The 138,400-nt window shown below is 41.5% G+C and overlaps 13 protein-coding genes across 25 annotated transcripts; 9 read left to right on the top strand and 4 right to left on the bottom strand.

Moving 5' to 3' along the window:
- Positions 1 to 6,892: 6,892 nt before the first annotated feature.
- Positions 6,893 to 13,087, top strand: LOC110984049 (melatonin receptor type 1B-B-like). Its single transcript, XM_087136200.1, has one exon. The coding sequence runs from the start codon at positions 8,876 to 8,878 to the stop codon at positions 9,929 to 9,931; it is 1,056 nt and encodes a 351-aa protein (XP_086992326.1). The 5' UTR covers positions 6,893 to 8,875; the 3' UTR covers positions 9,932 to 13,087.
- Positions 13,088 to 13,220: 133 nt separating this feature from the next.
- On the top strand, positions 13,221 to 15,197 carry LOC110984772 (dynein light chain Tctex-type 5-like). Its single transcript, XM_022245260.2, has one exon. The coding sequence runs from the start codon at positions 13,967 to 13,969 to the stop codon at positions 14,735 to 14,737; it is 771 nt and encodes a 256-aa protein (XP_022100952.1). The 5' UTR covers positions 13,221 to 13,966; the 3' UTR covers positions 14,738 to 15,197.
- A 3,633-nt stretch (positions 15,198 to 18,830) lies between these two features.
- Positions 18,831 to 22,813, top strand: LOC110983806 (uncharacterized). The gene is made up of 4 exons (XM_022243374.2): positions 18,831 to 18,991; positions 19,931 to 20,031; positions 20,413 to 20,907; positions 21,262 to 22,813. Exons 2-4 carry the CDS (start codon positions 19,944 to 19,946, stop codon positions 21,621 to 21,623), a joined length of 945 nt encoding a protein of 314 aa, XP_022099066.2. The 5' UTR covers positions 18,831 to 18,991; positions 19,931 to 19,943; the 3' UTR covers positions 21,624 to 22,813.
- Positions 22,814 to 26,094: 3,281 nt separating this feature from the next.
- Positions 26,095 to 29,472, top strand: LOC110984161 (uncharacterized). The gene is made up of 4 exons (XM_022244033.2): positions 26,095 to 26,225; positions 26,779 to 26,892; positions 27,226 to 27,525; positions 28,167 to 29,472. Exons 2-4 carry the CDS (start codon positions 26,793 to 26,795, stop codon positions 28,514 to 28,516), a joined length of 750 nt encoding a protein of 249 aa, XP_022099725.2. The 5' UTR covers positions 26,095 to 26,225; positions 26,779 to 26,792; the 3' UTR covers positions 28,517 to 29,472.
- Positions 29,473 to 31,983: 2,511 nt separating this feature from the next.
- Positions 31,984 to 37,164, bottom strand: LOC110982777 (uncharacterized). The gene has a single exon (XM_022241445.2). It carries the CDS (start codon positions 35,726 to 35,728, stop codon positions 33,551 to 33,553), a length of 2,178 nt encoding a protein of 725 aa, XP_022097137.2. The 5' UTR covers positions 35,729 to 37,164; the 3' UTR covers positions 31,984 to 33,550.
- A 5,182-nt stretch (positions 37,165 to 42,346) lies between these two features.
- Positions 42,347 to 50,849, top strand: LOC110982853 (agrin-like). The gene is made up of 9 exons (XM_022241575.2): positions 42,347 to 42,483; positions 44,947 to 45,077; positions 45,533 to 45,745; positions 46,103 to 46,384; positions 46,931 to 47,422; positions 47,701 to 47,853; positions 48,208 to 48,375; positions 48,622 to 48,783; positions 49,868 to 50,849. The coding sequence occupies exons 1-9, from the start codon at positions 42,479 to 42,481 to the stop codon at positions 49,888 to 49,890; spliced, it is 1,629 nt and encodes a 542-aa protein (XP_022097267.2). The 5' UTR covers positions 42,347 to 42,478; the 3' UTR covers positions 49,891 to 50,849.
- Positions 50,850 to 52,448: 1,599 nt separating this feature from the next.
- On the top strand, positions 52,449 to 63,010 carry LOC147799475 (uncharacterized). Its single transcript, XM_087135921.1, has one exon. The coding sequence runs from the start codon at positions 52,831 to 52,833 to the stop codon at positions 55,180 to 55,182; it is 2,352 nt and encodes a 783-aa protein (XP_086992047.1). The 5' UTR covers positions 52,449 to 52,830; the 3' UTR covers positions 55,183 to 63,010.
- A 3,543-nt stretch (positions 63,011 to 66,553) lies between these two features.
- On the top strand, positions 66,554 to 111,880 carry dclre1c (DNA cross-link repair 1C). 3 transcript variants are annotated; one of them, XM_022245396.2, is made up of 15 exons: positions 66,554 to 67,542; positions 68,499 to 68,550; positions 74,669 to 74,813; positions 75,400 to 75,455; positions 79,463 to 79,564; positions 80,652 to 80,724; positions 83,163 to 83,200; positions 84,085 to 84,187; positions 85,118 to 85,225; positions 85,381 to 85,472; positions 85,955 to 86,009; positions 86,476 to 86,564; positions 87,796 to 87,911; positions 108,278 to 108,406; positions 108,880 to 111,880. In XM_022245396.2, the coding sequence occupies exons 1-15, from the start codon at positions 67,431 to 67,433 to the stop codon at positions 110,022 to 110,024; spliced, it is 2,415 nt and encodes an 804-aa protein (XP_022101088.2). In that variant the 5' UTR covers positions 66,554 to 67,430; the 3' UTR covers positions 110,025 to 111,880. The 3 variants fall into 3 exon arrangements, with proteins under 3 accessions (XP_022101088.2, XP_086991635.1, XP_086991634.1); XM_087135509.1 differs by lacking the exons at positions 66,554 to 67,542; positions 68,499 to 68,550; positions 75,400 to 75,455 and adding an exon at positions 74,149 to 74,427; XM_087135508.1 differs by lacking the exons at positions 66,554 to 67,542; positions 68,499 to 68,550; positions 74,669 to 74,813; positions 75,400 to 75,455 and adding an exon at positions 75,493 to 75,655.
- On the top strand, positions 87,973 to 91,476 carry LOC110984864 (uncharacterized). The gene has a single exon (XM_022245450.2). It carries the CDS (start codon positions 89,991 to 89,993, stop codon positions 91,473 to 91,475), a length of 1,485 nt encoding a protein of 494 aa, XP_022101142.2. The 5' UTR covers positions 87,973 to 89,990; the 3' UTR covers position 91,476.
- Positions 91,522 to 96,572, top strand: LOC110984872 (uncharacterized). The gene has a single exon (XM_022245462.2). The coding sequence runs from the start codon at positions 93,299 to 93,301 to the stop codon at positions 94,721 to 94,723; it is 1,425 nt and encodes a 474-aa protein (XP_022101154.2). The 5' UTR covers positions 91,522 to 93,298; the 3' UTR covers positions 94,724 to 96,572.
- On the bottom strand, positions 97,382 to 105,693 carry LOC110984849 (uncharacterized). 3 transcript variants are annotated; one of them, XM_022245419.2, is made up of 2 exons: positions 105,399 to 105,693; positions 97,382 to 101,199 (listed from the first exon to the last, which is right to left on the bottom strand). In XM_022245419.2, the coding sequence occupies exon 2, from the start codon at positions 100,994 to 100,996 to the stop codon at positions 99,326 to 99,328; it is 1,671 nt and encodes a 556-aa protein (XP_022101111.2). In that variant the 5' UTR covers positions 100,997 to 101,199; positions 105,399 to 105,693; the 3' UTR covers positions 97,382 to 99,325. The 3 variants fall into 3 exon arrangements, with proteins under 3 accessions (XP_022101111.2, XP_022101120.2, XP_022101129.2); XM_022245428.2 differs by lacking the exon at positions 105,399 to 105,693 and adding an exon at positions 104,967 to 105,327; XM_022245437.2 differs by lacking the exon at positions 105,399 to 105,693 and adding an exon at positions 105,031 to 105,327.
- Positions 111,881 to 114,407: 2,527 nt separating the features above from the next.
- On the bottom strand, positions 114,408 to 125,144 carry LOC110984041 (histone-lysine N-methyltransferase SUV39H2-like). Its single transcript, XM_087135510.1, has 6 exons — positions 125,086 to 125,144; positions 120,344 to 120,414; positions 118,817 to 119,536; positions 118,165 to 118,317; positions 117,112 to 117,241; positions 114,408 to 116,643 (listed from the first exon to the last, which is right to left on the bottom strand). Exons 1-6 carry the CDS (start codon positions 125,108 to 125,110, stop codon positions 116,555 to 116,557), a joined length of 1,188 nt encoding a protein of 395 aa, XP_086991636.1. The 5' UTR covers positions 125,111 to 125,144; the 3' UTR covers positions 114,408 to 116,554.
- Positions 125,145 to 126,718: 1,574 nt separating this feature from the next.
- On the bottom strand, positions 126,719 to 137,909 carry LOC110986914 (uncharacterized). Of its 9 annotated transcripts, none has more exons than XM_022249218.2 (10): positions 137,818 to 137,909; positions 137,121 to 137,163; positions 136,104 to 136,313; positions 135,582 to 135,731; positions 134,819 to 134,962; positions 134,016 to 134,170; positions 133,713 to 133,881; positions 132,420 to 132,575; positions 130,497 to 130,627; positions 126,719 to 130,010 (listed from the first exon to the last, which is right to left on the bottom strand). In XM_022249218.2, exons 3-10 carry the CDS (start codon positions 136,293 to 136,295, stop codon positions 129,584 to 129,586), a joined length of 1,524 nt encoding a protein of 507 aa, XP_022104910.2. In that variant the 5' UTR covers positions 136,296 to 136,313; positions 137,121 to 137,163; positions 137,818 to 137,909; the 3' UTR covers positions 126,719 to 129,583. The 9 variants fall into 9 exon arrangements, with proteins under 9 accessions (XP_022104910.2, XP_022104912.2, XP_022104914.2 ...); XM_022249220.2 differs by lacking the exon at positions 137,818 to 137,909 and adding an exon at positions 137,662 to 137,789; XM_022249222.2 differs by lacking the exon at positions 137,818 to 137,909 and adding an exon at positions 137,560 to 137,578.
- Positions 137,910 to 138,400: the final 491 nt, after the last annotated feature.

Raw genomic sequence — 138,400 nt, 5'->3', positions numbered from 1 at the left:
AGTGGTACCCGACAGCTCGTTTAATGCGATCGTTTATCGCTCTACGCTGACTTTGTTCATAATTTAAAAACGATTATATATTACTGTCCCAGTGTATGACACACTGGGTTATTTTTAGGATAAAAGGTTAATGCAAACGTACACATTGGTTCAATGAGCCTTTTCACTAATAAATGTGTAATTATGCACGCATGCACACAAATGGCCTTAGCAAAAAGGGTGTGAGCAGGTCATTGAAAAACAAAAACGATTTAATGGGATTTATTGAAGAAAAAAAATTAACAAAATCAGAAAAACTGAGAGAAAATGATCATCAAAGTCGTACCCCTGTACCTATTCAATGGCCCGCTCACACTTTTTGCCGCCAATGCCATTTGTGCGCATGCGTGCATAATTATGTATATATTAGTGAAAAGGTCTATGTTTTTATACTAAGTTTTGTTGTTCTTTTAAAAAACTTGTAATGACATTCAAAACAAGTCACTTCTATGTCAACAAATTGCTGAATCAAATAATTCAACATTATTGTACATGTTGGCTTTAACTAACACCTTGAGATTAAAAAATTGGCGCCTCCTGGTAGAATTCGTTAAAGCCGTTGTCACATTTTATCGCATGAAAATAACGTGGTATACTGAAGTCACAGTCGGCGTTGTCAGGAGGGCTGACTATTTAAAGCTAGAAGATTGTAAAACGTGAAGTCTGACTTCTAAATTGTTAAAGGCTTACTTGCGTGGTATCAGTCATCCAGCGAAAACGGTGCCGGGCTTTATTTTACAGAAAACGGGTGCCTTAGAGTGATTGACCTCGCGTGTGTTGTCGCTTGCCGAACGAGCGGCGCCGGCCTGTGGTCTTTTGCGCTTCGACTGTTCAATTTGGGGCTTGATAATGCGCAGAAACTACAAATACAAATCATGATTGATGCCTCAGCCCCATTACTTATTAAATTGTGACTGCGGTAGATCAAGACCATAAATAATCAAACTCAGAATATTTCTCAGAATCCCAGCTTTATAAACAAAATACGCTTATCACTTGGCAGTGGAAACATCGTGGACGATTTCAGTGTGTTATCAAAAGATTTTCCATGCATCCATGTCAGATCTTATATGGATAACACTATATATTACATATATGTGATATCTGAGGAGCGGCGCCAGTTGCAAAAAAAAAACCAATTAAAGGAAGACTGGAAGGAAATCCAGAGTTTATATAATACAGAATTTTGTCCCATGCCTCAGGCTCGCAACAAATCATTGTTTATATTCTGTACACAGACAAATCACACGATATACAAGTAAAGCAGATGTTGCTTATTACATGTATATTGAATTGACAGTATTTGTAATTTCAACGGGATTATCTCTCCAAAGAACTTGTGGACTGAAGCTCCTCAGGGTAGTTGCTGCGGGGGGTTGTATGGCAAAGTCAATTATGTTAATAAAAGGGTACAGTGGACTTCACATGATTATTTTGGCATCGTAAACCAGGCTACGGCGCCAGCAGTCTGTTTCAGATAACTGCCCTCATTATCAAGCTAATGTGCCGTACGTAAGCCTACACAGTTGAAATGACAGCGCGTTTCGTAAACAGAAGGGAAGCACGTGGAAAATTCTAAATACGCTTGCAGCAGACGATATTGGGGTATATTAGACTTGAGGCTGTGGGAAGATTTGTTTCACATATGCAACTATTGTCATGAACATGCTAATGATTTTTTTGTTAGTTTTTTTTACACGCACTCGGCCAAAGCAGTAGACCAGGACATCCAATCATGATAATGTCAGCTCGGCACAATACAGTGTCGTCCTAAACGCGTAGCTGCGATGAATTTTTAAAAATCCATTTTCGCAGTTAAAAAAAATGAATTACAATGGATTTAACAATCAAATAATAAAAAAGATTAAGCAATTAAAATAAGAATTTACAAAAATCATAATTCAATAATTACAAAAAAATTAACATTTACCATTACAGTTTACACTCACAAAAATAAAACATATAACATGACTAACGACCAACACGCATATAAGAACACTACTAAAAAACATCCGTTGCAATTTACACTTAAAAGATGAAATTATTGTGATCTTAAAAATTTCAGTCACATCTAACCTTTAAAATTTCACTCCCATATAAAAAACATTTAATAGAGGGCATTTCTTAAGAGGAGCACAATCCAAATATTTCTACTAAAAGAACTTATTAGAGGGGCATTCCTTGCCGTATTTGTTATGCAACCGGATTAAGGTAGGAAGTGCACTGGGGAAATAACGTTTTGTTCGGCAACAGATTTCAGGGATGAATGGTTTATTCCCCAACATTCTTGATTCTTGAATCATGTTGAGGCGGAAAGAATTCACGAAAAATGTCAGTGTGGTCAAGGGTTTTCTTGAAAAAGGATAATGAAATTTGATTACGCCTTTTTGCCAAAGAATCTAAATTGAAATGAGATAAAGCTTCGGTGTACGACAAATACTCTACCCCAAGAATAATCTTCAAGGCTGTACTCTTTCAAGCCGAGTCACCTGGTACTGGGTAAGTGCTCCATTCCACACAGGAGCTGCATATTCCATCAATGGCCTGATGAAACTTTTATACAGAGTTATGAGATCACTATGCGACAGACCGTAACTTCTGAGAACCCTTAAATATGGATTTTACTATTAGCACGTTTGACAATGCTGCCCACATTTTTATCCCATTTAAGATCGCTTTGAATAATAACCCCCAAAACCTTGGTATGTGCTGTAATACAGAGATCATGGTCATCAGTAGAAACGATAGGCATTACAGGACTGTTTCTAGAAAAGTCAACTGAACTTTCATTTGAAAGCACTTACTAGGGTTTAATTTCATGCTGTTTTGCATCGACCAATTAGTAAGGCTGTCAATGGCGTCCTGCAACCAAGATTTCTGCGAAGACTCAACAATCGATAAATCATCAACATATTTGAACATGGCAAGATTATCACCCGTGGGTCTTACATCATTGATCATAACTAAAAAATAAAATAAGGCCAAGTTTGGTTCCTTGTGGGACTCCGGCATTTAAGATCAACCAACTGGAGCATATTGAGTGGTAACGAACACACTGCCCTCTAGAGGTTAAAAGTCAGCTATCCATGGAATGATAGAGGGGCGAACTTCCAAAAGAATTAACTTATTCAACACTAGTGTGTGATTGATCCTATCAAATGCTTTCGAAAAATCTGTGGCGGTCACAGTAGCAACCGATCTAGATATGTCAGCATTTCGATACAGTAGGTGAAGCATATTGATCAAATAACGATTTGTTGAGAAATTTTTTCGATTTCCAAACTGAGCAGGGTCTAACCTCCGGCCAATGTCCTCCAACAATCACCTCGCAATAAATCCCTCCGCAACCGTTGTGAAGTGGTTAGTCAGAGATATCGGTCTTAACTTGTCAACGGAAGGTGGGCTAGACATGGGTATGGGCTCGTTTCCAAGCATTGTGCACTGTTCCTTGTTGGAAGGATTTATTCAAAATGTGAGCCAAGGGAGTAGCAAGTTCAACGGCAAAATAATTAATAAACCGAGCTGTGATATTGTCAGGCCCACCAGCTGTAGAGTTTAATGGTTTGAAGTGACTTATAAACTTCACATGGATATAAATACGGGCAAGGTTGGGAAGCGGGTAAATATGCCGGGAGACTACTAAGGTCAATGCAATCCATATCTAGAGCAACTGAAACAAAATGTTCATTAATAGTAGATGCTACCATGAACACATTATTTGGGTCAACCCCTAGATCATGTATTGACGGATGGTCTTTATTATTACCAGTAATCATGCGCATTCGGTGAAACCAAGCCGGTGGTTTACTCAGTTTGAGTTTTGCGACCCGAGTGGCATAGGCCTAATACTGTTTCTTTGCCACACCTATATATGCTATAATCTTTGTCTGATTTAATTAACCTTTTGATTTGTGGAGTCATCCAGGGTTTATCAGTAGCATGAATTTTGACTCTTTTAACTGGAAAGAATAAATCAATCTTTGTGTTCAAGGTTTCAATTAACTTTTCATATATTGTGTCAGCATCAATGTGATGTAACTCTTCAGCCCATTCATAATTACTAATCCACGTTCCAAAGGAACGTGTAGCACTCTCGGGCATAGGACGCCTCAAACACAATTTACATGTACTTGCATTTTTAATTCGAGGGCTATACACTGGGGCCCAATGCACAGTGTTGTGGTCCGACATCCCAACTGGCGATGTAATTTGAGGTATCGCATACTTTTTCTGCAACTTCTCCAACGTATGAAAACTCGTTGACATTCCTATCTGGTTAAATTAGTGCACTTTTTAAAACTGTTCAAATTATCCAAGCTTTCCTGGACAATCGAGGGCGCTGTTACTGTGATGTCATCCAGGGAAGACAAAGGTCAGTGCATAGGTTTTTCTGTTCAAACTGTGAACCCAGAATTTAATTACGGAAAACTTTCTGAGAAAGGAATTGTTGCTCGTTTATTGCTATGCATATAAAAAAACCCAATAAATCAGCGAAGTACAACCTAAGTCCAGCAAAATCTACAGATTTAAATGCAGAACTTTTTTGCATACAAACCAAAGTAATATTGAGGCTTTCTTCCTGAGATGATGTCACAGTTTCGTTAATGCATATCGAAATGCTCATGAGCATAAAAATCACAAAGGCAAAATACCCTTTGAAATATAGAAATAAAAGTTGAAAATGAGGTTAACTGAGACACAAAGGTGCCTTTTGAAGGCCTATACTTAATCAAATTGATTGAAGCTGCCCTTTAACTTTTCCGAAATGTTAAAGTTCACTTGTGCTCGAAATATTGATGAATTTAGTGCGTAAACTGGTACCCAGGTCTAACGGTGGGCCATACACGTGACAGGATAGGTCGCTGTGGATTTGTGAATTTGTCTCCAGATCACGTTTACAAACCTATCGGTGCGTTCATGCATGACATATTGCGGTTTTATCATCATGGGTATCATGGAGATGGATTCCTCACAAAGTCAACGGCCATTCAATTACAATTCACCATAAAGGTTGACAACAAAGTTACGCACGCAGTCTTGCCAGTGGCGGGCATGAGTGCGGATGTGAAGGTTGGCACATTTCAACAGATACAAAAGGGAAAATCGGAACGTTGATTGAAATTGAATGGGACTATGAAAATGGTTTATAAAGGGGCGAAATTTTCCTGTTTTCAAGGGACACACAAAACTGTCGCTGAGGTGAGGCGTGCTGGATCAAGTGTGTATTATTGACGGCGATAGTGGTACCTGCTTTTTGGGCAGATAGGAATCCGAAGTACATACGGTAATGCAAACAGTTAAGTTACAGCTTTGGTACGGTGACTAGAGAAGCTTCTATGTGTACAATTTTCAGGGAGCTTCTACGGGGGGCGTGCCCCTTGGGTCATGCGCCACCTTGCCAGCACAGCGACAGTGACAGTGCAGGCTGAGCCAGGCTCACTGGCCAAGCATTGTCACTGGAGGCTAGTTTGACACCAGGAAGGAATTGGCGTTAGATGACGACGACATTGTGTAGCTGTGATGAATTTTCTCATACACAATTTTTCTTCAACTTTGAACTCTTCTTCAATGTATGAAAACTTTTTCACATTCACATTTGGTTAAATCCATCGAAAAGTGCACTTTTTTAAACAATCAAAATTATCCTTGCTTTTCTGGGCAGCAGTTGCTGTGAAGTCATCTGGGGAAGACATGGCTCAGTGCATAGGTTTTTCTGTTAAAATTGTGAAATCAGAATTTACTTATTAAGAACAGTTCTGAGAAAGGGCTTGATGCTTGCTTATTGCCATGCACGTGAACAACAACGAATCACAAAAAAAAAATGAGTCCAGCAAAATCAACCAAAATGCAGGACTTTTTGTGTGCAAAGTTATGTATCATCGAGGCTTCTTAGTCTTGTTCATGAATATGGAAATACTCATAAGCATTAAAACTAAAACTGCAGCAAAATACCCTTAGAGGTAGTGAAACAAAAGTTGAAAATACGGTTAACAGAGCCACAAAGTTGCATTTTGAAGGTTTGTATTAAAACAAATTGGTTGCAGCTACCCTTCCAGGCAATGAAGAGAAGATAGCACGTTACAAACGACACAGTAGTGCCAAAAGAGGTTGTGCTGTGGTAACCAGTTCGACAATGACTGGGGAATGTGAGTAATGACTGCAACGACACGCAGCACCTCAAGTGACAAACATGGAAACTGCAAGTCACTTTCTGACATTTACGGTCAGTTGAATAGGGCTATAGTTTTGTTGTTATGATATCCAATAAAGCGATTTATTTCAATTTTAATTAAATAGCGACTGGAACTCAACTAATTTAATTTACATCTCCCCGGCGCAAATCCATCTTTGAAATATTCCTGGAACTCTACCCTGTTACGAGTAATTGTTAAACGGACAATATGGTGGATACAAAAAATAATGCATTAGCATGTAAATTTGTGCATGGAAATGCACGCTCATGTCAATGAAAACATTATTATGGTTAGAATAACGAGATAATAGGCCTAAGTAGTCAAGCATGACAGACACAACTCGTAATTTTGTGATCTCGCTATTTCTAATTTGGAAGTTCACAGATCATAGTTGTGGTGTGCCAGAATAAATTGGCATCTTTACCATAAAAGTCCTATTTCGATATCATTGTGTTTTGGGGGAACATTGATGATTAATCATTCATAAATAGGCCTGCCTGGGACAGTTTTTTCTATTCCTATTGGTCGAAAGGCGTCACGTGACCGTGTATTAACATTTAGTAATGCCCGCCAAAAAGTGATAATGCCTGCTGCTTCAATCACGAGCTGGCACGTGGATAGGAGACAGTTTAATCGAGTCTGATTGGTCAGAATCTGCTCGCCCTGACAAAGGTGCCGGTTCGTAAGTGTGACGTCACTTTAGTTAAAACCACGCCTACTGCAAATGCACTGCTAAGAAAATACATGCATTGATCGCCGTTTTCATGGAACCATGGAACAAGAGGTTAACGCGCAACTTCAGCGATCGTCCAGTGGGAGCCTGCAATTCGTGGCGCGTCCGCGTGTATGACGAAGTCACTTACGAATCAGATACATTTAAAAATACATATTAGGCAACTTTCAAAAGCAATATGCCATAAAATGGACGGTGATGTTCGGGAAAATTAAAGTAAAAATTTTAGAACAAACTCATTGGAAATCCATCATGATGACTTCTTTTGGCTCTCTGAATTAAAAGGTATTTATGAATAGGAATAAATATGTGCTTTTACCATTAGTCGCGTGCATTCCCCTCGGGCGGTCTTGAACGCGCTTTTAAGACCGGTCAAGCACATATTTATTCCCTTAGTAAATAGGCTGTCATTGTCATGAGACCATAAAATTACTTTCTGGAAGCAACCATTTGATAAACAGTGGAGATTGCATTGGCAGTAAAATTAATAAAATGGAAAGGATCGTATGTACCTGATGTTGATCGATGTATCGTGTGTCACGCGAACGTGTTTACCTTTTTTTTCTGGGGAAATCAGTTACAAGTAACATCCATAGGTTTCACACGGCTGTTTCATATTCGGAGTGAGACATCCGTGGTAGAGGGTCTGCGCAGAATCAGAATTTTGCGTGTCTGTCGCAAGCCAGAGTTTTCATACCTGCTTTCACCAAATCCGTTTTGATTTTAGGAGCGGCCCAATTTTTATTTGTCATCTCGATGTAGACAGCAAGTTTGCATTTCCGTTGGTGCGATGCTTGCGTGTTGGTAAACCGTTTATTGGAGTGTCTCACTGAAGGGTTAAAATTTCGTTCTAATGGCTTTAGTTTCGAGAAATAAACTGATCATGCCATATTATTTATATTTCCAGTAAGAGATGAGATTTCCCAGAAGTGTGAAGGACCTTGGCAATATGAAACTACATTTACAGTCGTACAGTTTGCTCAAAATGCTGGCAGGTTTAAAACAACTGCATTGCACTGAACGGTGGCGACAGCATGCGATGTCACTTTGTTTATTAACGGGTTATTGCAGTGTTAACTGCTCTATCATCGCAATGGTGTTTATGTAATACTCTCTTCTAAAATACTACAGGAATATTTCATTATTAACATGATGTTGGTGAATCAGTCTACGTAATAACATTAGTCTGTGTTCTCGATAACGACGCTAAATATTTAAAGATGTAATTTTTGGACGACAATTTTGCCATTCCATGAGCCCAACGGCGACCTGATTAACAATACAGAGCGGGTGATTCAGTTGGTGGATGTTAACTGGACCAACCCACGTCAGTCATCAGTAGCATGCATCCGTGCGTAACCCTTTAGAAAGCAGTCGCATACTTGATTATATTCCGAGCCATATGCTGCGATGCGATGACTCTGGCGCGTTCATATATGAACCTGCATTCACTTGCGCCGAACTCGTTTTGCAACTATACCCTCGTCACTATTTTAAGGTCTTCCTAGTAATAAGAATAGCGTCGCAGCCGAGCAGGACTGGCCCATTTACATCTTATTTTCGCGGTCTGTCCGAGGTCTGTTAGTGCTGACGTTGCGGAGGTGATACGGTCATTACAGCCCTCACACAGAACGATAAAACAAGCTTCCTCAAGAAGAGTGCTCGAGCGTCGGTGCCCGGAGTATCTGCTTTCGACTGCTGCGTGATTGAGATGTTATCGTCGCCGACCCGCCGCTGAGATTTCTCTCGGTGCCACCTGGAAGTTTTCAGTAGTCACACCTCAGTCTAAGTGCACCATTTATTTCACTGATTCGTTACTGGCTTCGACATAGGACGGGATATTCTCTCGGCTTGTAGAGTAGAAACTTTCTCGTCTTTCGCTTATTCGTTGGCGAGTTGAAATCGCACGATGGCAGACATCGGCACCTTGAACAGCACCTTGGGGGATTCGCTCTTTACCTACGAGGAAAGGGTAGTGGTGGCTGTTCTCGTCCTGATTATATTTGTCGTGGGGACCATAGGCAATTGCATCGTCATCCTCGCTGTCATGCTGTCCAAGCAATTACAGAACAACACCAACGTGTTCGTGGTGAGCCTGGCCGCTACCGATCTCTGCTACTGCCTGCTATTGCCGGTGAGCAACGTTGCAGCCCTCCTCTCGGTCGACGGATGGCCGTTGCACTCAAAAGGCCTCTGCTTCCTCTTGGCCCTGATGTCATTCACCTGTGGGGGAGCCAGCCTGTACAACCTGGCCTGTATCGCTCTCAACCGCCTGCTGCTCATAAGGGGCCCCGCAGCAGCTTACCACTGGCTCTTCACGCCCAAGAAAATCGTCATCATGGTGGTGTGCACGTGGGCCATACCGTTAGTTGCCTTGCTCATCCCACCTGCCTTTGGCATCGGCGAGCTTGGATATGATCCGGGCGACAATACCTGCAGTGACATCGATTATCACCCAAGGTCCTCCGACTACCAGCTGGTCCAGGCTTTCTGCATCTACCCAATCCCCTTGGCCACCATCGTCATCAGTTACTCGCTGATCTTTGTACACGTCAAGCGCCACTTTGAGCGTAAGGAGGAGTCGTTTCGATCATCCCACGAAATGTTATCTGGTGCGCGTCCCGACGAGACCACGCGAGAGCTGGAGGTCCGCTTCAAAAAGCGCGTCAACAGGCAGCAGCTACAGATCACCACGAATCTCTTCATGGTATCCAGTGCCTTCGTGGTGTTCAGCGCCCCGTATTCCTTCACCTTGCTGGTGCCACACTCCGGCAGGGTCTTGCTGTTTCTCTCAGTGCCGTTCACCTTCAACAGCTGCCTGAATCCCATCATCTACACGGTGAATCACCCGCGCTTCAACCGAGTGATCCGCTGCATCTTACGCTGCAGGTTCGGCGAGATACCCAAACCATCCCGTCTGCTCTTGGCTGCCCGTGCTAAGTGTGGATCCGTGCAGTGTGAGTGAATCTAGCATTGTATTACCTTTCTCTCAATGCGTTTTAGCAAATCTCATTGTGATGCCATGATGAGATCATAGTTCGACTGTATCAAAAGAAACTAAGAATACCCCACTTCGAGAGACCATACGCGGCTGAAATTCAATATGACTGTAATGATGTTCAAAGACACAGTATGTGCCAGCTTGGGGCATAGTATAAGACTTAAGATATTGCCACAAAAGATAAAGTGATTCTAGTGCTAAATGGAGCGATGAACGAAACAAAAGCTGTCGTTGGTAGCACAAAGCGTGCTTTACCATTGTGCATGATAGTGAATTTTGAGTAATTGACATCACTTGGCGAACTCCAATCTACGCACTGTATAAGAAGCTCCCTCACCTAGTGCTATAGTATAGTGACGGCAGAAGCGACGGTGTAACAAGCTTTAGGCCTACACGTTAGAGGTGAGGAGCATGTATTTTACAAGGTGGGTGGTAGGGTTCTGCCTCCATCACCGGGGAGGATTCCAAGTGGTGCAGTGACCTCATGTTCAAAATCATGGGTGTCGAAAGGGAGGGGAAGATTTGAAGAATTGGAAGGAGAGAAAGGGGCGGAAAATCTTGTCGAAAGGGATGAAGATGTCTTGGAATAGCTATGAGTATAGAAAGATATCCAAAATTCTGGCGTGTTAGTGCAGAAATTGCAATTATTTCTGTCTAAATTTTCCTTGCAATTATACAAAGGTACGTGTACATTACAACGATTACGTAGGCTACGCTTATTGGGTTGTTTCCATAATTTTCTGCAAAACCGCTCCGTGGAGCGCTGAATTATTTGCTCTACCGGTAGAGTAGTAGTGTGCGCCAAAAAATCCAAAGATCCAATTTTCTACAGGATTTTGTTTCTGCCATGGGTTTGCATCAACTACAGTACTGTACACCGTAAACGGCGTGTAGAGTTGTTCACGTTGTACCCGTTTTGAAACGCGTTTAACCTGCAACATGTTTTTGAAATACGCCTAGGAATTTGATGAATGCTAAACGCTTTTCCGCGGTACACGTTTAGCTCTGTGAGATCCACTTGGAATTTAAACATATTCCTAAACGCATATCAACGTAAATGTCCAGACATGTCGTAGGTGAAACGGGTTTTAAAAGAGGGTACAGAAGTGTACAGAAAGTCTTTTTACCTTGTACTTTACACTAATTAAAACTATTGCCCGAAGTGTGTATTACTGTGACGTTGTCCCAGCCGAATCATGTAAGAAGAAGCCACTGATTCGAAAAGCACACGTTCTATCTTGTTTTTTGCTTTGGGACTCGAATCATAGCAACCACAAAGCTAGTCTCTGTTTGTGGCAGCGCCCTCAACGACGGAATGAATACATTTTACATTTTAGTTCATGTCACGCGTGCATTGAGGATTTTTAAAGTGAAGAAACAGCCATGGAGCAAATTGCCTTTGATATCTTATGTTTTTCTGATGGAGGCAGTACAGAAAACAAACTAAAAAAACAATTAAAAATCACATGCCTAAGGCCACAAATGCAAGTTGCTTGGGAAAACGAGGTAATCAACGCAGGGCGATGGCCAGAGATCAGTGGCGCAAACACTGACCTCTTCACGGTCCATTTATCCCCCGTCCCATTACAGGCGACAGATGTCCCAAATTTTATTTTCCCCAAATTAGAAAAAGATTGCAAGGTTCGTTTTGATAGATCTGAAGTAATTGGATATCAGGACATCAGTGTGTGCCATGAGGGTATTGCAATAAATGATAGGCCGAGTCCCATCAGAGTCTTCTAAAATACTTATTGCTTTAAAACAATTCAAGGGCAGAGACAGAACTGGGATAATTCCACTTTTTTGGGGGGGGGAGATCGGGGAATTATTTGTAATAGCTTGTATGGCGTTTCCACGGGAGATACAATTGGGGGTTTGATTACATGCTTTTGGTATTAAGAGAAACGAAAAGTCCAAAAAATCGCTTTCTGTCATTATTGTTATTATTATTATTATTTTTTAACAAAAAAGCATTTTCTTCAGGGTGAGGGTTGTTCGTCATTTCCTTTGTAGATGTGCCGATGGTTGTGCTTAAAAGTCTCAGAGTTTTTCAGTTTTTGCTTGACAACTCATTCACAGCACTTTTCTAGGAGAAGCTCACAGCGCCCGTGTAGATTTCAAACAAATATATATAATGTATATAGTCGTTATGATTGCGCCAAGTAACTATCTTATTTTTTCTTGTTCTTACGTAAAGCTTGGGCATGATATCCCCTCCAATGTTTATCTCTTATCTGGCTTGAAATACAATGTTACGCTGGCTTAAAGGGATCTTGCCATGAAGATTACTTGGGAAAATATTCCGTGCGACTTTCTGAAGTACCACCTCTCCTTTTAGGTTGATTTTACTGGAAAGTGGACTTTTAAAGCGTTTCTTTTGTCTGTATTTTCTCACAAATGAGGGTTCTGCTGGTGTGCTATCATTTCAAGGAATACATGTTTAGTTATTTATTTATTTATTCATTTCTTCTTGGGGTCGGTTATTATTCTTACATTGAGAAACTTCGGATTTGCTTCACATCAGCTGCTGTCTGCAAAATTTCAGTTCAACTCCAGAACACAGCGTTACAGAATCTCATTTGTTCGAGTAGCTAGAGGCTTTTATTGATATGTCGAGGTTGACTTCCCATTTATTTTAACTTGAGAGTGAAAATAAAAGTGAACACATGAGATGAAATTTCCTGACATGTAAAAATATACTTTAGTGTTTCAAGCCAGATTTTGAAAAAGAGAAGGCTTGAAACACCGTACACTAGTTATGAATTAGTCTGACAGCGTCTCATTAAACAGTTTACAATTTATGAAGCAGGTTCAAGGAACCATACCAGAAATGCTTATGACTTTACAGTGTGGTCAGCAAAACCCTTCCCTTAGGTCTGCATAATCTACAGCTAGCTGAATAAAGGAGACGCTCCGGTAGAAATATCTAGTTGTAAATTAGTCTGACAGCGTCTCATTAAACAGTTTACAATTTATGAAGCAGGTTCAAGGAACCATACCAGAAATGCTTATGACTTTACAGTGTGGTCAGCAAAACCCTTCCCTTAGGTCTGCATAATCTACAGCTAGCTGAATAAAGGAGACGCTCCGGTAGAAATACCTTAAAAGCGCCAATATTGAGCGGTTGTTCTCCAATCTGTCAATTATGAATTGTGTCCTCTCTCAGTCCTTCGATCCCACCAATTTCCCCTTTGTTTATTCCCCGCTGCGTGCCTTTTTATTAGAAGCAATATTTCTCAGGCCCTGATTGAAATACTGAGACAGAAATCAGTCTCATCATGTCCCCTAAAAAAGGTTCAGATACCATAAATCACCGTGATTGGTGCGAGGCGAGAAGGAAAGCCAAATTGTTATGGAGTTCTGAGGCAGATGTTCGCCTGAGTCATCTCAAAGGAGAAGGGAAACTCTTTCGAGTGGTCTGACCATAAGTGAAGTCAAGTGCTTTCGAAGCCCTGATCACTGAAAGGAGAGTTACATTGCGGAGAAAGCGTAGGATGCTCAAGGAGTATAACATGGGTTCTTTTTCACCGCACGGACTTCCAAACAAATCCCGCTCAATGCAGTCCCTCCCAAGTTCTGTTTGGAGTGTCGAAGGTTGTTAACGATAACCGCGTCATGCAAGAAGGCAATCTTAATCCTCTCTGCAAACACGCGGTACATGTACAGCAGAGCAACAACATGTGTAAAAAATGCAGATAAATGCTTAGAATGTAACAGGGGACTTAAGGTGAGCCCTGAGCCTAGATAATTCAAATGCAGATAAGAATACGTGCAGAGGCACGTATTGCCAGGCGGTTGTGACTTCTACAAACATGCAGTTATTGCTCAGGGCCATTTTGAGAAAAATAACTTGAAAGACGAATCGGTCTTCCACAACGCAAAACCAGTTTTGGAGAGAACTCTAGATTCTTGAGTGTTGCCCTAGCTAGACCTACATCGAACTTCCGGGAATCGGTTGCTGAGTGGGCCGTCCGTGGATCGTGGATTATTGATGTGACAATGGATTCGGTTCGGAATAATTACGGCGTGAAGGGACAATCCCGCTCCTCTTCGTTTTTAAGCCAAGGGTCTGGTTCGATATCAAGACCGCGAGAAACCAGTTCCGGCTCCGGTCCCAAAGCGGAGAACCCCTTCAAGAGACAGCTGTCTGGAGGGAGCAGCAAATGGACCGGGGCCTTCCAAGCGGCCGCTGCCTCGATGTCTGGTCGTAGCAATGAACAAGTCCCTGCCCAGGAGACCTCTACCAAGCCCGGTCTGCTTGCCTGGCTGGAGGATAACTCCAACAGAACGAGAAAGGACACTCTGTACTTCGGCAAGGACATCTCAACGTCCATGTGGTGGCGGTTCCGGCGAGGTGGCGAGTCCAATTCCCAAAGGGCAGTGGACGCGGCGGACGAGGCGGGCCAGCTCCGATACGAGAACTCCTACCGAATGCAGCCCAAGCCGGGCTGTCACTTCCGTCCAGAGAAAGTGGAGGCGATCATGAACGAAGTCCTGGAGAGCGAGCTCAGTCACAAGAGGTACGTGCCCGAGAACGGCCCAGAGCTTGTGAAGAGACTATCCGAGGAAATCAAACACAAGGTGAAGCTGCTGTGTTTTGAACGCTACAGGCTCGTGGTCTTCATTCAAGTCGGACAGATTGAAGGAGCGGATACGATGGTCATTAGCCGCTGTGTTTGGAACACCGAAACGGACTGCTATGCCACAGCAACCTTTCAAAATGGATGGGTGTATGCTATAGCGACAACGTACGGGATATATCTCGATTAAGCTACCCCTACAACACTTTTCTATCTGCCCAGGATCTATTTCCTGATAACTGGATCTAGCTTCAAGAAGCTTTCTCGACCAGCATGCCTTTTCGAGTTCGACTCAAAAGATGACTCAAAGAAAAATGAAAACCACTTGAGAGTCTTTTCTTTCGCCGAACCTCTATCGGTTTGTAATGCTATGTCCTGTGCACGTTTTTAAACCTGTTTTTATATAATGTGGATCCATCGTTCGCAAGAAATTACGAAAATGTCGACAGTGTCGAAAAAAACAATCCGAAAACTCGTTTGCATTGATCAGGTATAAGATTGCGGACACAATTAGTGTAAAAAAGGTGATGAGTATTGCAAAATTTGGTTGAATAAAAATTGGGCAAAACAAAACAAGTGTTTCTTTCATATAAAATGTCAATTAAGCCGTCACTGCACAGCTGCAGTCTCTATGGAGAAGATGAAAGATCCAGCACTGGGGGGGGGGGGTTAAGCCTCAACGGAAGATGACTCTCAAGATCTGGAACCGGTGCAGCGTGCAAGGGTGTCAATTGCTCTTCAAAAGGGAGGGGGGGTGGGACATAACCTTGAATAGTGCCAGCGCGAAGCGCAAAGTCTTAACAGCCCTAACGCTTACCTGGGTGCTGGGAAAGTTTTGATTCTAGATGTTTTGTGGTGCGATCTGATGCAATTTCCGGCCACCTTAACCAATTTTTCAGCAGACGCTTTTGCAAGACTTATTTCAATTTGAAACTAATCGTATCCGAATATTATGGATCAAATGTTGGCCTACTCGCCACCCCGACATTTTTCACTTATTTAGTGTCCGGAAAGAATGGAGGACACAAATTCCCCCATTTTAAAAAGTGGGGACATATCGCCCCCGTCCCCCACCCACACAAGTGTGTGTTTGCCTGCAACTGGCAACCCCCGGTTGTTCCTCTTTTGTTTGTACTTCAACTTTTTTAGAAGACCACCCATATGTTTTGTACACAGTTGTCAATTGCGGACCCTCTGTCAATCGGGGACCTTATTGTCCTCTATTGTTCAGGGTCCCCAATTGAATGCAGAAACAAACTCAATTGACACCCGCAGCGTAGAAATTAGACTCCACCAAGAAACAGGCTCACAAATCGTAATGTACATGACGTGATCAACAAAACAATGACAACTAACGTGCGCATTTTCAGTTACCCCATAGGTAAACAGAGGCTCGTTCGGAGTTCTTACTCTGAATGACACAGGTTCAGTTGTATCTAAAGCCGAAATTTCAGATGGATCAGACCTGAGTTAGTGATCTGCACATTCAAGCACAAGATCAAATCATCGCCAGAGTACCAGTGGTGAATCCAGTAGGCTGGAGGGGGACATGTCCCCAGCCCCCCATCTCCCGATGTTGTCAATGATGACATGATTACGTGACGGCTTTTCCATCATGCAAAGTCGACTCGAGACAAATTGATGAATTTCGGTATCATCAACCCTCAGTGTATCAGTAAAGAAATTACTATTAAGCTGTTTGAATTCATTGCAATAGCTGCCTCCGCATGTATTGCAGAAAATACATAAGTTTTCGTGAACGTTTACTCTTGAAAACAGCAAACGACTTGTTGTCTTTCTCAGAGTGAGAATTCGTTTACTGAAACTCATCACCTTGCAGAGGTACAGTCCATAGCGTGTGCAGTGCACTGGCCTAAAAGTGAGATCATGTGCCCGTATAACAGTGTTGTAGTCGAGTCACCAATGTCGAGTCTGAGTCCCGGGTCTCAAGCCTCGAGTCTGAGTCCAAGTCTCGAGTCACAAACTTCGCCGGAGTCCGAGTCCGAGTCACAAACCCAGAGTCTGAGTCACAAGTCATGAATCAAGTCGTTCAGCTAATTAGGCTTAGACTTCAGTTTCGCTGGTTCCTGTCAGAGTTTGAACATGCGGTTTCGAAAGCAGCTTCAAAACTGATCGAACCAGCGAGACCAAAGTCTAACCGAATTCAGTCGTTTCGAAAACGCCGATACCAACACCACAACCACTTCGCCCATCCACGCCCATGTAACTTCACACGCCCAGCGCAGGCCACGCTTTTTTTAGTTAAACGCGAGCCTGGCCATTTCGCTAAAACTGTTCATATTCGCGACTGGTTCTGGAGACTATGAGGCTGAATATTTACGTCAGTACGAGAGTGTACATAACAAAGTCGCCCAGCGCATAGTCCGATTACCTCCGCACAGTTTGTGGATACGGAATTTGACGCGTCTGGTTAACTCATCAGTGGATGTTTAGCCGTACATACACACAAATGGGCGAGGTGGAAAATGTGCAACGTAACGACGCTCGCTCCTCGCATGCAAACCAGTGATAGCACGGGTGGATACAAATTCATTTTTTACGGCGTATACGGTAAATATATAATATGTAAATAAATGTATATAATTAAAATACTTGACTCGAGTCACGAGTCAACCAGCTCAAGTCCGAGTCATAGTGGTCGAGTCCGAGTCATTACCCTATGTGACTCGAGTCGAGTCCTGGACTCGAGTTAAACTACACTGCCATGTTGTGCTTGAATATGACGTGAGAGACGTGGCACTATCGGCCTCCAGAGTTTTCCACAGAGAGGAGCTGCATCCAAATGGTCGTGGCTGAGCATTCAGATGTGCGGCTAGGAAGCCACTGCATGGTTAGTGGCTGCTTCCATTTCCCCTTGACGTGCGTTTCTCCCATCCACAGCCAGTACAGATTCGATAACTTGGTTTGGGCAAAATGGAACCAGACTGTTTGGACATGGCCCAACGCGCTCCATGGTTTGTTACCTTATGACATAAAGCTGCATGCTTGCCTGCGATATGATCGGAATTCCATTAGCAATGAAGGATAGACTCAGCCTGTAGATTTCTCTCCGCTTGACGCAATCTGATCTCTCCTTTGAAGCTCATTATACACCCAGAATTCGCACACAAAAAAAGGTTGGTGAACGCTCCATAGCAAGAGTGCAGGCCTGTCCTGTCTACGCGGCACTGATAAAGCTGATGAATGGACTAATCCTCAGCGCCCGGCCAGATCGAAGCACATAGTGACACGCACCCACAGTGTTAGTCATGTTAATACAACGCACAACTTTTACGTAAATTATTGTAAATTTTACGTGGCGGCGTAAAAGTTGGCCATAAACACATAACTCGTGTAAAAATACTAAATTACAGTTAAAGCAAAACTCAGTTGAAAATTACAGAATAGTGTGCACTTAATTTTGGCTAAATTTTACTGAAAGCATATTACTTTTATCAAACCCTTGTTACCAGTTTTTGACCATTCATTCTGTTTGTGTATTATTGATGGTCCGTGATGTAGCATTTCCCTCAATGAAGCAGGATAAGCCAAGTGCACGCCACAGTGTCATCAGCGACTTCTGACCCACCACTCACTATTAAATGAATTCGCCAGCTGCTGTGGAGGAAACAGACATTCGAGATCAACTGCCGGCCGTTCTGATGATGTCACTCACATGGTCGTTGAGAAACGCCACATTCGAAGGTGTCATTGAATAAATACTGTAACCACACATTTCTTGTTCCTTGAAATCCTTTGGCAAGAGAGTTCATATCATCAGTGCTGGCGGCCCCCCGTCCCCCATCGCACCAGCCCCCTCCCCTCCAATTAGCCACCGCATGATACTGTGATAAAATACACTCTGAAAGAAGGAGAAGTAAATAAACCCATATTCATTCCACTGGTCCAAGCTGCGCGATTCTAGATCAAGGTGGAATCCACATCCAAATTTTAGGTGGGAAAACCTTCTGGGGGCATAAATTCGGAAGTTTTTCTCGTAGACCTAACTTTTGTGGCTTTGCTGAGGGGTGAGGCTAAATTTTTGAGGGTTGATGTACGCTCTGGGAAAAGGGAGAAATGAAATTAACCTCCAATCATTATTATCATTTTCAAACATATTTGCTCGGGATTTTTTAGGTAGGCGTAGCCCCCATCACTGCCCACCCCTTCATCCGCCCTTGTGCTGGATGAGTCAACCCGGACACAAACAATCTGAAATAGACGTCGTTTTCCAAGACTGGATTGAATCATTGTCATGAGTCAACGGACATCCGGCATTGCTGTTTTTCAGCACGTTAGGCCTGTCATATTGAGACCTATGTAAAACGCAGAGAATGCCCTGGTGACGGCATCATAATGTGTTTGTCGGTTTGTCGACTATAAAGCCCAAAGCTATCTGTTGAATAAACACTGTTCTTCACTTCACACCAGACTGAAAAACAGGGTGAGTGATGACTCTTCTTAGTTTATATTGTTTCGTGAGGCTCAGCCCCTCATTTGGGGGTACATTTGTGTCGATGAGCTGTTGAAAAAGTGGACAATATTTTGACAGATTTGGCCTCTTGGTGAAATTTTTCAAAATGCCATTTACTGAAATGTTGTACGTCCCTAAACCAACTTATGTCCCCTTTTTGGAGGTGTCAAGCCCCACTTCTAATACGATAGGTGAAGGCCGGCGAAGATTAGATCCTTTCGAACACAAATTTTGCTTATCTTCTACTGTTGATCGAAAATATTTGACTGTATACCTCCCTAAGCTGTCTCCCTCTATAATCCTGAGTCGTCTGCCAATATCTTAGATCAAAATGTGCACTGTAGATAGAAATACCCTACGGTTGCATTGTTATAGTGTTACGTTTTTCACAAATAGGAATTTATGATATGGATCGTGCCCCAACGAAGCTGTTTTGGTCGCGGTTAAAAAAATTGCTTCCTCCATAATCTTTTATCTCCTTTGAAAGCTGGTTAAAGACTCGTGTGCACGGATTCTCAGAAGTGAAACGGGAAAATGGTCTGACCTTGACCAGAATAGAATTTTGCGCATCCTCTCGCCATCTGTGTTATTTACATTTTGGACATCTGATGACCACAAGATCTTGACCCTACTTTGCCTTGGAAATAGCTACAGATGCAAGACTACTTGCCTGGCCTATCATTTTTATTTGAAAGGCTGTCTTTTGCTCAAGAAGCATGACCATTTTGTCAACTGAAATAGATTTTTGATGAGCAAGATGAGTAACACACTAGACTTTCAGCGCAGTAGGCTCTCTCCAGATAGCATCACACCTGATCAAGCATACCACTAAATCAGTCAATTACTGGTGATTTATTCGATTTTGCCTCGAGCAGCGTCTAATAATTTCCCTATCGCTCCTTCTAACAGCTCCTCAGTCAACATGAAGATGGGTGCACTGTTTGCAATCACCCTCTTGGTGGCGCTAATCGCAACTAGCGAGGCTAGGGCGATGGGAAGCGGTAGACAAGGTAAACACACCTAACGTATGGATGCAATTTTCAAAAATGGGATGAACTGAGCAGTGGCCAAGATAGTTCCCATAAACACTGCGCTTTTACTTCTGTTCACACAATGATGTGATATACAATGCAATGTAAACTTGAATGTGACAGATGTTGCCTGAAACTGTGTTGTTTTCGTGGGATGATTTTTTTTACACTCAAGAATTTAAAATGCTGTCCTTATTTTTCTACACCAAAGGCTGCCAGAATTACTCAGAAGACGGATTTCAAATATTTCACATCACTGTGTGGACATTTTACGCCGGTTTTCAGCCTTTGTGAAAGTATTCAAATGCCTCCTGATTAAAAACGATTATTAATTTTTTTTTCAATACGCGCGGCTCACAGTAGGCGACAATAAGCCGGCAGCTGAATGCTTCAAATGCCCCCGGCCAACGCGGGATATCCGTGTGTGCGCCTTCGACGGTGTCAGCTACCGCACCTTCCCTTCAAGGTGCATGGTCGACAGGAAAGCTTGCAAGACTGGGAGTAGCTTCACCGTCGTCTCGGATGGTGCGTGCCCCCTGCCCACCTTGCCCAACCCTCAGGTGGATGAGGCAGGCGGCGACAATAAGCCGGCAGCTGAATGCTCCAAATGCCCCCGTCCAACGCGGGATATCCGTGTGTGCGCCTTCGACGGTGTCAGCTACCGCACCTTTCCCTCAAGGTGCATGGTGGACAGGAACACGTGCCGGACCGGAAGTAGCTTCACTATAGTCTCACGGGTTTATTGCTTCGGACCAGACCGTCAGGTGTTCGACAGAGAGGACGACAGTGACAGTGACAGTGAGGAAATACCGGAGAACAACGACACGGACGGAGGCGGCAGCCCGATCACATCAGGTAGTTGAGACACTAACTGCCTCGTACATGTATTTCCCACTGTAGTGATGGAGTCCAAATTTTTCGCTTCATGCAAAATGATGTAGGCATTCCGTTTCCGTATATCGACTGGCTCACTTCCCTAATTCTTAAGGCATGTGCTTAGGGTCTTATTTTCTTGTTTTAAAGCAACTAAGCTGTTTTGTCTCCAGAATTTGACGAGGAAAGTGGCACTGTTCTCGCGTAGGAGGGAAATGCCCACGAAGAAGCAGACAAAATCTCACCTTAGTTCACAATATTACAGATAAATATTAGAAATATGACCGATACTCCAACTGGTAAATATTAATTTTCATTAATTTCCTTTCTTCTCAGCTCCAGTAACCCCGTCGACCGTGCCATCGCAACCGCCGACAACCCTACGCACGGTTTTTGCATCGGGGACCGACACTTTCTCGTTACCCAACGGCACAACTCTTCCCTCCGGATCTCTGGCACCGTCGATGACTGCCCAGACCAGCAGCCCGGCCGCGGGGACACCTGCCAGCGGGGACCCCGCCGCGAGTATTTCCGTCACCAGCCGCCCGTGCAACAGCTTCGACAGCTGCGCCCCGTCGTCCTCCGTGTGCGGCACAGACGGGAACACGTACCCCTCGCAGTGCGTGCTGGAGGTGACGGCGTGTGTTGACAATCTCGACACGCTGACAGTGGCTTATGCGGGAGTTTGTCGTCCATAGATATCCGTCTGAATTCATTCCCTTGACAAGGGAAGACTTAACAGAGAGAAGCTAATAACACCCTTAAGATTACTTGTTGATGTCTTCCGAGGCTTCGGTGTCTTCCTTTTTTGTTAGTTCGGGGAACATTATTGGCGGCCTTCTGAACTTATGAGAATTGAATCTTAGGTCGTGTCCGAAACGAGCTTCCAGAGCTACGGCTAGGCCAATTGTCTACGCATCTCCACGCATTTCCAATGGAGCGAAGACCTAGACCTAGCTCTAGACAAGAGATTCGGATGCAGCCTTATTGTTTTTGTACGCATTATTATCTAATAGACATGATTAAGGATCTATATGCAGAACATTTTAAATACAGTCCTTACAAATACAGTTTGTGTCTCAATGTACGTTAAGTGCCTTTTTGATTTTATGCAAATGAGAATTTTCATATTCATGAGCAAAACTGATGTCATTTCAAGCATAAATGTCAGAATTACTTTGGATTGTGTACACAAAAGTACTGCAATCTTTCATATTTTGCTGTCCTAACATTCACTTTTTTCAATAACTTATTGTTGAGAAAGAACATGTTCTTCGCAATAATCGAGCAACCCTTCCTCAGATATGTCTCACATTGTTAACAGAAAAAAAAACATGAACTGAGCAGGGTCTTCCGAGTGACATCATAACAGCAGCGCCCTATTGTCTGGTAAAGCGACGACAGTTTTGATTTTATTTAAATGTCCCCTTTTGCAATACCCTTAACCTAAAAGGATGTCAAATATTTTTCGGATATCGAAGAGTAAACAGGAGTTGAACAAAAAGTGCGTCTGAGTAAAATACATCGCTTGAACCTTTTAGAGGCTTACATTCATTACAACACTTATCTTGTCTTGAAACACACATGCTATCGATGACGAAAACAGGTGACCTTAGATTGGGAAATTGTGGCGTTGCAATTCGGGAATAATGGGGCTTTCTGTATTTTAAAAGAACAATCTTCCATTTTTTTCAGAAAACAAAATTGTTTTGTGCAATTAATTCTTTTTGTTCCTTATCCTGTTAAAGTTCATATTCCAGTTTGGTAAAACTTGACATTTTTTGCTGTCCATTCTTTCTGGATTAAATTTTGAAGATTTCCTTGGTTAATTAATAAATTCAGGTAATTTAATAAAATCGTTGAATGTGTTATCAACTTTTTTCTCAAAGAGTCTTCAGATTGGGTTAAAATTCATCAAAAAAGAACAACCCAAAGCCGAAGGTATCTTGGGCCATGCCAGAGAGAAGGCCTATGAGTCTTGAGCTGGACCAAGAGAGGGCGCAATTTTCCTAGCAATCGAGGCACCCTTGGTCGGAACTTACTTCGCTGGTTCACAATCAGCTGTAAAAATGCGCACGCTACGATCGCTTCGCTACCAGCAAAACGAGAACTCCCCACCAACATGGCTCTTTCCAACCGATGAGGGGGTGCTTCTGCTCACGGCGGATTATCTGTTACTTAGTGGACCCATGCCTCCCAACAAGACAATCGTTGACCCACTACATGTATGACATTTTTTTATGAATACAGTGCACCGTATCTTTTCTCAATAATGTTTTCAATGAGCATAATGTGGGGTTCAAAATTCGAACATGAAAGCGTGTATCAAAAATTAACATTGTGCTCTCTGATTAAGAACAAAGCAACAGCGCCCTCACCTTCCAGAAAAGCTTGGAATTATTTTTTGGTTAAAAAAGGCGGGTCTATTCAATTCACTTAACTTGAAAAGGGTTTCAAACGGTGTCCATACATTGGAGATGAGTATAAAGATACACGAAAGAGATAAAATTTGTTGCATGGATTAAAGCAACAGAATAGGAGACGCAAAACGTGTGTAAACCCATTGAGAGATCGCACCATTCTGTATCAACGGCTAGATCTAGATCTTTGCCGGTCGAACATACTTGTACATGGGCACACGATAGCAATAGACGTAGCCGTAGCGTTACATGGCTATTCCGGACATGGCTAGAGTTCACAATGGTAAACAGTGTCGCCCATCATGACTTGAAGTGGTGCCCCTCCGCCTGAGCAGTCAATGTGATAGACGCACGCTCTATGCAGCGAGGAGCTTGCACGAAGTAGAACGGGTGACATTCAGACTGGCCCCCGTGCACTGCACCCAGCCCAAGATTTTCAAATACCCAGCCGTCAGAAAAAAAGGGAACCTACATATCTGTTTCAGAGGTGCTTGACTCGTTGCTGGCTTTCCGTCGTTGGTCAGCAATTTGAGATGACGTCACCTTACAGCAACGTCCTTAAAAACAGGGTGTTTTGCGCCCACATGGGCTCAATATAATGCATGATTTCTAGTTACAGGACGCCGACAATCAAAGCTCTCTTTCTAAAAAATTATTGAAACTGTGGCTTTTATTTGTCAAATCCTCAAATCTCATTATGTCTGATGCACCTGTTGTCCGTTTCTGGGAAAACAAACCTTAGTTTGTGCAAAACTTAGTAGTGTCCTTATAGCGTGCAACCTTTCCCGTCCTTAGTGTATTCAAGTTGCAGACCTTTTTTGGTAACGTTGAGGTCACCGTTTTGTCAACCAGTTGTTGGCAATCTGTTGTCGGCCTCTAATGCAAAAAAATCTTAATAATCATACACGCACTAGCACTGAACGCTGAATAAAACAAAATGATACATCCCTCCTTGACACTTATGATGCAAGTGTGAAAACTGAAACAGATCTTTTGCCAACCAACTTTCTGTGAACTTCGACTGCCCACACGGGGGTTGGTAAACAGAAAAAAAATGTGTCTGTGTTGAAGCTCTAGGGGAAAGAATGATGAACAAATAGAGCTAAAGATTAAACACAGGAAAAATCAATGGTAGAACCCCCCCCAAAAAAACCCAGCATTTTTTCATTCCCTTCTTTTCAACGGAATCCAAACAGAATTTAACAAAACTTCTGCATTTTTAATCACCGGAAGACTGACAAATGCTGAACGACCATACTCTGACCTAACCTGGATACTCCAGAACACCTACATACAAGGTTGACATCACCGTCAGAAGCTGAGCAGGAAAACCATCTGCATGCAGGGAACTATATTGACGTCATGCAGTCTATGCCCGCAGTACAATACCTCTACTTTCAAATTACTCGAAAGTAGCCCGGCAAAACGAATTTTAAAAACCATTTTGCAATTCAATTGACTCCCGCTTTAGAGGAGACATAAAACATGATCGTCATGACTTAAAAAACATGTAGAAATGCTTGATTGTAATGCAGCTGACTCCCCATCTCCCCTTAACGGCAGAAAAGGGGCGAAACGTCAACATTTTGGTTCGTATGCTAATAAAAATTTCCATATGATTCGTGAGGTGAACTGTGAAGTCATCCCAGGTAGAACAATAATGGCTCTGTGTACAAATATTTATCACACTTGTCTAAATTTTTTGGAGTGAGTTCCGCTTTTTCATTTGTTCATCGTATTAAGTAGCTTGTTTGGATGATAATAATAGCCATTTTTTTTTTCAAAACTTTGTCGAAAGTAACTGTGAAAACGAACGTTTGTACTTTTTCTTATGGTCTTTGATAAGTAGGCCTATTGCCTTGTGTGACAAAAGAAACAGCCTCTCTAAATTGTGTCGATGAAAGGACTTTCTACGAAAGGGAAAACTCAGTGCCACAAATAGTTGTTACAAACAAGTACTTATGTGTATGCAAACGAGTCGAGCTGAAAATCAACTGCAACTTTCCTTTAAAGAATTTTAATGTTGTCAAAAATGTGTAGACTGAGTACAACCTACCATGTCAAACAATCTTTGCCTGACTGTGGGCACATCAGGAGATAGTTTCCCGTCAATGATTTTGGGTTTTCCAAAATTTTCTTCAGGCATTACTGCTTTGTATTGCGACCATTGAGCAGCCTTAGCTATTTTAAATCTACGACCTTCAAGGTGGTGGACAAAACGAACTCAAATTTGGTTAACAGTGCTTTCCTTCGAAAGCGAAACGAAAACTGTTCTTATTTCGTTATGACAACAGAGATTTATAATTACTTGGTTATATTTTCTCTCAACTTATTTCGTAAAAGGGGGGTTCATTAAATCAGATTATACGCGATTTACAAATTATTTTTTTTAAAAATCGGTCATTTTTGTTTGAACGTTTTGTAAACTTCAGTAATTTCGAATGGAAATTTAAAAGGTTGCTCAATCATTTGCTGAAGGAATCAGGTCCATTTGATTGTCAAGATTTTTCGTATATTTTGTAGTTCTTTTTTTTTTCTTTCATGAAGCTACGAACTTTTGCTTACTTTCGATTGGTGACCACTCGGTATCGATGATTCAACGGGTCCAAGTCTGAAAGGCAAACTTGCAATATTGGACGAGTTTTTGGTGGCAACGTGACTTCATCAAAGGATATCCGGGTGTGTTTAGTTTTCGTCCTTGTGGTCTGTTGCGACCGTCACCATGACCATCTGTCCAAGTTATTTCCCAGAACACAGTTTTGGGATGAGTAACACGACCACTAGCTAGCTGCTGACCTTCGACCTGAACGGATAAAAAGTCCGAAGTGGATCGTTCTCGAAGAAGAGTTTTCTTGAACAGCAGCAGAGCAAGGTGGAAAGGTAAGTGGCGTAAATTTTCGGTGGATTCTGAATGTTAAAAACGTGGACACTGCTTGTAATTTTTGAAACAGTTTGGCGTAGTTAAACATTCTGAAGTAATTTTGGGGAATGTTCACTTGTTTGACAAATCCATCTCTATTTCCATACGGTCAGAATAACCTGGCACCATTTTTGAAAGTCTCGCAATATTGTGCCCACTTATATATTTACAGTAGAGAAAAGCAATTTAAATGTGAGCCAAATTTTCCTTCGAATTTGGTGCTAATGGAAGAGTTCAAGGCGTGAAGACAAAAATGCTTCACAGTGGTGTTAAAAATGACACAGTAGATTGTTTTCAGTAGAGGTATGCCTTAATGGTATAAATTTATGTATGAAAAAAGAATCAAACATAAACAGAAAAAATTTATTTATTCTTGTACTGATTTGTCTCGTTTTAACACAGAAGGAACTACAACGATTGTAAATTTCTCATTATTGATGATTTAAAAATCAATTTGTTACTAAAGAAATCAGACACTTTTCTTACTCTGATATATTTTATTGTAATTTTTAGCATACCAGATAAAGATGAGAACAGTTACAATCTTCGCCGTTGTACTATTGGTGGCACTCGTCTCAGTGAACGAATGCAAGCCCTTCGGCCGACACAGGCAAGGAAACAGACACGGTAGGACATAACAGAACACTTGATGCATAACATGCTAATTATATTAACCATTCGAATCCCCTAAAGTGTATAAATGCACCCAAAACAACTTTAAAATTGTATAAATGCACGCAACATTTTTTTTAATTGTTTGAACAGGAGAATAATATTTGCATACGTCACAAGAAGATCGTGTTAGTCCACACAGTTTGGACTGTAGTTTCAATTTGTCGCAATAAATCAAGAGTTTCCCTCAACCAGAGCACAAATTTCTCCATCTAATACACGGAACAGCATCTCTAATTGGACGATACTCATCACAGTTTCCTGTGGCGATTTTCTGGTATCATTCAGGTGATCGTGATCAAGACACTGACAGACCCCAGTGCCGTCGCCGATGCCCCCGCCCAACCCCAGCCACCCGCGTCTGCGCTTCCATCGGACTCCGTAACCTTACCTTCCCCTCTACCTGCTTTGTGGACAAGATAGCTTGCCTCAAGGGGCGAAACATCACCGTCATCGGGGAGGGTCGTTGCCCCCGACTCTGCCCTGCCCTCCAAGTGGGGGGAGGAAAAGGAAGACATGACCAAGAAAGTGAGAGCGAGGAAGATAACAGCCTGGAGAGCGACGAGATGGAGGATGTAACAACATCTGGTAAGTTCGAAGGTACCAGACTAAGCCGATCAGTGCTTATAACCATGGAGGAAGGAGACAGAGGTTTATAACTTACATTCCAAGAGCGACTAGTTCTGATCTGAATTAGATGGGATTTTGCCTAAGAATCTAAGTTGGTCCCCTGACCTCTCAATACATTCTGCATGAAGGGAAAGGCAGGAAACCAGCCTTAAAAAGAAAAAAAACTCTCTGGTTTGCATGAGACATTATGCCCGGCCACGTTTAATAAGACTTACTTCCTACCACAAAAGTGAACTACCCTTCCAGCCAGCAACTTTGCCTCATTTTTGTCCATATTCCACACATCAGTTCCTGTGCGTAAATGACTTGTGATGTCTTTCTGCAGAATATTTTGAACTGCTTGTGTTTTTATGATCTGGCAAAATAGGAAGACGCATAAATTTCTCACGAGGATATTTTTGAGCCCAAAAAGACATGTATCACGAATCTATTTTTGGTCTCTTTGTTGTCCATGTAGGCCTGTTGGCACATCATGACAAATCGAGAGGAAATATGACTTCTCTGAAAAATGAATACTAACATAAATTCGAAGCTTAACTTTACTTATTTCTAAGGAAGTGAAATTAAGAAATTTTCATGCACGTTTATTCTCCACGCAGGTCTTGGTCCGGTCACTTCACCGTCGACCGAGCAACCACCGAGCGCCGGCACGACAATGACGAATGGTCCTGTCACCAACCCCAGCGTGTCAAGTGGGCCTACCAACCCGCCTACCAACCCACCTCCCGGTCCATTCAGCTCTGAACCCACTCCCTCCTCCAACCCGAGTGCATCTCCGACGGTCAACGGGCCCAGCACCACCTGTGTTACCGCCTGCCCCGTCGCGACTACCCCTGTCTGTGGCACCGACGGACAGACATATCCATCGGCCTGTGTTCTGGAGGCATACGCTTGCGCTAACGGTCTGGATACCTTGACTGTGGCTAGTGAGGGGGCGTGTCCGCCTTAAGAGGATTCAGTTCCCAAAATTACATGTAACTCAGTGTCCCAACCAACAGGAATAAATCCATTAAGCCCTGCTTTTGATGTTCTGCCCAACTGTAGCTGTCACTGCGCAACCAAACGTTTCATCAAATTTCAACTCCCTGCATTTGCATTGTATTCGTCAAAGTTCCTCTTCACGCCAATTTAAAACAATGGTGAAGAGAGAATAATTGATTGGATGATTGGACTTTACATAATTATATGCACACGACTAACATGAAAAGCGGGTCATACAAGTTCAATATTAAAACATAAACTATATGTGATCCACTCTGCAAAAAAGGCTCTTAAGTCATGCTCTTCCTCTTTACGTAACAGACCGTTCCATACACCTGCCAGAGATCAAGTCTAAATTTTACTGTATTTCGGGAATTGAATGTGCGACAGAGGTCAAAAATGCATAAATTTAATCCTTATTACATGCTTCTCTATCCATAGGCATCACTTAAAATCAGTTTGTCACACGAGAGCGCGAGGGCCATTTTTTTCAGAGCCAGTCACATATCTCATTATGGGAAGGTAGTTTTTATCTCTGGATATACTACCGAAGACGACAAGACTATAAATGGCAAAAACTAAGGCAAGTGTAAGATTTAAAACTGCCAGATTAATTAAACTCTTTATTCAACATCAGTTATACTTCAGGCAAATAAGTTTCAATCAGTGGTAATGATTGGAATTATGTGATCATTTAAATAACGTTAAATGTAGACACAAAACTTTAAGCAATTTGTACTAACTGTGCAATGAATGGTGTTTTCAAAGAGGTCCAATTCATTTAATTCAACCAGTATCCGAATTTTTTAAAACAATTTTATCAAAAAGCTTCAATGCTAAATTATTAATTGCAATTGCAGAAACTAGGGACATGTTTACATCATTGTAATAAATAATAAATACCTTTATTCTTATTAAAATCAATGTACCAGGTTTCCATTCTCATATTATCATTATTATCATATCATATTAAGTGATACGGGAGGTGGCTGCGGCTGTTTGCCTGCGGCTTCAATAGGCGCATGTGTTATCGTTTGCCATAGCCAAGTCTTTCTGAGCAAAGACTTGAGAAGGCTAATCAGTATGCGTGTGGGTTTTTGGCCCAACCGAACGGCGTTGCGAGGTAACAAAACGTCCTCCATTCCACCGCTCAGAGTTCGTACAGTTTTGGGGTGAGTGCCATGGAAATCAACACCCACAGGCCTTCGACCTGAGCGAATGAGAAAACCATACCGGCTATTCTCGAGGGCGCACCACACCGTGAGAATTTCTACGCGAGCTAATTAGCATAAAAAAGTACACTCACAACTATTTTTGAAAAAGGAGACTGTTTGGCTGGGTAAAATAATAGTCCGATTATGTATAAGCCAGGATCGACTACCCAGTTTCGAGCTTGCATCTGAAAGTTGTGAAAATGGGTTCTAATTGCCTGAGAAAGTGTTGTAAAACAGCTGCATGCAGGCCAGGGAACTGTCATTTTTGGGGAAGTGAGTTTGTTTTGTGTTAGTATCAAAAATGTCAATGCTAACCCACAAAACATTACAACAAAATAGAATGGTGAAGGACAAGAGAATAATTCAATTTTGTGTGAGAAACCTCGGTGATGTCGGCTTGCATAGGCCGACATGGCTGTGGTTTCTCACTTTGTTGATGTTACACTGTCTTCACATGGGGCTAGAGAGAGTGGTGCACCCTCGAGGTTCACTATTTTTCGGGAGCGAAGGGCGCTGCCAGTGGTTGGTTCACCCCTTCACCCTGCTCGGATTCACGGCTTACCCGAGGAAAGGGCACTACATGTGCTCGCACTTTTCCGCTTTTGACCCTCGAAGACACTACAGGTGCGTGACGATTATTCAAGAAATATTGTTACGGGGTGCCGCATATCGTAACAAATTTTTTTTCATGACAGAGTACTTCATCGAACCACAGGATAATCTCACCGAAATCCCCCAATTTTTACAAATTATTTCTGACTTCCAAAACCGTAGCGCCGAAAATGGCTCAGAACTGGAAGATCGCAGCGATTATTCCAGGAATAGCTATCCTGAGCCGCTATGGGAGCCGCACGGGTGGTCAGACAATTAAATGCCGACAGCCTTACGGTTGAAGTGTTTGATTTGAGAGACGTGTGCACACGATGATCTAACTATCGAGTTCCATGTTCACGCTGTTCAACGATATCAACCGACCAAAGTCTTCAATGCAGCGCAGAAATTAATTTCATTTCAATTAAATTTTAAATACTCTGCCCTGAATTATCACCACAAAGGAACCCGGCGGAGTTTGACACATGCGTGACAAGGATGGCAAGGCACAGCTTCTGACTACGCCTGAGTGATTTCCCCTAATTATCCCGAGCGGAGACGCTTACACCCTATTTTTAATCCTAAATGAATCTCTAATTAGGCCTATGCTAAGGTTCCTCTGGTTTCATCATCGAGGAACGTTTATAAGAGAAATTGATGGGGGAACAGATCCCATCTTGTCGTGGGGGGGTCCAAGCTCCAACTAGGCTACCGGGTTAGTTAGAATTTGGATTCTCTAGGAAAATTACTGCATTACTTATGTCGGTCGTTTGCACAGTTCAGTACCGTTAGTAAGGACTTAAATTTCCGATGAAGCACCGTCGTACGACGAAATTCTCCATTGGCATTCGGGTACGTCACTATACAAGAGGGCGCCATTCAAGTGTATTTAGTTGATCTTCTAACTTGGCCTAGAAATTCAAAAATTGAAGCATATAGCAAACCTAGAGCAATCAGCTCTCCATCATATTCGACTGGAACATTGTCTCTGAAACGTCAAACTGTCGCCAAATTTGTCGCCAGATACCGTTGGGGGAAAAAGTTGACATGCAATTAGTAAAAACAGTTTCCTGAATTTTTAGCTGTTTTAAATGGTTTTGCCAACTTTTTCTTTACGAGGTCAGACAAAATGTTCCTAAACTCAAAGTTTACAGTGTGTAATTCAATTGAAACTATTCAAAGACATTTACATGTATTATACTTCAAAATATTAATATTTTTGAAAAATCATTTTGTGAAAATTTACATTTACCCCCTTATTGTCGTTCAAAAACACTTCAGAAAATGGTCCACTGCGACTATGAGACGTGACACAAAATACAGAAAGTGGCACTAAATATTAAGCTGGGAGTATGTAAAATAAAATTGTAAATGTAAGTACGAATCATGGGTGTTTTTATTTGACTCATACACCATGTACGTTAAGTACAAACCCATCTTGTCTGTCCTCATGAAAAGAAAATTTGGTAGGAATGAGGGAAGTTGTGAAATTCGGAGAAAACTGTTTTTGTTCTACTTGGTCCATGTAAACCTTTCGCTCTGACTGTAAGGAAATTCTTTGTGAGCTCTGTGCCAAATCTCTAATCGAATTATTAACGAGAAACGACGAATGAAATGCAGGAGAGAAATCTGCAGATCGGTAGGCAGTTTACCATTTATTACAACTGATATTATTCAAGCAATATTTCCGATTTGAATTGGGGCTTTCTTTTTCACTGGCAATATAGCATCAGCAATAATACAGGCCTATAATTCCAAGATCAACAAGCTGGCATCACACATACAGTGGGGTAAATTAAATAGAATCGAATTCCAATTCTCTGCATGGCTTACTTTCACCAAGCATTAAGAATTTTATAATAAATGAATCACTGGCACAAATCAACCGGTCGAATTGAACACAGATATTTCATGGCAGTCTGTGCAAGGACTTTTTTCAAAAAGAATCAAAACTCGAAATAATAAATAATCGTATTAATCAAATTAACGATAGAAACTATATTTCGTCGAGCGAAAATGAATACTTTTAATTTTTAGGCAAGCATAGCGCAGCTACTTTTAAATATGTTTCTTAATATTCAGTACTAATTCCTTTGTTTCATATATGCTTTAGCGCAATATTCAGTTCAACTTTTACAATATTGACGATGTAATTGGAATATGCATGGGCATATTTCAGCTCTAATAAAACAAATTTGGTTTGAATTTTCGCTGAGGCGCTGTGACCCATTTTCCATGACGCATTCAGATCACGAATAAAGTTCACAATGCCATGCTAGCGAGTTGACACTTCAACTCTCCCGAGTTAAATGTTAACTATTCTCCTTTACGACACAAAGCACATTTGTTTTGCGTTTAATGATGGATTTCTGATCATTCACAATGAAAAGCTAAGCGACATTGTGACCAAAATACTGGTAAGGGTTCGGTTTCATAGAAAGAGAGGTTTGAACAGACAAAACTATAAACAGAAAGCAGATATTTGGTCTATTTAGCCCGTGCATGCAGCAAACAAGAAACCCCAGAATTGTTAACTGAATCACCCCATCCTTGTTTTGTCTGCCTCAATCAGTCATTAATCGCAACGTAGCCACTTTAGATTCTGAAAAAGAAATCTAAGGTTTCAACATATCTTGAAAGTTTCAAAATTAACTTTTTCACAGGCTGTTGAATTTTAAAGGGCTCATACGATGCATTTATGTTTCTTTTCTTCGCCTTTTATTTGAGTTCATGACCTTTCCTTTAATGTTAGTTTCGCGCTCAACCTTCAAAATGAACATTGTCTTCTGGAAATGACGTCACAGCGATAGCATCTTGATTATTTTGTCGGGAAAAAGTGGGAAGTTTAAAATGTTTACAAAAATGCACTTTTCAGACAAATTAACCAAAAAGGAATGCCTAGTAGGCAAGTTTCATACATTTCAAAGGAATGAGAAAGTAGCAAATACATCCTTGTATTTTCAAGCAAATATCACGACCCTCTTAATTAAGGTTTTTCTCTCCCAGACAACAAATTATCAACTTCAGAATCACACGTTTTTATAACTGGGATGACGGAATTTTTTTTGCTCTTGGTGGGTGAATGTTGATGTTAACAAGGAACTGGCTACGTACAGGAGAAAAATTTGTCAAACCAATACGGTTCTAGATGTGTGGGGTTACTTTTAGCGGTAAATTTCATGGTTTTTGCGAAGGTTTCAAACATAACTAAACTTGACGTTACACCCGGTATCTGGCACATGCAAGTTGTACGTCCCGGTGTCACAGTGATCGACGTCCAGTGGGCTGTGTTGTTCGTAACCTTCTTGGTGATTTGTCTCCAAACTGACTTCGTTTGGAAAGCGTGCATCATATGACCCAGCATCGTCATGGGAGTGGTGATATGTGTCACTAACTCTGTCCTGGTCAGAGTCTCCACTTCCGTAGTCTCTAAACCGGTCACCGTATCGCCTATCTTTACCTCTCGTAAACTCGCTGTTGTAGATCTCATTGGGTGAGTACCGTCCCTGGTCGTATGGATCGTTATATGAGTGAACGTCCTCATCTGATGACCACCCCTGGTCGTCGTAATCCTTATACCGATTGTCATGTGTCCCATCTCGACGATTCTCCCTGCCATACTCACCATCATAGTTTTCGTCATAACCTCGATTGTCGTAGTCGTACTGTTCTGCATCGTACGGCCTATCGCTGTCATCTTGGTAACGATAGTGATCTGATCGATTCTCACTGGTGTCGGCATCGTAACGGGAGCCGTTTTCTGGGTCTCGAGAATAGATGTAATGCCCGTCTTCGAAGCCACCCGTGGTGTGATCGTAGTCGGCATCATATCGATACTTGTCGCTCGTCGGAGAAAGTTTTCGATCTTGAAGAGGGATATCATCCCCAAACCTCTTGAGTGATGGAGTCGATTGTTGCCTTTCCAGTGAATCCCCACGCACGGGAGAATGCAATCGGCTCCGGCTCCCCCTGGGGATCACGTCCGGGTCATCACAACTCACTGGATCGCAGTCGTCAATATCAGCAAACTGTACCTCCTTCACGGTGGATGTTTGTTGATTAGCCGTGATGTTCCTCTGCTTCCCTTTTGGGGATGGCTGCTCTCGAATGGCTGTCTTTTGCACGTGACTGGGGTGGTCTACTGGCTGCTTTCTCGGCCTCCGCCCGCAGTAAAACGCAATGACAAGACCGACCAGAACAGCAAGGAGCAATCCGCCGAACAGTGAGCCGATGATGATGGCTGTGTAATCTTGGGGCGGACTGGTTGTCGGCTTGGCTGTCGTGGCCCTGACAATGGGTGCAGTGGTGGGTACGGTAGGAGAATATGTTGGAAGGTCAGCCGCGTCTATTACATTCAGGGTCACGTACGCAGACCCTACCATGCCGTCAGTGTCATTCGCGCTGCACTTAAGGCTGAGACCACCATCCGACAACTCCGCTCGTATCAAGGTAAACTCATCACCACTGATGGCATACCGGTCGGTAGCGTTGAGTAGCTCCCGCGGAACAGTCCATGCAATGCCGTCGACAGTCGAGGTGTCCGTCGTGGCTGAACAAGTGAACACGACTCGTCCTCCTATGATGATGTAGCCGTTCGTGTTCTCGTATGTGATGGTCACCGCCGGTGCGGACACGACATTTATGTCCAAAGTACAACTTCGGTTTAGATCGGTCATATTGCAGGCAAACACCGCCCCCTCGTCTCCGAAGGACGGAGTGAACGTGTGACGCTCGTACCTGAATGCCCCTTCGTCAGCGGACACTGAGCTTACCCTCACACCGTCTTTCTCCCAGGTCAGCTCGACCGGGGGACGTCCAATCTCCGACTGACACGACAGGACGGTGGGCCTCCCTAGAAGCACCTTACAGTCCCCGCCTGGGGAGCCGACCTCCAGCCCGTCCGAGGTGCAGTTTGGATATGCCTCCCCGGGCACATAGTTGACGAAGAAACTCGCGGGGTCCGACTCCAGCTCGACTCTGCTCTCGTTGCATCTGCCCAAGGCTCTCCAGCAGACCAAGAAGGTGAACTCCGCTGCATCCACCCAGGTTGGCTGGGCCAGATTCAGCGTGTATGCTCTGGCCCCCGTGTCTTCGTTTATGTTCTCTGACACAGAGTACTTGGCGGCGTCCAAACCCAGCCTCAGGAAGACCTCGTTCCGCTTGACCGTCCTATCTGTAATAACTTCCGATTCCCTACGGATGGCCACTACCTGTGTGGTCGTGTTCAAGCCGCTCACCCCAACTTCCATACTAAGACGGTGTGTCAGTCCTTGAGTACCCTCCACATTAGCTGGCTGACGTGTGATGTTCAGTCCCTGCGCAGTCCATGTGACAAACGCCATGTAAAGTCCAGCCACCGCTAAAGCTCCTGCCATTTTCTGTTCCGTTACGTGTACTGTTATGGCGGCTGGATTCAGCTGACGTTATAAACCTACAGCATGTCAGACTCGACTCGAGGACAGGCCGAGACTGTGCACACAAACAGCATCGACGCCATTTTCTAAAATCCAGTCGCCTCCTGTTCAAACATGACCTATGATACTACCGCGTGTTAATCAGTGTGGAGCGCTATCAGCAAATTAAAGTGAGAAACTGTAGAAATCGAGAAAAGGCAGTATTTGAAATTATCGATCGAGGATGATATCAAGACTTATTAACGTGATGGATTTGCTCATGTTTTCAGCATCACTCAAATAAAGAATCTCTGGCTCTCCTTTATTAAATCGTCTAGTTAATGATTACCAACAGATTGTAGCTGGCGCAGAACCCTACCTCATTATGACGTCATTTATATGGCCGTCATTGCATTTGAGCCAAATCATACGTTTACACTACGATCCTGCATGAAGAAGAAAAGACGTGGTTTAATGTGTGGTGGCTGCAGTCAATTTGTTTTTTCAACTTTTGTCCCATTATTTCAAGGGATATTTGACTGCCCTTTTGGTTTATATGCTACTAAGATTTTATATTTATCAGCAAAACTGTGAAGCCATCCCAGGAAGACAGCCTTATTAACGTTACCTATGTTGAGGCTGTCTTCCTGGGATGCAAGGAACGTTTGTTTACAAAAAGTCCTGCAGTTCAGTGGATTTTGCTCGACTAAATTTTCTCTTCTTTGCTGAGCGCTGATGTGCGTAGCAATAAGCAAGCATATATTTCTTTCTCAGAAACGTTTTCAGTGAATGAATTTTAGATTCACAAATTTAACAGAAAAATACGTTTACTGAACTGTAAACCTTCCCTGGATGGACCACAGCAACAGCGCCCTCAGTTGTCCAGGAAAACATAGATAATTTGAAACTTTTGAAAATGTGCATTTTTCCACGCATATTATTTTTCCACATAGGAAATGTAAAACAGTTCTCCGATTACAAATTTATAGGCTAATAAACATACAACTTTTGAAGAAATTGTAAGTCATTTGTGTGTTTCGTGTTGAAGATTTACCGTTTTGAAGAGACAATATATAAATCCCTATTTTTCGTACGAGTTAAATAAACAGAATCCAAATTTTACGGCGTTTCAATAAATGACAGAAAACGGATTACTTGAGGAAGAATAGTATAAATCCAATGGAGTATCAAAATAACCACTCGTAATTCTATTTATTTTTCATTACGTTTAAAGATGCAAGAGGCGAGGTATACCCGCTAGTCGACTCACCAGGGTGCATAGGAATTCCTTTTTGTCGCGCGAAAGGTCGCCAATGTCGTTAGAAGGCAGTAATACTCCGTTAAACTCGGCTTGAGATTGCACCCCCGTGTAGGGCCCTGGAGACATACCAACTGAACTTGTGACATCATCCTCCCTGCTGCCTGCTTCGGGGGGGCGAATTTTTGGCCTCTCGGCGTTGCCATGGTAACCAAGAAAGTCGCCAGTGTGGCACGGTTCACCTCGCGAGGGGACTCGAAACGAGCACGGCCTGGCTACGCTCGCTGATGACAGATAACACACTGAGTTGCGTCCACAGTTCAAGTATTCCATTTGTTGATATCGCAAATAAGCTTGTCAACCTCCAACAAACTGATAGCAAACGCTCACGATAGAGTAGGGTCTGTATGGGTTGTGTGACGGGTCGCGGTTCCTTCTCTCCATAACTCTGTGCTTCAGTAAACAACATAAAAAACTGACTTGGACTTTGGACATAACAGAGGGGAATCAAAATGGCGCGCTCGTGTAATGTGTTCTGCTCTATTTTTGTGCTGCTGTCGCCGGTGTCTGCTGTAGTGCGTTTTATTCAGCAACCTGCAAATATCACCGTGGAGGAGGGAGCGACAATGGCTACTTTTATCTGCCAAGTCATCGGTCTTGAACAGTCCTCCCAGGTCTTGTCGTTTGAGAGAGAGCACCACATCATCAGCGACGAGCTCACCATCCGTCGGCCCGTCTTGGTGGGTTTGGGTCTGGATCCAACCAAGTATAAGGTCACTCTCAACATCAACGCGGACTTACAGGCCAGGGCTTACAGCCTGTCCATCACCTCCCCTTCTAGAAACGACACCAGTCGATTTAGGTGCGTCGTGTGCCGCAAGGATGTCGTTGAAGTTGCCTGCGATGCCAATCATATATTCGCCACATCTGACGAGGTGAGTCTGGCTGTCAATTACCCACCTGACGATCCTTACCCGATCTGTACCCACTCGCAGCCCGTAACGGCACCGAACGACAGCTTCGTGCGAGTGGTCGAGGGGGAAGCAACGAACTTCTCCTGCACCTCAGAAATCGCCAGTCCGCCCGTGAACCTTGACTGGACCACAGACGGCACCGAGGTGGAGAAGGACCTGGTGCAAGTCTCTGACGACGGCGGCCTCCGGGTGTCGAGGCTTAGAATTACCCCGACCAAAAATGACAACGGCACGGTGTTGACTTGTACGCTAACGAGCGAGGCTTACAACGAGACAGAAAGATCCTGCAGCCTGCTACCGCTATACGTGGCGCCCAAATCAGCCGATGACACGCCGGGTAACACCAACATCGTCATCTTTATCGTCCTTGCTGCCATTGTCGTTATACTTGTAGCTGCTATTGTCGCTACTGTCATTACACGGAAGAAGGACAGTCATGAATCGCCAGGGCACAAGATTGAGTACCAACCTGCAGACACTGATGATGCCATAAACCTCGAGACAAATCGCGACCTTCGGTGAATTGAAACCATCAACCAATTCACTCGAGCAGATCTAAACGAACAGAGCTGCATCCAGTTCAGCAGGTGCATTCGTGGGACCCTTCCAAGCTCAGACAGGTTGTAGTACGTTAGATTTACTTTACTTTTAGGCTGAAAAGTTGTCACTTTCCAAATACAGACACTCAAGGGTTTTTATATTTTAGAAACAAATACAGTAGCATAAATACACCGATGACCAATAGGAAATTGTTTCGTATGTGCACTTCGTCTTAAAGTAAATAGCCCTGAATAATTGACTACAGTCGGGAACTAAATTTGTAAATTTGTTAATATTCTTTGCGGCTTTTTTTACTTGCTTTGCATGTTATGCACTCTCTTGGGTCACTTAATGCAACTTTCTACTTGTCAGAGCAACTTGTACATGTACAACATTGTATTTACTTCTGTTACTGCTTTGAAAAAAGGATAAAAATAATAGGCGTTTCCAACTTTCTGCAAAGTGGCCAACTGATGCTCAGGAACAGCATTATGATGTGGAACACCAATGCTGGGAGAAAATTGGAAATATTTATGATTTTATTGAAATAATTAAGAGAACTCAAATAATTAAGAGATGATCTACCTGCTATTTCATCAAGTTTGATTGCAATGTCGTGGTCCTGTACGACAATTTTTCTCTACAATCCTCGATTGTGACCCTCTCTGGGGTGTAAATGTGTATCTTTAAATGGACTTTTCTCCCAAACCAGTTTCTCGAAGAATCGGGAATTCCTTCGTAAGAACAAACTGTATTGGTTTCTTTTAAACATTTGATTGCAGCCAATGACGAAAAAGTGTTTCATATTGAAAACATAATAAACAAAAGATGAATTTTCTTTCGTTTGCACACTGGATCTATTTTTTTTTCTGTGAAAAGGTCTCTAAATGCATGGCCACGCAGTGGCTCACCACCTGAGCAGATTTGAAGAAACCGTTCCTTTGCAACCGAAATCGATTTCAGAATCCTAATAATTTTGGTGAGCAGGCAGCCAAGGTTCATTTCATCCGTGAAGAGGCTGACTTTGACTCCCACCCAAGCAGGAACATGGGTGGTTGGCAAATGCCAACTCGAATCATGGCGTTCCCCTTTGACATCGCCGCAGGCACCTGGAAGCTGTTACCAGCAACGCAACTTCTTTGCGGTACACAGCTTTCTTTCCGGGCCCTCAGTTCATCTTCGTGCAACGTGATGTTTTTCCAAGTATAAAAGGGCGCAATGCGCTCCTGACTGGCGAGACGCGTTTCCGTTTTCTCCAAATAAGGAAGTGAAAGGGAAGAAATGTGAGACATTTGCCAACATGTTGTCTATGGTGATTTTTTTTCACTCATCCTCATCTAAATTTCAATACTTTTTTCTCGATTTTCCAGAAAGTGCTACGTGACACTATGTACACTGTAACTTACAGGAGAAACGATTTGCGATAAGATAAGGCGCTTTACAGTTTATTTGCCGATATTTAAGTTTAAAGAGTTCTTTGGACATAACTTTGGTGACCATTCAATGATTGTGTTCAAACCTGTTACAGGTAAAACTATGTGGTGTCAGCAAAATGGACCGTCCAGATAAGATTACTTCTACTACTTTTGCCATGGCAGAGTTGACCATTTTGTATAACAAATTAATGATGCTGCCACGGTTTTTGACTGATTCCAGTCAAATTTGGATAAAACAACAGTTTTTATGGTACGATTGTACGGTAACTCATGCGGATTATCTGAGTTAAGGTGTTGCGAATAGGTATTCGAAAATAAAGAAAATACACGTCGTGCATTTTGTGGTTTTCTTTCCACGTCAATGGCCAATCACAGATTTTATTAACACATTCAGTTAATTCGTGAGCACTTTCTGTCGTCTCCAGGATAGGCTGGGTCAAGGCACACAGTTTTAGGGTTTGATTCGCCGATGACTCCAATAAAGGTTAGAAAAAAATCCCAGGATACATATTGTACCTTAAGATAAGATAATTAACATCTCCCCAACGCAAAAATACATCTTGAAAACATTGTACCTTGGTTTCCATTTTAAATAACATGAATAGAAGACAAGGACGCAGTTGAAGGGTTTTCCGTGCTTTTCTGCAAGGCATGCATTTTAACAATTTTATCGTTTACTAAAAAACGGAAAATTTCCTTGAGTTTTTCTCACTGAGAGCTGCATTTCATTTTTAAATATGCTTTTCAAAATCAAAAAAGTTTGAGGGCCTGACGTTTTGATTTGTGTTATATAAATATGCTTTTGATAGAAGTGAAAGAAAAAATGGCCATGTATAGCTTTTGGTCAATAATGTCATGACAACGATATCCAGGGATGTTCAGCTGCAGCCCTTTGCCAGTTGGCTGAATGGTTAATGACTTAGAAAATTTGCTCACCGGCGCTCAGCTCTTCCACAAACGTCTTCTCTCCATACATGCTACAACCAGTGACGTAGCATCCAAAAACAGTATTCAGGAAAAATTACGATACTAATAAATAAAGTGAACCATTTGTGTGATCGATGGATAGGGAATTACCTCACTAATAGAACATCAACGTGCCTACTTTGTGTAATTTAGAGCCCCGTGATTGACTTGCAGGGCGCCCTCAACGTTTGGACTTCAAGCTTTTCTAACATCAAATTGCACCAAATTGGTTTCGGCGTTTTGTCGTACAGTCACGATGATACTGCGCTTACGACTTCATTATCATAATCAAAACAAATAAAACCGACGAAGTTAATTGAGTTAACAAATTGGAAAGCGTGGCGATTTCATTTTCCATGCAGGGAGGATGGGATCACTTCCTCCCGTCCAAGGCACTTTAGGAGTGATGTTGATCAAATGTAGGAATTAAGACATCTCTACCATTAGTCATCAACTCTTGGCCTACCCAAGGTTGGCATTATTCAAAAGCTACATTTCACTTTCTTTCATCAAAAAAGTGCAACGATTTGTTATCAACTCACAACATTGTTAAATTGATGAAGATAACTGGCTTCTACGCAAAAGAGCTTCGGCCTTCTGGACAAATGAGATTGTGTCGATATTCCGTTGGATACTAGTTTTGCCCGTGTTTCTAACACAGACAAAGAGAGAAATTCCTAACGTGTAAAGACGGACTTAAATTTAATTCGTGTCATAAACTAAATTAACAGATTTTTAAAAAGTCATAGGAACAATACAAACTGCAGAATTTGTTTTAATTTAATTAAAACACGTTTTTGACACAAAATGCAAACAGAGTTGATGTAATGGCATTTTCAGTCAATATTAATCAAACGTTCTGCTTTTAACCCAGATTTTTGCCCAACATGCCTTAGTATCGTTGACAATTTGAAATTAGAGTGAAGCTTTCAACAATGCCACATTCACGTTTTCAAATCACATTGCCATTACATACTTCTCGTATGCTTGCAGTACTTTATTTTCTCATTAAAACGAAATACACATCATGAACACCGATTCAACCAAAATTAATGTTAAAACGTATTGGTCTGGATTATTCCTGTATTACTATATTCTATATTCCTATTCCTAATATTACTATAAGATGTATAAATTACTCAAAGATGAAAACCAATTATAATGAAGTTATTGTCATTTCAGAGTTTGTTTTGAAATCCGGGAAGATTTCCGGGGATAATTTCGTCGACGCTGATTGGTCAGTTACAAATCACCCGTTGTTTCCTTGCATTCTTCAGTGTGCATGACTAAGATGAATTCTAAGAATTCTTGGGGTTTTCAAGTACATAGGACGAGAGGTACTAGTTGGCACACCAAGAAGGGGCAAAAGATAGCAAAATATAAACATGACGTCATTTACCTGTTATAAAAACGAGGCCTCATCTTCATTCTCAAACGCAGCAGACCCAACCATAGACAGAGAAGTAGCGCCACTGCCGAGTGCAACTTCCAATCGAGACATAAATAACTTCTGATTTTGAGGCCGAAGAGACGAATACTTTTACCGATCCAGAACCTTATGAGGTAAGGAGAGACACATTTTTCAGGTTCGTTTTAGGTTCCCTCCTAAACTGCAAACACATCGGGCCTGAAAGTAGCTCGCGCAAGCTGACCGTGCCGACATCTTTGTATAGCGACATGTGGGAACAGCGTGCGCAGACCGTATCCCCAGTGTTATGCTCTGAACTATACGTGCCGTGTAATTACAGGCAGCAGCAATGTAAGAGTTCTAGCCATACAAAATGCAAATTCTGAATGAAACAAATGCTTACAATACTTCCTTGATTATTCGGAACGTTGCTACCTTAAGGTGCAGGAGCACGAGATACATATCAACCGCACAAACGACACTTATATTCGGGAACTGCGGACAGGTTGTGTCGCTATATAGATGTGGCAGTCCAGGCAAGGCCAGGTGTTCACCAGTGTTCTGTAGTCTTTAGTCCGTCCTATGCACGTTCACTAAATTCATCATAGCGCTGGTAAGTGTTAATTGTAGTTTTAAATTTCATGTGGATGCTGAAGCTGTGTAAGTTTAATTTGAAGCGTGCGATTGAAATCGAAATTCCGGAGACGCCAACACTTCCCAAGACGTTTCTGCTCTGGCGTGGTGTGGCTTAGTGTGGACCTCTGCACAAAAGAAGTCCACATCATGTAGGGTATGATGGTTTGGGTTTGTGTGAGTTTGTATACACATCCAAATCGTGGACCTATAACAATATGGGACAATAGGGTCCACGGTTGCCGAAGAGTCCACGGTTGGAAAACGTGTACAAAACATATGGGAGGTCTTCCGAAAAAGTTAAAGTATGGACAAAAGAGGAACAATAGGGAGTCCACGAGTGAAGGCGTTTACACACTTGGGTGTGTGTCTTCATAGTAGTATATTTGAAGACATTTGTTCGTACACACCCAAGTTTTCGTAGGTCATAGGAATGTCTACAGGCCAGGCTGTTGGATAACCTTACCCTGTTGTAAGGTTTAATAAAAACCAAATATAGTATCAAGATTCTAACATCAGTCAGGAGCATGAAGAGACGACTTAGCAGACTGTTTACTTGTTTAGAAATAAACGCAAGATTTCCACAGACTGATGCAGTTATACAGAGATATGGCGCAGTAGATCTTTCTTTTGGTACACCACGGCAGTATACATGTTGCCTGCAAACATTTAAAGGCGGCCACCGTAGCAGTGATTTAATGAGCAAAACTCTTTGTCCAAAATTAATCCTAGCACGCCTGTCATTTGGCAGAAATTTGTGGCCATCCTCGTGGTTTTAAAATTGGTTTTTCACTTTTTTTCATTTGGCATTTCAAATATACTATAAAACTTTACGGTATTGTAACACGCAAAATGCTTCGAGGCCGATCTGGACAGAGAACATTTATGATCGAACCGAGGAAGTGGATCCACCAAGTACTTAGTGGTGTTGACTTGTTTTTTCAACTTGAGGCAATTAGAACACGCTGCCCGAAACTTAGCTACCGAAGACTTTTGACACGTGGTGTTTATCCAACCATTGCCCAGCAGATTGAAAGAGTCTCGATTTGTGACAAGAACAAAATGACGGTGATATACAAGCCGAAAAAAATCTACCACGCACAAACGATGCTATAAATATAGTCTTATTATCATTTTTCTCTCGGTTTTGGCATGCCCATTGACCGTCGTGTCCGGCAAATCGCACCCCACGATCGAAAAAGTACATGCAAGGAAATATTTTCTTAAACCAAATTTTATATACAGACATATGGGGGTGCATAATACTAGATTTGCGATTCGGCTCATCGAAAAATCCTGATCGTACCCGATTTATCCTCTCTCCTCCCATTCGTGTTTTTGGTTGATCTCTAAATACCCACTTAAGGGCAATCGTCAATTTGTGCATCAACTCATCTAATCTATGGGGGCTACACCATAACGACATATCCCCCTATTTAAACCTTCTCTACATCCACCTGTCTGGAAGCTTTTACGGGAAGCTGACAACGAGCCAGACAACCGCGGTTCAACTCTGAGTCAGCACCGGTTCTGAACTGCTTCTGCTTCACTAAAAAAAATAAAATCACAAAATAAATGTCACGGCCTGTGTTGTCTTGTGGGGCAGACGAGGAAATTAAAATTGTGGCACATGCTACGGAAGTCAGGGCGGTGCATGCCTACTAAGGGGTTAAAAACCAAACGCCCCTATGGCACGCTGTCGTTAACAAGCCAGTTCGGTATTTCAAAAAGGCAAGGTCATTGGGGAACAAAGCACCTGACGTCACGCAAGTTCGAATGTTCAGCACGTATGAGACGCTGGTTGAACCACGCTCTCGTGCGTATTATGCTCTCGAATAATAAGCCGTGACGCATTTCACTTTGAGGCCGAGCATTCGCTACTCGCATACCGTTTGGGCCCATGGCCGCACGTTCCCGTCATGCATCATTACAACTCCCAAGAATCTGTAATATCAGAGATACGCACATTCTTGTTTGCCTTTCAGATTCCAGACCGAGTTCTCAGCCGGTGTAGCGCTGAGGATCCTACCATTGGCTCTTCTTCTATGTACAGTTTTCACAGTATCGGTGTACCTGGCCACCCAGGCATACAGAGAAAGTCGTTTAAGAGAACAAGGTATAAAGCATCTAAAATGTGTCACCTTCAAATTATTCAAAGCTAACTTGTCCCTTATAGTTTTAATGCTGTCCGTCTGTTCTGTTTCCCTTTGTTGCTGCAATGTTTTTGTTTTGTTTTGTGTCAAAATAATATTAAAGCCGTTAAGTATATATTGATTGTTTCTGACGACTTTTGGGTATCATTACAAATAGCAGCTAAACAATAGCTCATGTCTACTACCGAGTTTTCGTGACAGTTATTTGTTGATTGTGCTTATTCTACAGAAAATCTCTTGGTTTATTATCTAACTTTCTAATTTGTTTGACTGTAAATCATTCTTACTGATACCCCTCAACCTCATATCCTTTTTGGTTGCTGGAAAGTCAATGACGGATACTTTTTTGTATACCCCTACAATGATGTTCCCTCTGTGATTAGTCTACTGCTTTTATTGTCAATCTTGTCTTAAGCAGTTTGTCGGACCGGGGTATGCCCTGACGCACTAACTGCAGTGCGTCCCGTGTGCGGCTCAGACGGTCAAACCTACGCGGATGAATGCTCGCTGGTACTCGCCAGCTGCTCACCACCGGGCCCGGCGGGCGCGGTGTTACGCCGAGTGCACGATGGCAAATGCACGGAGGATCAGGAGGAGCAGACGATCGCAGACATCACTGGCGGGAAACCAGGTACTATTCACAAAACAGTTTGAAGTGACGCAGGTCTGTGCTCGAACTGAAGCGGCCGCTATGCTTGGCAAGGGTTACGTGAAACCCCTAAACTGGTTCACGGAACCGTGCATCATTTGCAGTTAACAAGAATCCTTCCGCACCGGCGGGGAAAATTAACCAATCAGCTACAATGAATTTGTTCTTTAGCTTTTCTCTTTTCTGAAATTCCCGAATCTCTCAACCACACCAGCTAAACTAATCGCTGTTGCTATCGCAGAAAACAAAGTTGCATTGAGCTAGACAGTATAAAGAAACTAAAGCGTTAAATAAAAAGGATAATCAACTTCTCTTTCTTTAACGATGGTTCATTTTTAGGAGCTTCTGAAGATGAACATCTGATATGTCCGACAAGATGCTGGTCGCACGACCACGCGGTATGCGGAACTGACGGTAAAACCTACCGGTCGGTGTGTCACCTTCGCCTAGCCGCGTGCGGAGCTCCAGGCCTTTCGGGCCTGATTATCGGGCGCCGGCGGGCATTGCGGGGTAGGCTGCTTGCCGTAGCTCACTTTGGTCCCTGCCCGGATGAAGAGACAACAGGCAGTCAGGAGACGGACAAAGATTCTAGCAATGAGTTGATTGGCTGGGAAACAGATGGTAAGCCCAAATATAGGCCTACTTTGTCGCACTTAATATAATGTCTACAATATCGCTGATAACTTTTCATCAATATTAGTTTTGCTAATTTCTTTCAATAATAATTTATCAGTATTATATTCGAGTCCATCACAAGTCCCTGCAAGTCCCTGTAAGTCCAGCACAAGTCCCTGCAAGTCCCTGTAAGTCCATCACAAGTCCCTGCAAGTCCCTGTAAGTCCAGCACAAGTCCCTGCAAGTCCCTGTAAGTCCAGCACAAGTCCCTGCAAGTCCCTGTAAGTCCATCAAAAGTCCCTGCAAGTCCCTGTAAGTCCAGCACAAGTCCCTGCAAGTCCCTGTAAGTCCAGCACAAGTCCCTGCAAGTCCCTGTAAGTCCAGCACAAGTCCACAGGTCATTCTGTCTTAAGCCAATTCACAAGCTATTCAAGTGAGCGATAAAAAAGCATTCTGTTGTCATTGTTCACCCTGTTACTTAGGACTGCTCTTGTGAAGGGACTTGTGAAAGGATTTGTGATAGACTTGAATGCAACACTGTAATTTATACAGGGAGAGCAACGGCAAAACCAGCGCTCTTTACAACAAGTGAAACAGCAAGGCCCTCACCAAGTCGCCTGGTAACGACGGGTTTTACAACAACGCCCTCTCCAGTTGTGTCATCCACTCAAGAAACTTCGACCCAACCAACAGCTGCGCATGAAAGTCCAACAGCCGACGCATCACCTTCCACGACAGTGAACAGCATGGAAACAACGAGACAACCCACGACGCAACCCAAACCGTCAGAAACAGAATCAATTTCTGACCAATCAACAACTTCAACAACGCATCCTTCTCCGACCCTGACACATTTAGGCGGATTTGATTGGTCCTGCCCCGCTGATGGCCAGTGTCTCTCGATACCGTACCGTCCAATCTGCGGCTCAGACGGGAAAACGTATGCAAATCTCTGCCAGCTGAGGGATCTTGCCTGTAAAACTGGGGATCAAAACCTTACACCAGTCCGAAGTGGAAATTGCACCGGAACACCAGAAGTAGAAGGTACAAAAACGTAGTCATCGTGGTAGCATTGTGACCAAAAGTTGGCTTTCCCAACAAAGTCATCAGATACACTAAGCATCCATTTTAAGGGGTCTGCGCTCTTTCTTAAAATGGTACCATTTTCGCTGGTAATCACTTGGAGAGAAACAAAACTAAAAAGTGACTTTAATCTATTGTCAGTTCGTTTGAATTAGTGACAAATTAAACGAAATCGAACAGGAAACCAAGATACACGACTGTTCTGGTTGATCCAAAGCGTATTCGTCCCCATTTCTCAGAGTGCTTCTCGTGCGATGATTTCTTCGACCCAGTGTGTGGAACGGACAAGAAGAGCTATCTCAACATCTGCCAACTGAGGAGAGAAGCGTGTCAGCAAAGAAATCCTGGACTGAGAGTTTCGTTCGCTGGTCTTTGTGAGATACCAGTCAGGGGTGAGCATCCCAACCGAATGAGCAAAAGGAAAATATTAGCTATTAAAGTATGCTTAGTTTTCCACACATTATTATATCCTTCCATACAGCAATAACCACATTAATTTCGATTATTTCGAAAACAAACAAAAGAAATGACCTGTTAATGTACCAAGGAAAAGACGCCCAACCTGAGGTCAATCATTTCATGATCAAAATTAAAATAGGGGCCTACTAAAAATGTTCCCCATCTGGTTTCATTCACAAGTGACATATCACTTTAATCAACTTATAAATCATCAATATGCTCTATAATCGATAACTTATCCATTTGATAGTTAAATTACTCGCTGTGTCTTCCTACTTGTTCTCCAGTTTGTTTGGTATCAAGACCGTGCAACCCATTCGGCGGGCCTCCCGTGTGCGGGACAGATGGTGTGACCTACCCTTCGCTGTGCTACCTCAGACGGACGGCGTGTAAGCGGAGAGATTTCAGTTTGGTCGAGGCATACGCCGGGGACTGTATGGCCGGAAAATTGACAAGTAAAACCTTAACCAATGGCGTGTCAGTTACAAAAAACAATAACAATGTTCATGAATTTTAGGAAATGCAATATTGATTGTTCATAAGTTGAATTTTACCGCAATGAAGAAGTTGTTTTTTATTTTGTTTTGCTTTTCTTTGTGGTTTGTTTTTGTGATTTGTTTTTGTTGTTTTTCGAATTGACGTAACCCTAACATGACTTGTCTCTTAACACCATGTTTTTTTATGCATTTGGCAATCCTTAGATGCATGCCAAGAGCGCTGCCCGGACATTAACTCACCCGTGTGTGGCACAGACGGGGTGACCTACTGGAACTATTGCTTCTTTGGGCGAGCCGTGTGCAGACAACCCGGACTGCTCCGCGCCTATGATGGAGGGTGCAACCACGTCAGTCATATACCACAAGGTGATATGCACACTGAGCCACCGCTTTTTTTTTTACAAACAACAACACAACAATTTATATAACGGGTTTTGCCCTTACCCAACGTATATATTAATAAACACTGTATGCTCAGTGCTTGTCCGAGAGCTTACGAAAAAAGTCACAAGCTTACTCAGGTGGGACTCGAACCCACGACTTTCTGCTTACTAGTGCTTTACTACTGCAGACGTCTTAACCACTCGACCACCGAGCTTGCCGGTTCGCGGTACCCGCTGCTTCTCCTGACTCGGACCGGCCAACCGACCCCGGCAAGCTCGGTGGTCGAGTGGTTAAGACGTGTGCACTAGTAAGCAGGAGGTCGTGGGTTCGAGTCCCACCCGAGTAAGTTTGTGACTTTTTCCCGCAAGCTCTCGGACAAGCACTGAGCATACAGTGTTTTGACAAACTTATTTGTCAGAAATCTTGTTAATTCAGAGACATCACCATCGCAACAAAAACTTGCATTACTTTTTCATGTAATGTGTGCCCAGTGGTCTGTTGTTGATACCGGTGGCATAACTAGGATACATTTTGCGGGGGGGGCCTTGGGAACCACATTTTTTTTTAGAGGGCCCTGCTATTGTGTCCGCCATGCTTCTAAAAGGCTTATAGGTTTGGTCACATTTAAAACATGGACCAAAACAGACTACCATCAGATATGTTCCTTTCCTAATTTTTGAACAGGATACGGGGCACACAGGAAAAAGAGTATACTCGAACAGTGGGCCGTGTCACCATGCCCACCCCCTCTTATGTCACTTGTGGATACCACACAAAGTTAAATCAGTAATGTGCAGTGTTAGTTCAACGCCACACAGCGTTAAAACACCACAATAATAATTTGCAGTGTAAAAATCTTGTCAGCACGTTTGACCGTCTGCTGAGATGTTGCCAGAGGGCGCTAAAGCTCAGTAATTTGAAAATGAACTACTCGCCACAGCAGAAGATGAATTTCGTTACACAAATCAGTAAAGTGGGCGATGGACAAATAGCAAATATAGTAAGTGAATGGTATTATATATTAGTTTTTCAAATACCATTTTCCTTGTCTTTGACTAATTTACAGATATCTCGGCCCTCGTACCCTGAGCGAACAACTGTGAGGTCAATGGTTGACCAACCAACGGACCAGTTTTGAATGTCGTTATAATAGAGATATAGAGAAGGAGAAGTGTGAAGATCATAGGTAAAATTAATGCATAACAATATCTTTACTATAAATATCAGATAAAAAACGACGTTGTACTTTTTTCCACACCCATGACTTCTTCACAAGTTGTTTTCCTTCTGATGGCCATAGCTTGACAGAGGAGAAACCCCAAAGGAAAAGGAGGAACCCTTCTTTGACCGGGGATCCTCTCCCCATATTTGTGGTGAGGAAAAAAGGCGGATTTTGAGGTATCTTGCAACTTTCCAGCAGAAAAATGTATTCAGTAGCACTGCAAATGGAGAAATACAAAAGCTTTAAATAAATACGGCGGTTAGATGTCAGGTTATAAGGGTTGCATAGCGTAGATAACATGTACATTTGTATTACGCACACGGCCATTAGTGTGAGGTGATTTCCAGCATTCCCCCCCTACACACTTTCAGAATTTGCAGCCGCGCAGGTTTTTTTTTTTTTTTTTTTTAGTCTTCTCCCATCCCAGCGACACAGATTACTTTAACGCCACTCTATCTTCATCTACTTCGAAGTGAAATAAAACAAACATTGAACACCAATACTGTGTTATTTTTCGGATGACGTCTCCCTGGCGACGGACCGCATCAGCATAGGGCCTACATGGCCCCCTTTTACCCCATCCCACAAAAGATTATCGCATGCATGGTGCTCCGATTTTCACCTCATATTGTTGTGTCCACCATTTAAACCTTTAAATCATGAAGAAAAAACCCAGGTTTTTAACTTTGGTTAACTAGGCTCTGACTTATAAGATAAATCTTTCTGAGAGGTTAAATTAGGTGGAAAGTTGTTGTGAAACAATCATTTTGTTTTTAGAATGTTTATTGTTGTTTAAGGTCAATAAAATCCAATTTTGCACAAGTAATTCTTTCGTCATTTTTCTGAATTATTGATTTATCCCCGGGAAGTGCAGTCCAAACAAGGCCTTAACAGGATGCACTCGTTTGATTTGAACACCATTCTTTTTCATGGAGTAAATGTCATTTCATGTATGACAACAGAAAAATTGCCAAAAATAGTTGCATCCAGTCATGCTATTACACACCGGTATTCTGATATCAATCTGTTTGCGGTTGGAAATGCAAGAATTAGATTTCATTTCTAGAGTTGCGTCACAAAGTGGTCTCAGACTAAGAAAGGGTTGCATGCAGCTGGACGAACATTACGCCAGTGCTATGCATGCATTACTATGGATATGTTGTTTCATGTTTGCGTGGTAATGTCTGAAATTGAGCCAATGAAATTTGAAGAAACCCCATCGGATTTGTTTCTTTTAATTTACACTTCGGGGGGAAGACATGTTTAAAGGGCCTACGACATGACTTTCACTTTTTTATGTTTCTGATCTTTTATGATGCAAATATTTTGAAATCTTGGTTAATATTCTTATTTTTTTAATATATACATATCCTTTATGCCTTTTATAGTCAATGCTTCGCCTGACAAAATATGAGGGCGCTGTTGCTGCGATGAAATTAGCCATGTGAATAAAATCTGGTGAACTGAGTTATCTGATTGCACATAAACGTAACAATTTGAATTCCCGAGACAAAGGACACTGTTGCTATACCTCACGATGCGGGGCAAGCTTTCGCATAGCGACCACCATCTCTGGAATGGACTGGTTCCTTTGTGCCCTTCTTATCCATTGAGAACAGTGTATTGTTGCAAGGCGTCTCTTATGTAACTAAGCAAAAGCTTGCCCCGAATCACAAAGTATAGCGAAAGTGTTTTTAGTATGGAAAATTCAAATTGTTATCTTCACGTAAATAGAACTCAGTGTATCAGATTATATTCAAATTTAACTCACAAAAGGTTTATTGCAGAGTTATCACAATCACACGGTACATTTTAGGGATGTACAGTACGCAAAACTTAATTGAAAATATCTGAAAAATTAAATACCTTTAATTTTGAGAGTTTTGCCTTCAATTATAATTGCAAACATGATGCATATCGATGCCTATGAATTTATACATTTCTTTTAAGCAATCAGAAGGCAAAAAAATGTCCTTTATATTTCAAAACGACAACTGAAAACGAGGTTGCCTCAACTTTCCCTTTGCCGCACCGCCACCGTGCACCGCTGACAAGATACCAGCCTGCTCGTAACCCGACAGTAATTTATATATAGCGCCCCCGTTCGCTTTTTCTAATCAAAGAACTATTTTCATGAAATATTATCAATTCCTGGATCCTTTCAGATGCCTAAAATAAGCATAGACCAAAAATTTTTTAAGGATAAATCGATCGAGTCATTCTTCTAAAAACCACCATTATGTCAATCGCGGTATTTGTTTTATGCCCATATAAGGCTCAGAAACATTAACAATGAAGTCCGTGATCCGTTGCAAGTAACTGATTTGCAGAATGACGTAGGGAATAACCAATCATGCGTCAGTGTGGCGCGGTCAGCAAGATTTGCATAAAGATAACAAGCGTCGCTAGCGCAGCGCTGATGGCTTTCATATCGATAGCGTGCAATGCGCTGCTGCTGGTAGTGTTACCTCGCTGCACGGAATTCGCAGTTTAAAAACCCGCTCACATTCTGTTGGTGGATGAGTGATGCTGGAAAAATGTTTTTTGGAACAACCTGACATTCCTCACAACCAACAGACTTTGGTCCTCAGTGTGCTCAGGAAACACAGGCTGGCCGTGTTTCTCGCATTTTGATTGCCAAACGCCGTCTGCGTGCATCGTGAGTACGAGTGGAGGGCGTTGGTGAGTAAATTGGTGCGTCGAACCGTTGAACTTTAATAACTCGCAATTTTTACCCGTGAAACTCGAAGCACGGCAAACTAACTTGCTTCACTACCGTGCACTGCCTGTCATACTGTGACTTCATCATGGCTTGGGTTTGCTTGCTCCTCGCTGTGGTGTCGCTTTTTGATGCAGTTGTCGTGAATGGGCAGGTATTTTCCGAACAGCCGGTAGATGTGGTTGCTAAAGAGGGACCGGGACCAGCAACGATAACTTGTGCAGTAGAGCAGTTCGACTCTGGCACTCAAGTCCTGTCATTTCAAAGGGGCACTGATATTTTCAGTGATGATGTTAGTGTAAGAAGCGACGTGTTAAATGGTTTGGGATTAAATCCTGAAAATTTCTTCATCCACTCGGACATAACTACCACAGCAAGGTATACCCTCTATGTGTATAACCTGGCAAGGAACCAAGAGGGACAGTACAGGTGTCTCATTTGTGGCAAAACGGCCGACTCAAAATGTGACACAAATAATATCATCATGGAATCTAACATTGCCACTCTCACCATAGCCCACCCACCTAACCCATCAACTGCACAGTGCTCCATACAGTCAAATTCGGGCAACACACAAGTGCTCCTTGGAGAATCGGTGACACTAGCCTGTTCTTCAGGGTCTGCCATGCCAGCAGTTAACCTAACATGGATGAGGAACGGTCAAAGTGTCAGTGCAAATGTCAGTCACGGAAGTGTGACCAGCGAAGCAACAGTTAAACTCACTGCGCAAAATGCAGATGATGGTGCCGTTTTTTCCTGCCAGTTGGCTTACTTGGGTATCCCGTCTGATCCCAACGATGACATATCCAATGACTGCTCACTCCCAGCCCTAAACGTGGTGTCTGAACCAGTTGTCACCATAGAGGCTTCAGAACCAATACTCATTAATGAGCAAGCAATCTTCATATGCTCAGTCAGTAGTCTCACGTCTACTTTTTTGGCCGGTGCAATCGAGTGGACACTCCCCAGCAGTTTTGGGGCAGATCGATACACAGTTTCGGTGAGCACCAACAGGTCAATTCTGACCATAGCCAAAGTAGAAATTGACGATCATGGAGCCAGTTTGGTTTGCAGTGCGATAGATCGCGATGGGATCACTGCAACGGTATCAAAGATGCTGCTCATCGAGGGTCTGCCCGAACCCACCCAACCCAATACTGGGGGCACTACAGCACTACCCCCCTTGCCAACGCCTGCATCATTTCCAACTGGGGCGCTGGTGGCTGGGTTGGTGGTTGGACTTCTTGTCCTTGTTCTGCTTGGTGCCTTCGTCGTGTGGTGGTGCAGGCGCCATCCTCCCAAGTGGTCCGCCAAGAAGAAGCAAGCAGGAGCTACTTCACACATACCAATGAACAATGCCAGTGCATTCCACGGCGCCCCCAGCAAGATGTCCAATCACAAAAATGACCAGTACAGTGACAGGAAGGACTACCCAGACGGCAAGGCGAACAGTGATCCTGACGTTATTCCACGAGAGAAGCGCGGTGGAGGTGCCCCAGATGATGTCGACCCACGCAAGTGGTGGAGAGAAACGATGCCGCCAACGGATGCTGTGCATTACGAGCAAAGTGCAGTCAAAAATGACTACCCTACCATCAGGGGGATGAAGATGCCTTTCCAGGACCGGTCTAGCCCTTACATGAATATGCATGATGAGGAAAGGCGTGGCCACAATGGCTATGACCCGGTTAATGACAGAGACTACTCCTACAAACATCTTGACGACCGGAATTTCAGCGATTCTGGTTACCGTGAGCCTCGCTATGATGACGGAGGATATGAAGATCCACAGGTGAAAGATCATCCATATGAGAGTGCAAAGTTCCAGGATCAGATGCCCAGCGATTATGACTATGATAACCATGCATATGAGCAAAGCTTGAACAGCCAACAGGAGCAGGAAAAGAACAATCCATATGACCATTACAATGACCAATACAATGATCAGTACAGTGATCGATATGATGATCGGTACGATGATCGACCTTATGATGGGTATGACGACCAACGAGATCAGTACAGTGACCGCTATGATGACCATCCAGAGGATCGATATGACGACCGGCGTGATGATGGGTCTTACGGCCAAGATGAATACAATAACCACTACAGTGATCATCCGACGGATCCTTACGACGATCAATACGGCGATCGATACAAGAGCTACGGTCACCCTGATGGTCAGGAGGAGTACAACATGCCCCCGGCTGAAAATGAGGACTACTACCTGAACTACGACCAAGACGAGCGCATCCCAGATGGCCACTCCTCCAGTAATGACCACTATTCAGCACCTTACGACGACCCCGATCCATATGGGCCTGGTTACGATGGTCAGCCTTCCGACTCCTATGGCTATGACCAGAATTACTCTGGCAAGCACAGCTACAATGATGATGACGACTTGACAAATTCCCAAGATACACCGAGCTATGTGTAATACACTGTACATGTACATTTAATGTAACTCTTGTAATGCCAAACAGAAAACTAGCTGTGTTTCTGGTCACCCAACCTGATCAAGAAAATTATGCAGAACCTTTAGTTTTTATTCAGAAAACCAGTCATACAGAGACATTTATTTTGCCCACCTCGGTCTAATTTGAAATTTATTTTAAGCTAGTTAGCTTGAAAGTTGTTACTCATTTTTTTGTGTTTGGACCAGCAACCATCAGCTTTCTTAAATTTATTCTTAAGCCACTCAATCAATGATTCCAATGCTGATGTGGAATTGTGTTGTACAACGTATGTACAAAATGCGGTCTGACACAACTTCTGGATTGTTACAACTGAGTGCATTCACAAGCAAAAAATTGGTCATGAATTTCAACGGTAACACTAACAGGAAACACAACTATTTTTGGGGGGTTTGGTCTGTTATAAGGTTGCATAATTTTTTCCCTTCATGCCGATTGTAGAAAGTTCCTGTGCATTAGTAGCAATCTAACTGGTCTTATGCTAAACCCCAATTATGCCCCTAGCAGTTGTTGTATGCCCCTGTGCCCGCAGCACAGCACCAAGCTTCATTTTGAAGTGGAAGTGCTTTTTCAAGGGTTGTCAGGGTGGATGGAAGTTTGAGGTAGCACAGTTGATGGCATGAGAAATGTGAGACAGTTGATACATGTAGGTACCTTATTTGTAAATACACCTTACATCTGGAAACCATCAAAAAGAAAACATGGACACTATAAACTTAGGGGCCGTCCATAATTTTCATCATTTTCACGAGGTTACAAAAAATAGACTTTTCAATCCCCCCTCAAGTGTACATCAGCAGGCAAAAAATGATGATGGATGGAGAGCTATATTTGCCAAATCCCCTGTTGCTGTGACAGTCACATTCACATGTAAGTGCTGTGGTTAACAGAAATGTAAATTTCAAATAAAACAGTGTTTAAATAACACCTGAAAAGTCAAGGCTTGAAAATCAGTGAATAGTGATACTAGTACAGGGTAAAATACAACTCGCATACATGTGGCCTCAAGGAAATGGCATGGAGCTAGTTAGCAACACCAGCGAAATTTAAAAGTGACCGCCGATTCTCACATTGATAGATCATCATTTTTCATATTCAGAAAAAGTGTACATGAGGTTTTAACCCCCCCCCAGTACGGTTTGTACGTTTATGAAAATTATGGACGGCCCCTTATTCTGGTGACCTATTTGGCTTCTGACTTCAATTTGTATGTACATGTATACCAAACCCTTGTGTTCAGACCACTTGGCACATTACAGTAGCCACCAAATGTCCTGCAGCCTTCTGACCCCAACTGGTGAAATATACAATCGGCCTCCTTCCAACTTTAGCATGGACAGTTTATGGATGGTTGGCCGTGAAAAATATCTTTGGGTTCGTGCTTGAGGGGCAAAAAACAGGCTGGTCAGAATAGCTTTGGATGATTCATTACCAGAAACTTTTATCGTCAGCATCATTCATCATAAGCTCCCGTCGGTTGTAATAACTGCGGTACAGAGCTGTGTGACTCTGAATGATTAGTAATAGTAACGGGTGTAGCCTGTATGAACATGAATCATGCCTGGTTCTTCTTCATGCAGTCCGCTTGAAAGGAGGTCCCAGTAACCAACCCATGGTGGTGGAATCTCATCAACGCTGCTCATGACTTGTTGTCCACTAATTATACATGTATGATGTACAAAATGGACGTGGAGTGTGCAGCATCTGATACAAACAAAATTAATGCACAAAATTCCATAGGGTCGTCTAAGGGGTGTAGCAACAGCAATACTGTAGGTCAGTGATGGCTTGTAAGGCTCTTAGAATTCATAGACGACCAATTACTGTAGAGTAGATCTAAAATTGTACAGTTCATGTGCATGTAGATCTACATGTATGTCACTTTTGCAATGGGTCTCACAGCCAAATTTGAAACGTAGAATTTTCCTTTCATTGAAAGGTGCAACCTGATGAGTATTGGCTGAGTTTGATGTTTTGGAAGAAGGGACAAGATCCTCCGAAATGGCATAAATTTCTTTGGGAGGAAAATGGGTCGTAGTAAACCTCCGTAGTACCTTGAACATCTCTGTAACCCACTGGCAAAAAAAACGTTTTAAAGTATATCCAAATGATGTGCCTTTTGTAATTCAAACAAAAAAGTTTGCAGCATGAAGTAAATTTCGTAGACCCTGTAAGCTCAATTTTTTTTTTTCAATTTGGTCTAATTCTAGCGTAACTCCTCCATGTACTTGTACTTTGCACAGCACTGCTTTGTGGATTGTACATTGCATCCAGGTTAACACTGGAATCGCAAAGCAAAAATTTACGTAACCTTTCCACGTTCCAGATCTGTTCATTGGTTCTTTTATTTTCTGATATACATTGTATTCTAAATATTAAGATGATTGGGAAAGGTTTGTAAATATTGTGGATGGATTCGTGTACATTATGGTGAGATTGTGTATAATTTGTCTTTTTCTGGCAGTCATAAAAGCTGTCCCACCCTACACAAATGGTGGCTCACATCTATGAGTCATGCCAATGGAGTTTTAAATCAAGTCATTCATGCTTGTCAACACAAGTGCCTTTGTTCAAATGGCCTTGTGCGAGCAAAAGTAATATTGTTTTTGGTGCGTGTATGCCACATGCATTCAGTACATGTGTTACTGTCAGGCATTTTAAGGCTTTCTGATCCATTGAAGAATCAAAAGATCGGCAAAGCCGAGTGTGTTTGGTGGTCTCTGTACTGCTCTGAAAATTACCAAAAGAAGACAATTTTAATTACAACCTCACAAAGCAGTTTTGTTGTGGTGAGTCATTGTGGGTGTGACATGATGACTTTGAGTTGATATGTAACAAATTCTGATTGGAGTGGGCGAGTCCCTGCTAGGTTCAAAAATTGTTAGGATTTACCAGGCCATGCAGTGTTGCAAAATGCAACTCCAATGTGACTTTTTTTTCAGCGTTTTTTTTTTCCACTTTCTTTTGGTGTATAAATTGCTTACTTTTACAAAGTACATGTACATAAATATTTGTAATGAATATTTGGTGACATGGCGTGCCAGTGGATAAAAAAGTATAGCGGCCTTGTTTGTTTTTCTGTACTCCTAGCCAGAACACTTGGGTACAATGTGCTTGTTACATTTCACAGCGCCTAATCAGTATATTGACTTAAGCATTCCAATTTGTTGCGGAAAATATTTGGCTGAATCTGATTTATCAAAGGTGGTATGTCACTGCGTTGCTAGCCTGACCTCTCATAGTGTCAAAAATGTACCAAAGTACAGCTCGGAGAATGTGACAGTTGTAATCATCCATGTCAGCTTTTTCAACAGGAACGAGTACAAGTACATGTATGAGTTCAAAAGTCCTTCTTTCTCCATGGCAGCTATGCTTGCGACTATTCCCAAAACCGGCCTGTATTAATGTGTGGTCATCACTAAAAACAAGGCTGAAGCATAAAGAATAGAGATGTTTCCAAAAGAAAAACTCACATTATTTGCTGGTTCATGACGTCATGATATCTGAAAATGTAGTGTTCACTGTTCATTGTTCACAATTGTTCCAAGAAAAGCACGCAGCTGCAAGCAGAAAATACACCCAAACTCCACACTGGTTGAAACCAGCCATGTAAATTTGTACATTGTAATATGCAAGATCCAGAGTACTATCCTTATCATGATTAATATTTTAGTATTAGCCTGCATACACGGGTGTTGCAGTCGCCATGTCTACATTGCATTCATGGCTCACTGCAGCAGTGGTTGCCAACCGGCCAGTTTTTTTTTTAGATTCATATTTCTGTGGAATTTGTACATTATCTACATAAAACGAACGACAGTATTTTCGTTTGTACATGTCCAATAGAATGGATTACCCTGATAGGGCTATATCCTCCGATTTCAATATGATTTCACATGCCCCCTGGGGAGTTTAAAGACTGCACATACTGGCACGATTTAAATACACATTACAGATCATGTCCAGTCCACCCAAGCTTTGTTCCATGGAAAGTGGGGCTGGACTTTGGAATGTTTTCAAGTGCTAATATAACCTGCAATACACAGGTAGATGACATTTCTGGGCAAATACAAACATGGGAGTGGCAGTGAGAAACCCTGATTCTGAGCGAGTTGGCAGAAAATGAATAGATATTTGGTGTAGTTTCTGGTGGAATTTTATTTAATTTATGAGTTGAAACTCTGCTCATTTGTCATAGCGTTCATATAATATATGTACTGTACATGTTGATAGCATGTGTGCTGTGTACATGATATGCATGGCATGTGTATGGATGAGATGATTCCTAGCAACTGAACAGTCACAAAAGGATTGAAGGAGAGGAAATTTGGTCACGAGGTCAGGGGGAATGGCTCGTGATAATATGCCACATTATTACTTATGTACCTTAATACAGCATGAGCTCTTTAAATGTACATGTTCTGTGATCGAGAGTCAACTGTGCGTGAATTAATTACACGTGTGTAAGTCAGTGCTCAAACTTTTTGGAAAGTACAAGTCAGCTTGACAATTTCCACAACAAAATTTGTAATTCAAACAAATGGCTGAGAAGCACAAAGGATCAAGCCAAGTCAGGGGACCAGTATTGATATTATCTCTCCATGTTGAGGTTAACATGTACATTGCTAAAGTATGATAAACATATGGCTGGCTGTGACAACAGACGACCTTGCAGACTCTCCATACAGACTCAGTCCATCTGGTATAACATAGTAAAAACCAGTTGCAGGTGTGACAGGCACACTTTTTCACACATCACAGGTTGTCAAAAGTGACTTTAATTGAGCTGGGTTCCCCAGTTTAGACATACATGTATGGCGTTCCTTCAGTCTGAATCGGAATTTGATGTTGCACGGGCAGTGAGCAGTCTGGGCAATACATTTCAGTTGGATGCCAAACCCACCTGCTGCGTTTCCATGGTATGCTATGGCATCAACAAATTCATACAGATTACGCGCCATTGTCCTGCTGGGGTATGCCTTGTACATATGCACAGGTGAACATTTTGCCTGTGCAAGTGGACACAAATTGTACAAATGTGTTTGGATGTATTATTACAGGGAACCAGGGACCATGCTGTTAAATGGGACCAGCAGTATATGTAATTACTGGAGACATCTTTATATGAGTTACATTATTGTCAATGATGAACTTACCTTTCTTACAATGTAGGCCCTTTTGCCTGATATTCATTCAGATGGCTAAAGGTTGCAGAAATATTAGTAGTATCATCCTGAGTTGGGGTGAGTGAGGTTTTTGCCCCGTTACTTTTAGAGAGGGCCGTATTTTTTAATTGAATCTCAGTATTTATGATGGATTGTGATAGCTGCAGGTAGTTTTTCAATGCTTTGTGGACTTCTATTTTGCTTTTGTACTGATGGCCAGTCCGAGTTGACCAGCCATTGGTTGGCAAAACATTTTGCTGCTGTTGAATCTCTAATCCACGTAGTGTAATCTGTTTCGTACCTTTGACCTCATTAACAAATACACATCTGATACAGGAATGAGGAAGTTGTGTGTAAATACTTGTACCAAGAACCGAGGCATTGGACTGTAGTTTGGAAATGAGTGGAAAATTTAGATCTATATTCTACATATACTTTGGAGCTTTTTTTTTTACTTTAATCTTTCAATTCAGGATCAGTTTGATCAATGAAATTAGATTCCATTTTTTAAGTACATGGTGTTTTTATTCTTTGAGACATGGCATAGAAACATTGATCAGGAATTTGGTACTTTCTGTGCATGTATCCATTGTGTTTGGATCAGACAGTGACACAAAACGAAATTGTGTCCGCAAACAGGTATTCGCAAAGAGTTCTATACTGTGTTGATCCAGGAAATGAAAGATCATCAAAAATGTTTCCATTTGTGAAAGTGTCCAAGGAAATGATAGGGAGGCAGTATATTCAAAGTACATGTAATTTCTAAGAAATGCTCAGTGCAGCTTGTCAGACTTGTGGTTTATGTGCAGGGAAATACAGACTTGTTTGAAAGTTGTAAATATCAAAAGATACAAATTGCAGGGGACTCTGAAGAACGTGCACAAACAAGTAAAGTGTATAGCAAGCTGTGCAGGTTACCAGGAGGATTCGTTGGTGTTTTTTTTTCTTGTTTGAGGTACCAGCAATTTCACTTTCAGTTAAATGTATACATGTACATCTATGTATCTAACACAACGAACTGTTCATTTTTAAGGAATGGATGATTTCATGAATTTATGTCACACATAAAAACATCTCATTACAAAAATTTTTCGGACACATTCTCTGTTGATGTGGTTGGGGACTTGGGATTTACAGCTAAATATTGCTCGTTTGTTAAACTATCTTAAACTTAATGAGTAGAAGTGTCATCAGTATCAATATAGAGTAGTACATGTCGGAGGTAATTCAGTCAATTTGAATTGAAACCTTAAAAATGAGTTTCATATTATGCGGACGTACAGCAGCTAAACTGAGTCTCCTGGTAAACATGCACATTATGTGTGGTGAACTGTGATTGGGAAAATAACTGACCTGATGATTGGTACCACAAGTCTGCATCAACCTGCAGAGGGGACAATTGGTAAACGGTGTTGATTGACGTGAACAACTACTGCCAAAAGGCCAATCATAGGCTTTGATTGCATCACGTGACTCTGGAGTCTCTAAGTCCTTATTGACAGTAGTTATGGCAACCAGCACATCCGGATGCACCCATGATTTCTATGGTTGATTCTGGTTGTCATAACGATTGGTAAACAAACTTACACAGTAGAGTTGTAGGTTTCGAAGTAAACTGTACATTTTTTTCAATAGCATAACAGATGTTTTGCAGTTAGATATTATGTAAGTGTAACTTTGATATGAAGTCACTTGAATGTTATCGAAGTAGAACTTTGGGAAGTGTCATTCAGATCAATGTTTTTATGGCAGTATTTTCACATCAACTTAATGTGTTCGTGTACATGGTTGCTGTTTAAAAAAACGTATGTTATACATGTATTGCAACAGATTTCGTGTAACGGGAAACGAAGAGAAAGTGCAAGTTGGATCAAGGATTCAACCTTTTACACAGTAGCCAAATTTCAGGCTTTTTCATTTGAAATGTTGGGCCAGCTTCGGGCTTTTAATGAAATATACTTAGGCTTCACTGGCCTTATGTTCAGGCTCTGGACAAGAACCTGACTGTTATTCCTTGTTGTACCATGGTAATGCATGCTGGCATTAATGTTAATGGGCTTCCATGCTGTTCTTATTAATTTTCAGGTTGACTGTTGGTGTTATTGATAGTTGTTTGCTGCAGTCTGAAATTCAAACTCATTTTTGCAGACCAAAATGACAGAAATAATTATGTTAGAGCATATACAACAGGTGTGCCATTGCAAACAGTTTACGATATTTTCACCCCAGCAAACCAAAACTTAGACATGCAGTGGTGGCATGCAATTGAGATCAAGGAGGGATAACTGTGTTTCTTATAAATGTATAATTACTTTGCATTCTAGCTCTTTAATGAATGGAAGATTGACAGTGCATTGTGTGGGTCTGAATAAGGCCTTATGTCGTTTACCAATGGTCTTGATTGCTTTGGCATTTTTTTAAAATTAACATCAGAGCAAAAGTTCAAATGTCATATTTGTTTTGTTGAATACTGTACAAAGTATTTGCAACAATTTCTTAAGAAAACAGATTTTTGTTAGGTGGTTAAAATTCCTATGGTGAACCAATGTGGATAGATCTTGTAAATACTTAGCTGCATTTGTATTGTGATTGTTGAAAATAAAACTGAACAGCCTACACCCTTGAACACAGATAGTTCGACACCTTTAGATGTGTTTTAAAGTGTGCTGAATAATATCCGCTCAATTTCAAAAATAGTGAGATATTAATCACAGTAGTATGGCCCTAGCCTTCTTGATTTAAATGCAGTATTCCGGGTGCGCACATTGAATAAGTCATTCTTGGAGGACGGACGTTTCTGGAACAATTTTCACTTTCATTTTTTGGTCTTCCGTACATGCTGTGCGTTTTATGTACATGTCACATAACATAATACCAAACATGATGCATAGGCACTTTCAAAGATGTTATTGATAGATAAAACACGATTTAGGCTAAAAGCGGATCCGACCGAAATTGGAGTTTCCTATTCTTTTTAAACGTCATGATGACTGTGATTAAAGTTCTGAATGTTTGAACCCCGGCATGAGCCTGCTATCGTGCACAGGATTGACTGTCTGGTTTCCAATGTTGGTTCAAAAAGTGTAGATCATTTCACGGGGGTTATTTTCGTCCAGCCAGACTTTCCCAACTCCCTTGTGCAGGACAGGGCGCACGGTGGGGCATGCCCGCTGTGATTCACACCAGTGAATCGCTGGAGCTGCTGGTGATTGTCATGTCCTGTGAAAATCAAACAAGCTGGAAAAACAGCAAGAAAAGAATTGAAATTTGAGTCAAGGACTTGTTGATTCCCCCCCCCCTTTTATACTAGGGCCCCGCAGGAAACTGAGATGACTGGAATTTTGAGGTGTCGATGAAGGAAAGTTTGATCGAAGCACGTTCTTTCTTGTGTCATCGTGTGGATGTTGTAAAATTTGTAATTTTGAAAGTATTTTGTTGAACGAGAAATTTGCAAGAAGCAACAATATTGTACAGATATCTATTTGAAATCTCGTAATTATGAAATATGCACCGGATGTATTACGGTTGACATAGTCTTAGAAAAGTATTACAATCTGTCTTCAAATCAACCCTGAACATGGGTTGTGTTAGTCCAGTACCTTGCCGGTGGTGGGACTGACAAAAGACCAAGAACTTGAAGAACACTTCAGCTTTTGTCCTGAGCGTGATAAAAATCATGAGTCATTCTGTGTAAATCTGACATGAGAAACTCGGCGGGGAAAAATATACACGACAGTGAAACCACTCACGGATTTATTTTAGCCAACTGTAAGCAGCCACTGTAGCTCATACCAGAATACACCTTCGTGTATACATGTATATATGTTGCTCTGTTCGGTTACAATGGTCCCATGAAATTCAAACCCTTACACAATTAATTGAATTTGACAGTCTGTTTTCTGCTGGATTTGCTGTAAACAGTAACCTTATAGCGCGACATCGACACCGGCCAAACAATGAATTTTGTTTCAATCAAGTGAATTCTCTGTTTCAGGCTCAGGTCGAATGCTGACGTACCCAAACGGGTACGCACCTGTACGCCACAGCCCTCAACGTATGCATCGCGTACACACCTGACTGAAGTCAGCTAGCCTTGGAAATATTTTGGTAGGCGTTCTTACACATTTTGTATGTGTACAGTCCCGCGCTGGCCCTGGGGGTGTCTGGCACGTAGAAACCGCTGCAACGACTGCATATAGTGTCCTATTGTTGTGGTTTTTGTTAGTAATCCCAAGTCTGTCTATGACTTGTACAAAAGCCCTTTTCGCTGTGTATTGACCACTAGCTGAGGTGTTCAAACATTGCCAGAGAATAATCAATTACAACGAAAAGGCATTACATGTACATGTGTGTACTGTTGTTTCGATCAATATGAGTGGACGGGTCCCTCATCACGACTAAAATATCCGGTCTTCCCACTCTGTGATGCATCTACAATCACCAAAATCCATCAACTTTGACAAGCTAGCCTATAATTTAGAGTTCTGTGATCTGTGCGTGGCGTCACAACGGGGTAAAATCGGCTTTAACTTCGTATCGATATCCCACAGACACTGCAAACCATGAGTCGGCTCTCTCTACCGTGACTACAATTTGGGTATCAAAGTTTGCGAGCACTGAAAGTTCGGGATAGAACCGAGACTCCGATGTAGCGTACATGACTCTGATTCATAGGCCGTAGATCCCAGATTTGGGGATAACCCCCTCCCCTCTTTTGGACTGGGTATGATGGGATGGACTAAAGCGTTGAGTAGAAATTCCTCCGTGGTTTATACGGGGCACAACCTTCTCGCATTTTCCAAAGTTGAGCGTATAAAAAGCAACCCTCCCCCTTATATGACGTGTTCTCGTTTCCAGCATAGGTTGTTAACATTATTTTGTTGAGCCAAAAGCCTTTGATTATGCTGTTTTTGCTGGTCATCACGCCTCAACTCAGATCAACTCTAGAAAGACCTCCGAATAGAGCCCCATAAATCGCCAGTTGATTTTCACTTGCAGCCCCCCGGTTGAAATTATCCAGATTCTACAGGAAACGCTGGATGTCCTGTACACGGACCTGTGTGTATTACAGTATCCATGCATGAGCAATAAGGAAGTAATTCACGATGGCGAGTGCTCAATTTAAATCCGAGGCACCAAGTCTTGTCTCGAGTCGCGAGTATTGAATACCGAGGATGTGAATGTTTTATGTGCAAAATAAGTCGAGCACAAATTGGTAAGCGCTCTAATCCTACTCTAATCTATTCTTACGAGTAAAAATGTCAGTGTAGGAGTAAGTATCTATGATTTTGGGGTCATGACAAGCAGTGTCATGGTGTTTATGTGCATAATGTGAAATAGTCTTGGCTTTAAATTGGCTCTTAACTTCTAACGTATTATTACTTATCATAAAATACCTACGTGCGAGATTTCGAGTGCCATATTTTCTTCCGCGATATTTCTGAACATTAAAGACCGAAGACGCGAAGATGCCGCCAACGTGAGCATGTTTTGCATACCAGTATGACGGCTAAATATTTGGACATTGTTTACACCAAGAGGTCAAAGTTGTCACTTTGTGTAGCAACTTGAAAGAAATATTTACGGGTCACTGTACTAAACTGTCCCTTCGGGTTGTCAAGTCAGTCGTCATATTTTTTCAACAAAGTTTTGAGGTCGTGATGGGCATGTGAGCGTGGTGTGAGTGAGGCGAGCGGCGTCACATTTATTCAGCCTGTATTAATGAAACCAACAACGTGAACATAGACGATTGCATAAAACGTGTTAATTTTTTTCAATTAAGAAATGGATCGTTCCCTCTATTCGTTCATTCATTTATTTTTTTCCAGATCAGGTAACAATAGTGTCAGTATAAACATGAATATTGGCACAATCTTACATCAATCATGTCCCTTAAACCAAGAATTGGAACCGGTAAGACAGACAAATACATTCACATAAGATACATGTACAAGAGATATGCTGTGGAATGAGATCCCCAAGAAGCAAGGCTTGTCGGGTAGGGATCCCCTTGAACTAACTTTTAGACACGGTATAGAAAATGTCACTTATTTGTCCAATTTTAGGTTAACCAATCAAACCACAATGAAACTGATAAATGCATCCATGCACATTGCAAAAAGTTTTCTCACAGTCATGAAAATTAAATCAAGAGATTCTCAGATCAAAGGCCCAGTGATGATATAGTTTCCTATCCAAAATTGAACTGACTTTGCATTGCATTGTTTGTTTTGTTTCTTCGAAATATTGTACGAATACCCTCGGTCGGTTTAGAGTTTAGGCTCGAAAGCGTTAAACATGTTTGAAATTTAGGTTTAAGGCTTAATTCCTTTCTATTTCAGTCATTTCTTTTTTGAATATGTTATTTTTCGTAATGCCTCTACACGTACATGTACATGTACACTTGTGGTATCTGTGTGTATTTCCAATGGGGTAGCAATCGCTCGTTAAAAAGGCGCCCTCATTTGGTTATTCTCACCTAGTATTTAAAATGGCGCTGTCCATGAAAGCATGGAGGAAGGAGGGGAGTTTCACATTTTTGAAACACTCAACGAATTAATTTATCAACGAATTTCAGTTTCTTGATTTGTGGTTCTGCTATTGATTCTTCAACTGATTTCACTTGTCGGCATTCACTGATTTCAAAAGTACATGTGTAGCCTAGGCCTAATATGCCTAACTTTCTCAATGACCATGATGACCATGACGATGCCATGCGTGCGTGTTTCACATTGACCAACAACATAATGGCCAATGGCAATGTCATGTCATGATGTTGCACACGTTGTATGTTCATCAGGCGTCGTTGGTTGGCACTGACTGGCATCTGGCTGACATGACTCAACTGATGGTGACTTTTGACAAAGTCTGTCTCTCGCTGTTACTAGTCTTTTCAAAATATCGCCACAGTCATCAGTCGAGTTTTACACAGAGACGGCAAGACGCATAATCTGGTGCAGAGTGGTGGGGGTAGTCCAGTTGTAGCGGTACACGTCAGCGTTTTCTTCACAACTTCATGGACATGACGGAGCATTAATCTCTGCAAAATGAGTACATTTGGAGGGTTGATGGTAGAATACCAGCATATTGCAATCGACAGATTTCTGGGTCGTGCGGTTCTCAGAGCAAGAGCCTATTTCTTGTCCCATGCACATGCAGGTAGGCCTGGGACTTGAAAAACTTGTTTGTATCAATGACTGGCATTGTTAGAGGATTTAACGGATGGGCTTCATGCCGCATGTTGATTTTGTAGTAAATGTACATGTAGGCATAGGCCTGATGAATCTACAAGCCAAGAGCATGTCCTCTAGGCTGTAGGATCTCATGTGTAATGCACCAACTGCACGCCATAAACAGGACATATAGCATTGGTGATGTAATCAAACTCAAACTGTTAAAAGAAGTTAACCTGTCAACTAGGACTTTTCAACAAGAAAAAAAAATACACTTGGACAATTTATCAGAATCTCTTTGTTCCAATGAGCATAATCATCATTTGTCTCTGTAGCCATTTTTCTTAAAATTAATCCTTAAATCTGTTAGAATTTTTGTTCAGAGCTGTGTTTATCCATCCAGTCATAAATTTGTTAAGGTACAAGATGACCTGTTTCCATAACTGCTCCGTAGTGTCCCTAGAACCACTCTGGTCATCTCCACTGCTTTCATGTTAATTGTGTCACATACGTGCACTTGTAGTTGCTGAAGTCTTGATAAGACATAGTAAGAAAACGACGCTGGGTATAACGTAGCATCCAACAAGGAAAGACATGTTACTTATGCTGTTCTTTATCTTATTTGGCAAGTAACAATCATCTTTTTGCCATGGTTTTCATGTAGGATTACTGAAAATATCACTCTTCATCTTTTACCTTGGAGTTGTTTCATTTTGGAGGTGTTTTGCCCTGTGTTGGAGTTTTTAAATGGTTATGTTAAATGCAGAAAAGCTCACTAGTTTAGCTCAATTACCATTTCGATCAGGAATGCATGTACATAAATAGTGCATGCTAAATGTTGTTTTAACAAGGAAGCTGTAAATTTTATACAGGTAAATGATCGATTGTTCGTTACACATGATTCGGACACATGATGTAAATTCCATTCTCTTCTTTCAACAGATCATATGGTTGGTCTTGACTCAAACCAGTTTTCCCAGAGACTTCACTCAAGGTGAGGTGATAACCAGTTCACTTACAAGTCATTTGTATTACATTACATTTTGTTGCATTTGCAATCAGGAAGAAAGATTTCGGGCATGCATTTTCAAGACCCTGTGTCTGAAGCGCGGCAGCTGGGGCGCAGCATCTTTTGACTTACTCCTCATGAAGGTTAACTTTTCTCCAATTTTTCTTTTCCGTATTTCCATCATCATTTACTTCCAATTCTTATTCAAAATTAGGCCTATCATAAAAGCAAAGTAGTTTACATGTACCTATGCTCGTTTGTCATGGCAGGCTCTGTTTTTGGACATTGCGCTAAGATTTGTACACGGGCGATATGAAGCTACCCGAATGAGGACGTGCCGACGGGAACAAATGTTCCCTTCGGACTGTTCTCGCAAAGGAACACAGTGTTCCGTGTGGAACGCCACTGTTCCCAATGGAACAGCCCACCATTCTGGAATGAGAACACAGCATTCCAATTGGAACGTTCCAACTGTTCCGAATTATGAAATGCTCCCTAATGTTAAATTTTTACTTGTACTTTGTAAATGAAAAACTCTTGGAGAGTGCCTAACTTCTTTATACTGATAAATGATGTTTACCTCCCTTGAGGAAGACCACGGTCTCCAGCTGAAACTGAAAACTCGGGAAGTTTTAGTTCATTTTAGGAAAACCGTGCATTTCTCATAAGCGTCAATTTAGTTCTTCAATTCTTTTCAAATCCATCCAAACCACCAGTTGGGTTGCAGAATATTTTAGGATTGAGGCAGGATCAGCCAGACGGTACTCGTATCTCATTCTCATGGCGTTGATGTTCATGCATGTTCAGTAAAGAAGTATGCTTCCTTGGTTTTCCGTACATTGGTAGATTTTGGAGGATTTGGGAAGGTACCTGGTCAGGGTTGGTTTTTTTAATGAAGACCCAACTAAGCTTAAAGGAACCAGGAAATGAATTTTTCTTAGAATCTTTTTTTGTGTGTCTCTGTACTCTTCTTCCATGTATGAAGACTGTTTGACATCTTTTTTGAGTTACGTGAACCAAACGGTGCACTTTTTCATACATTAAAAATTGGCCACGCATTTCTGGACAAGTGAGGGCCCTTTTGCTTTGATGTAAATCCAGGAAGATATGGTTCAGGTTGCATGTTTTCATGTTCAAATTGTGAACCCCAAATTTGCTATCTGGGAACATTAATGTGAAAAGGATTTTTGCTGGATTATTGCCATATACTTACACAGCAATAAATTTCCAAAGAAAATAAAATCTGCCCGAGCAGTGGTTAAAAAATCTAGAAATTTTCTGTGTACAAATCAATGCAACATTGAGATTCAGTGCCTTGGATGACATCATTGTTGTGCTCATGAATATGCAAATCATTAGCATAAAACCAAAAAAAATCAAAATATGGGATAAAATTGCACAACAAAAATTTAAAATGAGGTTAATTGAAACCCAAAGATTCAATTTCACGGGTTTTTAGTAGAATTTATAAAATATTTCTATTTTCTGGTTCCTTTAAGATTCCTCGCACAGATTAGCATATACACATACCAGTATGTACATTTACACACATACATGTACTTGTTTCTAGGTTATGGGAAAGACACGCGTGCTGAAAATGTATTTGGACGTTACAGAAAGCAAAAGATTTGGGGACAAACCCGGTCTCGATTTCATAAAAGAAATTGTTCCCTTAACGTGGGAAAGGTCTTTTTGATATCATTTCCAGCTGCCCTCATTATGAATTCATGGTAAATACCAAACCAATTAAGCACCAGCATTATGCTCATCAACACTACTACCATAATCATCATCAGTTGCCGCCAGCAATGCAGACGACCAAAGATGATGAAACACCCAACCAGGACTACTTTTTTTCAAATCCAGGTTTCATCCCCGGCTTCCAGGTTATTTGTCAGACAACTTCGGTCCTCCTGTAGCAGATTTGAACCGTACCAACCTTTGAGGGTATTAACTTTTGAGGGGGGAAAAAAATCTACAAAAGTGAAGGTTGAAGCCACAGTCAGCGAGGAAGCCCATTTTTGAAAAAAAAAAAATCATCCAGGGCTCCCGACATCAATCCACACCTGCGCCGGACCCAGTCCCAGGGCTGACTCATCCTGCACTGCCATTTCTCATCTTTCTGTCAAACTTAACAAATACGCAAGCCCCAGTCACCCATCCCAGTTGCCAATGAATCTCACAGCCTCCAGACCATGCGCCAACCGATGACAGCTACGTGTATATGTACACCTTTTTCAGAGCCATTTTTTTTGCCCCCACCTCCTGAATGTTTCAATGCCTCCAAATGCAGCCTAAATTTTTGGGATCACTTGGGAGGTGACCGTACGCATGTAATTGTTGTACATACATGTAGCAAATTTCATTCCAACATGTGTTCCAATATTATGCCACTGTATTCTACCGAGTATACTTGGGCATACATAAACGTACCGATAGGTATAGAAGGCAAAGTACATGTACAGCATATGTATAGCAAAAAGGTATATTAAGCAATGCATAAATGCGTAATGGCCCATGCCATGTGCCAGGGTGAAATATATTATAAATATTTTGAGGCCAATTGCCTGACCACGAAGCCTCTGTTGCTAAGGGAAACCAAGAGAGTGTCTAATTTAAGTTTAACATTTCTGTTATGTTTAATGTTTATCTCCAAAAGCACCTGTGATAAAAATGAAATTATATGCAAATGGCAAATAACTCCAAAACGCAGAATGCCACTGGGAAGAATTAGATATCAAATGGAAGCTTTGGCTGCAAGCAATTTGATTGTATATGTGACATAATACACCGTTTTGGAGAGCCGGTCACACATACCAGTAGGCTTGCTCAAAATCTTTGTAAATCTTAGCGTTCAAAAACCATGTAGATGCTCTGTGCATGTGTGTGGTGCATTGGATTTGAAAGGTTTGGTAAATTGCAAGTACATTTAAATCTCAGGGTTTTTTTTCTACTCCAACAAATCTAAACAAGTGGATAAAAAGAAAGTGAAATGCAAGACAACAGGACTGTTAGTCCTCAGAAGTGGAATACAGAATTGAATTTACTTTGTAACAGGTTATACATGTGCATGTACCTGAAAGAAAATCTTACGTCTTCATGGGAAAATTTATTGCAAACAGAACAATAAAAGCATGAGCTGATATAAAAATCAGTCCATATTAAAAAGAATATTTTCATGGAAAAATTTACCCATTTTCATTCTCAAAATTGTGCCATCCAAACTAATAAAGTACAATTGTGTAATATTTATTGCAAAATTCAAATTTTTGATAGCATAACAACGTAACACCTTAAGATGTCATAACAGTTCAATTTCCCCCATAAATGTGCAAACTGTTGTGGCACTCCACTTCAGGACCTGCACCTGCACAGCCTGTGCCACCATGGGCATTGGGGTGCTGTATTTCCAGATTTTCTCCCCAAGGAGAGAATGTTTTTCACAAGAGGAACAGCGTCTATCTCACCCCTGCAATTATGTAGCGTAGAAGTTAAAGGTTATGTGTGGTACTCAAGCAAGGGCCAGGTAAACATTAATCACCCTCGTGTATAGCGCCATGTAATCCATCCGACAGATCTCTGCGCCAGGAAATGCAGTACATACATGTAGGTTTATGAGAATGTGGCAAGTTAGTTGGTACGGTGGTAGCTTCATTCCAAAATGAACTGATTGCTGGAGCAGACTGGCTGTTGTATGTGTGTATCCTGATCAGATGCTGGTACATGTCATTCCTCGATCAAGAATATGAATTCAGATTCTCAAAAACTTCTGCTTGTTGGCATTTTGTTCAGTAGTTTTTGTTTTGTTCTTCGTTATTTGCTTGTTGCACACTTATGTACATAAATGAATACTTGATGCCTGTCATTTTTCCTAGTTTCACATTTTTACAGAGCTCTTCTAGCTGTCTCTTGGCCTTTTTAATTGTAAGCCATTTTGAAATAAATGTTGCTTTGAAAGTTGTGCAACCCTCCTTTTCTCTATAAATTTTCCCGTTAGTAGCAGTTCCAGTGACGCCCTATGTACTGCTACGTGTCCAACAATGCTAAGTCTGTGCAATATTGAGTAGTATAAATGTACATGCAGTCTGTTGCATAACTGCATTTAAAATTTGGCCAGCAGTTTCTGTAAACTATGTCATTTAAGCTGTCAAATTCCATCAAAGATTCCAGTCCTTTAATAATGCAGGATGCTCAAGTAGCATTGTTTATAGGCCTACCTTTTGTCTTAGTCCAGTTGGTCATAAATAATAATAATAATTAATAATAATTACACTTATATAGCGCATATTTCATTTGTATATGTTCATAAATGGCAAAAACTGGAACACAGCAGGCTTTCTGACTGTATTATCACACCGCTATGACAGTTTTGTGCCTCTGTCCACAAAAGTCACTTTTTACAGAATTTGTTCAGTCAAAAGTATGCTATTATTTGCAGATTTTGGTGAAGTTTTAAGGTTTGAATTTGAACATATGAATTCCTTTTTGCTTTACACATGTACCATACATGTACATGTACAAGCATAGCATGAAACTGAGGGCTGTGGAATTTTGTGGCGGCACAAGCTTTAGCAGTCAGTTTTTATAGTTTGGATTTAAAAACATGTACATGTACATGTTTATATTTTGTTTTAGGTATTAACCGCTACGTGCTTAAAACCCTGCCAAGGCTGGAGTTTTCAAGCCATGCTGATGTTGGTTTAGTTTTCTGTGTTTGTTTTACATCCTATTACAATTGACATAACTGAAACTAGATGCTGAATTTTCTGATAGTATCCTCAATCAGTGGCTCATCTGTGGCTTATCAAAGCTGTCCGTGAAATCCAGGGTATTCTATAGAGAAAGGTCGGTGTTTCCCCCCAAAGGGAAACTAGGGGATTGTCTGTCCTTGGGTATGTGTGGAAATGGCTCATGTGTGATATCGAACTTGTGTTGTGTGGATGAGAGCATGAAATTTGGCTGTCTGGTAATTGGAGATTTGGTGTTAACTGTTAAACTACCATAGCTGTGGCTGGTGATGCATTAGGGGTCATTCTTTATGTACATTTGGGGTCCCATTTAGTCCTGTCCTTGTTACACCCCTCATGATTTTGTAAGTTACTTTAGAACATTTTTAAAGTTTTAAGAGTGATTAAAAATTGCAAATAACCTGCCAAACAATTGAAGATTAGTTTGAAGTTAGTTTCAGTGACATGTGTTTGGTCAAATTACACATCAGATGTGACTGGGACAGAAAACTGTCACACATCAGACCCGAAATTAGCAGCATGAACCTTATGTAGTTAGTAAATATAAAGCACACACTCAACGCAAATGAAAAAAAAAGATAGTAACCAATCGAGACAGAATCTATTGACACTGCCAGTTGAATATCTAGCGCATCCCCGACATAAAAGTTTCTCAGTTATTTTTGTATGCAATATAACGTACACACATGTACAAATGGAACTGTACTCTCCCCTCCCCTCTTTCCCAAAAAGAGAGCCACCAACATGTTCAGTCTCTCCATGTATTTTTTGAGAGAAAATGAAATCCTTTTTACCAGTGCAAGTTTTTCTCAGGCCTACAAATTTTTTTAAATGTGGAAATCTTCAAAATGCAGCCATAGGCCACTGCCAGGTTGCTGTGCAGCATTGCGTGTCAAGCACATCGTTTGTAAGGCCAGAGCGTAAAAGAGACGAGATGCATAATGAGTGCGGCATGCTCAGCCTGCTGGTCTAGGGGCTGTTCCGCTCTCCTGAACAACACAAACAAGTATACAGTGCATCTGACTATTTGAAACTTGAATCCTCATGCAGCCCAAATCCGATGATGAGTGACTTCTCCCATTCCCCTATTTTATTTTTCCCCCTCTCCTTTAAGGTACAAAGGAGATACATGTAGTTATTTTGTTCAGACATTAAGATACCTTTTAATTTCATTTGTCTCTGAACCTACTTTCTTTTTGAAAAGCAAACAAAGACTTCGACAAATCAGCTTCAGCTTGCATGGTGTACCTTTGCCAGATTCACCACACGTTTGCCTGTTCACATTATGTCGATCATAGCAACAGATATAATTGGCAATATTTCAAATCTCACACATTTGTGCGATTCCTTCCCAGCAAACACATCAAGCTCTACTGCTCCGAAGTCACACGCGAGTTTCTCCTGACAGACAGACGGTTTGTCCATCTGGAGCCCTTCATCCGAAGCCTGCCCATCGAGGAGCCCACCACCATCACTCTCTACAATGAAATCAACGGCCAGGCAAGTTGTCCATCCATTCCTCATATCTGAGTGATTGATGAAACAGACCTTTCCCCCGAGAGACAGGCTCATCACTATCAGGGAAATTTTATCCTTTCATTTCTTAGAGCATAGCACAGACACCAGATTGGGCTTACAGGGAGTATGTACAAGTGACACTGATTTTCAAGACATATTTTTCTTAATAATGTTAACTGATTATTCAGAGTCAAAGACCAAAGTTCTGTTTGAAACTGCCATCAGGGATGCCAGTTTTCAGGCAAGTGCCTGAGAATTTTCTGAAATTCCTGGGATTTTTGCACTTTGGTGCATTGCTGTGCACAACTTTTGTAATGGACATTATACATGTCCATTTGATATAGGCCTATTTATTATTTCCAGAAATCCAAACTACAAAAACTACTGCAAACTTACTTTTGGCTACAATGTGCTAAAATACACAAGTCCAAAAAATCACAGGGCCTGAGGTTTCAAATCTAGCAAAATATTTCACAAAGGCAAAAAGAAACTTAGTTTTTTTGGAAAGATTCTACTTTAGATCAAAACAGCAGGCCCTCTACTTATATCATAATTTTTTCCCCCTCAGGAAAAACAGGTGCTTGTTACCCTCTTGTCTGCCGGCCACTGCCCTGGTTCAGTCATGTGAGTGGGCTTTGATTTCTTACCATTCCCTGAAAATGTTAACTGGCTCCGACAAGGGAACCCTAGAATAATGAGGTGGCTTCCCCATGGCTCTGAGAGAGAATTCCTCAAAAGAACAAGACCAAGTGCCCACAGTGAATGCAGCCTCCTGACCCAGTGCTTCTGAATGCCATTGTGGAGTCTGGCGGCGGTCGTAAACTGTAAGCCTACATAAAGGGTGGGAGAGAAGAATGCTGAACAAGTCAAGGGTGACCAAGTGTCAGGATGCTTTATGGTGGGAGGCCATACCCTGTTGGCAGTGGGTCAGTGGTTCGGAGAATATTTAGTCGGTCCTTCCTCAGAAGCTTTTCCCAAGGGCCGGGTAAACCTCTGGTCTACCCTTGCCCTTCTGGGAGTATTGATTTAGGACCCTCTCCCCCAAAATCAGGGCTGCCTTCTTTGTCGTAAGCCTTTACGGTTCATAGACGTGACTTCATGTCTATAATTGGCTGGACTGTTCGGTTAGTTCACTCACCATGTACATGTATGTGTTGCCGAGCTGTGTCCCACTTCAAGGTTATTTATTCTTCCTCAATCCCAGTGTGTCATAAGCTCTAATTATAGCACCTGAAGACTTGGTATATGATAAACATTATTAACACAGCTAGTGCTCTTGGGAATATCAGCTGTGTTGATGGACAAAACACAACCATTCTAGCAACTTGACATCTGCTGACGTGCTCTCACTCTCTGTCATATCATGTACATGTACTGTATGTTTTTCCAAATTGTGAAAATAAAAATTATTCATTGTAAAAAAGCATTTGAAAGTAATGAAATGAAATACATATTCAAGAATATAAACTCAGGAAAACTAAAAATGATATTTACTTCAAAAATAAAAACCCAGTTTTTTTGGTACACTCTGTTTGTTTTTCGTGTTTGCCAAAAATTTTTCCTTCAACCGTGTGTACATGTATGTACAGTACTTCGCGTACAGCTTGCAATAAATATACATGCACAGTACATGCAGCACATTGGACATGTACATTGACAAGTACATGTACATGTACATTGACAAGCACATGTACATGTACATTGACAAGCACATGTACATGTACATTGACAAGTACATGTACATGTACATTGACAAGTACATGTACATGTACATTGACAAGTACATGTACATGTCCATTGACAAGTACATGTACATGTACATTTGAAAGCAGCTGACTACCAGCCTGCCACAGATTGTCCTGGTTTGAGTAGAACTCAGTTCAGACAAAAAATGTGTCCCCAAATCCATGTACATGTAGCTTTCCTGAGAATTATATGGCACCAGGCTGGTAACAACAGGGAAGATTTTTTATTCCTCTGTGGACGATAACAAGAAGTTCTGGTGTTATTTGATTCAAACCTCATGTAACATCTGACCTCATGCCCTCCGATAGACAGTAGAATTCTGTGGCTTTCTGTCCTAAATTTTTCCTCGGTAATTTCACCTGGGGCACTGTACACTATCACATCCATGTGTAAACGGTCAAACTTTTCTCTAATTAATTTTTCTCCAGTTTACTGGTATGGTTACCTGTCAAATTTCTTCCTGTCCCCTTACTTTATAAGCATGTAGGCAAGGTATGTCTGCAACAGTCTCTGAAATTATAAGCATTGTTTTGTTTGTAATAGGCTGTGACAGTTTCAATTTCTTGGAATCTCATATGCCTGCTTCTCAAATAGATACATGTTCTTCGCTGAATGAAGTTTATTACATATGTAAATACTTAAATTAAGGAGCTGGCATCATACAGTGTACCAAGGGTCATACTCAAGGAAACTCAAGGAAATTAGGTCTTGGAAGTGTTGGAGATCTCTGACAATTCTAATATAGTTAATTGAATGATGGACTTTATTAATTCTGAGGAAAAATCACCCCTACTCCATTTCAATCCTTTAAAGTCTAGAACTGTGGATTGAAAGCAAAATACTAAATAAAAGGAGCAGCAGAAGGTAAAAAGGTGAACCCAATACCTTTAACTTTCAAGGTTCCACCGTGAAGGAACAAAAACACAAGAATTGATGGCTTTTTCCTCCAATGGCTTCTTCATTGGCACATTTAGGGTCACAAATATGACGTCCTCATTTGAATGGAAAGAAGGGTTTTTTTGGCTGGATGCAAGTGGAAAGAAATGCAGCATCTGATCTAGTGGTGACCTTGTACAGGTTTTAATGTTTGAACACATTTGTGACCCGGTACATCGAAATCAGGAATAAGTCCCAAAGTGACTTTTTGAGATATGTCCATGGTCAGAAAGAGAATTTCATAAGCTTTCAAATGGTACACATTACAAGTGTATTGATGGTAACCTTTCATACATAAAACTTCCAAAATATACAGAAACCGCCACATCAATTTTTCAACATTTACCCACATCCCCACTTTACTCGGCCATTACGTGAAACGACCTCAGAGACTTATTCCATATTATGATGTACTTGGTCACATTTGTGACCCACCATTGTAACTTCATGTCCTTGAAGTAGTGGAAGTTTCACAACTACATGTACATGTATCACTACCCCGTAATTACCAAAAGCTTTCTGCAGACAGAGTTTAGACTTTACCCAGATCCCTCTGAAGTGCAGACAAAAAATGGGAGAGAGGAATTGTCAGACATCACAATTACCAGGTACCTATTCCATCCCCCGGCATTTGAAATGGAGGGTCATATTTCTGACATGGTATAGTACCCTCATAGATCTATAAGACATGGCAGACACAAAAGTCAAGTCCCTTCTTGATGTGATTCCTCCACAAACAATGCCGTTTGTCATTTGCTGTAGCTACGTACATGTATGTACTTTGTAAATAAATGTGTCTTGGAATCACATACAGTTTCAATTCAACACTACATGTACATCCATGAATCACAATTGTATAAGGCCCCCCCCCAAAAAATTATGTTTCTGGTTACCTGACCCGACTCCGAAAATCGTGTAGAACCTGTATCTTTTTATTTGAAAAATTATTAACAAACAAAAACTTGTGATGCCAACCCTAGAGTTTTATTTTTATGCACAATATTAATTAACAACCGTGACCACCCAACCCTAATATTTTGGCTAGCAAATTTAGAACTAAAGATGATTTTTCCACCTATTCAACTTTTTTTCCATAGGAATAGGAAACACAACTGTATTTTTGTTTGGCCCTTTAAAACTCAGCGTTGCTTGTGCCTTAATTAAGACTAACATCAAAAGTATGTTAGTGTTGGGAAGTACGCATACATGTTGTTTTATGATGTTGGTTTCATTGCTTGGTTTAGTCGGCACCCATTGCATATTAGTTCTCTCAGTCCTTGATCTGGTTCGCCAGTATTCCTTCTTTCTCTTTACAGCTGTTTTTGTTTAAGTGCCAACATGTTTTGTGGGTAAAAGGAAAAAAGAGTGGACAGGTTTCTACAATTTGACCAGGCAACCGATACTAAACTTCTTCCCCTTTTTCAACAGCAGCCATTATACAGTGGTTTCCTTATGGGCAAAGAGGAAAGCACGTTATCAATATTACAAGCATATGATCAACTTCTGTATTTTTATTTTAAAACCGGAATTTAAGGTAAAAGCCCAATTTCTTATAGAACATTGCGGTTGCCATTATCTCGGAGTACATGTGCATGTTTTTTTCCTTTGCAAGTTTGGACTGTGTTTTACAAAGCAGCGGGGAATTTTTTGGTGTGTTTTCCTTTTTTCTCTTCTTGTTTTTCTTTCTCTTTTTCTTTCATGTACCAATTTAATACTTTTCTGCTCTGGAAAGTTCTCTCTTTCTCCATTCTGCTGTCCAGATCCCGATGACATATCCCAGTTCAAGCGTAATGTGTACAAATGTATATGTATCGTTCACATTGAATATAACACACTCTCCTGTTCATGTAGCTCTCACCATGTGCAGCCACTGAAAGTTTTGTGTCCTTGCTGATTTAGTTACACTTCTTATTTCTTTTTATTTCCCCATTCCCACCCCTTCTTTACAGGTTTCTGTTTGAAGGGGATGAGGGGAACGTCCTTTACACCGGGGACTTCCGTTTGGCCAAGGGCGAAGCAGCGCGCATGGTACCGCTGCATTCTGGGAACAGGTCAGTCACTTTGGAACTACGTACGAAAATTTGGGCTCTGACCCGCCATAACACTTCCTACAGAGGCATGCGTTGCCGCTGGGTGCTGTGTTCAAGATTTCCATATGCAGTTGATCACTCAAAATGTGACTGATCATTGTGTAACTAGGCATTGATTGTAACTGAGAAGGTTGTAAACAGAAATAATTGGGACTGATTAATTTTGATTATTTTGAAATTTGAAAATTTCCTGATGATTCAGAATGCGATTGTGGATGAAACAGGTTGAAATCATATTTCATGACCGAAATATAACATCACCATTATTCAACAGCCATAAATCAAGTATCATTCAGCAGGAAACTTTATTTAGTTTTATCTGCAGAAAACACCTCTGACTTTAAAAAGCACATTCATGATGAATTCTCAGAACAAGTTTTGGTCATGAACACCATCATGGAAATCTCTTTAGTGATAGCAAGGAATTGGAAATTTCCTTCTCTTTCACTTGAAACAGTGTTGGGTTTCCCATTTAAAAGTTGATCCCATGGCAACCCATGGTTTTCCAGAAGTACGTAAGACTTGTCACCTGGCACACTGAAAGAGAAACTAGCTTGCCCTCCATAAAAATTCCACAGGTGTGTGTTTTAAGAATGTGTTAAAGATTGTGATAAAGCTCTACAAGAGTTTGTAGTCAGAAACCAGTGTGATATGGAGCCAGTTCACTGAAATGCAGTTTACTGTACTCAATGAGTTTGCTTCTTTTGTCAGTAGAGGGCGCACTAGCAATTTACAGCAATCTATTTTCATGACCCACTATGGTTACTTTTGTGCCCACCTCGTCATTTGTTCCTGAGTGAAAGATGGTATCTTGCGAAATTACACCACGTATTAAATAATCTGAAAATAAAAGAACTGTTTTCTGAAATCTTTCACTTTAAAAGTTCGTCCATTTGATTTAAATTAAACTTTCAACCATTGTGTACCTAGCAATCAAATGAGGAATAGTGAATTTGCAAGTTTCCATCTCGTCTTTATTTTTTTCTTTGAGCTGGTGCCTGTACATTTTAACTCTCTCTTTGATCGTTTATAATTCTCCTTACTCCAGGATAAAAGACATAAAGAGTGTTTATGTGGACACTACTTTCTGTGTGCCTGAGGCTATGTACATTCCAAGCAGAGTAAGCATTAAGCAAGTTATTTGTTCATATCAATTTTCATTCATAGTGACTTGTTGGATAACACTTTTTTGTGGGGAAAAAAAATTGGGCTCAAAGAATACTGAAACTAACAAGAGAGCTATTTCAAATCATGAAATTGTTTTGAAGTGAAATCGTTGAGCGACATTGGTGGAAATTTATTATTTTGTCAACTTGACTGCATGTCTCAGAAGGAATTTATGAATGGGAATAAATACCGGTATGTTGGGAGAATCGCCGCTGATAATGTCCCCCAACTTCTGTCTTATCAGCACCCATTCTTCTGATCAAAGGAGTCAAGTACACGGTGATACCTTCATGATCGATGATGTTTTCACTATTGAGTCCCTCTTTCCTTTTTGATGTTTGGGGGAAATTAGGGTTGAGTCAATTCGAATAATTCACTATTAGAATATTCGATGTTCAATTTGATCAAATATCCAAATGTTCAGTTGCACTGACCGACAGATTGTTAATGAACTAACTATATACAAAATCAGTTGCAATAACACACAGATTGTACATAATGATCAATATAAGAGCTTCTCACATCTAGGAGTATCTCCAGCCACGATTTGGCAAGATTTAAGAGATGAACAAGACTTCTGACCCTGTTGAAAATTTCTATTTCTTTTAAATTGTTTATTGAATGATTTACTTTTTGAATTGTAAGATTTCTGAAGCTGTTCATTCGAATCTGCTTGAAATAAGCCTCCAAAGTGCAATTTTTCTCATTTAAAACAAAAGAAAATTTTCCCTTCCTTTTCATGAATTTTGCATTAGAACATTCAACTTTGAAAAATAATATTCGAATATTCGACAATCGATCGGATGGAATATCCGGATATTCGGTATAGCCCTAGGGGAAATTCCTTGAAATTCCCATTACAGGTATGGTGTTGTATTGAGCATATGAGCATTTGTCGTATTGAGCGTCATACTCCTCCTGCCCTACTTTTATTACAAAGCTAGCAATTTGATAGTGGGGGATTTTGGGGGTTTCTGACAGGTTACAGGAAATTACAGAATATCCTGGTGATATCGCTGGATTTTGCATCATATTAAAAATAGGGGAATCACTGACCGGCATGTAATTTTTTTTCATCTGTAATCCAAGTCATATCCACTTCCCGAGATACAAATTACAAGCATTTTTATTTCGTCAAATAAACAAGAAATGGGGCTCAACAGACTAGTGGTAACGGAAGCCTGTGCGATACAAAATATCAAACAGAGTGAGTTTGTATGGGACTTATGCAGTGAACCATGCGATAGGTCGACAGACTGTAGTGCTCCCAAACCTGCATAACATGTCACAGATATCGCACAAATACATGATGCACTTATGGGCCGAGTTCGGGCGGCTTGTTCTCATATGTTCATGAACAGCTTGATTTGTGGTTCTTAGGTCGGCCGCTTGAACACCAGGAACGTATAATTGGTCATCGCTGGTTGTTAGTGACAAGCAACATGGCGGCGTCCATATCGTAGTAAACTATTCGAGAGTTAATGCTTGGACAACTGGGCTGAATTCTTTTCTATTTAAACAGGAACATTCACTTCTGTGCTGTTAATAATGTTAATTTTGCAAAACTTCCTATTGTCTCCAACTTTGTAAACCATCTCCCTATTTTTACAGCTGTTCAAAAATCAAAATCTCACAAGCTAGTTTTTCCGTGTGTTCCTGTAAAACCCAGACAAGGAGATGGTGTGTGATCCTGTTTCGAGAACAGTGTTCTTGAGCCGTGTTCCGGCCGTAGGAGCGCGAGAACAAGAAACCCGTGTCAAGAACACGGCGCCCGAATCAGCCATGATGTATTCTGGCAGTCTCGTTAGTATGACATCACAAACTGGCTGGCATGGTTGGACATTTGCTCATTGTATCTTCGATACGTCTTGTGGGGTCTATTTTTATAAGTCAGTAACGTAATGATTGACAAACCTAGTGGCTTCTGCCTTGCGTGGAATGTTGTGTGGCAGTGTGGCACATTGCTGTCATCAGCCTGGGTTACGGCCAGTCTGTGTTAAAGGGCCCTTAGTTGACCAAATTGGTGTCCCTCTTGGGGTCATGGTTCCGTGCTTTTGTAGACTTCCTCTCAGAGAGAACACAACTCAAATGTAGTCCCGGCAAAGGATACTCTTGGTGGTGTTGTTTCCTATCTAGCGCCACCACTTTGTGGCACGTTACCAGCTCTTTCACAGTACACTGATGAGTGTATTTGGTTCACCTTAGTTAACCAACACAAATCAAAGATCTATTATGGCACTGAAAGCTTGCATATAAAAACTAAAGGACATCCACTGTCAGTGATGTCAGTATGCAGTCTGCTGGACGTCTTGTACCAAGACTACTCAGAAAGGAAGATACTCACGTTAGATTGTGAAATCCTTGCTTAATTTTCTTTCCTCTACCAAAACAGGAACAGTCAAGGGATGCCCTTCTGAATTTAGTGGAGAAGTGAGTGTCTTTCTTTTGTTTTACTCTGAACCAACAAGTCTTTGTTCTATGGAACTCCTTCGGATTGTGTAGCAAATCAAGTGTTTTAAGCAAACATTTGAAATTCCTTAAGCTTTAGGAAAGGAGGCAGATGACCGTCTTATGTATTTTCTATGAAAATGTAACTGATTGTTATGTAGAGATACATTTCACTGGGGGGGCAGAATTTTTCCGTCTCAATGATTATTTACAGACTTTACTAAGTTACTTGGTATACATAGTGAATTATGTTTTCTTTATCTAATAACTTCTGTTTCTTTTTTGGCTTTTTGTCAATATCTGCACCATTGTCAATGTGATGAATGGAGTTATCGTTTCAAGCCATCTGGCTTCTTTCAAATCCCACCCCCCCCAAAAAAAATTGCATCTCAAAGTGATTACCTAATTTACGCTCTAAATCGTTATAAAAATTGTGTTAGGGTCCCCAGCTCTCCTGAAAAGTAGGGAAAACTTGGAAACTTAGTTTCCCCTTTTTTCAAGTCATGGAAAAGTCAGTGAATTTGAAAAGAATGCCTGAAAGCAGGGAAAAACTAGGGACTTTGATTGTCCCAAACAGAAGGCGGTCCATCTGTAATATTTTCTTCATGTCTGATGCTTCTTCAACAGTACGGAAGACAGGTCATACCAGGAATATATTCAAATAAAGTAGCCTAAAATTTGAAAATTTCTCAGTGAAAAATCAGGAATTTTTGCCACACTGGGAACCCTGAACATCTGTTTCAACTAAAAATTCACACAAGGTGACGGGATTGTTATTTGAGAATTGTGTTACATTTTGCGGAATAGATTTAAGTGGCAACACTTATTATATTTTACGTTGTTTTTTTTTTTTGTCAATTTACCAGACAGATCCAGAAAAGCCCCACACACATGGTCCGTCTGGCTTGCAAGGCCAAATACGGCTATGAGTACCTGTTTGTGGAGATCAGCAAGGAGTTTAATCTAAAGGTAAGAGAAGATCAAGTAACATCATGGCCACCAATTTAATTTGCCGCCCTCCTCAAATGTCACTTTTTATGTTCCGTGTTGGATAGTGAGTCTGCCTGCTGAGCCCTCATTGGGGCTTTGTTTGTTATTCATGAAGACCTACATGTAGGACAGTTTATCTATTCCTATTGGTTGAAATGCGTAACTTGACTGTGTATTAATATTTGATAATGCCTGCTGAGAAGTGATTATGTCCGCTGCGTAAATCACACACAAGCGCATGGATACAAGACAATTTAATCAGGTCGATTGATCAGGAGTCTTTGTGCACGCGACACACCACTCATGTGCCAAGTTCATTGAAAAGGATTCCATTGGACAACTTTCAAAAGGAACATACCATAAAATGGACTGGGGTGTTCAGGAAAAAGAAAGTAAAATTTTAGAACAAAAGCGTTGGAAATGCATCACATGTTAAATTCTTTTGACTCCTAGAATAAAAACGTATTTATGAATGGGAATAAATATATACTTGGCTGGTCTCAAACTAACGTTTAAGACTTTGCTCGGGAGAACGAACGCTGATAATGTCCTCGCCTGCAGCTTGGGCATTAGTCGCTTCCATTTTCCTGAGCCAGTCTTAAACACATGTTTAAGACCGACCAAACACATTTTTATCCCCATATTTAAATTTGGTGATAACGAAGGCACTGATAATCTACTCATCCCTACCAGAGAAGAACAGAGACCCATCTTCACCAAGGTTAGACCATGCAGGGTCTCTGAGATTCAGAGTCATTTTTGACACAATTTCAGCTTTGTTACAGACATGTATGCAGTTGGCCATTTTTAAACAGTGAAAACTTTCTCCAAATTGAATGGGCTTCAGTTCTTGCACTTCAGATTCAGTTTTGCCTGTAAGGTCAACCTCTTGCTGTCTGTAATGTTCAGGTACACGTGTCAGCAGTAGTCATGGCACAGTATAAGAGGGTTCCGGAACTTGCCAAGCACCTGACTACCGATGGAAAAAGCACACAGGTCCATGCCTGTAGATACGTGGTACGTACATGCACAGTTACCAATAGAGACTGTCAGAAATGATTGAGAATGGGCTGCATCGCCGATTGCATCACGGTTTTGTCATTGTGCCAATTACCAGTTGGACGTGAATCTCTGAGCAGCAGCTTTTGATCGATGTCCCTTTTTCTCCTCAGGATTGTTCCATGCCAACCGCCACCGATGTTTTAGTAGTTGTCCCTAGTACCATGTGGTTCACTAGCAATGCCCGCCCGTCCGATGTACTCAAGTAAGTGGCAACCCAAACAATTTGCAATATCCTTCCTGTTCTCTGAAATCACGACCCTTCTTTCACAATAAATACCTTTGCACTAAAGACAGATTGACTGTCTTATTTACAGACAATACATCAGGTGTGTTATTGTTGAATCAGCGTCATTTCGCCAGAAAATGTGGAGTGACCCTGTGCACATCCTGGGCTGTTCTTTGAATACCACAGATGTATACAAAGTTCAGTACCTAACACAATACTGCTTTGCTTTTGTTCATGATAAAGAGGCCCACATCCTTTAGGGAGTTGAGATTTTTGGAATCATTATAAGCCAACCACGCTAGAGGTCATCATCTCATTCTAAGGTCAACTAAACATAGCGTAACTAATGTTTTGTAAAGTGACTGTGCAAACTTCCAGGATGTTTTTGACTGTTCTGTTTTCACAAACATTTCCTCGAAATTCCAGCCTTCATGTGTGGTCCTTTTCCTCTTGAACAGAAAGGTCAGGCACCGGTACCGGCTGTGCTTCTCATTCCATTCGTCATTTAGTGAGGTGAGTTACCAGGCCAAATGCTGTTAGTAAACTTTATAACCAGTTGTTTACCACTGTTTCCTCTTCAAAATACCCACCTGAAGTGTGACTTTTTTTCTGAATGTATTTCAAAAGTTGGCATTTTCATGTTTGACTAATTCTTAAATTATGTGATCACCAAGCCACTTGTGAGTTCTAGGCCTTTGAAAGAATCTTACCTAATGTAGATCATTGGCGAGCCCTCAACGTTCTCCATCCCTATGTCCAATCTCATCGTGGTACCGAAGTGAACGATGTGTCAGAATAAAGAGCTTTGTTCCCTCCATTGCAAACGAAACCAAAATTACTAAAATCATGGCTTTGCAATTCACTTTGTGGAATTGAGTCACATTTAAGCATCAAATATTTGGCACGCTTTCTCCATTGATAAATGCCTGCAGTTTTCATTATATGTAATTTTTTTCCTTCTAATTGATGTAATCTCTAGGTCCGTGATTTCCTTCGCCATATTCATCCCATCAACATTTATGCCAATGTGATACCATACGATTGTACTGAAGAAGTGATCAACGAAAGGTGAGGGGTTGGAAACTGAACTACATAATTTTTTTTTGTATTCTGAAATTAACACTTTAGCAGTTTGTTACCACAAACGTCCCTTTTGTTTATTTCAATTGATTGCTGTCATGAATTTGTCATGACTTTTAATAACATTATTGCGTAAATGTCTACATGCAGTGATGTAGTCGAGTACTTTTTGAGAACCAAGTTCTCTCTCTACCAAATATTTAACTAGTTAGGAGGGAACAAAGCTGAAGTACATCGGCATTTGATGGTACAAAGCAACATAATGACTTCAGACCTTCACTGTTTGATTAAAATTAACTTTTTAGGACAAAAAGTACTCGGAAAATACTCGGCCGAGTACTTTCCGAGTACTTTTCCCCTCAAAACTCAAATTTTACACAACTGGGAGTGTCTGAAGTCTAACATTTATTTTGTAATCTTACCTTTGCCCATTTACCATCAAATGCCTGTGCACTCTGGCTTTATTCCCTCTTACCCAGTTCAGTATTTTGCGGAGAACGTTGGTACTCGGAAAGTACTCGACTACAACACTGCCTACATGTAGTGTCTTTCAAATTATTTTGTTTCCATGGATATCTTTCCAAAGAGAACTTGTTCTCCATTGCGTAATATCGAACCTTTCCTTGTCCAGAAGCATCTTGTCAATCATAGTTATATAACAGCTCGTAATAATGGGCTAACAATGAGCTATGCTGTGGTAAGATACATTTACTTCACAACATTCAATATTAAATAACTGTTCTCCAACTGTTGCACTGAAGGTTTGCTTTTACTGCACATTTAGAAGACTCTCTGGGTTCTTTCAACTTGACATTATTCATTCATTCATTTATACTTGTGTATGCACTCTTTAACCCTATCCCCCAAGGGTTTATGTGAAATCATTTATAGCACTTAATAGCGGAGGATTTGGGACTCGTAGGTTTAATGCACAGACCAGAGAGCCCTGTATGCACCAAGTGTTTGGTTAGCATAAATTACTAAGACAAATGTATTCTTCTTGATATGTGTTTTAAGTTGTTTATTTGTCTTGGTATTGTGAGGAAGATTTAATCTTGTGATCGCCCAATTTTTACAACAGCAAAATGAATTGGATAAGTCCTTCAAAACTGGAGTGACTTGGAAAACCCTTAAACACGGCAAAGCCTTGTGGAAATTGTCGCTACAAGATGTCCTGGGATGCCATGTTAAGTTGGATAAATGCTGTGCTTGTTCACAGGTTACAGGATCTCAGAAGAGACACAGAAACACCAAAGCGTCCGCAACACTCTCCAGGGTACAGACCTTTGGGACAACTGAAAAAGTCCGCCCGAGCTGCCCGAAGGAAAATGACAGGTGAGACCCGAGGTTCAGGAGAAAGAAATCAGCACAGCTGTTATTGTTTGTTTATTCACAGTGGTACTGTAGTTTTTATTGTCATTCCACATTTCTACTTTTACTTTTAGTTCTGAAAATCTGAGTCCAAGCTGTTTTGCTTTTCAGTGAGTTTGCAGGTGATCTTTCAGTTTTAAGTACAGGAAGTTGTGCAAGTGTACCTATTTTGGACGAGTGCTCCCTCATTCATTTTCTGTTTGGATATCAGGGAATGTACTTTACCTTGTTTGTAGCCCACTGTCGGTACTGGAGAAAATAGAGCACAAACAATCAACACAAACACCGCAACTGCTGTTGTCCAAGGATTCTGTGCGCATGATTGATTTGTTCTGCGAATGAGTAAAATGTTCTGACTCGTAGCCTGTTCATGTTGCAAAACTTCCAGGAAAGAAATTAAACTAAACTAGCAAATTTTGTTGCAAAACTTCCAGGAAAGAAATGAAACTAAACTAGCAAATTTTGTGTGGATGGTGGTAAATATCGAAAGTAACACTGCGGTATCCTTTGCAAGTTATTGAAAAGTTAAAAGTCGAAAAACAGACCCTGATCTTAGCTTTGACTCCTGTTTGATTGTTGTTCAAGGATGTTCAGCCTGTTAAATTACCACAGTCACGAGTCATGACGCTAACAGAGTTCTTACCCTGGCCCTTTGGGTTGGAGGTTAGTTTTAAACTGTTCCACCTAGTCATGTCAGTTTGACCATAAAAGTCTTTTTAAAACAGGAATGTAACTACACATTAACTCACCAGTGTGCATGCTGAAATATCCCCCCTCCCATTGGTAAAAAAAAGTTTGCTCTTTTGGGTGATTGATTTATTTTTTTTAAGAATGGAGTACCTGGAATTACTCATTGCACAATGCCACTGCTTCACCCACTTCTAAGTAAGGTCCTTTTTGACTCATATTTTTACAGAGCCACAAAAAAAGACAAATCAGATACTAGGAAAGTGTAAATTTCTATTCTGATGTTTCCTGCCTTATAACTTTACTACAATAGTAATTGTTATCAATACATCAAAGCCAATTTCATGATCAAGTTGTGTGGCGTGGTCCGTCATACGCAGGGACAACAAAATGTTGAATAATGGCCAAAACATGACTATGACTTGGTACCGAAAAAAGGCTACTCCGCGTAGGTTTTAATTTGATTCAGTCCCAAATCACTCAATCAAGATTATGGAGGATTCATTGCTTGTTTGAGGCTATGTAGTGCTTTTTGACCAGCCGTAACACAGAGCCAATAATGGAAGCACTGATGCACAGGTATCCTCATTTTGTTGAATTCTCTGTTTCTGGTTTTCAGGAAAGAAATGGCTAACATTACAATATTCAACAACAAAACTTGGTGGTTTGTGTTGACAAGAATATAATACAGAATCTGATCCAGAACTGAATCTGCTTGCCCTGAAGAAGGTACTCAGTTACCGAAAGCTCGGCAATTACATGTTTCAGAGCACTGATATTATATTCTTGTCAATATTCTGACCACGGTGCTACGCAGCCTTTCCATATTTCATTGCTTTGTGTTGTTGGTTTTGTATTGCATTTTTTTGGGGAATGATTTCAGGGGTACAGTTACTGTTTGGGGGGCAACTTAAATGAAATCATTGTTTATGGGATTCTAAATCTCTGCCAAAAAGAGATCTTCATCACAAGACACCGGCTTCTACCAAGTACTAAGAAGGAAGGAAGGGGGGGCTAGTCTCAGTTGCAGTCAAAGCTGTCGTAATTATAAATTATTTTTGTTTATACTGGCCATGTCCTGGTTGACGCCCAAGCAGCAAACTCATTTCCACTGACTAAAACCAAATAAATAGGAAACTTGTGTGCAGGAAAATGTTTGGGGAAATTTGCAGACAGATGTCACTTCCAGTTTTCACAATAACGGTGACTTGCCAGAACTTATGGTGCCAGAGTTCCCATCTAGATAACACAGTCTGGTTTAGTGTCAGGCACAGACAGACCTGTAAAATCCAGTCATTCATTTCAGACCTCCGTCAAGTCTAGTTGCTGCTCCAAAATTGACAAGAGCGAAGTAAGATGGAGATTGTTGCAGTGTACAGGCTGTTTCTCTTGTTTCTCTGCTTTGTCTTCACTTCTTGTTCCACTCCGTCTCAAGACCAGCCTCTCGTATCGACATCATCTTTGGTTGAAGTGGAAACAACGATGCTGCCAATGCAGAAGGATTTATGTCAGACCTGCAAGTGCGATAGAACGAATGATGCCAAGGTGGTAAACTGTAGTTCCGTACAGTTGAATGTTGCTGACTTGGCGTCTGCTGACCTCAGTGACACTGGCACACTGATCCTCAGCCACACAAACTTGGAGCGCTTTCCTGCTGTACAGGCACCACAACTTGTCACTTTGGACTTGTCACATAATCAGATCTCAGATTTGAGTGAATCACCCGTTGGTGAGAATAGACCTGATTTGAGAGAGCTGGAACACTTGGATATAAGCCAAAACCGTCTGTCTAAACTCACCAGAGAGATGCTAGGTGGTGCTGTGAGCCTGATCAATCTTGATGTCTCTCACAACAATATAAACACCATAGACATCGACACTTTTGCTAATTTGACGTCCTTGAAGACCCTGCGGCTAGACCACAATCAGCTGGACGAAGTCCCGAGTGCCATCAAAAGCAACTACAGGTATTTAAGGCAGGAACTCCAGACCCTCAATCTGAGGGGGAATCCCATCAAGGAACTTCCAGAGGATCCCTTTGGAGACCTGAAGTACCTTCATAACTTGGACCTTAGCAGAATGGAGCTGAAATATGTCCATCCAGATGCTTTCAAGGGGCTCACGACAGGCTTACATGAGCTTTATCTAAATTCCAATAGCCTTCAGACGCTGTCTATACTAACTATTCAGAACCTACATCGTTTGACCTCCCTGTCCTTATACGACAACCCTTTGGTATGCAATTGCACCCTGGAAGACCTTGCTAAGTACTTGGAGGCTCGACCTAACATTAGCATTGTCTGTTTGAAGCACACAAACTGCAATGTCAATGACGGCCAAAATATTGATTTCAAAAGCCAAGACATTTCCATGTTCTGTATATCCCCCACTACTGTAGGAACCACAGAACGCATGTCTAGTAAATCCTTCCCCACTGTAGAAATCCTACTTGGAGCTGTGGGACTTACTGTCCTCATTGCCATAGCAATCATCATTATATACTGTTACAGAAAAAGGCAGTCAGACCACACCAACAGCTCTTCAGTGAATGCAGTGCCATCTTTTCAATTGACGCACGTCCAGACATCTACAGAAGATAACACCAAGACCCGTAGTGAGCACTTTTACTCCAGCGTTAAGAGCCTGCAGCCTCCAGTGTATGCTTACGCACAAGTCCCTGGTGGAGTCAGTGGTCCGAAGACGATTGAGCCAGCAGCTACTTACAAAAATGTGTCATCTCCGCAGAGACAACAGCCAGATGACAGTTACCTGATGCCATCCTGTAAAAAAAAAGAGCAGAAACCTCTTCCAAAGCCTCGGAAGTGCTGCCTTAACGAGTAAACAGTACTGTATAAGAGCGACATCAAACTGTCAGGTCAAACGTGAGTCATACCAGATTGCTCACCTGTGCTACAAGTAGGCTTATCCTACACATTACATACACAGATTGCAGTTTGTTATCCACATACCAGGGTGTATCATTCTCAACTGGGTATTTCTTTTTGCTCGGGTGTGGTAGACAACCACTTTCTTCTGTTTTTACTCAAGTGCAGTAGAAAAGTAGAACAGTGGAAGGCTGTGATGTGTGTGTGAGAAGATCTCGAACGACTGTAGCTTACTTTCATAAACTAAGAAGAACTTTTCTTTTTTACGTTTAGACTAGAATCCGGCCAGCTGTCGCTCTGGTGGCACCATTATGACTTACATGTGGTATATGTGCTTGATTACATACCATCTCGACCAGGAGGGCATTTGGAAATTGATATGCACATCAAGTTTAAGCGTACTTGCTAGAGTGTAATACCCCTGAAAACATGTCATCTGCTAGGATATTTGTGGCACCAATCAGAGGTTAACATGGCACAACCATGGTGGCAGTGTTTGGGGTCATTTTTACGTGGAAATTACATTGAAAAGGACCGTAGTAATTTCAAACAATGTCGTTGTGGTCTATCACAAAGCACTTCACCATTTCTAAGCATATGTACTCATCTGTAAAATGGTGCTGTGAATCAAAGATGTACAAATTGCAGTCTGTACATTAGTCAAATAGCATATAAATATACCCAGCAAGAAATGAGACCGAGGGGTACCCCCCCAACATGTCCAGTCCCTATACACATTCCAGACTATTGTTACTTATCACATCCTCCCAAGATGTCTGAAACGAGTTCCCCAGATTCCTGCGAGACAATGACCAACACAAAGCAGGGGGGTTCTCTCCGTCTCGTACCTTGCTGCATATGCATATAAAACTATTCGTCTAGCACCTGTAGGTAATGTCATTACAAGTGTGCATTATAAAGGTGTGTGTGCTGTCCCATTATTAGTCAGTCAGTAAACATTCTCTCGTTTTTCTACCATTGAAGCCTCCTCACCCCCCTCCCCCCGTCCCCCGAGGGGGGATAAGTTAACAAGCAGGAATATGAATTTGTCCTTGAAGAGATAAGTTTCATTATGTACTAAAATTGTATTTTGCAAAGAAGTTAGTTCTCCCGCAGTAGCAGGATTTCAGTCATTTTTGTCATGGAGACATTTTAAAATGTCAGCTTTCTGAAAACACTACACAGCCTTTGTGGAACACATGACTTATGCAATTGAATAAGAAATCAACACTGTCATTACTGTTTGCACATTCACAGTGTTAATTTTCTTTCTCAAGCCTAGCTGTCACTCTCGTGCTTTTGGCTTTGATAGCCCCTGACTATAAACATTGGAACTGTTTATGGTAATGAGTCGGGAATGCAGGATACTAAGCGTTACTTTACAGTGAGACTGCCGGCACAAATTATGAAGCAGATTCATCAGGGTTACATCAAGACATGGGGGGGCTAGTCTGCAGCTACAGTCAAAGTTGTAGTAATAATAGGACATTTTCATTTCTGTGTTGTGTACATCCTGGTTGACCCAGGGCAGCAAACCACTTTTACACAGAAGGAAGTAAAAATAAATAGGAAACCTTTGTGCATGAAAACTTAAGGGAAATAATGTCAATTCCGGTTTTCACGGAGACCGTGACTTGCCAGAACTTGTGGTGCCAGAGTTCCTGTATAGGTGACATAGTCTGTTGAGCGTCGGGCACAAGCAAACCCTATAAATTCCCGAAAATCCAGCAGTTCATTTCAGACCTCCACCAGCTTTGCAATTTACAACACTGTCGTAAGATGGCGATATTTGCAGTGTGTAGGCCATTTCTCCTCTCCCTCTGCTTTGTCTTCACTTCTTGTGCCGCACCATCTTTCAACCAGTCTTCTCAGGTGCTACAATTATGCCAGATCTGCAAGTGCGACAGAAGGAATGGTGCCAAGCTGGTAAACTGCAGTTACGCAAAGCTGAATGATTCGGACTTGGCGTCTGCCGACCTCAGTGACACTCACACTCTGATTCTCAGCAACACAAACTTGGAGCATGTTCCTGATCTGCGGGCGTCTCAACTTGTCACTTTCGACTTGTCGCATAATCATATCTCCGATTTACGGGAAATCCCTGATGGGGCCTTTAGAAATTTAAGACGTCTGCGGGACCTGAACATGAGCCATAACCGTCTGTCTAAGATCTCAAAAGAGATGCTACATGGTGCTAAAGGTCTAGTCAATCTCGACATGTCCTACAATGAGATAAGCATGACAGCTGCAGATGCTTTTGCCGGTTTAACCAACTTGATGACCCTGCAGCTAGACCATAATCAGCTGGAGGAAGTCCCAACTGTCTTCAAAAACAACAATATCGACTTACGGCAAAGCCTCCAGACCATCAATCTGAGGGGGAATCCCATCAGGGAACTTCCAGAGGATCCCTTTGGAGACCTGCAGTACCTACACTACCTGGACCTCAGCAGAATGAAGCTGGAATACGTCCATCCAGACGCTTTCAAGGGGCTCACCACAGGCCTATATGAACTTCATCTGAACTCTAACAAGCTTCAGACGCTGTCTGTGCAAACCATTCAGAACCTACGTTATTTGACCTCCTTGTCGTTGTATGACAACCCTTTGGCCTGCAATTGCACCCTGGCAGATCTTGCCAGTTACTTGGAGGCTCAACCTGACATTAGCATCGTCGATTTAGAGACCACACACTGCAGTGTGGACGACAGCCCAAATATCCTCTTTATCAGCCGAGAAATTTCCATGTTCTGCACATCCTTCCCAATGGTGGAAGTCATAGTTGGAGCTGTTGGACTTGCCGTCCTCATTACCTTGGTAGTCATCATAACATGCTTCTACAGAAAAAGGCATAAATCGACTGGAAAACATTCACTGTCAGACCATGCAAACAATTCTACATTGACTGTAGAGACATCCTTTCAATTGACGCACGTCCAGACATCTGCAGAAGACAAAACCAACACCTTGGAGGTGTCCACACGCAGTGAGCACTTTTACTCTAGCATTAAGAGTCTGCAGTCTCCAGTCTATGCTTACGCACAAGTCCCTGGTGGAGTCAGTGGTCCGAAGACAGTTGAGCCAGTAGCTACTTACAAAAATGTGTCATGTCCCCAAGCTCAGCAGGCAGCTAACTATTACTTGGTGCCCTCCTGTAAACAAATGCAAAAAAACTCTACCAAAGATGTGGAAGTGCTCCTTTAATAAGTAAATAGTACAGTGTAAGAATGACGTTAAACTGTTAGATTGCTCACCTATGCTTCAAATAGGCTTGTCTTATACCTTAGATTCATAATATATTAGATTGCATGGCATTACATTTAAGTTAGATTTATGTACCAGAGTGTACCATTTTCAGTTGATGTTATTTGTCTTTCCTCAAGTGTCACCAAGTGAAGAGGATCACTTTCATCTATTTGTTCCTCAGGAGCAGTAGACCTTTGCAGTTATTCACAGAAAGTTGTGATTTGATGAAAATCTCTGGCGACTGTGTGGCATTGTAGCAAAGAACATGTTTTCCCTGCCGTATACTAATCCATCAAAGCCATTCCTGCCATGGCACCACCGTCCTGAACAAGTAGTGGAAGTGCTTGATTACCCCTTCAACTTGGATGGTGTTGTGACTTGTATAAATGCACATGTAAGTCTAGTTACTAAGTATAGGTGCCAGAGTGCAATACCACTGCAGTAACGTCATCTGCTAGGAGGATATATAGTTGTGGCATCGATCAGAGTTCAGCATGGCGTAACCATGGTTACTGTGGTCATTTTAATGTGGAAATTACATGTTAAAGGACAGATTGTCACGTCAGTGCTAAAAGTATCTTACTGAAAAAGTGCATTAAAACGACCTTATTGAAAAATACTATTTTGAACATGAAATCAGGCAACAAAATTTGTTGAAGTGTAAATAGGCCAGCCCAAGAAAAGTAGTTGAATAAATAAAAGTGCAACAAATCTAGTCTGTTTCGATACAATATTTCTTTCATGCTCAAAGTAAGGCCAGAAGATATATTTTTAAAAATAACGTTTAAGCTGTAATGACCTTTTAGTACTGAGCACAGTTGTGGTCTGCCACAAAGCACTTTACCATATCCAGGTCCATTTACTCATCTGTAAAAATGTGTGTATATTCGTCATGTACTTGCATAATATGATAGTTTCCTGTTATTTGTCAGTGATTCTTAATGGAATGGTTATGTCATTTTGTGCCATGATGTCATCACATCCGTTTCCCCCATGATATAACGTTTTGCTCTGGGGTTGGTAGTGTGTGTGTAAAAATATCAAAGCTTTTGTAAGGGGCACAGTATCTTGAAGTATGGTACCGATATATTCCCTCCACATTGGGCTTACATCATCTGAACATCCTGAAACCATCTCAACTCCTGAACTTCAGGAGTTCACAAGCCGGGTCTATGTTTCAGTGTTCTCAAATTTTATGCTTACTTGTGAGGACACTCAAGCATCTTATTTGTGAAAAAAAGTTGATAGAGTTAGACATCGGGCAAATGGCAGATGTATTTATATCGCAAAGCACAACATTGAGTCTTGAGTCTGAGACTCCACATCCAGCTAATCAGCTGTACTAGGATTGATTGTAATTTGTTCAGGAAATAAAAGCACTGGTAAGCAGAGACACTTAGTTGTACAGTTGTTGGTAATTAATTCAAGAGCTTCCGTTGCACAGACAGTTTCTTTCATCTTCCCTCAAGATGACTGGTCTGCTCTATTTTGGCAATCCTAATAATGTCAGTACATGTACTTATTTTCCAGGAATCCAAGGGATAAGCTTCCCAGCCAGAAGTTAATCGAAAAGGATTGGTTCATGATAGGCAATATGTCAAGCAATTTCAACCTCTGTATAAACGCATCAGTATTTCTGAAAAATTATGACAATTGTGTTTGTACAAGACTGCATGCACTTTACTCATGTACACATGTACAGTACATGTCTGTACTTGTAGAGTGCAGAATGTAGTCTCCGTCAGTATTGTTTGCTCAAAAGAACTTGCCATATTTATTATTAAACTTGAACTTATTTTTTTCCTCATTCATTGTTATTGCATTGAAAAATCATTCTAATCACACATATCTCTATTTAGACTGTCGCTGTCTAATCCCCAGTGTGTCATTAACATAATGGAAAAAATACATGTGTGTGCGCTTTTTCTGCCCAAGGGGCCCTCATTAATTTTCTTGCCTTGTGCACAAAGCCACACTTGCTTTTAGTCAGCCATTGTGCCACTGCCCTGAGCTGAGTTATTTGGATAGTGGCTGAGTGATCATATCCGAAGGTGTGCCACCCAAATTACTATTAGGTTAGTTTCATATGCCATGTCAGCATATCTGTATTCTGACATGAAAAAAAGAAATTATGGATTTTCCATGAAGTTTTTGAACACTGTCTTGTGGGGGGGTGCATAGGAGAATTTTTGTGGTTCTGGTTGATATGCTTCTTCTAGAATCTTTTTTTCTCTCCTTTTTTTTCATCTTTTGGCGGGGGAATAAGCATCAGAAAAACTGCTTATCCCCTCAAAACATCCATTGAGAAAAACATGGAAATCAATGTTCACCATTTGCATGCTTCCTTTCCTGAGGTATAAACCAGCACCAGGTAATAGGGCTGAATCAATTCAAATAATTCACTATTCAAATATTTGACCTTCAGTTCAGTCGATATCCAAATATTCAGTTGTGCCAACTAGCACATTGTTGAACAAACTATATGCAAAATCAGTTGTAATAATGCACACAATTGTACATTGTAATCACTATAATATTTTCTCAAGTCTAGGAGTATCTCCAGCCATGGTTTAGCAAGATTGAAAAGATGAACAATACGTCTTGCCCTGTTGGAAATTTCTATTACTTTTTAAATTTTTTAATGACTAATTTACTTTTTGAATCATTGCAATATTTCTGTCACTTTTCATTTGAATCTGCTTGAAACAAGCCTCCAAAGTCTCATTTAAAACAAAAAACTTCTCCCTTTTCATGAATTTTGTATTCGAATATTCAAAGTCAGAAAATAATATTCAAATATATTCGATAATTGATCGAATATTTGGATATTCGGCACAGCCCTACCAGATAATTTGCCTGTCAATTATTCCAGTGCTCTTATGAATTACAGCGCCTTCTGCTCCAAACATGTAATAACCTCAGTAGGATAAATATTGTTAAAAATGGGAAATATTTATGTTTAAATGGTACTTTGGACTCTCAGCTCAGAGACTGATTTATGTATGAATGATTAATGACTCTGTCAGTTGAAGTCAATTTTATGAAATTTCCTGTTTACATACCCCTTTCCCTAAATAATAATTGCAGTTTCTTATTATGATTATGATCTCATTCATAATTTGAATCTGCCTGCATTTCAAATCACTCTTCTTCGTGTTATCATATTGATCAGCTAAGAGACCACTGCCTTGGAGCTTCTGTTTATTGATCAGTGAATGAATCGTCTGATCCACTTCTTGTTTATTCTTGAATTCGTTGTCTTTTTATTCATACAAAAATTACTGATTTGTATAATATTTTTCATTCTTAAAATCATTTCTCTGATAGTCCTTTGTAGCAGAGTTGCATTTCATAGATGGCACACTACAGATTTTTGCTTTCAACACCAGAAAATACAGTAATCTAAATATTGACAACAGTGGACCCTTTTGCTGAAAGTTCATTGTCTAAACAGACTAAAATGTTTCATTTCAAGCGTTCACGCTTGTCATAGTCTTGGCTCATGATGTCACTGATTGTTTCTCTTGCTTGAGAGAGCAGACAAGCTGGCTTAATCATGTCATTAGAGGGCACACTACAATGTGTAATTCATTCACCGGCATCTTCAACCAAGACTATGGCCGTGTCCAAATTAATTGGCTGCGGCTTGAAATCACACAGAACTCTGTGATAGTGGATACAGCCACCACCCATAGAGGCATGTGGGATTTCAAGCCACAGCCAAGTACAGCGTAATTGGACATGGCTTACCCTTTCTGGAAAGGGTCAGCGGTGTCCAGTCAGAGTATTAAAATCACATGTGTCGCAAGTCAACCTCAGTTTTAAGAGATGGCATGATTTTACGCCATTCACTTTTTCAAAAGAGACTTCCAAATATATCCACGAAATTACCATAGCAGGTCCCTTAGGGTAGGCTAATTAATTGTCTTTTGTTTTATGTACAGTGAATATCGCATGCAGCATTTCATACCAATCATTTGCTTTCAAATTACCGGCCACATACAGTCTTTTACAATATGATTTGCTGGTACTTTACCCAATATACACTGCTCTCAAAAAAAAGTTAAGGACCACTTTTTATTTTGTGTATTCTTTTTTACATGAGATATTTTACTGCTGAAAATGTGCATTTCATGTTTTTAAACATTTTTAAATTTTTTATTCCAATGAGAACACTATCTAGGCAAACAAAAATGAAGGAACTAGACCCCACTCATTGCTTGGACAAAAATTACAAGTTAAGAAAAAATGGTCCTTAACCTTTTTTGAGTAAATGTAGTGTACATCTCATTAGCAAGATTCAAGAGCATAAAGCATTGCAATTTAAGGAATACATGTACAGTGCGTGTAACTCTCATCAGATATTCTGTTTACGCCATAAAACACCTTACTAGAAGCAATGTGCTTGCTTATGCATCTTCATCCAATGCAAACAAATGACCAACAAAAATGCACCACATGGGCACAAACATGTACACTGAATTTTGTAAATATTTGTAAATATTACAAAAAGAGGTAATCATCAGTGTTATTTGTCTTCAGAAGTTAACGACATTTCCATCAAATTGATACATTATCGTCCAGTGGAAATGAGCTGACGTTGTCCCTGGACCCGTAGCGCCGAAGCATATCTCGTAGTTTCCTTTGTCTTCGGCGATAGAACAAAATCGATAGAACCGTGCACAGTATGACAACTATGGCTAGGCCCACACAGCTTCCAATGGTCACCCGCCGCTGGTTCTCCTCATGGCCAATGTCCTTTGGGGGCGGAGCCTCACAGCTCAGGTCATGGGTGGGGATGTCGAAGATGCTCCTGCCAGCATTCTGTGGGGGACTGAGACACTTCGGCTGGTGCTCAGTGATGTTGAAAATCTGCTGTATCTGTGGAGCATCATAATGCTTGTCCACCCACTGGAGGAAGTCTCGGAGATGACAATCGCACGCCCAAGGGTTGTCCCCCAGGTCAATCTTTAGACTGTCGCTGTAGGGTATCGAATCCAGAGCAGTTTTGGGTAGGGTTGTAAGCTCATTGTTAGACAAGTTCAGCTCATCCAGATTTACCAGGCCATCCAGACCATCCTCCTCAATGCCACTCAGTTTGGAGTCTGTAATGAACAGCTTCTTTAAGCTGGTGGCATTCTGGAAAGAGAATGCAAGGATGTCGGTCAGGGAATTTCGAGAGAAATCAAAGATTTCCAGCTGTTCGAGTTCACTGAGAGTGTGTGCTGGGATTTGCTTGAGAGCCACGTTGTCGTCTAGAAACAGCTGTTTCAAGTCTGGGGCATACTCAAAGTCGTTTTGTCGCACAGACCTAAGCTGACAGCTTGTGAGACGAAGGGTGTCTAGCTGAGGGATAGCCTTGAGAGCCAGGGATGGGACAAGACCTAGGGGATTGTTATGGAAGTTCAAGGTGTGAAGTTTGTGCAGACCAGAGAAGGTGGCCTCTGTGAAGCTGTCAGATGTCAGTTGATTGCCTCCTAGTTCCAGGTCTGTCAGGGAGTACAGCTGGCTAAAGGTCTCATCACCGACAGTCCTCAGGGCATGGTTGTTCTCCAGGCTCAGCATCTGTAGCTTGTGCAGTCCGCTGAAGGACTGATAGTCACTGAGCTCCGACAGGTGATTATAGCGGATGTACAAAGTGGTGAGATGTTCCAACCCCTGGAAGGCGTTGGCAGGTATGTCTGTCAGGGCATTAAAGCTCAGTGACATCCACCTCAGTGCAGGCAGGCCAACAAACTGCCGGGCACGGATCCGCTGCAGCTTGTTGTAATACAGATATAGGTGGTCCACTTTGCCCAAGCTATCAAAAGCATTGGCGTCAATGTTCTGGAGGTTGTTGTAGTCCAAGTGCAGCTTGGTCAGTTCGGGCAGCCCGTGGAATGCATTCTCGTTGATGACCTCCAAGTTGCCCCTGCGGAGATGGAGCTCCCTGAGATTGCGGAGGTTATGGGGGACAAAGGTGTAGCCGGGCAGATTGGTGAAGCGATGGCGGGGGAACATGAGAACGGTGGTTTCAGGAGGAATGTCCACGGGAATTTCTGTCGCGTCGGAGCAGGTCACCGTTAGACCGTCACATTCACACAGCTCGGGACAGGCCCAGGTGCCCTGTATCTCAAACCCTATCAACAGCCAAGCTAACAGTAGCACTCTGAGCTTTTGTCTCGCTTTGCCCAATTCAGTGACACCGCACATCCTACAAGTCTGTTCTGATCCTTGAACTAACTCGCCCATTGCCAGAATATTGTGCCGACAAACTCAAATACAGCCAGGCACAGGGTCACGACTGAACCTGTGTGTAATCAGCGGAGTTTCTGTGGTGCAGCAATGAACATAAAATACTTCTGGCATCCTTGGTCAACAAAGGCATTGTCAAGGCCATTCATTCCCAGTTCCGCTCATTCTGGGGTTGGATCCGCCCAGGCGATCCGCAGCTTCTGAAAAAGGAAAGTAGAATGAACAATAATCAAGCGCTGACAATGGTGATCTGCTAACTATTAAAGAGACTTCCTCAACTCACCGTCTGAGCTGGTTAGTGACAGATTTTATCAAAATTAGTAGGAATGGGAAGGAAATGTTGCTTAGTACAGCTGTAAAGTGTACATAATCCTATAGAACTTTTTCCTTTCATATTATAATCTGTGATCAAAAGAGCATCCTCGCAGTATTTTTAAAATGGTACATCCACATTTAGTTTTAAAACATTTCGATCAGAGATTGCAGAAACGTCAGCCAAAAGCTTGTTTAGCGCTGCAGTTTTAACCAACAGTACAGGAAAATGTTCCTCGTTTTCCGAAATGTTTTCATATGAATGGTTCATTTCCATATTCTGCTGGCTTCAGCGTGACTTGGAATGGGAGTTTGACTGATATATTGTATACACTTCGTTGGTTGTGCTGAAAATTAACTGAAAATTATTCCTTTTTTGCTTTAAATAATGGTGTGGCATTAATGCACATACTCTCCCACACCCATACATGTACTTGTTTCACATATGAAGTGTGGACGTTCCTTTGTTCTCCTGTGGTTAAACTTGGCAAAAAAGCTCCTCTTTCTCTCACTAGGATTTCCTTTGAGCTAGAGTTTTGGTAATGATTTCCTGGACTGTTCATCTTCATATTGCCACAGATAACCCTGACTTTAATGCCTCTGAAACTTTTTTTCAGAAAGGAAACACTGTGTGAACATGTGCGAGTCCACACAATGCCATCGCACCTTGCATTATGTGGACTTCTTTTGTGCAGAGGTTCACACTATGGATGCCAAGCTGCACGCTTGTGTGAACTCATTCACTGTTCAAGCCTTCCTCAAATTTGTTTGAACACTGGTGCATTACATCCACATTTTTCCTATTGCAAAGTTGCAAAAACTCCTGCCAAAATTTGAATTTTCTCTGGTGGAACAGAAAAGAGATTGTTACATGCCATTGTCTAAGAGAGAAGTCCATGTAAAGTACAGTCACCATATTTTCTACTGTTTTGGGGACGGGTTTCATTTTGCCTTTTCAGTTTGTTTAGTTCTTGGCTGTTTTGTGAACTGCCCTGGGCAGAAATTTCCATCCAGATTACCTAAGATGTGACACACTCAGTCTTGGTTCCAACACGTTACTATTGATGTAGTTTATAAACTCGCCGCCACCAGAGGGCGTATTATGCACAGCTAAGTGTACTACCCATGAATCGTCAGTAGCAACATCTTGACCATTTCTAAAAATCTCCCCTGAAAAGGGGGAGATTAGTGCACATGTGCTGATTGTATACATGGGAATATGGCCCCCCCTTTTTTTTCCGTACATACTGTACAATAGTCAGGTTAATGGAGTCACATCAATCATGTTGTTTGTGGTGCTGGCAGTCAGGGGATAAGACTTACTGCATACACATTTATTACAGTAATTATGTAGATTTACAGTAGGCATTGCATATGCATGTATTAGGCCGAGACGTTGCAAGTGATAGTTCGAGAGCGATACGGTTGGCCGAGCCAAATAAATAGCAATGTCTTGGAAGCAAGACTACCCACCTGCATCTGGGTCCTTATTCTTGTAAATGCCGAGTCATCACCCCCCCTCCCCCATGTGCTGTACCCTGTAAAATTGTTGTGCATCTTGTTTAGGTTTTTACTTCATTCTTTCTTTTCATTCCTTCTTTAATTGTTGACAGAAATGTTTGAGGAAATATTTCTTTTTTAGAACAGGCAGATCGCAACCATGACTTCACTACCGGTGATGTCATCACCGTGTTCATAATTTTTGTACCATTAGAAATCCTTCACTCCAAGTTGGAATTTTTTTTATATGAACCAAAATGTGCTTTTACGTACACATGCAGCTATGTCACTGAGGAAATGGGACACCAAGGGTAGAATGGAATTTTGTGACAAGAAAACTACAACTGTTTTATCCTGACGGAGAAGTGTACTCTAACAAAAGTCAACATTGGTCTTGGCAAAGAAAATGTTTCCAGGCCAATGGCAATTTGTCTTCAGGCCAGGGTCTTCTGTACAGTATTATAGTTGTCAGGAAAAGTGGAAGTTGAATTTCCTGGGAGATAGTTTGTTCTGAATTTCCAAGGGGAACTAGCAAATTGTTCTTCCATAATTACCATCTTCTGGTGCTGTTGAATGGGTTTACTGAAGCTTACAAGCCGTGTGGAACAGAAAGTCGTCTAAAGGCATCAGAATATTAATGATTTCCTGGGGAATTGAAACCATCACATTAAATGCTTTAGAGCGCTGGCTCTCTCTTCTCAAAGCAACAACTGTACAGTGGACGTGATTACTGAATCCTGTTAGTGATAGCATTCTTACCATCTGGAGTTTATTTGTTCATTGGTTACCCTGGTTTCAAATGTCTTTGTCAATTTACAGCCACAAAATGTCTATTTTTTAAGACAAATCAATTTATTTCACCAAATGAAACAAACATGCAAACTTTTGTCCCTTTAACAAAGACCTTCCATATGTCTCTGAAGCCTACAAGTAGGTTTATGCCTGCGGGTAGATGCCACAGTTGGTATTTCAAACTGCCCTGTCCTTGACATTATACTTTAATGACAAATCCACATGAGCAGAAATGGCATGTACTGAAGCATAATGAATGCACTGGGGTATGACCACAATTCTATATTTTTGATGGCTCCACCAATAAATTCTAATTTTGTGGCATCAGCAATTTCCCTGGGTGACACTGCTCATATTGCAAAAGCTTCATGTCAACAGGAAGAATGTGTATTTTCTATTTAATAATAAACGAGGCTCAGTTTTTGGTAGAGTGTCAGTTGTGTGCTAACGACACAAATTTTTTTATGAATAGATAATGAAGATGCGTGTACTCAAGCGATGTAATGTGCATCGTCATCTGTCATCCATTGTTGTGAGCTGCCACTTTTGTGACGATGTGTGGTCGCCACATTTTTTACCAGCATGAATAATCCAGGAGGGCTAGCTGTCAGGTGTATCAAAGGCATTATGGTCTTTCTGCCTTCAAACCTTCGAGGCAAACCATGGTTTCATAATGCTAGTACTTGCAATGCATGTGCCCCAGTGGAATAGGTTTTAGTCAGTGATGGTTGATCAACGAGTACAAGTCGTCGAATGACAATTAATCTTGTGTTTCCTGGGTAACATGCTGTTCGTACTCTGATCGCTGTTCACTATTTCATGCCAGACGACATTACCTGATCTGGCGACACACTTTTTCAGCTGACGGGTAGAATCTCAAGCGCATCTCAACTCACCTCATGCTGACATTTAAACATGCTTACAATCCCTATTTGTTTTGTACACACATAAAGCCCATGAAGTCTATGACAATGAACCGTATGTTGAACTTGAATTTGGCCGTTAACACTCTATGAGGCCTTCTTCGATGGCAAATATCGCCCTGTTGGAGTGCCTCAGAAATACAGAGTGATGGTAAGAAGTATTTTCCAAATGGCCCTTGGGAATCAGCATTTGTTCTGCTTGCCGCTTCATGTATTTATTAAAAGTTGATTATTATTATTCCAAAGTTGAAATTCATAATAATACCATCAGCTAGTGGTCCATATCAAGAAAGTAAATCAATATGCAAACTGAGAGTCTTGGTGCCCTAATAAACTACAGGCAGCCTGGCTATTGGTTACCAGTGATGCATCCAATTTTAGCAGTGCAGCCAAATGAATAAAGAATATCACAGATATGAAATTTTATTGAAAATCAAAACCTTCAAAGTGCATATGTAAGAGCAGGAAAAAATGGAGAATCACTGCTGCCACTTTATGTCCCACCGGCAAGTAATGGCACTAGTCTCCATTCCAGCTGCAGTCTGCCCAGTCACCATCTGTCGACAGCTGTGTGCACTTGTGTACCACTGTAGCTAACCACAGGAGGCAAGAACCAAGACAAACCCAAACAAACAATCTCCACATCCCTGCCTCCCAAGTTGTCACAAGCACAGCTGAGACAAAAAAAAGTCACCCCCAAACTCTGGAGATACATAGTGGGGATTCTAATACATATACGTTTGACATTAACAGCCAACGGTGAAACATACAGGGTGGCTACACATATACTGTATTGTACTCGTATCTCACAAGCTACAAGGAGAACCCCAACGCACAGCACGCATACAAAGCCTGTATTTATTAACCCTTACCTTGCATGTACAATGTAAGTGCTGTTCAGTTGTGTGTTCACCTCTGCACCAGTCTCCTCATAACCTCTGGGAAGCCTCTTGTATCATACTAACAGTTCACTCAAGGCAACATGGGACATGTACCATTGTCACAGTTTTTAGACTAGTGCTTCAGTGGGGTAGTCTGCAACATTTGTGCCCCATGCAGTCGTATAATTAGGTTATTTTTCTTGTTGGAATGGTAATAGGCCAGGCCAGGGCCCCGGTAATAATTGACTGTGTTGATTTTTTTTCAATGGCCCAATGACAGAGGTCATTGGATTGAGTCTGGGTTATGGAACATACCATTACTGCAGAGGGGTTCCCTTTGACGCTAATGGAGCTTGCAAGTGGCTTATCCCTCCATTGATGTTGTTTTGTGTTTGACTGTTTGTTGGTTGCCTCAGAATTCAGCACTCATTACATTAAAATTACACAGGCTTCAGGCTTGGGAATTTAAAAAACTTTTTTTATAAAAAAAAGTTACATTTTTTTTTATTTAATCAGATTTTTTTATTTAAAGCGGATTTTTTTTATTTTTGTATGAAAACTGAAGACAACTTGGCTCAAGTATCTTTTCCAGAGCAGGCAAAGTAGCTGCAGGTGTATTGTTAATGTTCATTCATTTATCTCCTTTGCTGCAAAATTAAACAAATTTGGATTTGAATTAAGAAATTTAAATCAAGTAATTGACTAAATTCACAAACCACCTTGAATATTGTCTAAACCCAGTGCATGAATGCATGCAGTATAGCACCTACCGACATATGTACCCGCAGCGCAGGGACGACACTTCCTTCAGACATGTACAGTACACGTACAAGGATGAAGTGCATACCAGGTTTTAAACTGAACTCTAAGTTTTGACAAAAACTAGAGTTCCCAAGAATTTGTTAACAGGGTACTTATACGTGCATCAAATAACTAATGAATGAAAACTATGCCAGCAACCATTTGTGCATGTATTTATTTTGCATGCTATATGTACATGTAGGTACAAAAGTCAGGTATTTTACCTTAGTTTGCTCACAAATTAGTCTCGTTTTGTTTGTGATCCAGCTCCGTTGTGATTAATACAACTTCGACATCAGAAAAATTGCTTACATTTTGCATGTGGAAAAAAAGGAAATATGTATTTTCATGATGCTCGGTGTTTTTCACATCTTTCAACAAGTTAGCGATATTTTACTATGAATTCTGTGCGCTGCTTTGCTGTTACCCTTCGTTTCTTTAAAGTGCACTTGTGAGAAATAGCTCACGTTAGTTCATTTTTTCAAAATTTTTTAACAAGGCATTCGTTTTGAGGCAGATATTCATGACATTGTTCAGCATGCCAAGGGTTGATGTCAAAGCTGGGTATATGATAGCCTCGCCGGATTCTTTAAGGTCTCATATTTCCCCAGTTAAATCATTGGACAGGGCCTTTGTGGCCGGGATTGGAGGGGAAGTCTGCAAGAACAGCAGCCAGGACACCAAATAGAGTGAATCATACTGTAAGGTGGCAGTAGGACAGCAGGGGTTGTAATGTAAACTTGCTTTTAATTCGAGAAGCAATGTTAATTTTGTCGGAAGAAGCAAAATTTGTGGCAATTAGACCTTCACATGAGCTGCTTCACGTATGCTGCAGCAAGTGCACCACTGATATTGAAAACTCATTCCAAATTCATCTACCGCTTCAAAAAATCAGCATTTTAGTTTGTAGTTGAAGCGGGCCCTTGAGAGAAGCCAAGCACTGTGTCTGTAGTTTCAATAAAAAAGTTAAAAGCTCAAACGTTTAGGCTAACCCCTAAGAAAGGCCCTCCCCCAAATCCCCCTCCCCAAAATGGTTCTGGATCTACCCTTGGAAATTTCATTTGGCTTAGCTCTTCTCTCAGTGGGGAACTTGGGAGGATTTGGGGAGGTCCCTTGTAACGGTGCCAGGGGAGTTCATTTCATTTGGTACAATGTGTACCATCAACCCATTCTAAATTCTCGTTTCCCAGAGGTGGATATTGGACGACAGTGGCTTTCAGCTGAAGTCTTGGGTTCAGAGACCGTCCACTTTTTTCATCATTTTGACAAAGTGTACAAAGAATTCTCTCTTTTTTAAAAATTCTTCTAGCAATTCAAATTTTTATTCTTCTAGAGATTCAAATAGCAAGGAAGGAGAAATTATATCTGTGCGGGGCATTATTGTGTTTGATATTTTTGAAAGCATGCACTACCCCCTAGCCTACCCCTCTCGTCCAGCATAAGGTTCATGTAGGACTACTTGTGAAACTCAGAGTTGTTGTCAAGTACCAAGTTCTCTGCCAGATATTGAACTGGTTAAGAAGGAACAAAGCTGAAGTATGTGGGCATTTGATGGAACATACTCATAAGTAAGATTACAAAGTAAAATGATGACTTCAGACCATCACTGTTCAATGAAAATTAAGTTTTTATGACAAAAGTACTCAGAAAGTATTCGACCAAGTACTTTCTTCTCTTCTTAAAACTCAGTTTTTACAAATCTGGAAGTGTCTGAAATCTTACATTTAGTTTGCATTCTTATCTTTGTGCATTTACCATCAAGTGCCCATGAACTTCAGCTTTGTTCCTTCCTGACCAGTTCAATATTTGGCAGTTCAGAACTCGGTACCGCAAGTTTGGCCTACAGCACTGGTGAAACTGATGAAAAATGGATGGACCAAGATTGGTCTTACTTCCTGGAAAAGTCAAAACCAACTTCAGTCAAGATTTACTCCCACTCAAGAAAACTGGGCAATTACAGACAGCTTATTCCTGATTTCGGTGTACTGGGTCACACGTGTTATTTCCCGTAAAAATACACAAAAGAAAAAATGAATTACTGTTTGATATTTTTCTTTTTTATCACCTAGCATCTTGCTCTGCTGATGGTATGGATGATGAGTTGTCAGAGTGGTTTCAGTCCTCCCCGCCTCTAAACAAGAGACGAAAAGAGCAAAACCTTCAGGGAGAATGTTCATCTTATGTACCAGCAACAGAAGGTAAAAAGCAAAATTTGATTTGGTATGTTCAAGACTCTCTGGATTAAGTTCAAATGCTACTCTAACACTGTGGCTTTATGCGTGATTCACAGCGCACATGTGGTCTTGTAAAGCCCTCCTTCTCCAACAGCTACCCATCTGGACTAACCAACAGAATTCAGTCAAGACTTGTAATTTTTTTAATTCTTGTTCAAATTGCTTCAAATTAACATCAGATCAACTGTGCTGCTTCCTGTTTTCAGTACATTCTAGGAAAGTGCTGGCAAAAATTCTTCTATACAGATCCAAAAAGCACAAATTGTTACCATATTTGTGGTGTTTAGGCAACACTGTTGCGAGTTCACATTTCAAGATGAAGTGCCAGTTTACTTTATGTAGTTAGACAAAAACAATGCAATACCCTGCATCGGTTTTCTATTTCATGTGTTCATCGGGTTTGCTTTTTTTCATTTTTGATTTCTATTTTTATTCAGATGTCCGGACATCTCCAGAGTCAGGAGACCATCCAAAGGGTTCTATCCAAGATAGTTACTTGGCAATGGACGACAGTGATCTGAGCAGTGGGGAACTAGACCTGTATGACTCAGCACCAGACCAATCCCTACCTGTGGAAGACAGTCAAGAAGGATTCAAGGAACAAAACCTTGAATTTGGAGAAGTTGTTGAGCCACCTTCAAAGAGCAAACCACCACACAAGCTGCATGACAATCCAGCCACGTGTAAGTCATCACAAGATGAAGATTATTTGCAAGAGGTGGTAGACTTGAATGAGAAGCGATCACGACAGGAGTCCAAACATGCTGAGATCAATAGCTGGTTGAAGTACCTGCCCGATGCAGACATTGACAAGGAGTCCCAGAAGGCAGTCAGATTGGGAACTGCCACGCCCCCTCCTGTCGAGGAGAAACATCCTCCTGCCGATGTAGGACTGGCTGAAACCGACTGCAGAGTTGATGTGAAACTTCCAGATGGTGTACATCACCTTGAGGCTAAGCACCAAGGCATGACCGAGTTGGATAGCTCCTGGTGTGAGTCAGATGTGACAGAAGAATACAGCATCAAGAACAGCCAAGAGACATCAGTTCCCGTTGCCAACTGGACAGGCACAAGCCAAAACGTTCCCCAGTACTTGGAGGATGGTTGTTGCAAACCTACTTGGTTTGATGCTAGAACCGCTGATGCATCTAAACAGCAAGACAAGAGTGATTCCACGGGATTTACAGAGCAAAGAGGCACCCAACAGCATGCTCAGAACACCAACAAATTGCCCGCTGATACTGACGGAAACGTAATTGAGTCCAAATCTCACGGGACAGTCGTGCTGAGCTCCCAGCTTTCGTCCACTGGGTCGGTTGTCCCTCTGGAAAGCAGTGACTCACAGGCCACCCTCGATGAGGCACACTTGGAACTGTCCCAGGGCACCAATCATTCCCAAGACACGTTCCTGCCGAGTTCGCAGGGGTCTGCCGCCTCACGCAGCTCCTCAGATTTTGACATCCCATGTACTCCAGAGGGAAAGGGGGTTCGACCCGATCGGGTTGAGGCTGTGTGGGTCAGGATAGCAAGAGGAGAATCAGTAGGCGTTGCATCATGTAACAGATCAATCAAACCAGACTGAGAAACTTCAAGTGTTTGAAAACTTCATCCTCAAGGAAACCTTGGTTGGTGAAATTTCAGTGTTGTAGCCAAATTGTCATAGAGTCCGCAAGCTAGTCACAGCTAATGTACTGTTAAGTCAAAGCCTAATCATAAACTACTCAAATGAACTGTTTTGGGCGCAACCCTGTGTCCTTGTTTATCCCATTTTAATACTACTGACCTTGCAGACTTGTGGTTGGACGACTTGTGATGGACCAGGAATGGTCTCATCAACTGCAGCTCCAAAACTTTTGGTGGATAAAAAAGGTGAAGCAGATGCTGACACAGATACTGAAAAATATCAGCCTTTTTTATCGTCCAGTTGCAATCTTTAATGTTCAGTACATTGCTGAGAAATTCTAATGAATTCCTCAGTACCTCTGAAGCCCTGTTTGGTGAAAAGTTAATATTATTGTATTTTATTTTCAGAGACATAACTTCATAAAATTCAATTTGCTTTAATATTATGTAGCTATATGCCTTCTACATCTTCGGTATTTATGACCAAAATGAAATTGTTTCTGGAGGGGGCATTTCATTTATTGAGTATTTATAGAAAATTTTAAATGAATTAAAATTTTCAAAATTCTGCAGTGTCTTTGTTATACAGAAATCTAGGTCTCGTTAACAACATAAGCGTGCCAACATTCAGTTGATTTATGAACTACTTGAGTCTAGTGCAAACACCATAATCCATTGTACATGTAAATCATTCTCAAATTCAGTTTCAGTTGATCTGTTCAGTGCAATATTAAGTTTCTACTTTAATGGCACAGCTTACAATAATATGCAAATATGACCATGCATCCATGTGCTGTGCCTTTTTTTAGCATTTAATAAGTGAAATGTCAGGTGTTTCCTGGAGGTTTATCTTCTTTTGTTTCATCATAATTATTTGACGGATGGGATTTTTGTGCTTTATTATTAATTCTGGAATTCAGATCAGGAGCTGAAATGCTTAAATTTGTTAAGTTTTTATTTCTTCAAAGTTCAGAGTAAACTTGTTCAATTTTAGAGTCAAAAACTTGACTTTCATTGCTGTGTCAAGTGTTTGGCTGAATTGATTTTGCCAGATCCAAAATCTGACTTAATTCTAAAATACGTTCATTTGAAGCCACAGTTTCTGACATGGGTATCAGTTAATATGAAAATCACATTCTGTCTGATCTGGCATAGATATCAGAAAAAAAATTCTTTAAAAGGCAGCCGCTGCCGGAAGATGTTTGAACTTTTATTACTTGAATTTGTGTGAAATATTAATGGACAGTTGCTACATTTGTACTTCAAAGAGGATGCATGATCTTAAAATTAATTTGAATTGATTTTTTTACGGACATATTCAGAATATTCAAACTGTAACTAGTATGTTTATGTAAACAAAAAAAAATCTGTAAATAACTTGAGTGGCAGTGTCCACTGGTTTATTGCATGGAAAAAGTGTTTAACATTCGGAGAAGTATTTCTAACAAAATATTTGAAGCAACTGACGTGTGGATTTGAATTTCACTGTGAGATTGTATCACTTTAAGGACAAGAACACAAAAAAACAAAGGGTTTGTTTGTGTCGTGTTAAATTAAGACAAGCAAATACAGTGTCTTGAGACCAGAGTTGTCATGAACAGACTTGCGATGGATTTTTGATAGACAGATATTACCTGTTAGGAGTCACGTCGAACTTCAAAACGACACAGGTGCATGTAGATGTCTTTCTGTTGCCTTTATTTTTCTTCTTTGGTTTTATCTGCAGTGAAATTGTTTTACCTGTACACTGGCACTTGCTTTGATGAATTGGTGTGAATTGTGAATTGAATAAAGTGAAAAGTCAAAATGTGCCAATTTTGCAGGCTCTGTGTCGATCAAACTACAGCTTTTTATGGTCTCTATAAAATCTACCTTCAAGAAAGAAAATACAAAGGATTGCTTTGCTTTTGTGCATCAACAGGCTGTTTATTTCAATTTTTCACGGAAGTCCTTGTAAATGCACATTCTTGGTGTCCTTTTACTCCATTTTTCAATTTGCTATGTGTAAGGGAGTTTGGTGTCCTATTTCTTATGCATATGCACTTGCATATTCATGAGCAAAAGTGTGATGTCAACATTGGAAGACTTGTCAGTTTTATTAGCACCAGAATTGGCCATAATATTGGATTTTTTATGTCTTTAAATTGAATACCTCATTTAGAGGAAAAGCCCACTATTTTGGCCAAGGAGAGTTAATTGATTTCCTTTGCAACCTCTTCAAAAACTATTGGTTTTTTTTTTAACTCAAGAAAGTTTTTTGGGGGGGAGTTGGGCCCTTCTTTCAATTAGGCAGTCAATTGTGTTTTTGAAGGTGATGCTTCAGTTCATGACAAAAGGTCAGTTAACATAGTTGTCTCGACAGTTTTCTCAGATGCTGAGCAAATTTTGGGGTCACAATTTGAACAGAAAACCTGCTTTATAATGAATGTCTTCCTTAAATAACATCACAGAAACAGTGCTTCCATTTGTCAGGAAAAAAAGCTTGGAAATGTTTAAACGTCTTTTAAAAAAATGTACTTTTCAATAAAATTAATCCAAAACTGATACACACTTCAACATTAGAAAGTTTAAAACACACAATGTGTTCCCCTAAGCAAAATCATGCCATGGGCTCTCAATCACTTGGAAAAGAAAAACTTTATTCAAAATGTTGAAAACGGTTTACATTTGACAGCACGACTCTTTCCATAATACCATCCACCAGACTCGTTTGCTTCTCTCTGACATATTTACAGTATTTACAAAACGAGTTTCAAATCATGTTTCCTTTAAAACTATAGTGATGGACAAAAAATGATTTAAAACCATTTGTGGCCAAACCAAATGTTGACAGAATACAAAGCAATGACATTTTACTGATGTTGACCTTTCTGAGAAGAAATGCAGAGACCAACTGTTTACAACACTGAATGAATGGAAGCATATCCAATATGGTTTACCATAGCTGACAAAATCTACATGCAAAAAGAAAAACCAACCTGGTTTTAAACTTTGTTTACTATTGAATTTATGCGTTTATGTGTCCTCAGAGGGCAAGAGCTTTGAATGGCTGTGATAGGCTCGAGTTAATCTTCCGTGCATTCACCGTAACTAGATTAAAATAAAACGGCCTCTGAGACACCGTGGAGATGCCAACAACTCATAACCTCCATTGAAAAATGACACCAAGGATGTCAAGTAGGACCTTGCAAAAGTATTACCCAGTTCCTAATGAATACAGTTAGATGTTCCCATTGTACGCATACTGAGTGCCACAATGGGCTACGTGCGCGCTCCTTCACTAGCCCCTGGTCTTTTAGCACAAGAAAAGAGCTCCGACTGGCTATTCAGTTTGAATATACATAAATGTAAGTGAATCGCTTGCACATCTCAGAAGCTACACACTCGCACCCATGTGCACGTCACGCACGCAGAAATCTGCGTTGCACGTAACACATCAAATAGTCCTAATTTAAAACTCCCAAATAGTGGGATATTTAAATTACACAACAGCAGGGATTAAGATTGCATAAGGTGTGTTGGAACCAACTTGGCATGGCAAGATCATACCCATGAAAATGAGGTTGTGAATGCCAGTGAGGTATATCAGTACTGCTGGAACATTTTGATGGCTGGACACAATTGCAGAGTATCACCAAGTAGTGTCTGTATAAAACACTCACCTGCACTACATCCGGGCAGACAAAAACTCCGTTATATACTGTATCACTAATAGATCGTGTTGGCGTACTCTGTTTATGTGAGTAATTTCCTGTGGTGCTCAGTGGATGATGGGCCCACCACTGGCTCCATAGGGAAGTTCATGCATGAACAAAGTGACGATATCAGCGCACAGGCCCATTCCTACCACCATACAGAAACACGCCGGCACAAGCCATCACCTCGTTCATCGCAACCTCAACATGTCCAGCTCAAAAATGCCCACAGGTTTTATACCAAGACCAAGATCTCTGTTAAAAGTTAAAATGAATGCATCCCACACAACCTCACTTTCAGTCTCGTGCCAGAATTCTAAAAGTCATGTGATTTTATTTTACCACCAATTCAAATGTCCACATGTGAGCTGAATAGTCAAAGTGATGTCGCAGGCAGAACACATTTTCCTATCATGAGGTTAAATTCCTACTTTCCATTCCAATTTTTTCCTTTCTGTTGATGCATAGCATCACATCTATTTGCTCATTTATCACTAGCTAGTTCATGAACAATGTCAAATTAGATTCACTGTGAACAAAAAAACCAGATGTACATCAAAAAACCAAACTGACATTGCCATAAAGCACCCGCGAAAGTCAGGTACAGTTTTATCATGATGGAAAAAAGTGCAAAACCTGAGTCAAAATGAGTGTCCATGTATGTTTTTCTTTTATTAATCTTATTTTTCTTTTATTAATAAGAATATGACTTCTGAAATCTTTACATGTGGAATTTGTCGCGTAGGTCCTTTCGGTTAGAAAAATCCTAAATGTTCATTATCCCTGTAAAACATGAAATGTTAAGTTTTATAGATAAATGTATATAAGGGGCTGCATTATGGTACAGAACAGAAAATTTAAATGAAAAAAAAAAAATTGTCTACAACTACCGGGATATTTTGTTCACATGAAGCCCTGACCTGTTATTCTGAACCACTGTCTCCCGACACGAAGCCTTTTGTTGAGAGGAAGAAACAAAAATATTTCTGAACAAATACTCTTGAATGCAGTCTACTCAAACCACGCATCCTGCATCAAAGAGAGAGATTATAAAAAATGTGTCTATTTTTGATGTCACTAAGTTTGTACACGAGTGCTACATCCTGTTCCAAGTTGGAGCACTTTGCTATTTCCTGAGGGTATTTAACCCCGTTTGACTTATAGTTTTCAAGTGCTGACTTGAAGCTACAACACGGGATGTAGCATTTTTTACGCCCTGAAAGACACAGCACCCCAGGTGAAACCAAGGGTGCCATGTACTGTTTATTATGCGGTAAACAAGAATCCCATCTCCTTCATCAAAGTTAACAACTGTTTCATTGCATCATGCCAGTATGTTTAAAAAGATTTAAGTTTGACTATTTCTGCAAGAAATTAAATTGCCATAGCATTAACTTTGACTTGTGTAAGCTTTTCTATTAGACACCAGAGGTTGCATGTTCACAGGGGAGTGTTTTCGCAACCCCCAACCAGAAACATGTTTGTGACGTCAAAGAAATAACCAGGTCCATTTTGGTCCACAAAAATATAGAAGCAAAAACGGTTACGCCTTCCGACAGAGACAAAGTCCAGGGTTGCAGATGACCTTGTTGATAATGTTATTTTCACTCCATATTCAGCATGTTTTTTACCAGTCCTGCTATCTCTTTGCACGATATAGAAGTACGTCTTTTGATCTACTACAAGTAACAACAAATTTTGTGAATGTTAAATTCACTTATCCAAGATGACCCAAACTTGTCTGCTTGTTTCTGCCATTCTGAACTGGCAATAAAACAACTCCAACCTTCGGCTCTCCTTTGGTTAGAACTATGACGTTAAACAGGCCCAGCTGAAGTCATGAAAACATCTAACGACCAAAGCTGAAACATGTTTCTGGTTTGGGTCGCCAAGCCAAACCTTTCACGGGGCATGCCCTTAATTTCTGACACACATGTTCCACTTTTGTCGGCTTGAGACAAAAATGAGGTGCAAGATGCCATTTACACGACAGACTGCATCAGTGGTTTTCGCAGAAGCTTGACGTGCTGATCATTCTCAACAGAATCAAGAGTATCAAGCCTCAGTATAACACGGCGCTCCAAATGGAAGAACAAACAATATTCAAAGAGTACAGGATATCATTTATGGTAAGAAAGCAGATTATGAAAGTCTGTTAGAAATACAGTTGCATCTTCCTGCCCTCACACAGCTCAAGAGCCCAAAGGAAAAAGATTCATTCCACCTGATAATCCTTCACAGTACACTACAACGACAAGAAGAAAAAAAAATATTTAAAAGCATTAAAACAGTTTACACAATCTGTCCCCCAGCTACTGCTGCAAAGCCTTGAAATTAGTCAAGGTATTCCGCTACAGAAGCAGATTTTGTGAAATCGGAACAGCCTTGGCTCCATCGGGCCAAGCCAACACCAACTCTCTTCATTTCTTTCCCTCTTCCCACTTGTCTCAGTACGCGCATGTATCCTCAGTCTCTCGAACGGTTCCGCTGTGATCTCCCCAACCTGACCCAAATACATTTAGAAATCCCCTTTGTCACTGTGGGCGACCGACTTGAGTCCTCTGAATACTGTGTACTCAAACCCACGAGCACTGCTTTAACAACTCAATCCAGGATAATACGAGTATCCCTTCCAGCAAACGTTACAAACTTTTTTACATTCATAAAAACTCTCTTGGAACATCAAGCCTGTGCTATCATAGAACAAGTGAGGTCAGTTGTTTTGAATAACATGTCATGCCTAAACTGAAAATGATTCACTAGTTCTTTTATTCAATACTCTCTTGGGGGGGGGTTAGAATAGGAAATCTCTGCAATTTTTGGCACCACATCTGCATCGAATGGGTTGAAGCTTGGAGGCTGACCCTGAAGTGTTGAGCTCACCTGTGAAAATAGGGAAAGCAATATATGAGGTAGTTACTGTTTGATTTTGTCTCTGTAGCGGTAACACAAAGCAAGATTTTCTGAATCAGCGCCACCTGTGTAGCACGCATGTATTTGGCAGCCGGCGGTTTACGCGGCTGCAGCATGTTGGCTGTTGCTCCTCTGCGAGTAGGATTTTCCCAACTTGCAAGTCATTATTCATCAATTCCAAGTACATGTAGCAAATTCGGTAAAAGAGAACCAAAAATTCCAGAGCCAAGAGTTATGTTCGTCGTATCCGATTGTTCAGTGCATAGCAGCATTAGACTGTGTTACTCCAACCTTGCGACATGTCAGGACAGGTTCACACATGGAAACGTTCCTTTTTACCAATGCAGGATTTCCTCTACAACTGACACCCCCCCACCTACGACCGACGCTCTCGATAGTGGGGGTTGGGGGGAAAAATGACAGCGAGGGACAATTTACCTGTCATCTGGTAGTCAAAGCTAAGCTCCTCTCCTTCCTTGATGTCCCTGCTGGCAAACAGCGCTATCCTGGGTAGTCTTGGGTCCAGGGTGTTGACCCAGACACCGTACACGACCAGGTTGGGATCACACTGGGCAGGGAGAAGTTCAACACAACGGTAAATAGAAGGACAGGGGTGCGGGGGGGAGGGGGGAAGAACAGCGTGAAATGAGGATAAACAGCAGTGAAGTTGTGCAACATATCATGGAACATGTTGGCAATCACTGCAGGTGCTTTTCATCCTACTAATGAGCTTTTTCAGATGATCAGCCACGGAGACTACTCAATGGGGGCCAACAAAAAAGAAATCTAAACGCAATTGTTCATTTTCATTAGTAGTGCATATCCTTCTTGGTGTCATTTACTGGGATTTTACGAGTTAAGCTCTGTTTGTAACAAGTGTCTTTTTATGAGCAATCAAAATGATTTCAACTCTGTGGTACATTTTTTCACTTTGTATGTTATCAATAAACCAATCAATCAAGAAATATCTGGTTGACAAGGAAGGAAATGGTACAGGGCAGTAAAAAGAACGAGAATATGCAGTGCTGCCTCATTTTTGTGGGTTTTGATTTGTGCCTTACGAAAAATATACTGATGAACAATACTGTCAAACAAAACATGGTTGGGTTAAAAAAAACTCTGGACATCCCCCAAGATTGCACTGTGTTTGAGGCACCAAATTTGATGACAAACATTTTGGCAACAAGTAACTGTTGACTTTTCACAGATATTTTTCAGCATGGCATACAGTATAACCAGAACTGGTTTCCTCAAGGTCAATTGGCTGGAGGGGTCTTTGGAAGAATCTCATCAGAACTTGTACTCTGCAGTGCAGAAATGAGCAGACTTATCCAGCTTGGGAAAACGCAAGGGTTCACAGCCGAATCCTGCCGTCACAGGTGACAGAAACCCATCATTTAAAATACCGTCAAATACTTTCTGTTTTGGTCATTCTGTTCACCTCATCCAAAGCATGCAACATCCCCAACATGACCTCCTCCACTTACTTACCGAATGGTTGACAAAGTGGGAGACGTTGCCATAGCGACCCGCATCCACGGTGAAGGGGCAATCTCCATCATTGTAGTCCAAGTCAAACAGGTAGGTCCGGCCATTGGCGTCATAGATCTGACCTCGTCTCTCAGCTTCTTCATTGGTTATAACCTGATGGTGAACAAAATGACACGGGGGAAAAAGGTTACATTCAAGTGATGGAGAACAGGTGTCAATCCAATTAGTTTCAAGTATGGACACCTAATTGAACTGTTAATAGGTAAGGATTATGAAATCACTGATATTAATTTGGCTTTCTGTCAGGGACACCTGAGCAACTTTGTAATTTCTTTGCAACTCTCGGACCGCAATGAGAATACAATATGAATACATGTACATGTCTACACGTCGGTGGAACGGTAAAAAAGGCAGAAGAACAACTCTTAGCCATGCTGGATTTTCCACTGTGTTTTTGTCTACTGCGGCACTGGACAGGAAAGAAAGCAGTATTATCAAATCTTTTTCAGAGAAAACACATGGGGAAGAGTTGTTATGCCACACAGATGCCTTCAGCACTGAATTTCAAAGTTACAGGCAATGTTAAAACGGCAGATGCTACAGCAGGGCTCCACTATTGCAAGCCTGTCTTGCACCATGTGCATGCACCCACCTCTCCGACATACTCCATGACAAATGCATTTTTCTTGATGGATTTGAGCGTCTTGACTCCCCAACCACACCCGTTGGATGTCCTAAAGATGGCGACATCAACCTGCCTGCCGTACTGCACGACGCGGTTCGGGCACTTGGGACCGCATTTGCACCTGATGTTGCACTCGTAGACAGGCTTGCCGGGCGGCACCTTGATGCGACCAAACTTGCTGTAGGCAAAGGGCGCCCCGCTCTTCTGCGCGCAGCAGTTGGACTCGCTGCTGCAGTCCTCGCACTCGCAACCGACCAAGGGGTCAGTGGGGATGACTATGCCCGGCCCCGGCTTATAGTCATTGATATAGGTGAAGTCTTTGGGCGGGCCCTCCAGGTCCACGCGGTTCTCCACGAGAATGACGGCGTTGTCCGTGCACACCTTGTTCAGCTGGGCCCGCCACCTCCTCAGGGCACGCTGCACGTTCCTGCGCTGGTTGGACAGGTCCACCGGCGAGATGGCCCTCTCCAGGCCCACGGTCTTGGGCTTCTTGTTGGGCACAGAGTGGATGGCCTCACCTGAGAGCTCTCGCTTACGTTTGAACTCCTGCCGGTTCAGCTTCTCCCGCTTCTCTTGCTTGTGGAACTTCCTGATGATTTTCCTGCAGTTGCCCAAGTTACTCAGTGGTTCCCATGTGTTCTCACTCGACGGGTAGCCCAGCCACTTCACAAAGTACCACGACACACCCTGCCAAATTTAATATTCAGTAGAGAATTTCAAGAGCATTTCAACTTGATTTGATAAGTCAACAAGGGAATTCAACTAATTCATACACTAATCAATTCGTCAACAAAGATCAAAATATACGCGTATTAGTCTCAAGATTAAGAAACTCCTTACCATACCTGTGACAAGGCATCCACAGAGTGGATTATCACAACACACACAAATACTTGTTCCATAGTTGTGGCAACTACACAACTGTTGAATTATTATCACAGGGACACAATATCAAGTCCATCCACAGTCCAGTCTAGAATTTCCTAAGAGAAATCTGTCTCCTCAGTGTGGTGCTGGCCAGAGCACACAAACACAAAGACAAATTACATACAGTACATTTCCACATTTGCAGTCTTCGACCTGCGCCCCACACTCCATCATTTCGATGAATGCAAGTAAGGTTTACTTGTGCAAATTTGAGGCCTGTGTAATAAGGTAATTCAAAATGACCGTGTAACATTGTCGTGGAAAGGTTTTGCAAGTGGACACGTTCTCCCCAAGAAGGAGAGGGTGTTGGCTGTTTGATACATGAATATCACTGACAAAAAATAAAAAGACAATACACAGGTTTGGAAGTTTATTCAACAATCATGATATTTTTATAGGAATTTTCAATCTGAAAATGCAACCACTGATGCATAAATAGTTTTGCATGCCAATGTAAATGTACGTATACAACAGCAACTGCATTCAACATCAAGGGCATTCAGTTACTGCTCCCGTGCAAGATGGCTATGTACAATATCACACAGCTCAGATTACAGAGGAACTTACGTCGTCATCCTTGGTAAATTCTTGAATTCTCTCAACCTCGTACTCCTTTGGGGGGACTTCTGGCTTTGTACCTACACGACAGAGAAAAAATGTGATACCAACATTGGACATGCAGCTAAGGAGCTATCAGTTGGCAGGGGTTTAGATAATTTTCTTCGAGCCATGAGTACAATAACCACTTCGTTGCTTAGAGGAGTAGAGAGCAGTACTCTTTTGCCCTCAGTATTGTTTTGTATCGTACTCTTCTTCATGAGAGGGAGAGTACTGCACTCCCTAATAGGTGTAGGAACCAAGTACCCATATTATGGGAGTTAGTCCTTTTGCCGTAGTAAATATAAAAATACTTATTTTTCTTGAAAAACACAGTAAAACAGCCAGTGTTTGGTGATAACCATGAACTCATGACACCATAGACAAAAATCACGTAAGTCCATATCGGCCCACATACGGCGGCACATGTAAGGCTTCCGCACGCGGACGCTATGTTGAGCGGCCACAGTGCGCACATGCCCGGCGGTGGCCATTCCGAAAATCACGGTGACACATCATCGCTCGGTGGTCAAATGCGCTCACACTCACGATATAAATCTGCACAAGCTCATTAATATTTTGTGACCCCACAGGGTTTTTACAATAAGACATGCCCATGCCCATCGTCCTATCCATCTCATACACCGCCCCTTCCCCATCATCCTATCCATCTCCTACTCCGCCCCCTCCCCATCATCCTATCCATCTCCTACTCCGCCCCCTCCCCATCATCCTATCCATCTCCTACTCCGCCCCCTCCCCATCATCCTATCCATCTCCTACTCCAACCCCTCCCCATCATCCTATCCATCTCTTACTCGGAACCTCTCTCCATCATCCTATCTATCTCTTACTCTGGACCCCTCTCCATCATCCCATCCATTTCCTACTCCGCCCCCTCCCCATCATCCTATCTATCTCTTACTCTGGACCCCTCTCCATCATCCCATCCATTTCCTACTCCGCCCCCTCCCCATCATCCTATCCATCTCTTACTCGGAACCTCTCTCCATCATCCTATCTATCTCTTACTCTGGACCCCTCTCCATCATCCCATCCATTTCCTACTCCGCCCCCTCCCCATCATCCTATCCATCTCCTACTCCGCCCCCTCCCCATCATCCTATCCATGTTCTACTCCGCCCCCTCCCCATCATCCTATCCATCTCCTACTCTGCCCCCTCCCCATCATCCTATCTATCTCTTACTCTGGACCCCTCTCCATCATCCCATCCATTTCCTACTCCGCCCCCTCCCCATCATCCTATCCATCTCTTACTCGGAACCCCTCTCCATCATCCTATCTATCTCTTACTCTGGACCCCTCTCCATCATCCTATCTATCTCTTACTCTGGACCCCTCCCCATCATCTTCTCCATTTCCTACTCTGCCCCCTCCCCATCATCCTATCCATCTCCTACTCCGTCCCCTCCCCATCATCCTATCCATCTCCTACTCTTCCCCCTCTCCATCATCCTATCCATCTCCTACTCTTCCCCCTCCCCATCATCCTATCCATCTCCTACTCCGCCCCCTCCCCTTCATCCTATCCATCTCCTACTCCGCCCCCTCCCCACCATCCTATCCATCTCCTACTCTTCCCCCCCTCCATTATCCTATCCATCTCCTACTCTTCCCCCTCCCCATCATCCTATCCATCTCCTACTCCGCCCCCTCCCCATCATCCTATCCATTTCCTACTCTTCCCCCTCCCCATCATCCTATCCATCTCCTACTCCGCCCCCTCCCCACCATCCTATCCATCTCCTACTCTTCCCCCTCCCCATCATCCTATCCATCTCCTACTCCGCCCCCTCCCCATCATCCTATCCATTTCCTACTCTTCCCCCTCCCCATCATCCTATCCATCTCCTACTCCGCCCCCTCCCCATCATCCTATCCATGTCCTACTCCGCCCCCTCCCCATCATCCTATCCATCTCCTACTCTGCCCCCTCCCCATCATCCTATCCATCTCCTACTCCACCCCCTCCCCACCATCCTATCCATCTCCTACTCTTCCCCCTCCCCATCATCCTATCCATCTCCTACTCCACCCCTTCCCAATCATTCCCTTCACTTCTTACTCTGGCTGTCCCATCATCCTACTAATCCAGCCCAACCATTACACCAACCTTATCCAGCATTTCATCCACTTTCTACAAACATGTACCTTGTCCCCATGATCCTCCTCCTACAGGTACCCCTCCCCCAACAAACATCCTAATCTGTCACTTGGAATTCCCCCTCCCCCGTCCCTTACATTTTCCCCACATGCTGTACATGTACATTTGTATTACAGGAGTGCTCAGTACATATGTACTGTATGTACTACAAGGCAAGTACACAATACAACTCAAAACTTTAACATTCAACTTTTATAATTTTTTCATTAAATTCATACGTTTCTAAGCATTAATGCCATAGGAGACTATTTAAATACTGATGGAATTCCAAGAAGAAGCAACCAAGCACTCAATGGCACATTTTAACATCTATGGACCTGCAAGGAAAACTTTAACATTTAAGGACGGCCGGATGGAGGGACGGATGGACACACCCACTGACGGACGGACAGAAGACAGAAATCAGTATTACATAGACTCGCACTTGCTTTGCAGCTTGCCAAAAATGGTATTCATTACTAGTAGCACCCTGTTCATATAATAAGGACACAAGGTCTTTATTTTTTAAACAACTTATCAGGATAAGTTGGTGGTGATGTTCTTTTTCATATCAGAAAGAAAAGATGAAAGGGCTTTGGTTCATAAGGGAAATTATGGGGTAAAATGGCAGCATAAAATGACATGACGAAGACCTATGAAAGAAGACGAATCCGCACATGTAGTCTGGTTCCTTGACCTGGAACCATAAAAGTTTCTTTTATGAAATTCAGAATATCCACAATGGCTGGGTCGAGTAACGAGACATGAAACAAAAATGGCGTGATGCAGATGTCTTTCACTGAAATCAGGTAAAAAAGTTCTGGTTTTCTTGCTTAAATTTTGTCAAAATTCACCAAAACTAGAGCTACTAGGATTAAGGAATAGATCCTCAAGGTCTGAATGTCAGTTAGTTTGAAAAAGTAGACTTCATTTTCCTTATTTTAGGAACAGGGTGCTAATGGTAATGAACGCCCCGAAAAATTACGGTATTTGTTAAAAATGAACATCAAAAGTTAACAAATCTTAACAGCAAAGCTTAAACATAAAACATTTTGCCTCCTCCCATTTTCACAACCTTAATGATAGGTTTATTTTTTACTTGGCTTTTAGGGTTTTATAAATTTGGGTCTCATCGTAAATGACATTGGAGTAAGGTCGGGAATTTATGCTTAATTTGAAAAATGTTTAGAAAACTTTCCCGTACAGTTTAACATGTAAGCGTCCACCCTAACCACGGTGTCATTGAAAACTTTAAATGCAACTAATTGTATACAATGTTAATAGTTGACACAAAGTTCCGGTTATGAATCCATGGTATTCCTTTGATATGTCCGAGCAGTTTTACAAGCATTGTTTACATTTAATAAAAATGAATGCCAGATTGCAGCAATCAAAACGTGAAATCTCTAAAAGAGGCGGTTCCATTCAAAAGTTTGGGACAATCTGTACACAGATTTGGATATTTTTTCATTTACGTTTAAACGTGTAAACATCCCAACCTTACCTAGGGGTCTCTCAAATATCAACAGTTTTTGCCCGTGAGGATAGGAGGCATGCATGCGACTAGAAATCGGGGAAGGAGTTCCATATACTGAACTGCTTGACTGCCTGTGTGTAAATCCTCTGAGAATAGTCAGGAAATTTCTTGGTATTTTCTCAGTGAAAACATTACATGTATCTCAATATTTTCACAGTTTGACTTTTAACTTAAGGATACATGTACGTGTAGTTGAATACATTCAGATGGCTAACAAGTCACTGCAGGGAAAACTTGGTGGTGTCCGTAATTAGAACTCTTCTCAAGAATGGCTCAGAACACAAAGGTACACGATGACCAAAATATGAAAGACAAAATGGAATGTTCAATCAAAACTAATAACTATCAAGACTAGGCCTATATTCACAATTTTTCCCTGAATTTCCATGATTCACTCTCGATCTCCGGACAGGCAAGACATGCCTGACAAACAGGTCACACACAAGAAACATCACACCCGCTTCAAGACCGTTAAGGAGTATGAATTTAAACATCATCTGACTCTAGGCTTATTCATCATGATAAAACTCAAGCAATGTCTGACATTGATGATGCAAAAACCTTTGCAATTGCACATGTTGCATCAATGCATGTTTGTCATTTTGTTTGGCTACTGTTTCTGAACAACTGACACGGCTGATAATGTTGATAAGCTTCACATCACAATTTGCAATACTTTGAAAAGACATCAAATTTACATCGCCCCCTCTAACGACTAGGATCGAGTTACTGATGACCATCAAACATTAAACATTCAACACTTCCAATCGCGAAAATCCACGTTGCTCAGCGTTTGCCATTGTTTGCCGAACGAGATCAACAAACAGACCTTCTGCTCCGACTTGGCTAACGCCTGCCGTAAATTATTCCCTTTAGAGAGCACCCTGCCCGACAATTTTCACGGTGCATACATTTGCTTAATTCTATACCCACAAAATGCATAACAGAACAAAATTCCATTCGCAGCATTTCAATAAAATAAAACAAATCCTCGTGTACGGAATTCTCACCTGCAGTTTTCTCCGTACCGGCCATTTTGGATTTGGTACGTCTGCTGTGAGGACGCGTTGTGATTGGTCAATATCGCGAAAAATGCGCCGCTGATGATTGGGCTGTTTAATGCGCCTAAACTGAAAAGTGCTAGCCCAAAAGTTTCTATTGTCCTTCAAGAGATGGTAAACCCCCCAAAATGCACTGAAAAGCTTGCATAAGGCACGCCGTACAAAACACCCAGAGAATTACAAAACAAGAAACCATAAAGAAATGGTTTTGGATGCAATATGTCTTTTTCATTGAATAAATGCAAGATATTTTTATTGACAATTGTATCTTTGATAATTCGTCACAAAAGAACAATTAATCCACCTGGCTTTGCACATGTAAATAAGATAGCTAATTTTGGTTTTGAGATGAAGATGAGCAATTGTGTTCTTAAACTTAGTTGTCGGAAATAATAACTAAAATAAAGTAAAAGCACAACTAAGTCCATATGTGTTTTGAATTCACAACTTTATGTAGCTATTTTCAAAACTGGAAAATGACGGGTTTGGGAGCTAGAGACGATTTATGAACTTGGGCGCCCAACTGGAACACTCGTGAAACGCAGATCTTTATGTTTTGTGCAGGCTACCGAGTTTCTGCAACCTAAACGCTGGGAAAACCTGCTCCATCATTTATCACAGATGGAACAACTTCAAGATTTCCTGCGCACTATCTCCCACAGACACGCCCACGTTGTCACCCATGCTGCCCTGATCCAAACAGCTTCACGCCCAATCATGCTGAACCTGGAGTGGATCTCGATTAGGATTGTGCTGCAGAGGGCGCCCTTCAGAAAAGAAATCCCTTAAACATACAAGTACAAGAAGAAAGCGAACACTCTTACTGCGTGTACCGTGTTAGAAAATGGATCAAAGATAGCATTGGGCGCTGGTACCGGTACGCGGCACCGTACGATCTTTTGCCTAGATGCTCCTCCGGGTCTTTGAAAGAGGTTCCACTTTACCAGCCCAGAAGGCGTGCAAGAATTTTCAACATAATTAAAATTTTTACAAGCATATTTTTTGAGCCGCTGCGGCCTTTGTTGTTCGGCATGCTTGAAGTTGATTGAACAACCAATGGCACTACAAGATCGGGACTTTGTGAACTGAACTCTGCGCAAGGCCTATCACCACCCCCCCTGGACTGTAGGGTTGGTAATCCACTGCGCTCCCAGGAACCCCACAGAAAACAGGCATTTTCTGTCATAAAATCTGCTGTCATGGTGAATACCAACGCATTGATTGAAGCATGTATTAATATAACAAAATTCACTTAACACAAGGTGATATTACCATAGTGCCTCCTGGCTTCACTTCATTCTTTGTAATGACGGATGGGTTAACGTGTGCAAATGGACAAAGGACAATTAAGGGACTACTCCACGGGACCAACTGAAACTGGCAGTTTGTCCAAGACTTGGCAGTCATTTTGGTCATGGATGCAACCAGGCTGGCATTGCAGGTTGCAGGGTTAAAGGGTTTTACTAGAAAGTGCACAAAGTTACTAGCTCCCGTTACAGCCCTTGCCGTGAAAAAAAGTTCAACATGCTGATCGAATACCTTCTGACTCTTCAACAGTTTTCTGAGAATATTCACAAGTTAGTTTCACAATATGGCTAATCATTATGTTTAATCAAAAATTTCCGAATATTTTCCCACAAATATTGGCAAATTCATAAACTCAAGATACTGTTACTCTCTGGTGACTACATACAACTGTACAGATGGCAGAAGACTTTTCATTTAAGGTCTAGTATTTTTTTTTTAAATTGACAATCTCAAAGTTACTTCAGATGACATTTTTGGCTTTCATGGTGAAGATATGCCTATGGGTCATACAGCATACATATGGGTCCAATTACTTTGTTTTTCTGTCACACCTGACATACGTTTTGTAAGTTAAGAACACATAATTTCATTTCCATGATTGATAAGGTAATCTAAATTACCAGCCAAACAAAACAAATAATTTCACTGATATTTCCATGCCAAATTACCCAGGTCAGGTGTAATTGGGATGCAGATTGAAGGTCATACTTTTAGACCCCCAATTCACAGATTGACCCCTATCACAGACCCTATACGTCTGGCGAGAGACACAGCACCAAAAGTAAATGAAAATCTTAAATTATTTTTCTATTACCACAAAAATGAACTGTTATTGGATGTCAGCCGCTAAGTAGTTTTCATCTGGTGCACTGTTTAAAGAGAGCAAGGCAACTTCCCATTTGATTATGACTACGCATAGTTATTTTTAATTTCTTTACTTGTTTCTAATTATGTTTATATAGTAATTGATGTAAGTTTAAAACCTGATAGAGTTAAAGCTCCTTTCAATTAAAAAGTCTCTGCCATTAAAATATGGATGGATGAAAAACTATATTTTTTATATGGCTTTAAACAATATTTATTTTCTACAACTTCTTTTCAACTTTCTCCCCGCAACTTTGACCCCAGACAGTCAAAAGACACCAAGTGATACAGACTGATTGAAAGACATCAGTCACTACCTCATACATAAAAAAGGTGCACAAAGAGAAACTGAAATTTAGGCATGGAGGTTAATCCACCTATATAGTAGGCTACTTCTCTCAAAATTAATAAAAAATGACATTATTACAGTATCAAAATATTTTAAATAATTAGCTTGACAAAAAACTCTGTATTTCTTGTACAGCATGAGGAAAAAATATTTCGAGGATTCATTTCAAAAGACTTCTTGCTGCGCTAAATAAGAAATGCATGTGGCTATTTCCTTTTGCTAGTTCTTGCAAACCTACAAGCACTCTTCTACTGACTGGCTTTTGTCCAGTAACCAAAAAAAAACCACAGATTTTTTTTTGTTCTTTTCAGCACAGTTTAACACATTCAGATATAAATTGGTCAAGCTATGAGTTGCATTCCATCAAATTTACTTACACAGAAAGCAAAAAATTGTCTTTTTTACAATTTAAAGTTTTTTGAAAGGGGAAAAATACATGGACACACCTGTTTCTGGCAAGATAAAAATAAATCACACTAGTAATTTTGGTGACTTCTTAGAGCTCAAACGTGGTTTTTGAGGGCAACTCTGTTAACTGCCCTGCCAAAGCGTGCAAACCAAAAATCGTCCCAATACTTACAAAAATGGGAAATACTTCAATTAGTTTGCTCTTGAATACACCACATCGAGTGTGCCTTGCTCATGGTGCAAAGTGGCAGTTTTATGTAACTCTCCTATCTCACACTGAGGATTCTAGCTGCATGTGATAAATACATGCACACGTAGTCAGACTTAAGTCAAAGCTGTGGCTGGTTGGAATCGCGGCATAACTAGGGTGATATTTTTAGAGGGCACCCAGGGGTGCACACATTTTTGGGGGGTGGGCGGGGGACACCAAGAGTCAATGAACTACAACTTGTACAAAGGTTGTGTTCATTCCAAAAGTTCAAAAAAACGGGGAAACTGGGGGCACATATTCCCCCATCCCCATGTAGTTACGCCACTGTTCGGAACAACATGGGGTGAGCTTGACGGATGGGCTTATTACAATGGAAAACAGCAAATATAAAAGACGTGGGGAACACAGCAGCAAAGTACAACTGAGGTGTGCTTTGCCAAATAATGACGGACTCTGGAATGAGAGGTTAACCAGCCAAAATGCCTTGTGATGTGCACTACTTGCAGCTGGTTCTCTTCAATGGCAGCCAAAAAGGGCAAGGCCAGCTGTTAGACCATCAAGCATCAGCCATTAAGTAACAAACCGATCCGTAAAGCCCCATTATAGAACCTGCTACAAGTGCAGGGAGGTCATGCCCGCCCAGTCAAAAAAGTGCAGGGGGGCACTGCCTCCCCCTCTCCTTCCACCACCAGAGGTTCTCTGCCTACTTCAGCTTCGTACTATGCTTTCGCATAGCACATTTTCTTTGATTAATGACTGAAAAATTGGGCCCAGACACTGAACGCACCAGAACTGACACAAATCCACTGCCGAACATAATTTCAACAAACATCAATAAAAAAATTACTGTCTCTATCAATTCCAAGGATTCTATCAATTTGATACGCAGTATAAAAACCATTAGACTCTAAGTATATGTATGTAGTTATAGAAGAATATGCATTGCCCACAATTAAATCTAATGCTACGATACCACAATGTGTGACTGGAAATCTGTTTTCATTCATATGATCTAGTCACAATTAATTGCACTGATAGACAAATAGAAGTTGTTTTGGCAGTCATTCCCTTTTCATTTGCTCTTACTGAGTGTGGGATTACCCTCCATCTGAATTATAGTCACTGCCTAGTGCCTGCTGTCACTTCCCATAGATGCATGAGTCTAAGCCTCAGCCACCTGATTTATAGGCCAAGCCAAATTTCCTTAAATGCATTCTACACGGAGAAAGTTTTCTTTGCATTTTCGTTTGTGACATTCGATACTTAATCTTGAGTGTTGTCACTGGATTCTCGGCTTTGGCTCCGTTTCACTGACAAGCAGGATCTTCCGGTTTGGTTTCAGGAAGCTCATCGGAAGATTCACCAGTCTGTGTAGCCTCTGTAGGATCACTGGCTCTGACCTCAGTTTCAGCTGTGACCTCCGAGGCCTCTTCAGGTTGATCCTTTGACCTGTGGGGATCCTCAGGGTCCTGCTGACCTTCAGCCGTGACCTCAGATTTACTGATAGAAGCTTGTTGGTCAGGAGACAAGTCTGCACTCTGAACTTTGACCTCTGCCGACAGTTCAGTGGTCATATCTTTTGTAGTGTCGGTAGCTGAAGAGCAATCTCCTCCTGTCTTGGGAGCGGTTGCCTGCTCCGCGTCATCCTGCTCTCCACCGGTGAGACGGATACCAACCTCAGGTCCATCAACAGGTGTACCGCAGCTCTCTGTCATGATGCCAGACTGAAAATATCTGGATGGGAATATTGTATCAAATTGTTGCAATTATGTTGTAAAATTCTGTACTTTTGACACTGCAAAATAACTTAATGCTGATGTGGACAACAACCCCGTTTGCTGTGCTAACGGTGGTCCTGAAAAAGACGCTGTTGTCAGTTCCAAACTGTTGATTCCAGAGACTGAATGACCAGCTAGTATCTAGGTTTAACCTCAGTGAATTATTGTGTCTTGTATAGAGGATTTTAAGTCACGTGATTTTTGACAGCCAACATCAAATTTATACAGATGTGCACGGAAACGAGCGCGCCTTGGAAGTCTCTCAACATTCTCACGTACATGAAATTGCCAATAGAAATACACAGATACTAAAATGCATGTGTCTCCGCAGACACAGTACACTTCCTGAAATGCCTTTGCCCATCATGTTACATCACATGAAAACCCTCTATAGGCTCTGCAAGTGTACACAGAGAGAAATCTCGGTAAGTTTCTTTCCAACCTTGCAAGGATATCATCCAGCCATTCCTTGTGTTTCAACTCGTTCTTCCAGGACGAAGGCAGCTTGCAGTATCCCAGTTTGCAACCCAGCAGAGCACCTGCCACCGCCCCATTGGTGTCTGCGTCTCCGCCCTAAAGGAGAGAGAAAAATAATACATGGCATCCCTGTACAATGCACTGCCTACAGCCCACTTGGGCGTGAACTTTCGACACCGTACAGGTCTCTCTCAAACGACATCACATCCAAGAGACTGCCACACGCACTAGAATTTTTGTCTAGCATCCGCTGTGCTGTCTTTCAAACATATTTGGATCAACACCTGTGTGAGTATAGAACATTTGCACACTGCGGACACACCCACCTGTTAGTGCTGTATACACAGTTGTAAGCTTCCTACAAAGGTGACATCCATTGATAGAGATTTAAACCAAATGAGAGATGAACGACACAGTGACATCTCAGGGTATCAACTTTCTTAAAATGTCTGTGTCCTTCAACGAAAGCCAATGTGGTGGAGGTTAGTATTCACTCGCAAATTTACGGCAGAGCTCGGCTTGATCAAAACGGGCTACCAAGCATGTGCCTAGTGTTGATTATGTTCCGTGAGTCAGATCTTTCACACGTCTGTAAATATGCTCAATCATTTTTTGACCGCACATCTTGTATACTGGCACCGATTTTTCCATCTTTCATCAAAGGCCGAAGGCAAGAAATCCCCTTCATCGATACAAGAGTATGATAATGTGTGCATTGTTCACCTTGAGCAGAAGTACCCCCTCATCGGTTGAAAAGAACCATGATGATCGGGAGTGGTCATTCTGCTGGTAGGAACGCGTCAGTAACGCATGCATTTCAAAGTCATTTGTGAGCAGTATAGTGCAGTTCCAACCAAAAGAGTCACCATTGTTGGGAAATTGCGCTCTCTATTGTCCAGCTCGGGGCTCACGGCAGAGATTAAGAAAGATTAAGAAATCCCCCACTAGTCAAAATGCCATCTCCAGAAACAATTTTAATCCTTTCCTGACTCTGACTTTGTCACCACACTTTCTCCATTTCTGACATGATTACTGACTCACATTTGTTTAGTGGGTAAGAACCCTGTTGTTCTTTCTCCATGAGGGAAACACTTCACTAGAGAGACAGGCCAGATTTCCACTGTCTTGTCGTTGCTGACATTTCCACACCTTTCCCAGCTTCTTATCCTCTTAATCCCTTCACTAAACAAATTACTGGTAATCCGTAATCAAAAACCAACAAACTGCAGAGAGTACCTACCACTGCTTTCAAGCACCGAACCATGAAATTGTAGTTAGTGTTCTAGGGTTTGCTTTGGTCTTTTTTCACAATTCAAAGTTTGTAGAGTGGTAACACAGAGTGCAAAAACCTGATCTAAGTCCTTTCATGACGATTCAATCTCATATTCTGACCCCGGGGAAATAAGAATCAATATCAACAAAGGTACAAACCACTAGCCTCTCAAGTTTGTTGACACAAGATAACCTGTGCAAACTAATAAAAAACTCCAAAGAGGTGGTGCTTTTCTCAGTTAGAGCCTCCTAACTGGGAAACCCTCTAGGGGAGTGGGGACAGGATGCCACCTGTTTGCTCGCATTTGTGACACCTACAGAACATCTTGAAACTAGCTGAGGTCACAACGTTTGTGACTTGCTCTGCGAAAAAAGAGACCAAAGTTGCTGGGAACCGCTGGCGTTACTGGCCACTACAAGAATCTTGCATGTAGCACTCCCTCAACATTTTGGTGTCCATGGTGTCCATTTTCACAAGGATGCAAAACTGACCGATACACAACAACAGCAAACAAAGCTTGCTTTTTCCAATACAAACTAAGACTCAAAAGTGGCGCTGGCGACTTCAGACTCGTCTTCAAGGACTGGGCAAACCTTTTTGCGTGGTTTTTCTCACCTCCAATGTAATGGCCTCGATGGCATCTCTAAAACTGCTCTGCCTCAGGGCCCAGAACCCAGCGCCAAGACACTTGAAGGTGTAGCCAATCTTCTTCCGGTCATCCAGCTCCAGCTCGGACAAGGACGCGTTCATGTGAAACTGCAACTCTCTGACCTGAACAAGTAAAACATACAAGTGAGACAATGTTTCCTTACAGGCGACTCACAATACAGTGCACCATCAAGAAATTGCCACGGAGAGGTCATTTTCCAAGTTTACGGTCAACAAAACCAAGGTATTTTTCCATGAATATTGATACTCAAAATACGCTTCGAATCTTCGACTGAAACAAGCAAACATCAGGAAAAATTCAAAAATTTCCCCACAAGCACCTGATGACCAAAATTTGTTGAGTGGCCTTTCCTCATCCACTTCTTGGAGATGTACTGCAATGAGAATCGCCTACAGCTACTCTCCAGACCGGCTCATATGCAAGCACTGAACTTTCAGAAATGGCAAGTTTGCAGGAGTTGGACATGATTTGGGCAACTTTCATTGTGAAAGTTTTGAGACAACAAATTTTGCACTCAGTGCAAACCTGCCTTTGCTCTCAGCCAAACGGTGCAAAGTTTACGGCAAGTCAATTTCTGTTACCAGAGGAGAGTACAGAGCACTGCAAATGAAAATAGCGATTCCATATGTGCACAACATTTCACAAGAATTCCAAATTTCTCATACTGCTGCAACGGATACCAAGTCAAAGAAATCACTTTGATATTACGGTAATTTACTTCTTGGGGCAGCCACGTCCAAAAATGAAGACTGTTTTCTCCACATAAAGATTCTGATCACCGGGTCAGTTCCCGGTCATGCCTGAACCTGTGCGACTCTTTTACGGTAGCTAATACATCCCCCAGGTCCCCTCGCTAACTAAATTTCATTATTTTGCTGTGGAAGTACGATTAATACCAGGTCACAACCCAAAAGCCGCGACCAGTCAGCACATGTCTGTAAACAAAGAAATCCAGTTCCTGATAGCGACCATCTCGCCTCCTTGGGGTGACTAATCTTTCAAGAATTTTAACTCGGCAGTGGTTGGGGTCTGGCCAATTGGAGTTTACAGGCTTGTGGTCTATGCCTGGGGTGGGGATTACAAAAAATCTTTGCCAAGTTGGCCCCTTGGAAAAAAGTTATGACCATATTTGGTGATATGTGTCAATCGCTATCACCGCATCGTTGACACCAGGGGTTTACTCAAGACTGTCTCCTGACAAGGACAAGAGCAGGCTTGGGAAAAGTTCCAATCGTTACCTGCTCTTCATCCAAGTTCCCCTTGTCATCTCGCAGCAGACACTCCTTAGCATAATTAAAAGATGCTTCGGTGATTCTTGCGACATCATAGTGGCCTTTTGATGTCTTATGTAATCCTTGCAGCATCATAGAAATAGCTGTCGTCACGGCAACGCAGGATGCTACACACCTATCAAAAAGCCAAATCAGAAAAAAAAAGTGATAAAAGTGGTCTCTGAATGCTCTGACAATGAGTATCGCATTATGAAATGGCTCAAAGAACCAAACATTTGTTGAAGAAATCATTTGGTACGAGAAACTTACCTAGGATCTGCATGGGTCACCTTACAGAAGACCTTGGTGTTGCCGATGACTTGACTGATGTCATCATATTGGTGGACTCCTACAATCGAGGTTCTCATGACTCCGCCATTTGGTGCTACAGTACGGTTACTTTTCTCCCAAACACTTAATGCTGCCTACAAGGGACAAGGTATCCGACGGCACAAAAACATTGAGGGTCTAACTGTTTGTCTACCTCCACTGTAAAGCACAGTGCTCCGACACATTTTTAATTTTATTTCATTTTATTTCAAGTTCAACCCGCGGCGCTAGCGCCAATTACAGAATGATTGTAAGCCAGAAAAGCTGACTGGAAGAACCATGCTACATGTTCGTACCTGCCAACATCGGTAAGTCAGAAAACAGAACAAGAAGTGTGTAAGCAACCTGAGTGCCCTGGGGCCAGGCTGCGATAACAGGTTGGGTCCAGATGCCTGTGCGTAATTTCAAGCAACAGTCAAGTGATTTGGACACAACCACAGGAGCTAAACCCTTCTCAGTGTGTAGTACTATTGTGGTGGTGGGGACAAGCAAACTTCCCAGACAGTGCGGGGTGATTTGCAAGACGTCTTTTTAGATTGATATTTTTCTCCCAAAACCTGGAAAATATGAAGCCTGATTTTTAAGCCTTTGAGAAATTGAAAATCTGAACAGTTCTGACTAAAAATCTAAACAGTTGGTAGATAAGTCTACTGCATTACCACCTCGGAACATTTTTGTCTAGTCTGAATGGAATACATGCGTGTCCCCTTTGGCGTGAGCCCGAACATATCCAGACATCTCACCTCATGAGGGTCGGTTGTGAAGTTCTCGTGATGCACCACCTTGGAGGTGGTTTGGCCCAACCCCATGCCGCAAGGATCTCCCAGCTCGGCAAAGCCATGCTTCACCCACTCCAGCAATTTCTTGGAGAAATCCACAGCATTGGCCTGGGCGAGCAGAGAAACACAGGGACTGAGCTCGTGCCTGATAGAGCCCGCAACACACCTTTACAATTTGACCAGGTTCACCAGAACCAATGCATTACCAATAACATTATTGTCAACTATTGTGGAAGACGGTAACCTTATCCATACACATGCCCAGTTCTGTTTTATAACCAGCCACTTTATAACCAACTAAATACAAGCTAACTAGTCATGTGGCAGCCAGTCACATGATATCTGTTTCTATCACAGCTTCTATTTTTAACTATGTGACTTTCTTTGTAGATCTGACATACCATAAACAATACATCTGGTAAAAATGCATTATGCCCCACACACCTTTATGTTGACATTAGATCTGGTGAAATCGGATGTGAAAAAATAATCGAACATGTCTTATTTCGTCCCGCTGCCTATGTAAAGAGATTGGTCTGACGTTTGCTTATACACCTCTCTGGTGATATGCAACTCCTTAAATTATTCTGGCAAAGGCTGGACACTTTTTTTGAAACCACACGATGTGAAATCAAAGACCTTTTGTCCCACTGCTACAGGTCTACAGGCCAAAGACAATGTCCGAGACAAAGATCAGCTTTGGAAGAAAAGCCACACACCACCATACCTTTCCATTGTTGTCCATCAGTGATTGGAGGATCAAGATCATCTGATCACTGTCATCCGTCCAATCGGCTTCTGGGAAGACCATCTGATGAAAGAATTTAGCAGCCGCAATTTCTTTCATTGGATACTCCAGGTGCTTGCCACCATAATACTGCGCAGAAGACAAACAGAAACTCGGTCAGAAATGCTCTAGAAATACATGAAGTAACACAGCTCTCCCCGCTCTGACTCCAAAGGAAGGTGTGACGGAAACCATTCACAATATTGAGTGCTGTACAAGCATTTGGATCAATGACGTCTCTCTCCAACTTCCTAGTTTGCCTTGAACACCGTCCAACTCTTTTGCAAAGGCATGCACATTTGGGGTATTTTTAAACACCAATGGAATGGTTACCGAATGCATAAATTAGCATAAATTAGCAAAGACTACTTAAAAGACCCTTCATGTTGTGATGTCCAATACTTTATAAGGAAATGGCTAGGGCTTGATCACAAGCACACTTTACCAGCCAAGCTCTCTTACCTTCCTCGCCTGGTCTTTGCTGAGAAACTCTGTCATCAGTCCAATGGCGTCACCAATGCAGTTGCCGTAGATAGTGCCCAATACCTGATTCTGCAAGGTGTTGCTGGGGTCGAGGGTCAACTTGTTTTTGTCGTCCATTCCTCCGCTTATCCAGTTTCTCCTCTGTGGAAACGATGAGAGTGCCTTACCCATGGTGCTCACAAAAACAGCCTGTGCCGGGAGACAACGGTTGACATTCAATCTTTATAAACAAAGCTGAGTTTTGTGTAAGCAACATTATTATACAATGCCTGAATAAAATCCCAATCTTGAATACGGGCGATTCACAATAGTGCGCCTCCAAGAGTTTGCAATGCTTTGGCCATTCACAATGCGCAAAATCGTCGACCCTTTCCAAACGTGCATAGGGTCAACAGATATCGCACATTGTAATTGGCCAACGCATTGCAGACTCTTGGAGGAGCATTATTGTGAGACGCCCATATTGCATATTACGCAAGACAAATTAATTTGAGCTACTGCATGGGGCACAATGCAAGAACAAAGCGGGTTGAACCGTGCAAAACTCTGAAACAGTTCCTTTTGATCAAACCAAGCTTAGCGCCAGCACTACACAATAGAAGTAGTGGTCCTGTAAATAACAAATGAAAAAAAAAAAATTTGATAAAGATTGCAGGGCCCAAATCCGAGCGATGGTCCGTCTGCTCACTCAGCATCATTCCTGTCAATTTTATCATCAATGGAGCAATCACAGAACCGCAACTGTCTGCCGCATAGTGGAATCTGAAACTTTGTATAGATAGGCAATGCCAATGCTTATGGTCAGTGACTTAGGAATTGGGAAGTCATGTTACAATCAAATACATTTTTCTTCATAGCTTGGCCTTCTAGGCCTACAACTTCCAAAGTACAAAATAGGCCTGACCACTTTTTAAAAAACAGGCATTCTGGAAGAAAATTAGTGAATAGTTTACAGGTCTGTTTTAATAGTATGAAGTTTAGTTCACGTGTACTCACCCAGCACAAGAAAGAGGGTTCCACAGACTGCTGCTACAACCACCTGACCACAAGTTACAATATTAAGCCTATTTCCCGTTTTCAAATTGCACGCTCATGTATCGATTTAAGGTGGGGCTTAAGCCCATGCGTGCATGCATAGAGGGGCTAGTAACTTGGACTCTACAAATCGCCGGGCGATTTTTTAACATTTGGACATGGTCAAGCGATAGCCGCCCATGTCCAAATGTTTAAAAAAAAAAGCGCTTTGTATTGTAGAGTCCAAGTTATTCGGCCTAATAACTCGGGCCTATGAATATGATCATGGAGGTAGGAGAAGATATGATGATACTGTAAATTCGCAAATTGCAGAAACGTTTGATTAACTTCTGCAACGTCCACGACAGATATCGCGGAAGTACGATTTTATTATGGTTGTATTTCCTAGTGACTCAACCACCATTTCACAACATTCACAACGCGTTCATGCGGAACGTGCACATGTACATCCACACGTGTGCGATAACACGTAGGCCTACACCTGTACATGTAAATTACGTACGCGGCCTAGCATTGGGTGGCCTAGTAACGGTGTTAAGCTTGGTAGAAATTCCTCCTGAATTCTCCACCAGGGAGATTAACAAGGAGGCCTTCATGAGAGTGAAAACCAATTTGATTTTTGGAGGATTGTTACAATGTAGCTGTCTGTATGTTTTACTGAAAAGTGAAGAGAAATTTGGAAAGAAGACGCTGCTCTTTCCACCGTGAATCGGTGAAATTAACCATGGTTTGCTCATTGGGGAATTAGGGCGCCACCACATTCTTTGTATAGAGTAAACTTGCGTTTTATTTAGCGCGTGCGTCAACGTAAAATACATTAATACACTGTAGTCGTGCAAATGACAATATAATCTCCATTTGTTTCCATTTTTGTTTTAAAACTTGCTGAAGGTAAAATAAAAACAGTTGTAGATCTGCTACAGCATTCGACAAGGTAACTTAGTTGTGCAAATTTCGGGTATCACTCATGTTATGGCATTAAATATAGGATACTTATCCGGAGGAATGGAGAGCCCGGGTTAGATCGTGAGAACATTTTCATGCCATAGAGCTACGTTGCAAAGTTTGTGCCACATGCGTCCCCCATACGTCTGTTAATTAAAATACTTTTGTGAAAACAATATTTATAGGTACCTTTTCAGTCGTGGGATGTGATTTGTCATGATCTTGTTTGTACACTGATGGCAAATGTTTGCGGCAATGTGACCACTGTTTTGTTAGATTCGCAAATCGAGACTCTG

The sequence above is a fragment of the Acanthaster planci genome, linkage group LG04, assembly GCF_054643075.1.
Source record: "Acanthaster planci isolate LZ-2023a linkage group LG04, COTS_SCS, whole genome shotgun sequence".
In the NCBI taxonomy this organism is placed as follows: Eukaryota; Metazoa; Echinodermata; class Asteroidea; order Valvatida; family Acanthasteridae; genus Acanthaster; species Acanthaster planci.
This window is presented reverse-complemented; position numbering and strand designations above follow the sequence as displayed.

Bases quoted from the DNA above. Each gene is read 5' to 3' on its own strand.
- LOC110984049 (XM_087136200.1), top strand. From the start codon at position 8,876: ATGGCAGACATCGGCACCTTGAACAGCACCTTGGGGGATTCGCTCTTT.
- LOC110984772 (XM_022245260.2), top strand. From the start codon at position 13,967: ATGGATTCGGTTCGGAATAATTACGGCGTGAAGGGACAATCCCGCTCC.
- LOC110983806 (XM_022243374.2), top strand. From the start codon at position 19,944: ATGAAGATGGGTGCACTGTTTGCAATCACCCTCTTGGTGGCGCTAATC. The intron at 20,032-20,412 runs GTAAACACACCT...CGCGGCTCACAG, and splicing joins GATGGGAAGCGGTAGACAAG to TAGGCGACAATAAGCCGGCA. The intron at 20,908-21,261 runs GTAGTTGAGACA...CTTTCTTCTCAG, and splicing joins CGGCAGCCCGATCACATCAG to CTCCAGTAACCCCGTCGACC.
- LOC110984161 (XM_022244033.2), top strand. From the start codon at position 26,793: ATGAGAACAGTTACAATCTTCGCCGTTGTACTATTGGTGGCACTCGTC. The intron at 26,893-27,225 runs GTAGGACATAAC...GGTATCATTCAG, and splicing joins CAGGCAAGGAAACAGACACG to GTGATCGTGATCAAGACACT. The intron at 27,526-28,166 runs GTAAGTTCGAAG...TTCTCCACGCAG, and splicing joins GGAGGATGTAACAACATCTG to GTCTTGGTCCGGTCACTTCA.
- LOC110982777 (XM_022241445.2), bottom strand. From the start codon at position 35,728: ATGGCAGGAGCTTTAGCGGTGGCTGGACTTTACATGGCGTTTGTCACA.
- LOC110982853 (XM_022241575.2), top strand. The intron at 45,078-45,532 runs GTATAAAGCATC...TGTCTTAAGCAG, and splicing joins AAGTCGTTTAAGAGAACAAG to TTTGTCGGACCGGGGTATGC. The intron at 48,784-49,867 runs GTGATATGCACA...ACTAATTTACAG, and splicing joins CGTCAGTCATATACCACAAG to ATATCTCGGCCCTCGTACCC.
- LOC147799475 (XM_087135921.1), top strand. From the start codon at position 52,831: ATGGCTTGGGTTTGCTTGCTCCTCGCTGTGGTGTCGCTTTTTGATGCA.
- dclre1c (XM_022245396.2), top strand. From the start codon at position 67,431: ATGAGTACATTTGGAGGGTTGATGGTAGAATACCAGCATATTGCAATC. The intron at 86,565-87,795 runs GTGAGGGGTTGG...GCTTGTTCACAG, and splicing joins GAAGAAGTGATCAACGAAAG to GTTACAGGATCTCAGAAGAG. The intron at 87,912-108,277 runs GTGAGACCCGAG...TTTATCACCTAG, and splicing joins TGCCCGAAGGAAAATGACAG to CATCTTGCTCTGCTGATGGT.
- LOC110984864 (XM_022245450.2), top strand. From the start codon at position 89,991: ATGGAGATTGTTGCAGTGTACAGGCTGTTTCTCTTGTTTCTCTGCTTT.
- LOC110984872 (XM_022245462.2), top strand. From the start codon at position 93,299: ATGGCGATATTTGCAGTGTGTAGGCCATTTCTCCTCTCCCTCTGCTTT.
- LOC110984849 (XM_022245419.2), bottom strand. From the start codon at position 100,996: ATGGGCGAGTTAGTTCAAGGATCAGAACAGACTTGTAGGATGTGCGGT.
- LOC110984041 (XM_087135510.1), bottom strand. From the start codon at position 125,110: ATGGCCGGTACGGAGAAAACTGCAG. The intron at 119,537-120,343 runs GTAAGTTCCTCT...TAAATTTGGCAG, and splicing joins AATTTACCAAGGATGACGAC to GGTGTGTCGTGGTACTTTGT. The intron at 117,242-118,164 runs GTAAGTAAGTGG...CTCCCTGCCCAG, and splicing joins CCCACTTTGTCAACCATTCG to TGTGATCCCAACCTGGTCGT.
- LOC110986914 (XM_022249218.2), bottom strand. From the start codon at position 136,295: ATGGGTAAGGCACTCTCATCGTTTCCACAGAGGAGAAACTGGATAAGC. The intron at 135,732-136,103 runs GTAAGAGAGCTT...TCTTCTGCGCAG, and splicing joins GCAAAGACCAGGCGAGGAAG to TATTATGGTGGCAAGCACCT. The intron at 134,171-134,818 runs GTGAGATGTCTG...TGTCCCTTGTAG, and splicing joins TCACAACCGACCCTCATGAG to GCAGCATTAAGTGTTTGGGA.